This window comes from Salmo salar, chromosome ssa28 (genome assembly GCF_905237065.1).
Source record: "Salmo salar chromosome ssa28, Ssal_v3.1, whole genome shotgun sequence".
NCBI lineage: Eukaryota > Metazoa > Chordata > Actinopteri > Salmoniformes > Salmonidae > Salmo > Salmo salar.
In genome coordinates this window covers 22,173,421-22,317,599 of record NC_059469.1, presented here as the reverse complement: position 1 = coordinate 22,317,599, position 144,179 = coordinate 22,173,421, and the positions used below count along the sequence as shown (strand labels likewise).

The 144,179-nt window shown below is 43.1% G+C and overlaps 2 protein-coding genes across 4 annotated transcripts in view; both read right to left on the bottom strand.

Annotated features, from left to right (window-relative positions):
• Positions 1–43,627: 43,627 nt before the first annotated feature.
• On the bottom strand, positions 43,628–103,076 carry LOC106589722 (endothelial PAS domain-containing protein 1). 3 transcript variants are annotated; one of them, XM_045710198.1, is made up of 17 exons: positions 102,626–103,076; positions 69,848–70,038; positions 64,877–65,025; positions 64,195–64,279; positions 62,802–62,914; positions 62,407–62,609; positions 57,003–57,109; positions 53,489–53,636; positions 52,957–53,165; positions 52,167–52,384; positions 51,587–51,700; positions 49,139–49,617; positions 48,922–49,018; positions 48,651–48,753; positions 48,346–48,513; positions 47,679–47,821; positions 43,628–47,562 (listed from the first exon to the last, which is right to left on the bottom strand). In XM_045710198.1, exons 1-17 carry the CDS (start codon positions 102,649–102,651, stop codon positions 47,554–47,556), a joined length of 2,562 nt encoding a protein of 853 aa, XP_045566154.1. In that variant the 5' UTR covers positions 102,652–103,076; the 3' UTR covers positions 43,628–47,553. The 3 variants fall into 3 exon arrangements, with proteins under 3 accessions (XP_045566154.1, XP_014035469.2, XP_014035470.2); XM_014179994.2 differs by having other exon boundaries at positions 43,628–47,821; positions 102,626–103,075; XM_014179995.2 differs by having other exon boundaries at positions 43,628–47,821; positions 69,848–70,032; positions 102,626–103,075.
• Positions 103,077–108,711: 5,635 nt separating this feature from the next.
• Positions 108,712–144,179, bottom strand: part of LOC106589721 (protein kinase C epsilon type) — a 157,445-nt gene continuing 121,977 nt past the window's right edge. Inside the window, exons 12-15 of the mRNA XM_045709986.1 lie at positions 116,718–116,856; positions 114,938–115,126; positions 113,670–113,816; positions 108,712–112,319 (exon numbers count right to left, since the gene is read on the bottom strand). Of these exons, the coding sequence (XP_045565942.1) occupies positions 112,170–112,319; positions 113,670–113,816; positions 114,938–115,126; positions 116,718–116,856 (625 nt within the window). The 3' untranslated portion in view covers positions 108,712–112,169. The remainder of the gene's footprint in view (positions 112,320–113,669; positions 113,817–114,937; positions 115,127–116,717; positions 116,857–144,179) is intronic.

Sequence of the window (144,179 nt, the reverse complement as noted above, 5' to 3'; positions counted from 1 at the left end):
TTTGTGGGAGATTGTTTAGTGTGTGTAAACCTAACAGGACTGTCAGTGTATCGTGCGGTCGTTTTTGTTATTTTGTATGTTCGTTTTGGAATTTATTAAAAGTTCAAAATGAACCATCTCAACTCTGCTGCATATCGGTCCTCATTTTCCGATGATGATGATTTCGCTATATCGTCCTCCGACAGACCTTCCTTAACTCTTTCATTTATCTGCATCTACAACCCTTAGATTTAGCTTCACAGTGAAGTGTTTTACCATTTTCTTTTCAAGTCACCTAGGGCTACAAGTAGAAGAGAACTAAATTTGACATAAACAGTTGCATTCATGAGTTTTATTGACAAATGTAAAAAAAAAAGGGCTGCCAAAGCAAAATACGGATGAATGTGTAAGTACAGAAATGTTTTCTCTGTGGGAAATTATTATTATTATCCAACTAGTCAGTGACAACTGTTTGGAGTTTGTGACAGCAACTTTGTGTGAATTTATTACAGTATTATAGACACTATGTCCTTGGATTTTCTATGATCTTCTATGAAGAATATAATGTTTTCTAAAGACTCTTGTGAATGTCATAGAGCAAAACATGTTAAATGTGTAGAACCATGTAAACATGTGCACAATCTCAGCAAGTATGCATGTGTCTGTCTGGTGCATGTATTTGTATCTTGTGCACATGCTTCAGGTGATAGAAATGTGAATGCACTCCCAGGGCATTGAAAAGTTGATGTAATTATACTTTCCTGTGTATATATTGTCTCACATTCCTACTGCCAAAAGGACCAACTGCATGGATAACCAGTAAAGTATGTTAAAATATAACTTTATTCAACATTCTGGCTTTTAGAGATCGTGAGAGGAAAATTTCCTGATTCAAATGTTAATTTCTACCCGACGTAGAATTCTGTGCAATTCACCGTTGGGTTTTCAGGCAAGTGTATTGAAGGCATATAAAGCTAAGCATCTACAGATCCTACAGAAAACTGACTCAATTCAGAAGGACACAAATACCGGAACGTAACGCACGATCCAGCACTATCATTGGCCAACACCACATAAAAAAAACTGTTTTCCCAGATCAGAGGGGAGCCAGCCACCACAAGCAAGGTTCATTTACTCAAATGGCATAATATACTGTCAATAAATATTACACTTCTCCCAATTATATAAGCTAGCTACTGCTCTCTGCTGGACGAAAATGGGAAGAGAACACTAACGTGTTGTTAGAGCCATGTAGTCATTAGAACAACTTAAATGTCCTCAGTTATTTACAATGTCCTCAGTTACTTTGCAAAACCTTTACCAAAATACTCTATACAAATCAAACATCAAGCTTTTAATTGACAGAAATGTACATCAACAAGACTGTTCCCGTAAAATGTAAACACCATTCCATACTCACTGCATTAAAAAACAAAACTCAGAAGTAGACTTGATTCAAGTGTAGACAGGATTGTAGTTGCATATCAGTGCCCTCTTCATTCTCAAATTTGTGAATGCTTTTTCTGGGTGTTAAAAGCAATTGCAAATACACTATATATAGACACTATTTCAGGCACACCCATTGCTGACAGGTGTATAAAATCAAGCACACAGCCATGCAAACTCCATAGACAAACATTGGCAGTAGAATGGCCTTACTGAAGAGCCCAGTGTCTTTCAACATGGTACCCTCATAGGATGCCACCTTTCCAACAAGTCAGTTAATCAAATTTCTGCCCTGGTCAACTGTAAGCACTGTTATTGTGAAGTGGAAACATCTAAGAGGAACAACAGCACAGCAGAAGGCCACACAACAGGACCACCAAGTGCTACAGTTGCATCATCTAGCAGATGCTCTTATCCAGAGCGACTGCATACATTTTCATCCCATACTCGTTCCCCGTGGGAATCGAACCCACAACTCTGGCGTTGCAAGCACCATGCTCTTACCAACTGAGCCACATGGGACCTGAGTGCTGACCCGCATAGCGCGTAAAAGTGTTCTGTCCTCGGTTGCAACACTACAGAGTTCCAAACTGCCTCTGGAGGCAGTGTCAGCGCAATGTCAGCACAAGAACTGTTCGTCTGGAGCAAAATGAAATGGGTTTCTTTGGCTGAGCAGCCGCACACAAGCCTAAGATCCCCATTCACAATGCCAAGCGTCAGCTGGAGTGGTGTAAAGGACTCTGGAGCAGTGGAAACGCGTTCTCTGGCAGTCCGATGGACGAATCTGGGTTTTGCGGATGCCAGGAGAATGCTATCTGCCCCAATGCATAGTGCCAACTGTAAAGTTTGGTGGATGAGGAATAATGGTCTGGCGCAGTTTTTCATGGTTCGGGCTGGGCCCCTTTGTTCCAGTGAAGGGAAATCTGAACTCTACAGCAGTGGTTCTCAAACTTTTTATAGTCCCATACCCTTTTAAACATTCAACCTCCAGCTGCGTACCCCCTCTAGCACCAGGGTCAGTGCACTCTCAAATATTGTTTTTTGCCGTCATTGTAAGCCTGCCATACACACACTATACGATACATTTATTAAACATAAGAATGAGTTGTGGGAAGTGACAAAGAGCTCTTATAGGACCAGGGCACAAGTAATAATATAATAATAATAACACATTTTGCTCTTTATTTAACAATTTTACATATAAAACCTTATTTGTTCATCGAAAATTGTGAATAACTCACAACAGGTTAATGAGAATGGTGTGCTTGAAAGGATGCACATAACTCTGCAGTGTTGGGTTGTATTGGAGAGAGTCTCAGTCTTAAATCATTTTCCACACACACTCTGTGCCTGTATTTAGTTGTCATGCTAGTGAGGGCCGAGAATCCACTATCACATAGGTACGTGGTTGCAAAGGGCATCAGTGTCTTAACAGCTGATTTGCCAAGGCTGGATACTCTGAGCGCAGCCCAATCCAGAAATCAAGAGTGGCTTCTGATTAAATTCAATTTTCACAGAATCGCTTGTTGCAATTTCGATGAGGCTCTCTTGTTCAGATATCGGTAAGTGGACTGGAGGCAGGGCATGAAAGGGATAACGAATCCAGTTGTTTGTATCATCCGTTTCGGGAAAGTACCTGCGTAATTGTGCACCCAATTCACTCAGGTGCTTCGTTATATCACATTTGACATTGTCCGTAATCTTGACAAACCTTTGCACATAACAAATCATACAATGATGGAAAGACCTGTGTGTTGTCCTTGTTAATGCAGACAGAGAAGAGCTCCAACTTCTTAATCATAGCCTCAATTTTGTCACGCATGTTGAATAGAGTTGCGGAGAGTCCCTGTAATCCTCGATTCAGATCATTCCGGTGAGAAAAAACATCACCCAGATAGGCCAGTCGTGTGAGAAACTCATCATCATACAAGCGGTCAGACGTCTCTCAATTCAAAACGTGTCAATACTTTGCCCCTTGATAAAAACGTTACATGGTCGCTGCCCATATCATTGCATAGTGCAGAAAATACACGAGAGTTCAGTGGCCTTGCTTTAACAAAGTTAACCATTTTCACATTAGTGTTCAAAACGTCTTTCAAGCTGTCAGGCATTCCCTTGGCAGCAAGAGCCTCTCAGTGTACCCAAGTGGCGTCGGGAGCAACTGCTTGCACGCACGTTACCACTCGACTGTATCTCCCTGTCATGGCTTTTACGCCATCAGTACAGATACCAACATGAGCAGCAGCTACCGTTTGGCTACATATGGACTGTTAGTGGAATTCCCACGAGAGAGTAACGGTTAATGTGATTGGATGTTAATTATTTGACTAGGCTACCTGTATTTGACATTGTGTTGTTATTTCGCTGAACACTAGATGGTTTAATTTTATTTTTGGCAGTGAAACGAGGCTACTCAGGCGAGAAAAACACCTCACCCAAATGTATAGCCCCGTTGGAAAATATAAATGGACTGTTTGAAAATGTGAAAAAAATATTTGGGAATACCTATTTAAAATGTGAATCACATTTTCATTTAGCGTACCCCCGACGGTATTGGGCCTACCTCTGGGGGTACCCCAGTTTGGGAATACCTGTTCTACAGCATTCTAGACAATTCTGTGCTTCCAACTTGGCAACAGTTTGGGGAAGGCCCTTTCCTGTTTCAGCATGACACTGCCCCCATGCACAAAGCAAGGTCCATACAGCAATGGTTTGTCGAGATCGGTGTGGAAGAACTTAACTGGCCTGCACAGAGCCCTGACCTCAACCCCATCGAACACCTTGGGATGAATTGGAACGCCGACTGCAAGCCAGGCCTAATCGCCCAACATCAGTGCCCCACCTCACTAATGCTCTTGTGGCTGAATGGAAAAAAGTTCCCGCAGCAATGTTCCAACATCTAGTACATCTAATGTAGCAAACGGGGGACCAACTCCATATTAATGTCCATGATTTTGGAATGAGATGTTTGAAGAGCAGGTGTCCACATACTTTTGGTCATGTAGTATATTCGTGCTTGGAACATTTTGTAACAGGTGGAGTACTCGAACGTATCCTTTTTGCCTCAGCCATGAGGGCTGTGAACCTCAAGAACTCTACCTGTTACAATATGATCACATTACATATTGAGACAAACATACAAATATATTTAGTGGCATTCCCCACATTACTGTAATACCTTCATTGACAAATAAAATCTGCCATGAAGAAAGTGATCTTCACAGACAGTGGGGAGTGTGGAATGTATAGACTTTTCAGGATGCCACTGAGTTTCATAGATGAGAAAATGTAATACTGAATACAATTATATTTCAAGTTATCATCATTCAAGACACTACTGGTTAATTTAGAACAATGAGAATGACAGCAAGAGCACAGCAGATATGGGACCATTCTAAAAAAAGGCCATTTGAGTCATGTGAAATTGGGGATTACATAATGAATGACTTTTATCACAAAATGTATGAGGCAGTATTATGTTCAAACAGTTCACTGGTTATGTTTACTTTCGTAGTAATAAAGTAAATTCAGCACTGACTGACTCGACATGAATCAGACATACAACCATAGCCAGTAATGTAATTTATTTAAACGTCAGATAGACGCACCCTTCCTGGTCCTACTTCTCAGGAACGACAGTTCTGCTAACGGGTACACAAAAATATGCTCTGTATGCGTTCTGCCTAATATCAATGGGAACATTTAAAAAAACAATGATTTCGTAGTTTTAATGTTTATAAACATCGGAAAGAACCACTTTAACAGTAATAAAGTACAGAAGTAGTAGGTTCCATAGTCACGTCGTAATCCGTTGTCCAATCAGAAACGAGAGAAAGCGTTTGTGACTTAAATTCCGATTTACAGCAAAATTGGAAAAAATAACCCATCAAATACATGTGTTTGGGGGGATTACATTTAGTAATGTCACTTAAATATCTCAATAATCATTGCACGCCACTAACGTCAGCTGAAACGCTTCAGACCATAACACATCACCATAGGAGATGGATCTCTCTCGCCACCAGGTGACAGTAGTTCTACGTACTGGTTTTCTCTCTGACACAAAATATTGATAAACAAGTTTCATGATTGATTGGCTATTTATTTCACACGTTTGTAATTTAAAGGTAACAACCTCTAGCCCCAGCATTACATTCGAAGTTGAAATAAGCCCAGTCTAACCTAGGGTGACCACATGTTCCGGATAGTGCGGGAGAGTACTGCATTCTGTCCCTTTATCCCGCAACCTAACAATCAAGCCCGGCATTTCATCAACAAATTTAAGGCCCGCGAATTTAGAAATTAAATGTAAACTTGTCCAGAATTGCAGTCAGACATTCTGACCTGTCTTTTAAAGTCACGTTGGGTTTATGAAAACGTAAGCCAACTGCTGATGTTAAACCCTCCAATAATTATTGAGATCTGATATTCTTCTGCGCAGCGTAAAACGAAATTTAGGCCAATGTCATACGCCTATCATCAACCAATCATATTTCTGAAATCCTTGAAGGGCTAGATTCCAGATACATTTGGAGAGTCCTGTTTGGCCCAGCTACTTAACAAAAAGCAGTAAGTATTTCACCGATGGCTCTCCATGCTCATTAGTTTCTCATTCAACATATTTTCTGATACGTCACTCAATCCCGTTTTAAACGTCTCCCTTCCTAACTGTTTAACATTCACTGTGACCAACCAGAAATGTTTCCTTAGTCGAATATGCCCAGAACTTTGATGTTGTGGTCTCTCGTTTCTGCGTCACTAAATTCTGCGCAGGCAAAAGAGTAGGCTAGGTGTGCTTCAATTGCGCCTTCGGTGCGCGGGCTGCAGGGGTGTAGTGCTGCAGAAGCGAGGTGCTCCGCCACTTCGCACAATGGATGGTGCTTGTTTAGTAATGTCTTGGAAGTTCACATAATGATTCATTAGCATTCTACATAACAGTACCAAATATAATAGTATAACGTTACTGTTACGCCAAAAATACCATCTAATTTCTTATGAGAATTAGGATGGTAGCTGAAAAGTAAAAAACAATATAATGCGGCCAAAACTCAATAGCGCACGCCACTATACAGAATCTGCTTTGATTTAAACAAAATACAGGAAGGCTATGTATACTGAACACAAATATATACGCAATATTTATAGTGTTGGTCCCATGTTTGATGAGCTGAAATAAAAGATCACAGAATATTCCAGATGCACAAAAAGTTTATATTCCAAAAATTTGGTGCACAAATTTGTTTACAACCCTATTAGTGACCATTTCTCCTTTGCCAAGATAATTCATCCACCTGACAGATGTGGCATATCAAGAAGCTGGTTAAACAGCATGATCATTACACAGGTGCACCTTGTGCTGGGGACAATAAAAGGCCACTCTAAAATGTGTAGTTTTGTCACACAACATAATGCCACAGATGTCTCAAGTGTTGAGGGAGCGTGCAATTGGGACGCTGACTGCAGGAATGTCCACCTGAGCTGTTGCTAGAGAAGTGAATGTTAATTTCTCTACCAACATAGTTTTAGAGAATTTGGCAGTATGTCCAACCAGCCTCACAACCGCAGACCATGTGTATGGCGTTGTGTAGGCGAGCGGTTTGCCGATGTACCCCATGGTGGCAGTGGGGTTATGGTATGGGCAGGCATAAGCTACAGACAACAAACACAAGTGCATTTTATCAATGGCAATTTGAATGCACAAGATACCGTGACGAGATCTTAAGGCCCATTGTTGTGCCATTCATTCGCCGCTATCACCTCATGTTTCAGCATGATAATACACAGCCCCATGTTGCAAGGATCTGTACACAATTCCAGGAAGCTGAAAATGTCCCAGTTCTTCCATGGCCTGCATACTCACCAGACATGTCACCCACTGAGCATGTTTGGGATGCTCTGGATCGACGTCTACAACAGCGTGTTCAAGTTCCCGCCAATATCCAGCAACTTCACACAGGAGTGGGGAGTGGGACAACATTCCACAGGCCACAATCAACAACCTGATCAACTCTATGCAAAGGAGAAGTGTCATGCATGCTGCACGAGGCAAATGGTGGGCACACCAGATACTGACTGGTTGCTAGTTAATAGACTTGTGAATTGCGCTGGAACAGCCATAAAAAGGTGAAATGGTGTGAATGGTGCATGCATGGGTAGGCTCATGTGGGTGAATGGTGGTCTGAGCCTATAGCTTCGGTTTGCCTACCAAAATCAGGCGTAATGTTTATTTGAATCTTTGGAAAAGCGTATTCTCTATTGGCTATTCCCTGATGCTTTACTCATAACAGGTGGGGATTTTAATATTTCTCCAAATAATTTAATTGATAGATGGCCTCCGGGACAGTCCACTTCTATGAATACAAGTTTGAGGCAGTTTATGGAAAGGTCTGATATTGATATTCACTTGGTGTAATAAGGCAGGCTCCAAACAATCACGCATAGATTTTTGGCTGGTGTCTAAGTGTTTTGATAAACAGGGTATTTCTGTTAACATCCAAGCCTTGGCAGAGCATCCTACTGGAAGCTTAATAGCTCTATATTAAAACATGAGTTGGTCAAGATGGAGATAAATAATTGAATTACACACTTCTGGACAAAGCTTACACATGACAATTAATACAGTAATAACTGAGAGCTTTTTAAATATGAGGTTAGAAAATATTTAAGAAATTATGGGAGTATTCTTGCCAAGACAAGGAGAGCTGAAGAAGAAAATGTAATTACAAAGATCACCTCTCTTGTTCAAAAGCCTGTTGAAAGTCTCTGAGGAGGACTAATCTGTTCTGTTTGAGCTACAACACAAGTTGGATGATATGTATGAACTGAAAGCTGAGGGAGCCTTTGTCAGTGTCTAGAGGACGGTCAACTAAATTCATCTTATTTTTTCAAGTTAGAAAAATACCACTTTAAAAATAATACAATTCAACAATTAAATATTAATGGTCTCATCACAGATGATCCCAAATGAATCTCTATCTCTGGTTGCAACCTACAGGAATTGATATAGTTCTAAGTATTGTGAGGTTTCCTCAACTCTTTTCTTTGACTCTCTGGGGGATGTGAAATCAATTGGGGAGGCTGAGAGGGAACAGTGTGATGACCCTATTATAGTTGAAGAGATCATTTATTCTATTGAACACCTTAAAAACAATAAGTCTTCTGGGACTGATGGTATATCTGCTGAGTTTTACAAAACTTTTTCTCAACAGTTGGCCCCTTTTCTGTTGGCGGTCTTTTCTGAAAGCATTGCAAATAATGCTCTCCCTCCCAGTTTGACTCAAGGTCTGATTACATTAATCCCTAAACCCAAGAATTACTTGCTTTTCCTCGATGATTGGCGTCCAATCTGTCTGCGCAATAATGACAACCAAATGTTAACCTCTGTATTTGCAAAAAGTATTGCACTAAAATATAGAAGAGACCTAATCTGGCTTCATGAGGAATAGACATATATTGAATTATATTCGACTGGTATTAGACCTTATTGACTACTCTGATCTAATCTTCGAATATAGTTATATTGTCTTCTTAGACTTTTATAAAGCCTTCGATACAGTGACATGAGTTTCTATTTCTCTCCCTTGAGAAATGTGTTTTTGGGGATTTTTTTGTAGTAATATTAAAACTCTTTATATGAATGGGAACAGTTCCATTAAATTAAAGCATGGCACTTCTTCTCCATTTGATTTGAAAAGAGGAATTAGGCAAGGTTGCCCAATTTTGCCTTACCTCTTCCTCCTTGCAACCCAACTTCTTACAAGTTTAGTTAAATCCAGCGATATAAAAGGGATCTCTATTGCTGACAGAGATATTATCATACATCAGCTTGCAGATGACACCACCCACCTTTTGAAAGATGCTGACCAGATTCCTAGAGCAGTCGATGTGATGAATATTTTTTCAAAAGCATCTGGTCTTTGCCTAAACCTTAATAAGTGTGAATTGTTTGCTGTTAAAGACCGTGTGATACCCTCTATATGCAATATTCCAGTCAAGGAAAAAGTAACATACCTTGGGATTACCATATCTAAGGATCAATTACATTTACATTTTAGCAGACGCTCTTATCCAGAGCAACTTACAGTAGTGAATGCATCCATTTCATGCATTCTTTTTTGTACTGGCCCCCCATGGGAATCAAACCCACAACCCTGGCGTTGCACACACCATGCTCTACCAACTGAGCCACAGGGGAGATGCTAAGATCCTCAATAGGAAAGATGCTCATTAAATTTCATATTTATTATTGAAAAAGACAAAAAGAAGTTGAACCATTGGTTGCAGAGGGATTTATCCTTGGAAGGTTGAGTATTGCTTTCTAAAGCTGAAGGTATCTCCAGACTTACTTATGCAGCCCAGTCCCTATATCTTGACAACAAAATAGGTAAAGGTGTTGACCAGATGCTTTTCAACTTCATCTGGACAAATTGTACACATTATATTAGGAAATCGTTATGAACACACGTGAATATGGTGGTCTCATTTTTTTTAGATTTTTCTACTTTGAATAATACTTTAAAGATAAATTGGGCTAAACATTTCTTAAAGAATCCAACTTCAATTTGGAATTTCATCCCTCATTATACCTTCTCCCGTTTTGGTGGCTTTAATATTATGTTACTTTGTAACTATAACGTAGATAAGATTCTTACAGAATTATCAGCTTTTTATAGACAAGTATTCCTAGCATGGTCGTTAATATATAAACATCATTTTTCCATGCATAAGTATGTCATTTGGAACAATAATGATATTTTGTAAAGAAACAAGTCTTTATTTTTTAAGAACTGGTTTAATAATCATATCCTGCTGGTGAGTCAACTTTTTAATGCAGAAGGATTGTTGCTCAATTATGAGGACTTTTTATCTCTTTACAATATCCCTGTTACACCTAGAGAGTTGCCCATTTTCTTTGATGGTATTACATCTGGAACTCTCATGTTTGGAGGTATAACCAGACCTCACCTTCTTGATCTACCCTCACTTAATCCAGTTGACTCTCCAATAGGTAAAATGTGTTTCTCCTTGCTCCCTCAGAACAACAGATCTATACGTGCTTTATTTCAAAGGGATATTGTATCCATTCCTTATGTCACAACTTACTGGAATACATTTGTCAATAATACCTGTTGGAAAAAAAGTCTGGTTATTACCACACAAATATCTGCTTGTTAACAAGATCAAAGAGGTATCTTTCAGAATGATCCATGAGTATTACCCTGTGACTCATTACCTAAAGAAACTCCAAAAAGACATTAACATTAGCTGTACTTTTTGTGTTGACCATCCAGGAACAGTTTTGCATTTATTTTGGCATTGTCTACATGTAAAGAAATGATGGCAAGATGTTTATAGTTTTATAATTGTTAATATGCTTGATGACTTTTGTTTGTTATGGGAGAATGTGCTGCTGGGTTTCCTTAACTATAATAACGCAAAATATTTTTTTTACCTCATAAATCTAATTGTGCTAATGGAAAATGTAATATTCATGAATGTAAATTCACTTATAAAAAACCACTGTTCCGTGTTTTCTATAAGGAATTAGAGAAGTACATTAAGACCATTATACATTCTTCTAATAAGAAAGCTGTTAAAACAATCAATACGTGTGTATCTTTTAAGGTCTTTGTATAATCTGTCATTTGTTGTACCCCCTAGCATATGATATCATTGTCTGTTTGTATACCTCTTGTATGCATACTGTTCTTTCTGTAATAAAAAAAAATATATATATAAATATATATACGCTACCGTTCAAAAGTTTGGGGTCAGTTAGAAATGTCCTTGTTTTTGAAAGATAAACTATTTATTGTCCATTAAAATAACATCATATTGATCAGAAATACAGTGTAGACATTGTTAATGTTTTAAATGACTATTGTAGCTGGAAACGGCAGATTTGTAATGGAATATCTACATAGGCGTACAGAGACCCATTATCAGCAACCATCACTCCTGTGTTCCAATGGCACGTTATGTTAGCTAATCCAAGTTTATAATTTTAAAAGGCTAATTGATCATTAGAAAACCCTTTTGCAATTATGTTAGCACAGCTGAAAACTGTTGTACTGTTTAAAGAAGCAACAAAACTGTCCTTCTTTAGACTAGTTGAGTATCTGGAGCATCAGCATTTGTGGGTTCGATTACAGGCTCGTCGTCACTCGTCAGTCTATTCTTGTTCTGAGAAATGAAGGCTATTCCATGCAGGAAATTGCCAAGAAACCGAAGATCTCATACAACACTATCTACTTCTCCCTTCACAGAACAGCACAAACTTGGTCTAACCAGAATAGTGTTGTCTCTTTGGCATCATTAAAACTGTAATTATTAATACATGATTAACCTGATTAATCATGTAATTGTAATTAACTAGGAAGTTGGGGCACCAAGTAAAATATTCAGATTACAAAGTTCTAATTTTCCTAATATAACTTTCAGATATTTTAATATCTGATCAATGAATGAATTATTATTTACCTCACGTTAGTCTCATTCCAAACGTCGTAAATTGTTGGTTATCTGCACGAACCCAGTCTTCACTATGAGTCATCCATACATCAATTGTCTTAAAATCATTTATTTACTAACTAGGTAATTCACAGAAATGCATAACTAACAATAGATATGTTTACAAGGAAATGATAGGAGAATGTGCCCTAGTGGGCTAAACCGGCATGGCGGCTTGTTAGACAAAAGGGGAGTGGAGGGTCATCTGAGGAGACACTACAGAGTTGAATATTATAACAATTGAAATGCTAAGCCTTTGCACATGAACACTCACTCATTCGGGAACAATTGCAATCAATATATATATTTACGCTCAGTGTGTCGTCGGGATCTCTGTTGAAAAGTTTGTTTCTGTTGCGCAGCAACTCACTGCCTTCCTGAAGACAAACAATGTATACGAAACGCTTCAGTCTGGTTTTAGACCCCATCATAGCACTGAGACTGCACTTGTGAAGGTGGTAAATGACCTTTTAATGACGTCAGACCGAGGCTCTGCATCTGTCCTCGTGCTCCTAGATCTTAGTGCCGCTTTTGATACCATCGATCACCACATTCTTTTGGAGAGATTGGAAACCCAAATTGGTCTACATGGACAAGTTCTGGCCTGGTTTAGAGCTTATCTGTCGGAAAGATATCAGTTTGTCTCTGTGAATGGTTTGTCCTCTGACAAATCAATTGTAAATTTCGGTGTTCCTCAAGGTTCCGTTTTAGGACCACTATTGTTTTCACTATATATTTTACCTCTTGGGGATGTCATTCGAAAACATAATGTTAAATTTCACTGCTATGCGGACGACACACAGCTGTACATTTCAATGAAACATGGTGAAGCCCCAAAATTGCCCTCGCTAGAAGCCTGTGTTTCAGACATAAAGAAGTGGATGGCTGCAAACTTTCTACTTTTAAACTCGGACAAAACAGAGATGCTTGTTCTAGGTCCCAAGAAACAAAGAGATCTTCTGTTGAATCTGACAATTAACCTGGATGGTTGTACAGTCGTCTCAAATAAAACTGTGAAGGACCTCGGCGTTACTCTGGACCCTGATCTCTCTTTTGAAGAACATATCAAGACTGTTTCAAGGACAGCTTTTTTCCATCTACGTAACATTGCAAAAATCAGAAACTTTCTGTCCAAAAATGATGCAGAAAAATTAATCCATGCTTTTGTTACTTCTAGGCTGGACTACTGCAATGCTCTACTTTCCGGCTACCCGGATAAAGCACTAAACAAACTTCAGTTAGTGCTAAATACGGCTGCTAGAATCCTGACTAGAACCCAAAAATGTGATCATATTACTCCAGTGCTAGCCTCCCTACACTGGCTTCCTGTTAAGGTAAGGGCTAATTTCAAGGTTTTACTGCTAACCTACAAAGCATTACATGGGCTTGCTCCTACCTATCTTTCCGATTTGGTCCTGCCGTACATACCTACACGTACGCTACGGTCACAAGACGCAGGCCTCCTAATTGTCCCTAGAATTTCTAAGCAAACGGCTGGAGGTAGGGCTTTCTCCTATAGAGCTCCATTTTTATGGAATGGTCTGCCTTCCCACGGGAGAGACGCAGACTGTCTCAACCTTTAAGTCTTTACTGAAGACTTATCTCTTCAGTAGGTCCTATGATTAAGTATAGTCTGGCCCAGGAGTGTGAAGGTGAACGGAAAGGCTGGAGCAACGAACCGCCCTTGCTGTCTCTGCCTTGCCGGTTCCCCTCTCTCCACTGGGATTCTCTGCCTCTAACCCTATTACAGGGGCTGAGTCACTGGCTTACTGGTGTTCTTCCATGCCGTCCATGGTAGGGGTGCGTCACTTGAGTGGGTTGAGTCACTGACGTGGTCTTCCTGTCTGGGTTGGCGCCCCCCCCTTGGGTTGTGCCGTGGCGGAGATCTTTGTGGGCTATACTCAGCCTTGTCTTAGGACGGTAAGTTGGTGGTTGGAGACATCCCTCTAGTGGTGTGGGGGCTGTGCTTTGGCAAAGTGGGTGGGGTTATATCCTGCCTGTTTGGCCCTGTCCGGAGGTATCATCGGATGGGGCCACAGTGTCTTCTGATCCCTCCTGTCTCAGCCTCCAGTATTTATGCTGCAGTAGTTTATGTGTCGGGGGGCTAGGGTCAGTCTGTTACATCTGGAATATTTCTCTTGTCTTATCCGGTGTCCTGTGTGAATTTAAATATGCTCTCTCTAATTCTCTCTTTCTCTCTTTCTTTCTTTCTCTCGGAGGACCTGAGCCCTACGACCATGCCTCAGGACTACCTGGCATGATGACTCCTTGCTGTCCCCAGTCCACCTGGCCGTGCTGCTGCTCCAGTTTCAACTGTTCTGCCTGCGGCTATGGAACCCTGACCTGTTCACCGGACGTGCTACCTGTCCCCGACCTGCTGTTCTCAACTCTCTAGAGACAGCGGGAGCGGTAGAGATACTCTCAAAGATCGGCTATGAAAAAGCCAACTGACACTTACTCTTGAGTTGCTGACTTATTGTACCCTCGACAACTACTGATTATTATTATTTGACCATGCTGGTCATTTATGAAAATTTTAACATCTTGACCATGTTCTGTTATAATATCTACCCGGCACAGCCAGAAGAGGACTGGCCACCCCTCATAGCCTGGTTCCTCTCTAGGTTTCTTCCTAGGTTTTGGCCTTTCTAGGGAGTTTTTCCTAGGGAGTTTTTCCTAGCCACCGTGCTTCTTTCACATGCATTGCTTGTTGTTTGGGGTTTTAGGCTGGGTTTCTGTACAGCACTTTGAGATATCAGCTGATGTACGAAGGGCTATATAAATAGATTTGATTTGATTTGTTGGAGAGTCTGTCCGCCCTCTCTCTCTGTCTCTCTCGCTCTCTCTCTGTAATGGTTAGAATGGATAGTTCATAGTGACATTCATTAATGTCGTTATAGGACAGATGTTTCGGCGGTTGTCGGTCTTCGCGTTCAATGATGCCAAATTCCTAGCTGGATACTAGTAATTAATATCAAAGACTTGTTTTTTTTCTGTCGGTATCGATAGTCTAAGAGTTTAACCACGTAGTATGGTTAAAAGTTCAGCAAGAGAAATGCATGGTCTGCAACCTTTAGCCATCTCGTAATTGAGGTAAGCTCGGTCTGGTGATAGAAAACCTAGGTGGGGGTTTTATTTGGAACATCAAAAAGGCTGTCTCATGACGCCAGGTCCTGTCTGTGCCCCTGGGGGCGTGCCAAGGACTTAGTGAAACTTTAAACAGAAATACAATTCTCTCACATTAACATCATTACATCCCATCATCTCACAAATAGCTTCATCCTTATTCATTCATTTTATACAACCATTAGATATAAGTCTCATACCTGAGACTCTTCTATAAACATGGTTATGGTAATGTGGCCGTATTGTCTCATGAGTTTCACAAAATTGTACCAAACGGACCAGTTCGTAGCTGGATTCTTCACCGATCTTTTATACCTTCTCCAGAACATAAATGTAGTTTGGTTCTCCAGTTCTGTGAGGTGGAAGAAATTCCTTTGTTCTCTCTATGAAAACTCACTCTCTCTATACTATCTATACTGTAGCCATGAGGAGATAGTCTCCTCCAGGAATTTACGACCTCTCTGACCACAGCAGCCTGGGTGTCGGAGACAGAGGGAGATGGTGCAGAGGTAGGGGGATGGTGCTCACCGTGTCCAAAGAGGGCAACGTCATGACAATAGAAAGAGGAGTGGGAGGCTCCGGTGCACAACTGAGCAAGAGGACAAGTACATTAGAGTGTCTAGTTTGAGAAACAGACACCTCACAAGTCCTCAACTGGCAGCTTCATTAAATAGTACCCATAAAACACCAGTCTCAACGTCAACAGTGAAGAGGCGACTCCGGGATGCTGGCCTTCTAGGCAGAGTTCCTCTGTCCAGTGTTCCAGTGTTCTTTTGCCCATCTTAATCTTTTCTTCTTATTGGCCAGTCTGAGATATGGATTTTTCTTTGCAACTCTGCCTAGAAGGCCAGCATCCCGGAGTCGCCTCTTTACTGTTGACATTGTGTCACGTCCTGACCATAGAAGCTTTTATTTTCTATGGTAGAGTAGGTCAGGGCGTGACAGGGTTGTGTCTAGTTTAGATTTTCTATGTTGTCATGTTCTTGTTTCTGTATTTCTATGTTGGGTTTTTTGGGATGATCTCCAATTAGAGGCAGCTGGTCATCGTTGTCTCTAATTGGAGATCATACTTAAGTAGTTGTTTTTCCCACCTGGGTTTGTGGGAGATTGTATTTTGAGTAAGTGTATGTTGCACCTCTTCGTCACGGGTTGTTGTTTTGTTTATTAGTTTATTTGTATGTCTTGCATAGTTTCACAGTTTAAATAAAATGTTGAACAATACACACGCTGCGCTTTGGTCCCATTCTTCAGACAGCCGTGACAGAATCTCCCACCACCAAAGGACCAAGCAGCGTGGTCAGGAGGACTGGACCTGGGAGGAAATCCTGGATGGGGCAGGACCCTGGACAAGGCCGGGGGAGTATTGCCGTCCAAAGGAGGAGATTGAAGCGGCAAGAGCAGAACGGCAATATTACGAGGCGTTATACCATCAAGGCAAGCAGGCGGAGACAGCGAGAGAGGAACGGTGACAATACGAGGAACTAGCACAGCAACGATGGAAGCCCGAGAGGCAGCTCCAATTTTTTTTTTTTTTTGGGGGGGGCACACGGGGAGTTTGGTGGAGTCAGGTTTGGGACCTGAGCCAACTCCTCGTGCTTACCGTGCAGAGCTGAGGGGTGAACCAGAGCCAGCCAGGGAGATGAGTGAGGAACTCGACGCAAGATTCCGGAGAGAGGTGTTAGCATTAAGAGCGCTGCAGAGCGGGCGTGCTGAGGAGCGTGACACCAGTCCGGTGTCATATGCACCAGTTTCACGCATCTGGCCTTCAGTGGGCCTCCCCAGTCTGGTACGTCCTGAGTCTCCTCCACACACTCGCTTGAGGGAGCGTGTGACCTGTCAGGCACCATGTTTTGCGGTGATACGCACGGTGTCTCCAGTGCACATTCACAGCCCAGTGCGTCCTGTGCCAGCGCCCCGCACTTGCCGGCTAAAGTGAGCATCCAAACAGGACAGATGGTGCCAGCCCTACGCTCCAGACCTCCAGTGCGCCTCCACAGCCCAGTACGCCCTGTGCATGTTCCTCGTACTCGCCCTGAAGTGCGTGTCACCAGTCTGGCGCCACCTGTGCCAGCCCCACGCATCAGGCCTCCAGTGCGCCTGCCCAGTCCGGGGAGTCCTGTTCCTGCTCCCCACACTCGCCCTGAGGTGTGTGTTACTAGTCTGGTGCCACCTGTGCCAGCCCCACGCATCAGGCCTCCAGTGCGCCTGCCCAGTCCGGGGTGTGCTGTTCCTGCTCCCCACACTCGCCCTGAGGTGCGTGTTACCAGTCTGGCACCACCTGTGCCAGTCCCACGCATCAGGCCTCCAGTGCGCATTCCCAGTCCAGAGCTTCCGGCGACAGTTCCCAGTCCAGAGCTTTCGGCGACAGTTCCCAGTCCAGAACTTCCGGCGACAGTTCCCAGTCCAGAGCTTCCGGCGACAGTTCCCAGTCCGGAACTTCCTGAGACGGCCCGCAGTCCGGAGCCTCCTGAGACGGCCCGCAGTCCGGAGCCTCCTGAGACGGCCCGCAGTCCGGAGCCTCCTGAGACGGCCCGCAGTCCGGAGCCTCCTGAGACGGCCCGCAGTCCGGAGCCTCCTGAGACGGCCCGCAGTCCGGAGCCTCCTGAGACGGTCCGGAGCCTCTGGCGATGAACCACGGTCCGGTTCCTCCTCCGACGATCCACGGTCCGGTGACACAAAAGCGGAGGGATCAGCGGGAGAAGCAGGGGCTACGCTCCGAACCGGAGCCGCCTCCTATGATGCTGGATTCGCAGGAGGAGAGGGTTCATCGTCCTGCACCGAGCCGCCTCCTATGCTGGCGGATAAGCAGGATGAGAGGGTTCCTCGTCCTGTACCAGAGCCGCCACCAACATTAGACACCCACCCTAACTCTCCCTTTTTTGTTACATTTTTTGTTAGATGTTTTGCGTTCGGAGTCCGCACCTTTTGGGGGGGGGTGTACTGTCACGTTCTGACCATGGAAGCTTTTATTTTCTATGGTAGAGTAGGTCAGGGCGTGACGGGGTTGTGTCTAGTTTAGATCTTCTATGTTGTCATGTTCTTGTTTCTGTATTTCTATGTTGTTTTTTGGGATGATCTCCAATTAGCGGCAGCTGGTCATCGTTGTCTCTAATTGGAGATCATACTTAAGTAGTTGTTTTTCCCACCTGGGTTTGTGGGAGATTGTATTTATAGTAAGTGTATGTTGCACCTCTTCGTCACGGGTTGTTGTTTTGTTTATTTGTATGTCTTGCATAGTTTCACAGTTTAAATAAAATGAGGAACGATACACACGCTGCGCTTTGGTCCCATTCTTCAGACAGCCGTGACACATTGTAAGTAACTAAGTGTGTCTTGTCTGTTTAATGAACAAAATATTGATTTCATGTGCATGCTGCAACCTACAGAGTAGTAACATAATTAAACTCAAAATATGCCATTGATTGGTTTAGAAAATACACTTTATTAGTACTTATGTTTCTTAGGACTTGCCTTAAACAAATTAATAATAGGCCACCTAATATCACTGTAATACTAGTCTATCATTCCATTATTCTTAAGGGGGAAAAGGCATCAGAATGTGGTCCTGTGTGTCTCAGTTGGTTAAGCATGGCGCTTGCTACGCCAAGTGTCGGTGGTTGGATTCCCGCTGGGGCCACCCATACATATAATGTATGCAGGAATTACTGTAAGTCACTTTGGATAAAAGTATCTGCTAAATAGTATAAACTCATGCAGTGATTCACTTATACCACCAGATGGGATACAGTAGACATCAGAAAATGGTGCTGCTCTAATAGAGGGATTGTGATACTGACACTGTAGTCAGTTTTTAATTCTTAATGATGGCAGGTTAAATGTTCAGTGGGTTCTATCTACACACCCAACCGGAAGAGGATCTGTCTGTGTGCAAAGAAGTGAATCATGGTGGAAAACAGTCTAGACACTGTCACTGTGAACAAGCACTCTATGCAACACCGCATCCTGCTAAATTACATTGTTTCAGACACTGTTTCTTTCTTTCTTCAGTTCTCTGCAGAATAGTAAGGGGAAAAAGTTGGATAATAACAAACATTTGTTAAAATATGCCAGAAAATCATTCAGATAGTAAGATTTGTCTGGATAAAACACATACTTAATCACTTACATATAAACCTGCATGCGCACACACACACACAAACAAACAAACAAACAAACAAACACACACAAAGACAATTATAGACGCAGACAGACAAGTGTGTACAGTCTGTCTGTGAGTTAAGTGTTAGGAGGTAAAGAGTTGAGAAGGTTCTCATGAGAAAGCTCAGCCCTTGTGATACCAACCCGGAAGCTGTGGTTTCGCTGCAGTTGGGTGCTCTCTTCTTGTATGTGCTCCGAGTGCCTTGTCAGCCCCCACAGGAAACCTTCAAACCCTGGGTTGAACAGGTCGTCAAAGGGTTAGGTAGCCAACTGGCTGGGTCACAAGGTTACTCAAAAGACAGATATTCAAGACAAATAGCTCATAGATGTAGCTGAAACCATTGTTTGAGACATGGTCCCAAAATGCATTATTTTGAGATGTAATATATATAATAATCTATGCCAGTTAGCAGACGCTTTTATCTAAACCAATTTACAGTCATGCGTGAATAAATGTTTTACATTTGAGTGGTCCTGGGAATCAGACCCACTATCCAGACGTTGCAAGAGCCATGCTCTACCAACTGCCCTGCAGACTACCAGATGTGATGGTCAGATCGATTTGCGAGATTGATCGATCTGGTTGAATTCAGCTGCATGTCTGTTATTGCCCGGAGATTAGATATATAATGAGATTAGACTGATGAGAATGACAGCCTCTCTTTATTTTTTTCCACCTTTAAATCAGCGGAATGTCAAATTCTGCATAATGCTGTGATCTGTTCTCACCAACAGTCTATGTCTGACTCAAATCAGCAAGAAAGTTTTCACTTGAATCTGTTAATGACTAGACTATTGAAGAAGAGTTTAGCTTTTTGTTGTTGACAAACCTACAGAGGGGGAAGGTTTATTTTATGATTTTCAAACTCATGGTGGAGACTGTATCTTATGAATCAATGATAGCAAAATTACAGAAGAGGAAAGGGAAATTTAGTAAGATATGGGAACACTTTTTGAATTATATAATGGACGTGCGGGTGAGATGCTAGGGCATACATTAGAACAAATATATATGTAATGGGTGTTTTTTTTTTGCCATTTTTTTGTGTAATTATTTTTATTTATTTTTATTTGCTGTTTAATATTCCAACCACTGATATATGGTTGAAAGGTGCTGTCTTGTTGAGTGTTATGTTTTTGTTGTTATTAGTGTTATGTAATGTCATGTTGATAAATGAATAAAACACTTTATTGACAAATATATATATATATATATATATATATATATATAGAGAGAGAGAGAGAGAGAGAGCAGCACAGCAATATGATATTACATTTACATTTACATTTAAGTCATTTAGCAGACGCTCATATCCAGAGCGACTTACAAATTGGTGCATTCACCTTATGATATCCAGTGGAACAACCACTTTACAATAGTGCATCTAAATCTTTTAAGGGGGGGGGTTAGAAGGATTACTTTATCCTATCCTAGGTATTCCTTAAAGAGGTGGGGTTTCAGGTGTCTCCGGAAGGTGGTGATTGACTCCGCTGTCCTAGCATCGTGAGGGAGCTTGTTCCACCATTGGGGTGCCAGAGCAGCGAACAGTTTTGACTGGGCTGAGCGGGAACTGTGCTTCCTCAGAGGTAGGGGGGCCAGCAGGCCAGAGGTGGATGAACGCAGTGCCCTTGTTTGGGTGTAGGGCCTGATCAGAGCCTGAAGGTATGGAGGTGCCGTTCCCTTCACAGCTCCGTAGGCAATCACCATGGTCTTGTAGCGGATGCGAGCTTCAACTGGAAGCCAGTGGAGAGAGCGGAGGAGCGGGGTGACGTGAGAGAACTTGGGAAGGTTGAACACCAGACGGGCTGTGGCGTTCTGGATGAGTTGTAGGGGTTTAATGGCACAGGCAGGGAGCCCAGCCAACAGCGAGTTGCAGTAATCCAGACGGGAGATGACAAGTGCCCGGATTAGGACCTGCGCCGCTTCCTGTGTGAGGCAGGGTCGTACTCTGCGAATGTTGTAGAGCATGAACCTACAGGATCGGGTCACCGCCTTGATGTTAGTGGAGAACGACAGGGTGTTGTCCAGGATCACGCCAAGGTTCTTAGCACTCTGGGAGGAGGACACAAGGGAGTTGTCAACCGTGATGGCGAGATCATGGAACGGGCAGTCCTTCCCCGGGAGGAAGAGCAGCTCCGTCTTGCCGAGGTTCAGCATGAGGTGGTGATCCGTCATCCACACTGATATGTCTGACAGACATGCAGAGATGCGATTCGCCGCCTGGTTATCATGATATGATATACCCAAGGTGCTGTATATCCCTATCCAAGGTGCTGTATATCCCTATCCACGGTGCTGTATATCCCTATCCAAGGTGCTGTATATCCCTATCCAAGGTGCTGTATATCCCTATCCAAGGTGCTGTATATCCCTATCTAAGGGACTTCTTCTATGTGATTTCCTTTCTTGAAAAATAATGATATAAAAAAGCAACCTCTGCAGCTCCCCCTAAAAAAACGAACATCAACAACCCCAGAACAAACTACAAGTCCTTTACTCTAGGAGTAAAGATGCATCTTATTTTTGGCCAGGGGTGGAGACTGTAATTGTTTATGGATGGAAACTGCTGACAGTTTAACATGTGTCTGAAAATGTGTGAAATAGAAGATTTTTGTAGCGAACACTCTTCACTCCTAATATCGTAATACAAAAGTTAGAGAGAAAACCCAGGAGAGGCAACCGTTTCATCTATCTATAAAACACATCCTGAAAAGGATTCCTGCCTGACACCTTATTTGAAAGAATTTGTTTATTTTTCATTTTTACTGTAAAGGATATCCTGTCTCCTTGAGTTGTATTGATGTTTCTATATTGACAGAATATAATCACTTGCTGTCTATTTTTTGTTTCTTTCTGAAATTCAAATCGATTGGATGGGTACTTCTCTTCAAGACCATGAGATTTTTTTCTTCTTTGAATAAAACTGCTTTCTCTCGCTCTTATATCCTTTGACATTTTGTTTGCTACTCTCTGACAAACAGAGGCCTGAACACTCTTTGCAGGAGCCTTTCCTGGGGGATTTTTCGGACCTTTTCTGTTGTCCACACGGGTTAGCCTTATCTTTTATTGTTAGTTGTGTGTAACTAATGAGGAGTTTATATGATGGCGTACATAAATGTGGAAACAATGAAAAGAATTTGAAGGATCTGAATGGCTACATATTAATTATTGGCAATAATCCACTGCAGTTATCATGAGAAAGAGGGGTTTTGTTTACAGTGAGATAGAAACTGTCCTGGGATCTGACTATCAGAATAACATTCTGCCCTGGGATTAGAGTCTAACACAAACAAACTGCCTTTGGATCAGACCGTCAGACCATCAGGCAACTGCCCTGGGATTAGGCAGAGTCCCACAGGAAAGTCAGGGGTCAACACATGATAAGATTGAAAACAGATCCTTTACAATCCTCTTTTTGATTTAGCCAGTGTTCTGAATAAGACTGAACATACAGTACAAGCTGGCTGTTCAGTCACAGTCATAATTCAGCTATTTTGTCCACTTCACTTTCTGTGGTATTGTATGGCTCAATTGGTAGCGCATGGTGCTTGCAATGTCAGGGTTATGGGTTCAATTCCGTGGGCACCCATATGTCAAATGTTTGCACACATGACTGTAAATTGCTTTGCATAAAAGTGTCTGCTAAATGGCATATTTTATATTAGGGAACAAATAGTCCAGAACAGAAGAGGAGAGGAGTGATAGGAAATAGAGAGGAGCATTGGAATATGAGGAGCAGGTAGATTCTCCTCAGTCTTGTACCTTCCCTGTGTTCTAGCAGTGCAGAGGGACTTGTGACATCACAGGGGTTAACAACCTTCATGTCTTTGCTCCCACCATGTCATCCATGCCCCTTAACGACATTGTTCAACCCATATTGGATTACTGCCGCTAGGCTTGCATAGAATCAACTGCAGTGATGGAACATTATCCCCCCCCCCCATTAGAGACGGGACTGGCATTGGGTTGGCCACATTAGCTGGGACATTGAACACTCTTTCCCAGGACAGTGTGCCCTCTGATGGGTTGGGAGGAATCATTATGCCTGCCGCTCCACTGCCCTCCCCAACAGGATCAGCGGCTGGGCAGCGACATGGCACCCTGTTGGGCTAGCACCACAGTGGAACTCACACCGTCAAGAGTTAATCTCCTGGTTAATTGGACAGGGTTCAGGAGTGTCTAATGGAGACACACTATATATACAAAAGTATGTGGATACCCCTTCAAATTAGTGGAACCGGCTATTTCAGCCACACCCATTGCTGACAGGTGTATAAAATCGAGCACACAGCCATGAAAACTCCTCAGACAAACATTGGCAGTAGAATGGCCTTACTGAAGAACTCATTAACTTTCAACGTGGCACCGTCATAGGATGCCACCTTTCCACCAAGTCAGTTTGTCAAATTTCTGCCCTGCTAGAGCTGCTCCGGTCAACTGTAAGTGCCGTTATTGTGAAGTGGAAACGTCTAGGAGCAACAATGGCTCAGCCACGATGTGGTAGGCCACACAAGCTCATAGAATGGGACCGTCGAGTGATTTAGTGCGTAGCCCTTAAAAATCGTCTGTCCTCAGTCGCAACACTCACTACCGAGTTCCAAACGACTCCCCACAGGTTAATGAGAAGGGTGTGCTTGAAAGGATGCACATAACTCCGCAATGTTGGGTTGTATTGTCACTGATGCGTCGTGAAATGGTGTTGTTTGATGATGTAATTGTCTGTATAGTTTTTTTGGCCTTTTCCCTCAGCATTGTCCCAGCCATATCAGCGTCAACAGGAAGAATTAGGTCCTCCACAATAGTATGGGGCTTGCCTACCGGTGAGCCACTCGGTAGCTCACCTCTAGCCCCTTCTTATTAATGGTATCGGTTGCTTTTATACATGTCTTACTACTCGAAAGTTGTCTTAATTCTCGCTCTAAAAACTCCCATGGCTTATTTTTCAAATTGGCATGTTTTGTTTCTAAATGTCTGAGTAAGAGTGAAAGTTTCATCGAGTTGTGAGATAGTACTTTTTGCAGGTATAACACACTGTCACTGAGGAAAGGCACTACTCCCAATATAGGTCAACCCCAAATCAATGTAGTTCTCATCATATTTGCACCTCTTCGATGGTCCAACGTTCCTGTCTGTTGTTCGGTGCTTTCCCGGGAAAGGGGGCAGTAGCTCTTCGGCTGCATCAAATTTACAACTGTCAGTGTTTTTGCTAGCTGGGCTAACAACAAATGTTGAATTACTGATGCTAGCATTGGATGTGCTCGTGGAAGCAGAACAACTTGTTTCGTCGACAGGTGCAGGTGTAGTACTGCTGGTAGTAACCATTAATCAATTTTCGAGCAAACGGAATGAGCAGAAGCTACGTTTGGCTACATACGGACCATTAGTGGAATTCCCACGAGAGAGCAACGGTTAATGTGATTGGATGTTAATTATTTGACTAGGCTACCTGTATTTGACATTGTGTTGTTATTTCGCTGAACACTAGATGGTTTAATTTTATTTTTGGCAGTGAAACGAGGCTACTCAGGCGAGAAAAAAACATCGCACAAATGTATAGCCCCGTTGGAAAATATAAATGGACTGTTTGAAAATGTGAAAAAAATATTTGGGAATACCTATTTAAAATGTGAATCACATTTTCATTTAGCGTACCCCCGACGGTATTGGGCCTACCTCTGGGGGTACCCCAGTTTGGGAATACCTGTTCTACAGCATTCTAGACAATTCTGTGCTTCCAACTTGGCAACAGTTTGGGGAAGGCCCTTTCCTGTTTCAGCATGACACTGCCCCCATGCACAAAGCGAGATCCATACAGAAATGGTTTGTCAAGATCGGTGTAGAAGAACTTGACTGGCCTGCACAGAGCCCTGACCTCAACCCCATCGAACATCTTTGGGATGATTTGGAACACTGACTGCGAGCCAGGCCTAATCGCCCAACATCAGTGCCCAACCTCACTAAAGCTCTTTTGGCTGAATGGAATTAAGTTCCCGCAGCAATGTTCCAACATAAGTCGCTCTGGATAAGAGCGTCTGCTAAATGACTTAAATGTAAATGTAAAATCTAGTGGAAAGCCTTCCCAGAAGAGTGGAGACTGTTATAGCAGGTGCCCACATACTTTTGGTCATGTAGCATATATGGCCATGCTCATGCGTCACTGTTTATTCAAGTTTCATGTTGTGTAGGTAGGCTACAGACTTGGATATTGTCACGGCTGTCAAAAGGATCGGACCAAAGTGCAGCGTGGTTGTAGTTCCACATTTTATTAAATCCGTGAAACTTTGCAAAACATAAATAACTGAATTTACAAAACAACAAACCGTGACACAGAGAGAAACAAACACTACTCACAATATAATCACCCACAAAACCCAGGAAGAAAAACCCCTACTTAAATATGATCTCCAATCAGAGGTAACGAGGACCAGCTGCCTCCAATTGGAGATCAACCCAAAAAACAACAACATAGAAATAGAAAAACTAGAACTTAAACATAGAAATAGAAAACATAGAAAAACACAAAACACCCCCGTCACTCCCTGACCTACTCTACCATAGAAAATCACATCTTACTATGGTCAGGACGTGACAGATATGATTGAAAGTACATTGCAGGTTCATAGTTAAAGGGACAATCTGCAGTTCAAACAAAAAAGCGGGAACCTCGCCATTGATTTGATAAACAGCTGTGCGATGGGGCTGGATAAATTTAACAACTCTCAAATTCATAGACAGAGCTATGGATGCAAGGACTTACCATCCATGATATAAAAATGATAGTTTCAACAATGTTGTTTACACTTACATTGTTTACAAACAATGGAGTAAAAACTACTCATATTTTCGGTTCTGATGGGGTATGACAGTTGAACTAAGCTCAACTGAGGCATTTCTACATTATATTCTTCAAGAATCAATGGGTATACATAATATCAGTACATAATATCAGTCCAGAAATATACGCAGAAATCGCGGATTGCCAATTTTTTTAGGCAGGGGGCTCCAGTATTTGATAAAGACATCTTTATCCAGTCTTTGTGTCTATATCGCCTGCGGTAATGTTTTTATTTTACAGCCCAGTTTAAGGTGGTAATTTCTAAGTAAGTACTTTGTTAATACCAGGCTTTAAACTAAAGGGTTACCTGGCCTGCTTTATTCCTCTATGCCTCAGCCTCTTATCCTTAGTCAGCAGGTTCCTTCTCACACCTAGCATTCCTCTCTCCCCTACACAATGGGTTCTCTGATAGCTCAACTCAACTTGAGACAGGCTCAGGATGGGGTTGCGTGCAGCATCATCCCGAACCAGATGCCTTCATTCAGGGATGTTAATAGTTGTGTGAGAAGTAGAGAGAGAACAGTGGAATGGCCAGAGCTTATTTAAAAAAAATATTTTGCCTTTATTTAACTAGGCAAGTCAGTTAAGAACAAATTCTTATTTACAATGACAGCCTACCCTGGCCTAACCCAGACAAGGACAACTTTGCGCCGCTCTATGGGACACCCGATCACGGCCAGCTGTGATACAGCATAGGATTGAACCAGGGTCTGTAGTGGCCCTTCTAACACTGAGATGCAGTGCCTTAGACCGCTGCACCACTCGGGAGTCTAACTCATCATGCTCTAGAATCCAGATATCAGTTTGTTTAGTCTAATTAATGGGACCACCCACATTAGTGCTTCCTGGGTCGTGTTCAGGAGGCTACGTTGCAGCAAAATGTTTTGCAACGGAAACCAAAAATCTGTGTTCTTATTGGATATATTCAGGTACTACTTAAATTGAGGTAGTATTTTAGCACCATACTAAAATGTGTTCTCCCTTCTTAGCATGACCCAGGAAAGAGTATCTTTCCACGATGTTACGATAGATATCATCAACATGATCATCATTGTTCAGCTGCAGAACGGTCAACCACAAGCTTCAATAGATACAACTGAGACAAAAGTTGCCCTATTCATTTAGTTGACAAGACTATTTTGGGGGATCGTAACTCATAGCTGTCTGTGCAATTGCTGACACAACCTCTGTTGAATTGTCCTTATGAACTGTCCTTACCCTCGGTGGGAACAGACCGCCCTAGCCCAGAAAAAGCATGCCAGTGCCATTTAAAAAAAAATATCATCGTAAACATTTTGGCAGAGGAAGGCGGGGAGCTCTACTCAGACAATCTCGGTCTTGTGCAGGGACTATTAAAGTAATTATCCATGAGGCAGTGTCTATGATTGGAGACCCGTTTTCCCCTAAATGGCACACAGACTGATCTAACACAGTGTTTTCAATGTGAGTTAAGATACAGCCGATGGTAATGATGAGGGGCCGGCAATAAATATATTTTTTCTGAAGCAAAGAAATCCAAACTCATTGTAATGAATTACAAATGAACACATAGGCCTGGTGCAGGCTGGCTACTACTGATTATTACAACTATCCAGAGAAAGACAGGAGAAAGGAATTTTTACTAACTAATGACTGCACTATGTACACACACTTAATTATAGGTCACCGTGCTCAGATGACTGAATTAGGGACACCATGCTTTTGTTAATGTTTTACAGCCTTTTAGTTGAAAGGTTGTTGGGTACACCTTTTTTAAAGGGTACTTAACAAAGGTGTTCAAGCATGTTTTTTTTTACAGATATTGTACTGGAAGTGTCAGCCTTTGTGGAAGATTGGATTTGAGAGTACAAAATAAAGCAACATAGCCTTTGGGAGTCCTTTTAAAGGGTTTCTGCCCACATGAATTGTTTGATACCACTCCTGCCTAAATACTCCACTGGAAACATGAATCCGGAGGAAGTTGATGAGCTTGAATCGTCAGTTCCTCCCATTTTACCTCCCTCTGTTTCCTTTTTCCTTAAAAGAAAGGACAAGAACTGTTTGAGTCTACTGAAACAAAGGATAAATTGTTGTAGCTGGAGAAGAATGGAAGTCTGGACAAAGTTTTGTTTCCAATCTGTTTCATAAGGGAAGGAAGAGGCACACAAAGAGTTGGGCTGTGTTTGGGTTGAGGTGCTCCACAAGGACCAGTTTGGGCTTGCTGTAAGAGCTTGCAACAGTGGCATCAATGTGTAGGACAGCTACAATAATACCCCAGGGGGAAACTGGGAAGGAAGAATCGGCTTTTCATAGTTAAACTGTTTTGGTATGTTTTATATAATTTTTTTATATATAATTACCCCTCCAATGTTTTCCTTTCCTGCCTGTGTTTGGTTCCAGGATAAATACAAACTATGAAGTGGCTTGTTCTCATCAAACTGTTTTGGCCCATTTCCTAAATTGTATGCCTGGCTATGTCATCCTGAATTACTCTGCACAACCCAAAGATGTCTTTTCCAGACGTTTTATTTCTGGTTCTGAACGAAAGCTGAATTATTATTTTTTTCCGGACCCTGAAAATACTGTACGTAGTTTTTTGTCATTGTTTCAATGGATGAATTTCAATCGCATATTAATCAACTTATATATACATGTCAATGAAGGAAACATTATTCCACTTAATTCTTTTTAAATTCCAATCAAAATAGAAAAATGCTACCAACTGAAGATTGCAGTGTTGAACATTTATTATAGCTCTCATCTGTCACATGCACTTATGTTAGCTTTTACAGAAGCTTTAAACTGTCAGTGATCATGTTCACAGTTTTCTGACAACAGGAAAGACCAATAGAACGCTTCAACTACAATAACATTCTAAGTAATGGTTACATAAAACATTTTCTTGCTTTGACTATGATAGGTAGTTGCTTATTTACCTTAGTAGTAGTAGTAGTTGTTTTGGATATTTGAGTCAGCTAAATGACCAAAATATAAATGTAAAAAATATCTCTTGCAAAGCATGCAATGTATTATTGTAATGAGCTCCTAGCTGTCATATTTTGAATCTGAGCCTAGAGGAAAGTCTTTGTCCTCAGGCCAAAGTAGCCAAAGTAATTCCGCCACCCAAGAGTGGTAAAGCGCCTTTACTGGTTCTAACAGCAGACCTATAAGCTTGCTGCCAGCTCTTAGCAAACTGTTGGAAACAAATTGTGTTTGACCATATACAATACTATTTCTCTGTAAACAAATTAACAACAGACTTTCAGCATGCTTATAGAGAAGGGCACTCAACATGTACTGCACTGACATTGGTTGAAAGAAATAATAAGATTGTGGGAGCTGTACTGTTAGATTTCAGTGCAGCCTTTGATATTATTGACCATAACCTGTTGTTGAAAAAAACATGTGTTATGGTTTTTCAACCTCTGCCATATCGTGGATTCAAAGCTATCTATCTAATAGAACTCGAAGGGTTTTCTTTAATTGAAGCTTCTCTAATGTCAAACATGTAAAGTGTGGTGTACCGCAGGGAAGCTCTCTAGGCCCTCTACTCTTTTCTATTTTTACCAATGACCTGCCACTGGCATTTAACAAAGCATGTGTGTCCATGTATGCTGATGATTCAACCATATACAGATCAGCAACCACAGCTAATGAAGTCACTGAAACCCTTAACAAAGAGTTGCAGTCTGATTTGGAATGGGTGGCCAGTAATAAACTGGTCCCGAACATCTCTAAAATTAAGAGCATTGTATCTGGTACAAATCATTCCTTAATCTACAGGATTTGTGGGTCCCCCTCGGGACAGTTGAGCTAATGTAGGCTAATGCGATTAGCATGAAGTTGTAAGTAACAAGAACATTTCCCAGGACATAGACATTGGCAGAAAGCTTAAATTCTTGTTAATCTAACTGCACTGTCCAATTTACAGTAGCTATTACAGTGAAAGAATACCATGATATTGTTTGAGGAGAGTGCACAGTTGTGAATTTGAAAAGTTATTAATAAACCAATTAGGCACATTTGGGCAGTCTTGATACAATATTTTGAACAGAAATACAATGGTTCATTGGATCAGTCTAAAACTTTGCACATACACTGCTGTCATCTAGTGGCCAAAATTGAAATTGCGCCTGTCCTGGAATAATACATTATGGCATTTCTCTTGCATTTCAAAGATGATGGTACAATTTTCTTTTAAACGCATGTTTTTTTCTTTGTATTATCTTTTACCAGATCTGTGTTATATTCTCCTACATTCATTTCACATTTCCATAAACTTCTAAGTGTTTCCTTTCTATTGGTATCAGGGATATGCATATCCTTGCTTCAGGTCCTGAGCTACAGGCAGTTAGTATTGGGTATGTCATTTTAGGCAAATATTGAAAACAAGGGTCCGATCCTTAAGCGGTTTTAACCTGTTTAGGATAGGGGGCAGTATTTTCACATCCGGATAAAAAACGTATCCGATTTAATCTGGTTATTACTCCAGCCCAGAAACTAGAATATGCATATAATTGTTTGATTTGGATAGAAAACACCCTAAAGTTTCTAAAACTGTTTGAATGGTGTCTGTGAGTATAACAGAACTCATATGGCAGGCCAAAACCTGAGAAGATTGCATACAGGAAGTGCCCTCTCTGACCATTTCTTGGCCTTCTAGGGCATCTTTATCGAAAACAGAGGATCTCTGCTGTAACATGACATTTTCTAAGGCTCCCATAGGCTCTCAGAAGGCGCCAGAACGTTGAATGATGACTCTGCAGTCCCTGGCTGAAAAACAGTAGCGCATTTGGATAGTGGTCGATCTGAGAACAATGAAACGGGTGCGCGCGTGTACGTGAAGAGTCCATTTTACATTTTCAGTCTTTCAACGAAAACGACGTCTCCCGGTCGGAATATTATCGCTATTTTACGACAAAAATTGCATAAAAATTGATTTTAAACAGCGTTTGACATGCTTCGAAGTACGGTAATGGTATATTTTGAAGTTTTTGGCACGATACGCGCTGGCGCGTCACCCTTCGGATAGTGTCTTGAACGCAAGAACAAAACGCCGCTATTTGGATATAACTATGGATTATTTGTAACAAAAACAACATTGGTGTGGAAGTAGAAGTCCTGGGAGTGCATTCTGACGAAGAACAGCAAAGGTAATCCAATTTTTCTTATAGTAAATCTGAGTTTGGTGAGTGCCAAACTTGGTGGGTGTCAAAATAGCTAGCCTGTGATGGCCGGGCTATCTACTAAGAATATTGCAAAATGTGCTTTCACCGAAAAGCTATTTTAAAATCGGACACCGCGATTGCATAAAGGAGTTCTGTATCTATAATTCTTAAAATAATTGTTATGTTTTTTGTGAACGTTTATCGTGAGTAATTTAGTAAATTCACCGGAAGTGTTCGGTGGGTATGCTAGTTCTGAACGTCACATGCTAATGTAAAAAGCTGGTTTTTGATATAAATATGAACTTGATTGAACAAAACATGCATGTATTGTATAACATAATGTCCTAGGAGTGTCATCTGATGAAGATCATCAAAGGTTAGTGCTGCATTTAGCTGTGGTTTTGGTTTTTGTGACATTATATGCTAGCTTGAAAAATGGGTGTGTGATTATTTCTGGCTGGGTACTCTCCTGACATAATCTAATGTTTTGCTTTCATTGTAAAGCCTTTTTGAAATCGGACAATATGGTTAGATAAAGGAGAGTCTGCAGCTAGGAATTCGGTATCATTAAACGCGAAGACCGACAACTGCCGAAACAACTATTCTATAACGACATGAATGAATGTTACTCTGAACTACCCATTCTAACCACGACAGAGAGAGAGGACGGACAGACTCTCCAACAGAAACAAACTTTTCAACAGAGATCCCGGAAACACACTGAGCGTAAATATATACACTGCTCAAAAAAATAAAGGGAACACTAAAATAACACATCCTAGATCTGAATGAATGAAATAATCTTATTAAATACTTTTTTCTTTACATAGTTGAATGTGCTGACAACAAAATCACACAAAAATAATCAATGGAAATCCAATTTATCAACCCATGGAGGTCTGGATTTGGAGTCACACTCAAAATGAAAGTGGAAAACCACACTACAGGCTCATCCAACTTTGATGTAATGTCCTTAAAACAAGTCAAAATGAGGCTCAGTAGTGTGTGTGGCCTCCACGTGCCTGTATGACCTCCCTACAACGCCTGGGCATGCTCCTGATGAGGTGGCGGATGGTCTCCTGAGGGATCTCCTCCCAGACCTGGACTAAAGCATTCGCCAACTCCTGGACAGTCTGTGGTGCAACGTGGCGTTGGTGGATGGAGCGAGACATGATGTCCCAGATGTGCTCAATTGGATTCAGGTCTGGGGAACGGGCGGGCCAGTCCATAGCATCAATGCCTTCCTCTTGCAGGAACTGCTGACACACTCCAGCCACATGAGGTCTAGCATTGTCTTGCATTAGGAGGAACCTAGGGCCAACCGCACCAGCATATGGTCTCACAAGGGGTCTGAGGATCTCATCTCGGTACCTAATGGCAGTTAGACTACCTCTGGCGAGCACATGGAGGGCTGTGCGGCCCCCCAAAGAAATGCCACCCCACACCATTTCTGACCCACCGCCAAACCGGTCATGCTGGAGGATGTTGCAGGCAGCAGAACGTTCTCCGTGGCGTCTCCAGACTCTGTCACGTCTGTCACGTGCTCAGTGTGAACCTGCTTTCATCTGTGAAGGGCACAGGGCGCCAGTGGCGAATTTGCCAATCTTGGTGTTCTCTGGCAAATGCCAAACGTCCTGCACGGTGTTGGGCTGTAAGCACAACCCCCACCTGTGGACGTCGGGCCCTCATACCACTCTCATGGAGTCTGTTTCTGACCGTTTGAGCAGACACATGCACATTTGTGGCCTGCTGGAGGTCATTTTGCAGGGCTCTGGCAGTGCTTCTCCTGCTCCTCCTGGCACAAAGGCGGAGGTAGCGGTCCTGCTGCTGGGTTGTTGGCCTCCTCCATGTCTCCTGATGTACTGGCCTGTCTCCTGGTAGCGCCTCCATACTCTGGACACTACGCTGACAGACACAGCAAACCTTCTTGCCACAGCTCGCATTGATGTGCCATCCTGGATGAGCTGCACTACCTGAGTCACTTGTGTGGGTTGTAGACTCCGTCTCATGCTACCTCTAGAGTGAAAGCACCGCCAGCATTCAAAAGTGACTAAAACATCAGCCAGAAAGCATAGGAACTGAGAAGTGGTTTGTGGTCCCCACCTGCAGAATCACTCCTTTATTGGGGGTGTCTTACTAATTGCCTATAATATCCCCCTGTTGTCTATTCCATTTGCACAACAGCATGTGAAATGTATTGTCAATCAGTGTTGCTTCCTAAGTGGACAGTTTGATTTCACAGAAGTGTGATTGACTTGGAGTTACATTGTGTTGTTTAAGTGTACCCTTTATTTTTTGAGCAGTGTATATTGATTGCAATTGTTCCCGAATGAGTGAGCGTTCATGTGCAAAGGGTTAGCATTTCAATTGTTATAATTATCAACTCTGTAGTGTCTCCTCAGCTGACCCTCCACTCCCCTTTTGTCTAACAAGCCGCCATGCCGGTTTAGCCCACTAGGGCACATTCCTCTATCATTTCTTTGTAACGATATCTACTGTTAGTTATGCATTTCTGTGAATTACTTAGTTAGTAAATAAATTATTCTAAGACAATTGATGTATGGATGATTCATAGTGAAGACTGGGTTCGTGCAGATAACCAACAATTTACGACGTTTGGAATGAGACTGGCGTGAGGTAAATAATAATTCATTAATTCGATGACTAATTGATCAGATATTAAAATATCTGAAAGTTATATTAGGAAAATTATAACTTTGTAATCTGAATATTTTCCTTGGTGCCCCGACTTCCTAGTTAATTACAGTTACATGATTAATCAGGTTAATCGCGTAATAATAATTACAGAGAGTTATTTGATAAATATGTCTTCAGTTTTAATGATGCCAAAGACACGACAAAAGATACAGGTGTCCTTCCTAACTCAGTTGCCGGAAAGGAAGGAAACCGCTCAGGGATTTCACCAGGATGCCAATGGTTACTTTAAAACAGTTACAGAGTTTAATGACCGTGATAGGAGAAAACTGAGGAAGGATCAATAACATTGTAGTTGCTAACAATACAAACTTAAATAACAGTGGAAAAAAAGCAAACCTGTACAGAATAAAAATATTACAAAACATGCATCCTGTTTGCAATAAGGCACTAAAATAAAACTTCCAAAAATGTGGCAAAGAAATTACCTTACTGTCCTGAATACAAAGCATTATATTAGGGGCAAATCGAACAAAACGCATCACTGAGTTACACTCTTCATCTTTTCAAGCATGGTGGTGCCTGCATCATGTTTTGGCTATATTTGTCATCTACAAGGACTAGAGAGGTTTTTTTGAATAACATTTTTTTTAAACATGTTTTCACTTTGACATTATGGCCCAGGTGCGTCAACAAGGTAATGAGTAAAGGATCTGGATGCGTATGTAACTGTGATATTTCAGTTTCAAATGTTTTTATAAATTAACAAACATTTATCAAAAACTGTTTTTGCTTTTTCATTACGGAATATTGTTTGAAGATGGGTGAGAAAAAAACTATTTTACTCCATTTGTAAACAGGTTTTTAGAAATGTTTGCTAAAAAAAAATCTAAAATGAAATTAAATATCACATTTACATAAGTATTCAGACCCTTTACTCAGCACTTTGTTGAAGCAAATTTGGCAGCGATTACAGCATTGAGTCTTCTTGGGTATGACACTACAAGCTTGGTACACCTGTATTTGGGGAGTTTCTCCCATTCTTCTCTGAAGATCCTCTCATGTTATGTCAGGTTGGATGGGGAGCGTCAATGCACAGCTATTTTCAGTTCACTCCAGAGATGTTCGATTGGGTTCAAGTCCAGGCTCTGTCTGGGCCACTCAAGGACATTCAGAGACTTGTCCCGAAGCCACTCCTGCGTTGTCTTGGCTGTGTGCTTAGGATCGTTGTCCTGTTGGAAGGAGAACCTTTGCCCCAGTCTAAGGTCCTGAGTGCTCTGGAGCAGGTTTTCATCAAGGATCTCTCTGTACTTTTTTCCATTCATCTTTTCCTCGATCCTAGTCTAGTCTACCAGTCCCTGCCGCTGAAAAACATCCGCACAGCATGATGTTGCCACCACCATGTTTCAACATACAGATGGTGCCAAATTTCCTCCAGGCCAAAGAGTTCAATCTTGGTTTCATCACACCAGAGAATCTTGCTGTCATGTGCATTTTACTGTCATGTGCCATTTACTGAGGAGTGGCTTCCGTCTGGCCATTCTACCATAAAGGCCTGATTGGTGGAGTGCTGCAGAGATGGTCGTCGTTCTGGAAGGTTTTCCCATCCCCACAGAGGAACTCTAGAGCTCTGTCAGAGTGACCATCGGGTTCTTGGTAACCTCCCTGACCAAGGCCCTTCTTCCCCGATTGCTCAGTTTGGTAGTGCTGCCAGCTGTAGGAAGAGTCTTGGTGTTTCCAAACTTCTTCCATTTAAGAATGATGGAGGCCACTGTGTTCTTGGGGACCTTCAATGCTGCAGACATTTTTTGGCACCCTTCCCCAGATCTGTGCCTCGACACAATCCTGTCTCGGAGCTCTACGGACAATTCCTTCGACCTTATGGCTTGGTTTTTTCTCTGACATGCACTGTCAACTGTGGGACCTTATACAGACAGGTGTGTGCCTTTCCAAATCATGTCCAATCAATTGAATTTACCACAGGTGGACTCAAGTTGTAGAAACATCTCAAGGATGATCAATGGGAACAGGATGCACCTGAGCTCAGTTTCGAGTCTCATAGCAAAGGCTCTGAATACTTATGTAAATAAGGTATTTCTGTTTTGAATATTTTTCTAAAAACCTGTTTTTGCTTTGTCCTTATGGGATATTGTGTGTAGATTGCTGAGGTTATATATATATATTTTAATCCATTTTAGATTAAGGCTGTAATGTAACAAAATGTAGAAAAAGTCAAGGGGTCTGAATACTTTCTGAAGGCACTGTAGATTATGTCAATGGTAGGATCAGGGGCACACAGACCAGACGATTGAGATGGTGTCCCTGAAGTGACGTGACGTCTTGCTGATCATAACTTTATTTTTAACACAATGTCTCCGCCATCATTTCCTATGACCGAAAACAGCTTCTGGACATCAGAACAGCGATCACTATCCTCAATTTGGATGAACATTTCTACTTCAGCAAGTTGGCAGCTCTGGATGTTTTACTAACTTTGGACCAGGCCCTAATCCCTGGGACTCAAAAGAGGAAGTAGTGGCGAAAGAGGCATGCGAAGCGGCATCCTGACAAGACTACATCAGCGAGCAAATAGACCGCCATTGCCCTCTGTTCTATTGGCGAATGTGCAGTCACTGGAGAACAGACTGGATAAGCTCCGTTCAAGACTATCCTAGCAAGAAACAATGTTTCTCAGAGTCGTGCCTGAACGAGGACATGGATATATACCTTGCTAGTTTTTCTATGCATCGTCAAGACCGGACGGCAGACTCAGGTAAGACGAAGGGAGGGTGTGTGTGTGTCTTTGTTAACAACGGCTGGTGCGCAATCTCTGATGTTAAGGAAGTCTCAAGTTTTTGCTCGCCTGAATTAAAATATCTCATGATAAGCAGCAGACCATACTATTTACCAAGAATAACACCCCAACACACACACGTATTATTCCTCGTGTCACAATTTACATTTTTATTCGATTTTATTATCTTTAACTCTGCATTGTCAGAAAATGACCCGTAAGTAAGCATTTTACTGTTAGTCCACACCAGTGTTAACGAAGCATGTGATTTTTTTGGGGAGGGGGAGCGCAGTGGCGCAGCGATCTAAGGCACTGCATCTCAGTGAAAGAGGCATCACTACAGTCCCTGGTTTGCTTCCAGGCTGTATCACATCCGGCCGTGATTGGGAGTCCCAAAGGGCGGCGCACAATTGGCCCAGCGTCGTTCAGGTTTGGCCGGAGTAGGCCGTCATTGTAAATAAGAATTTGTTCTTAACTGACTTGCCTAGTTAAATAAAGGTTACATTTAAAAAATTAAAAAAATTACCTAGGTAAATAAAGTGGAGCCATGGGAGGTAGTTCAAGTCTGTGTCTGCCCCTGTCTGTTGAGGACGGAAGAGGAAGTGCGTCATAAACAAAAACTAAAATAATAGGGACAATAACAAAGGTGGGGAGGCGGGAGTGGGGGAGTGTCATGGTGTTGGCAGGCCTTTAGCCAGCGGCATAACTGGAGAAAATCAATAGGGGGGACTCATGGTCTTCTGGACTTAGCACTGAGAGGAAAGAGTTTGGATTGAGAACGTCTGATGTGTCATCTCGCATCGGGTCAGATGGGGACAAAGGTGGTACTTCTCAGACCTGTCCTAAAAACTGTCCTATTCAAGAGATCCCTGATGCAAAATGCTGTACCTCACATAGCACAGACACACCTCAAACAGACTGTGGACTGTCCTGATAAACTTCAGTCCGCCTAAACATTCACAAAATATGTCCACTGATCTCCCTCTGACCTTTCTCCTCAGCTCCCTCCGCTGAGAGGGGAATTCACAGTCACTTCAGCTGGGATCTAAAATAGACAATAGTGAATGAATTAGTTCCTGTGCATCATAATAATCACTAATCTAATACATTTGCCAGATATCCTGCTTCCATCCCAGTTGAAGGAAGCGGTTTGGTACAGGTTTTGTGGTTATTGGCACCGAAGGCCTCTCTCACACAGTCACAGAAAGAGATAGATAGAGAGAGAGAGAAAGGATGAGAGAAAGAGAGAGAGAAACTCAGAGAGAGAGAGGGGGTTGATTGAGAGGAGGAGGGAAAGATTGAGAGAGACAGCGAGGGACCCAGAGAGAGAGTGCAGGGCTGGAATGTTCCTTTAATTAACATGTCTGAAATGGCCCAATGTTCTGGAGCTTCTCTCTCCTCTGGCATGCTTCAGTGCTGGCAGGCCCGAGGGGGCAGGAGTGAGCGCTCCATCAAGAGGAACTGCGAAACCAGACGGGCCGGTTGTCTCCCTCGCCCTAGGGACCCCACACTGATGATCAAATCAAATCAAATGTTTGTCACACACGCCGAATACAACAGGTGTAGACCTTATCATGAAATGCTTGCTTACTAGCCCTTAACCAACAATGCAGAGTTTTTGCTAAATAAATTAAAGGAAAAATAGCAACACAATAAAATAACAACAACGAGGCTGTACATTCCGGGTGGAATTTTGGTATTTTATTAGGATCACCATTAGCTGTTACGAAAGCAGAAGCTACTCTTCCTGAGGTCCACACAAAACATAAAACATGACATAATACAGAACATTAATAGACAAGAACAGCTCAAGGACAGAACTAAATAGAGTACATTTACAGCACACTGTCTATTATTGCTGCAATTGTCTATTATCTATCCTGTTGCCTAGTCACTTTACCGCTACCTACAGTTGAAGTCGGAAGTTTACATACACTTAGGTTGGAGTCATTAAAACTTGTTTTTCAACCCCTCCACAAATTTCTTGCTAACAAACTATAGTTTTGGCAAGTCGGTTAGGACATCTACTTTATGCATGACACAATATATGTTTCCAACAATTGTTTACAGACAGATTATTTCACTTATAATTCACTGTATCACAATTCCAGTGGGTCAGAAGTTTACATATACTAAGTTGACTGTGCCTTTAAACAGCTTGGAAAATTCCAGAAAATGATGTCATGGCTCTAGAAACTTCTGGTAGGCTAATTGAAATCATTTGAATCAATTGGAGGTGTACATGTGGATGTATTTCAAGGCCTACCTTCAAACCCAGTGCCTCCTTGCTTGACATCATGGGAAAATCTAAAGAAATCAGCCAAGACCTCAGAAAAAAAGATTGTAGACCTCCACAAGTCTGGGTCATCCTTGGGAGCAATTTTCAAACGCCTGAAGGTAACACGTTCATCTGTACAAACAATAGTACGCAAGTATAAACACCATGGGACCACGCAGCCGTCATACCGCTCAGGAAGGAGACGCGTTCTGTCTCCTAGAGATTAACGTACTTTGGTGCGAAAAGTGCAAATCAATCCCAGAACAACAGCAAAGGACCTTCTGAAGATGCTGGAGGAAACAGGTACAAAAGTATCTATATCCACAGTTAAACGAGTTCTATATCAACATAACCTGAAAGGCCGCTCAGCAAGGAAGAAGCCACTGCTCCAAAACCGCCATAAAAAAGCCAGACTACGGTTTGCAACTGCACATGGGGACAAAGATCATACTTTTTCGAGAAATGTCCTCTGGTCTGATGAAACAAAAATAGAACTGTTTGGCCATAATGACCATTGTTATGTTGGGAGGAGAAAGGGGGTGGCTTGCAAGTCGAAGAACACCATCTCAACCGTGAAGCACGGGGGTGGCAGCATCATGTTGTGGGGGTGCTTTGGTGCAGGAGGGACTGGTGCACTTCACAAAATACATGGCATCATGAGGAAGGGAAATTATGTGGATATATTGAAGCAACATCTCAAGACATCAGTCAGGAAGTTAAAGCATGGTCACAAATGTGTCTTTCAAATGGACAATGACCCCAAGCATACTTCCAAAGTTGTGGCAAAATGGCTTAAGGACAACAAAGTCAAGGTATTGGAGAGGCCATCACAAAGCCCTCACCTCAATCCTATAGAAAATGTGTGGGCAGAACTGAAAAAGCGTGTGTGGGCAGAACTGAAAAAGCTTGTGCGAGCAAGGAGGCCTACGAACCTGACTCAGTTACACCAGCTCTGTCAAAGGAGGAATGGGCCAAAATTCACCCAACTTATTGTGGGAATCTTGTGGAAGGCCACCTGAAACGTTTGACCCAAGTTAAACAATTTAAAGGCAATGCTACCAAATACTAATTGAGTGTATGTAAACTTCTGACCCACTGGGAATGTGATGAAAGAAATAAAAGTTGAAATAAAATCATTCCCTCTACTATTATTCTGACATTTCACATTCTTAAAATAAAGTGGTGATCCTAACTGGCCTAAGACAGGGCATTTTTACTAGGATTAAATGTCAGGAATTGTGAAAAACTGAGTTTAAATGTATTTGGCTAAGGTATATGTAAACTTCCGACTTCAACTGTATATGTACAGTACATAGCTACCTCAATTCAGTGGTGGAAAAAGTACCCAATTGTCACAGTAAAAGTAAAGATACCTTCATGTAAAATGACTCAAGTAAAAGTGGAAGTCACCCAGTAAAATACTACTTAAGTAAAAGTCTATAATATTTGGTTTTAAATATACTTAAGTATCAAAAGTAAATGTAGTTAGTAAATATACTTAAGCATCATAAGTAAAAGTAAAAGTATAAATTATATTAAGCAAACCAGACGGCACAATTTTCATGTTTTTTAGGTAGATAGATGGATAGATAGATGGATGGATGGTGCACTGGTTGTCTACGTGATAAAGAGTGACGCAATAGTGTGTTATAACAGAGTACTTATTTTATTTCTCGTCCCAGAACCAAATGGAGTAACTGGCCAGACCAGCATGCAGACAAGACTTGTTCTGGGTGCCGAGATTAATTCTGTACCAACCATACACAGTGCAGGATGAGACATGATGTGGAAACATTTCTAGATGTTTTCAAATGCTTTTGTCTCAAAAGAAACTTAAGGTGTCAGAAAGTTCATGTGACTGGGAGCAGTGTTGTTGTTATTCCCGAGGAGTGAACTTACGCTAACCCTGCCACAGCAGGCACTTGTCAGAGTTGACTGCAATGTGTGTTTGTCTAGGACAAAAGTAAGAACCACTGTATGAGAGTGGCACTTTTAATATGACTGAATTATATGAGATTTAAAAGCTGCAGATAAACCCGACTAAAGAAAACAGAAGACAGCTGGCTCGCAGGAAGCATAACTTACAACAGAACAGGTGATGGATATGAATATAGATATAAAAAGCTAGTTAATAGCCCATGTCAACTGTGAGTGAGTGTCTTTGGAATGTTCTTTCGCAGTTTTATAAGACACTGCTCAAATATCAATAGATCTACATATCTATGTAGAAGGGAGAGTGTTTTCATAAAGCACTGGATGACAGTCATTATGAAGTTCCTGTCTTTTGTGAATAGGAATTTCATTTTAGAATGTTGGCGGGTCCAATGGAAGATGTTGTGCATTAAAATGCATTAGGAATATAGTATCTCATAAGGCATTGTAAATGTGCTTATAATGCATTATGAAGGCTGTATAGGAAGTGTTAATATGTTTTATTTTTGCACTGACTCTATGCACACACACACACATACCTAATTTGCTCACACGTGACACACACATTCATACTGACTCTACACACACACACACAGACACACACACACATCATATACTCTGTTATACTCTGTTTATCATACATCCTGATACCTACATGTAGTCATCTTACTCCTATACATATCTACCTCTACCACTCCAGTATCCCTGCACATTGTAAATATGGTACTGGAACTGACCTGTGACAATAAAGCAATGAAACATGTATCACATCACAAACGGCAGGTAAGATCAGTTCGCTTTAATAAGATATCAGTGCAGAAATACGTCTTCTTATTGGGTTCAGTTCCCCATACAGTAATAACAAAAATAATAACAATATAATAATGTCAATATGAATTCAATATAAATCATAGGATCATCTAAAACAGTGGTTCCCAACCAGGGGTACTAGGACTCCTGGGCATACTTGGCCTATCCACAGGGTTACTGGTAAAATGCACATGAGACCATAGGGTTACTGGTAAAATGCACATGAGACCATAGGGTTACTGGTAAAATGCACATGAGACCATAGGGTTACTGGTAAAATGCACATGAGACCATAGGGTTACTGGTAAAATGCTCATGAGACCATAGGGTTACTGGTAAAATGCTCATGAGACCATAGGGTTACTGGTAAAATGCACATGAGACCATAGGGTTACTGGTAAAATGTACATGAGACCATAGGGTTACTGGTAAAATGCACATGAGGGGGTACTTCAGGGGTACTCCGGGCACAGCAAAATTCAATTGGTGGTACAGTAACCAAAAAAGGTTGGAAACCACTGATCTAAAATAACTATAAGACATCCACAAATGTAATGGATAAAAGCAGAACATATCCCAAGGAAAAAACAACCCTCATTATATTTAGTAGCCTAGAATGCTGATATTGTCTTTAAAGAGGATGAGAACTGAGATTGTTCAATTATTCATATTTGTATGTTTACTTTTTGGGCCCTTCAAGTGTCACAGTAGCTACAGCTAGTGGATAGCCTTCCTTCTGCAGTTACCATTTTGGGACTTCCTCTAGCCTACTCGTTTCACATACAGGAGCACAATTTAGGCCACACCCCATCTGCAGTTCCATCTGACATCCCGGCCTCCTCTCCATCAGGAACAGGAGCACGGCCAGCCTCCTCTCCGTAAGGAACAGGAGCACGGCCAGCCTCCTCTCCGTCAGGAACAGGAGCACGGCCAGCCTCCTCTCCGTAAGGAACAGGAGCACGGCCAGCCTCCTCTCCGTCAGGAACAGGAGCACGGCCAGCCTCCTCTCCGTAAGGAACAGGAGCACGGCCAGCCTCTTCTCCGTCAGGAACAGGAGCACGGCCAGCCTCTTCTCCGTCAGGAGCACGGCCAGCCTCCTCTCCGTCAGGAACAGGAGCACGGCCAGCCTCCTCTCTGTCAGGAACAGGAGCACGGCCAGCCTCCTCTCCGTCAGGAACAGGAGCACGGCCAGCCTCCTCTCCGTCAGGAACAGGAGCACGGCCAGCCTCCTCTCCGTCAGGAACAGGAGCACGGCCAGCCTCCTCTCCGTCAGGAACAGGAGCACGGCCAGCCTCCTCTCCGTAAGGAACAGGAGCACGGCCAGCCTCCTCTCCATCAGGAACAGGAGCACAGCCAGCCTCCTCTCCGTCAGGCACAGGAGCACGGCCAGCCTCCTCTCCGTAAGGAACAGGAGCACGGCCAGCCTCCTCTCCATAAGGAACAGGAGCACGGCCAGCCTCCTCTCCGTAAGGAACAGGAGCACGGCCAGCCTCCTCTCCATCAGGAACAGGAGCACGGCCAGCCTCCTCTCCGTCAGGAACAGGAGCACGGCCAGCCTCCTCTCCATAAGGAACAGGAGCACGGCCAGCCTCCTCTCCGTCAGGAACAGGAGCACGGCCAGCCTCCTCTCCGTCAGGAACAGGAGCACGGCCAGCCTCCTCTCCGTCAGGAACAGGAGCACGGCCAGCCTCCTCTCCGTAAGGAACAGGAGCACGGCCAGCCTCCTCTCCGTCAGGAACAGGAGCACAGCCAGCCTCCTCTCCGTCAGGAACAGGAGCACGGCCAGCCTCCTCTCCGTCAGGAACAGGAGCACGGCCAGCCTCCTCTCCATAAGGAACAGGAGCACGGCCAGCCTCCTCTCCATAAGGAACAGGAGCATGGCCTCGAGGCAGATAACTTAATCTCTATCTTACTTTGGTTTTCTTCTAATGCTTAGAATTCAAGTAATAACGAGACATTTAATCTCATATAAGTTTAATATAACAAATGCAAAGCATGGGATTTTTGCTTACTTTTTCATGTTAAATACTGCATATCTGGGGGTTTTAGACAGCGCATATAGGGACCAAAACCAGATACTTGTCAGCTAATGGAGTGGTCTGATCTAACTATCTGTAATTTGTCATTGTTCCCACATAATAAATAAACACATACAATTATACATCCTAACATTTTATCCTTGTGTTTAATTTATCTGGGACGTGGGTAATTTGAGGAAACGTCCCACATTCCATTCACTTTGGCTCAACGAAAACAAGGAGCATTTTTTCTCATGTCTTTGGAGGAACTCACTGTGTCGATATATTTCCATTAACAGTGGAAGCAATGTTTTGTCTTTGTTAGAATGTGCTAGGGTTGACAAGGTGGCTAAACTTGGCAGGGATGTACCTAAAAAATGAACGTGGGAGGGAAAGAGAAAGAGAGAGAGGGATGAGAGAGAGGGGGGGAGAGAGAGAGAGCGAGACCGAGAGAGAGAGATGAGCTGACTACTGAGTGAAGTAGCGTGTGAAGAGATCAGTGCATCAGTGGGCAGGCTGAGCAGGATGTATCTCTCTCTGTCAGTCACAGTTCAGCACCACAGTCCCTCTCTATCTGTCCCTCAGTTCTCCATCTCACTTCTATCTCCGTCTCTGTCTCATAGCTCTATCACCACCTGCATCTGTTTCAACAGGTTTCAACAGGTATCTGCCACCCATTGCTCTAAGTCTATATTTAACTATTGCGCCGTCTAACCCAGAAATAATCTTAGATTCAACAGTTTTAATTTTGAGATTTTTGTATTGACAAAACATGTTCTACCAAGCTGTCAAGGGAAGTGCCTGAGTATTTGACGATTGGTCTTTACAGTGTTTAGTGTATCACCCTCACTAATTTACCCCCCTTCTACACCACATTACAGCCTCTGGTTTCTTAACAACCTAAACCCGCATTAAATCAACACGGTCCCAGACACATAGGTCCATGTGCTGAATCTGATTCTTCATCTTTCTAGAATTCTCTCCTTTAGAGCGTCTCTCTGTTTGGACTGGACTTCTAATTACATCTACTCAACATACTGGATCTGACACTAGAGCTCTCCAAGCTAAACATCTGGATTTGTATAGGCTAGTGTAGTTTTATTGGACAATCTACTGTACGTCTACGTCTACAATCTGTGCATTTGAAGGGCATAACACTGGGCTGAATCAACATTGAGACAACCTTAAGGCAATGTTAAGGCACATCATGTCTGTTAGGAATCACCTTTAAAGACAATCTCAGCAAGAAAAATAAACAATAACATCAAAATACATTGTTACTGAAAGTGGATCCATGAAACATATAAAGTTGCCTCTACAAATGCAAGATGGTTATATCTATAAAGCACCATCACCTGTTTAGATACTGTTGAAAGATATTACTTTTGTGTCAATTTCTTTTGTTAACAATATTCAAAATGCTACATGTCAAAAGTGGAACTTAGAAAATTGTATAATTTTTTTCCTCTCCGTTTTCTTTTTTCTTTAAAGCGCAACAACAGATCAGTACTGGCCTGCTAACAATTTCATTATACTTGTGCATACACTCTGAAAGAATTCCACTTAAAAACAAAACAAAACAGACACCAGCACTATGGAGTAACATCTAAAACACAGGAATACAATCTGCATCTACTGGGTAGATAAGACAAAGTACCAAGGCACATAAACACTAAAACACTATCTTGACATTATAGTAGAAACTTTATAGCTCCTGTCTTTAAATACATATATGTGTGTACAAAGCTAAATTCAAACTTTTAAGTGGTCACCACACAAAGACAAATACCTAAAAATGAGAAGGAAATAGAAAGAAAGAGAAGGAATACAGAAAAAGAGTCTCAATGTCGATAGCGAGTTGCCATCTCTTAAACTAAGGGCCAGCCGACACCTGCATAGCAGTTGTTTTGGCGGTGTCGGAGGTGGTCAAATCCACAAGCGGCTCCCGGCATTATACCTAAGGGCAGACATTGCCATTGGCTACACGGAGTCGCATTAAGAGAAATCCCATGCAGCCTTGTTTACAACTTGTTTACAAGTTCAAACACTGGAATGTGATATTTAATTTACACCTCGATTAGGCTGATAGAAATCCTAATTATTTCGTTTAATGATTCTCAATTTGAGTGTGATGTAATTTCTATATAACCTAGACATACTCGTTCTGAACTTGTAATGCGAGTGGGACCGGTGTGGCTTCGTGACAATGACCACACGAGCAACCTCTCTTATTTAACAGCTGTAACGCAGTTAAACCTGCGACACCGCTAAAACACCAGCTATGCAGGTCTCGGCTGTCACCGGTTAACGCTTGATCTTAGTGAATCTAGGCCACAGGTGGCTGCTGGCACCTTAATTGAGGTGAATGGGCTCCTAGTAATGGCTGGAATGGAATGAATGAAATGGTATTGACACATCAAACACATGGTTTTATTGTGTTTGATACCATCCCATTCACTTCATTCCAGTCATTAGTATGAGCCGTCCTCCCCTCACCAGCCTCCTGTGATCTAGGCCAAAGTCTCTCTGATTCTGATATGACTTCTAATGCCATGAAAAAGGTACCAAAAATAGCACTCTCCTCCCTATGTTGGGGCACGCTCTGATTTGACCAATCAACGTCATGGCCTGACAAGCACTGTAACTATCCAGAGAGCTCACACTGAGGAAACAAGAGAAGCATGCAAACAGACACCAGTGACTGAAGGAAACTAGACAGTAAGGAATGGGAAAGGGTAGTAAAAGAACAACAAAAAAGTATATAAAAAAAACCCTGGATATTATGCTTACATTCGGTGAAGTTTAATCTGGATTTCAGACTGTTTTGTTTGTTAGTGTGTCTGTGACAGCGTCATATTGTCAGACAGACAGACAGACAGACAGACAGACAGACAGACAGTGAAAGAAGAAAAGTATGCTACAGATCACACAATTTGGGGGACAGAATAGAGCTTGAGAACACTGAAACAGATCAAATCTTTTAACAGAAATAGACTAATAACTAAAAATGATACATGTATATAATTTATGATAAAGACAACAAAAATAGAACAGAAGCCACACATTTTTCTAATGATACATATGGGCAGTAGGGTGGAGGGATTAGGAGGAGGCAGGGTATGTGTGGCTTTGATGATGAAACAGGTTTGTATGGGGCTTGGTATGGTAGGATGGGTGGGTGGGGCGTGGTGGAGTAGTACTATGTTAGATGTGCCAGGACTTTAGGACAGGGGAAGGGGCTTGGCTGAGGTGTCAGTCAGTGTTGTAGAGAGGTGTTAGTCTAGGGTGTATTGGCTAAGACTATTGGAGGGTAAGGATGGGTAGAGGTGAAGTTGGTGAGGGCTATGTCTAGGTAGGGTAAGATAAAGTACGGGAGGGGGTATTTGTCTGGGTCTAGGTGGCCTGGTCCAGGGGAGGGTAGGGTAGGGTGGTTGGGGGTATATGTCAGGGTCTAGGTGGCCTGGTCCAGGGTAGGGTAGGGTAGGGTGGTTGGGGGTATATGTCTGGGTCTAGGTGGCTTGGTCCAGGGTAGGGTGGGTAGGGGAGTAGGGGGTGTAGTGCTGGGTCTAGGTGGCCTGGTCCAGGGTAGGGTAGGGTGGGTGGGTCGGGGGAGTAGGGGGTGTAGGTCTGGGTCTGGGTGGCCTGGTCCAGGCGAGGGTATGGTAGGAGAGTAGGGGGTGAAGGGCTGGGTCTAGGTGGCCTGGTCCAGGGGAGGGTAGGGTAGGAGAGTAGGGGGTGAAGGGCTGGGTCTAGGTGGCCTGGTCCAGGGGAGGGTAGGGTAGGGGAGTAGGGGGTGAAGGGCTGGGTCTAGGTGGCCTGGTCCAGGGGAGGGTAGGGTAGGAGAGTAGGGGGTGAAGGGCTGGGTCTAGGTGGCCTGGTCCAGGGGAGGGTAGGGTAGGGGAGTAGGGGGTGAAGGGCTGGGTCTAGGTGGCCTGGTCCAGGGGAGGGTAGGGTAGGAGAGTAGGGGGTGAAGGGCTGGGTCTAGGTGGCCTGGTCCAAGGCTCTCAGTAGGTCACTGCCCTGCAGCAAGTGCAGGTTGCCTTGGAGAGGGACATTGACCTCGCAGTCATAGCGGGTGAGCTCTGGCAGACAATAGGTCTCAAAGGACGGGCCCAACAGCCGACTGGCAACCCCTACACACACACAACAAACATGTAGACAGTCCGTTAGTAGGGAGGAAATGGCTTTGGGGCAAAAGCCAATCAACCTTCATCTGAGGAGGACAGTCAATTGACTATGGTGCCAAGTCATGGAAAAGGACTGCGATTACAAAACAAAGGATATCATTTGTCCAAATCGATTTCTAAAAATAGATTTGAACATGCGGCAGGGTAGCCTAGTGGTTAGAGCGTTGGACTAGTAACTGAAAGGTTGCAAGTTCAAATCCCTGAGCTGACAAGGTACAAATCTGTCGTTCTGCCCCTGAACAAGGCAGTTAACCCACTGTTCCTAGGCTGTCATTGTAAATAAGAATTTGTTCTTAACTGACTTGCCTAGTTAAATAAACTGTCAAGATCCCCATGTGAACATTAATGTATGTTCTTTGCCTGGTCACAACCTGGCCAACTGGTTGCTACTAGTTTGACTGGTCAATCTTTTAAATGACATACGACACATGGGAGTTGCATTAGAATGGAAATAAAAATGCCAGGCTTACCCTCTGTTTTGGGAGAGGGCAGCATACGGTATTCTCTGTAGTTGCACCACTGTTCGGGGAAGGCTTTTTTAGGTGCACTGTTTCCACATCCTGGATACTGGGACTTCCTGTGCCGTTGAAGGGGGCTGAGACACTGGTCAACACCCCCATGTATGCACATATCTTTATCTGTAAAAGAAAGAGGAAGAGAGATATTAAGATGAGTTCAATATTGCTATATTTTCTCTACTATGTTTTTTACTATAACTGATATTTGGCATTTTGGTTTGCACACTGTATGTCCCACATTGTCCACCATCCAGTACCTGCCAGTGAGCTGGTGCTGAGAGATCTATCCAGGATGGCACAGCTTTCATTCCTCATCCTTTTCCACATCATCTCTGATGGCGTACTCAGAGTGGTGTCACCCTGATAAACGCAAAAACAGACACACATTACAGTCGAAAACTTAGTCAAAACCAGTCTGTAGTTTCCACATCTAATACAACTCTCATGAAATATTTAACAGTGAGCACACACAAACTGAATACACACATCATAGCCTACGGTCATAAATCAGTGAGAGGGTAAACGTACCACTGCCATTTGCGTGAAGGAGCGCTTGAAGTTGTTGGCTAAGGCGATTCTAGCAGGACTCATGTCTCTGTAGGCCTGGACAAAGTTCTCCATTGACCTGCAGAAGAACATCACATTACTTCACCATCTCTGTAGATCAACTCTAGCTCTAACAACCATCAGTACAGGAACTGAATTCAATCAGTAGGACAGACACACTGAAGGTCCACTATAGTACCTCTGCTTGTGCATCCTGTTGACTGGCATGTTCTGACATGAGTGGCTTCCGCCCATGGCGTCCACTTGTTGTTGGTAGTGTAACGTGGGATCGGGGGGCCACTGCAGGTTCTGACGTCCGCCCATGGAGGACAAAGGGGTGCTGGCTAGGGTGTGGTAGGGGGTGATCTGTGCAGGGCCTGTGTAGGGCAGTGTAGACCTGGAGTCCATGGGGCTCATTTCACTGTGGTTGGGGCCTCTCTTGTCTCCTGGGGCCCACTTGGCGGGCTGGTAGTGGGCAGACTGTGGGGATCCCAGGGGCTGGAAGAGGCTGGCGATGTTGCTGAACCCGTTCTGTGTGGTGCGGTGTCCCATTTGGTCAGCGGCCCCCTCGGGGCCTCCAGGGGCCTCTTCAGTAATGATGGGGTGGAGTTGGAAGTCTTCTCCGTCCATGGGGATGTAGGGAGCCAGGGTCTCCAGGTCCAGATCACTCAGGGCTGACTGAGAGGGTCACATCAAATCAAATCAAACTTCTGAAGTGCATTAGGACATTGCAAGACAAAAAGTGTCCAAAATACAGTCAGACCAGAAAGCAACCCTACTGCACACTTTGGTTAAAGGGCAATTCCACCACTTTCAACCTCATTTTCATTATCTCCAACACAATACCAGTGTCTACATATGTTAAAACGGTACATTTCTATGTTTAGCAGAAGAAATATAAAGTTAAAGTTGAAAACATTTTAAAAAACAGTGATTTTCTAACACTATGAGATTGGCGGTGACATAGGGAGCAAGACAATACTGTCATGACGTTGGCCTGTGGGTAAGGTTTATGACCCCCCCCCCATAAATACCTTTCTCTCTTCCCCTCTCTGAATCTACTGAAGGACTTGAATAGCCTGTGTTAAATATAGAGAGTCTGGGAACATCAAACAAATGTGGAAAAGGAACCATATTTTGGTAATAAAACCAGTTGGAAATATGCTTGGGAACGTAATGAGTATGGATGTCAGTTCGGTTGTCATCTGAGACATTATGACTGATGACAGGACGACATAAACTGTACCTGAGAAAGTATACACCCTCTAGTTATCAGAGTCACATGGAATTGTTATGCAATTGAAATGTTTGATATTGAAAATGTTTGTTAGGAGATGAAATGTAATTTTAGCTTCCGAATGAGAGATTTGGGTTTTCATAAGGAAAGTGCCCTGCTCGATCAGTGGCCCAACCCTGTGAAGAGACAGGGGTTATAAACGATGAAACACCTCCCTCCCCCTCTCCACTATATAATCCTTTGACGAAAAGATAACCAGGTTGTTCCAGTACGGGAGGTCTGCAGCCTCTACGTTAGAAGGACACATGTCAAGTACAGAACTAAGCCAACCTCGGCGTGAGCTCTGGTATGAACTGGTATGAACTTTGAGCTTATTCACTACAGAAGTGCTACTTCCTAGCCGTTGAGTTAGCAGCGGCCGCTGCTAACGTGGGTTAGGAAAGGACGGACGACGGATCCAGTCTAACAACCAGACGAAGATACCACCACGTATCCAATGGACCACCATTGACATTCTTCCGAAAACAGGGAGATCTGTTGGCCAACCCGGCCAGCATCTATGACCAATCTACCGAAGCGCAGCTCAGAGTAAATATTTATTGCATTTTCCTTTTCCAAATGGGCGGTAATTTAGAATGCATAAGATAATGTATTTACGATAGCATAGCTGCTGTTTCTGTGTTCCTAAATCTTCCCGCTCTTTCATTCAAGCCCAACCCCCTTTCCTTTGTATAACTAGCTTTCATATAGGTTCCGTCCACCAGGACTTTTTCTGTATGACATCATATGTATTCGGTGTATTTGTAATTCTGTGTGATTAGTTAGGTATTTAGTAAATAAATAATTAAACCCAATTTTGTATTGCTGATTCAACTTGTTAGCCAGGGTTCGTGAAGATAGCCAAGAATTTACAACTTTCATTATGAGACTGAAAATAAGACAAGGGTTAATATTGACTGCTATCGAGGTAAAATATTACAAAGTATTTTAAGAGTTTATTCGGAAGATAAGAGCTCTATAAACGTTCTTCCGTGGTGCCCCGACTTTCTAGTTAATTAAATTTACATGATTAGCTTAATCAGGTAATATTAATTACAGAGAAATCATTTTATAAGTTAGCATGTCATATCACTTAATCCGGCATAGCCAAAGACACGACAATACCCTCCCTCCAGCTGGAAACACGTTGCAGGTTTTGAAAATCACAGTTTTTCTTACTTTTAATGATACCCTGTGATGACACAGAGAAGCATGATGTTATTTTTTATGCAGTGATGGAGATAATGCATATGAAGTTGAAAAGTGGCAGAATTGCCCTTCAAATAAATGTAAATCTGAACGAATGTCTCTACCCTCCATCTCATGCACACTGGTTGAGTAGTGGGTTTGTGAAGTGCCAGTGAGACTGACCTGGGTGCTGCCGGGGCTCTTGGGCCCCTCTGTGTCCAGAGCAAAGAGCTTCTCAGTCAGCTCTACCTTCAGGTCACTCTCTCTCTCGCTGTAGTAATCCCCTGGGCTGCTGGGCTGTACCCACAGAGAGGAGGGAGAGAGCGAGAGACCAAGAGAGAGAGACCAAGAGACAGAGAGAGAGAGAGAGGACATGACATGACAAAAGCTCCATTCAGCCCTGAGTAACTAGTGACCACTGCTTATTCCAACCATCCACCCCCTCCATTCTCACCACACTCTGTCCCCTGTCCCAAACACCCAGGATCCGTGCCCACTCCATCACACATGCACACACATGCACAAACAAGCGCACACATGGTGACAAACACACACACACATTGTGACACACACACAAACACGAACACACACAAGCGTACCAAAACACAATACATAAACCATGAGTCACATTCATTTGCAGTGGAAGAAAAACTGGTAATGAAGGCTTGTGCTAGCGGACGTGGTATTGGTGAATGAAATAGTAGATGACAGAAGAATGATAGAAGAGTGAAAAAGGACACCAGGGACAGTAGCAGCTACATACCGTGGAACAACTGCTCAGGCTAGGGGGGGCAGTGCTGGGGGTGGCGCTGCCTGGTGTGGGGTTCTGGGGCACTGAGAAGGTGGCAGCCATGTGGGTGGACATGTCTCCTGCCGGGCAGGGCTTGTGGGCATCACTGCCCCAGCCCTGGGGGGCCGGAGGGGGCAGGGGAGACATCTTGGGGTAAAGAGGAGGATGAGGCTCCTCAAACGGTGGCCTTCCTGTAGGACACAATCATATAAACAGTAGATGGTTAGTATTCCTGTTTTCATAGAACTTAAGCCATTACCTTAAACTAGAGATGGTGTAATCTCTCTGTAGAACCGTCTGGTTTCACAGTGCCTCAGAACGGGACTTGACTGGTCTATGGCTGGAGCGGACGAAACAACCGCTGTTTTTAATTGTCTGATCTGTCAGTCCATCACCATCTAGCTTAACTCATAGAACCTCCTTCCTTCATTGTGGACTTCAAAGTGTGATCAGCGTAAGTGATTTAAACAAGAAAGTGAGTTAGGAAAATCTGAAAGTACGCATCTTAGAAATAGTTTTCACATAGATGTACTTTATGCGTCAGCAATTGGAGTCTGGGGACGACGTTAGAGACGGCATAACTATAACTACATGTTTAACTTCTACCATATCATGTGACATGGAGCATGGCATTGGGGAGATGTATTGTAGTAATGGGATGATATGGGTATGGATAGGGGGAAATGGACAGTATAACGGAAGATATTGGTATGGTTAGGGAGACATCTAAAGCAGAATGGGCGATATTGGGGAGTGTTCTGACCAAAGTCAAGGGTGATGATGGCGTCTCCAGGTGTGGGGGCCAGCTGAGCAAGGTCTTCTGGCTCCTCTTTGAGTTTGGTGAACAGGGTCTTGATGGGCTCCGCGGCCACTGCAGCACCACTCTGGGTGAAGAAGCTGTTCATGTGGTGGGGCTTGAACAGAGACTCAGTCTGGTCCATGGAGAAGATCATGGACTTGTTCTCCACGTCACTAAAAAACACACAGAGAGACAGAGGGATACCTCAGGGGTGTGTTATGTTACCACCAGATTTTACGACTAAAATGAAGCTACTGTCATACTGTAATCTCACATTTGAATCAGCAGCCTTCCACAATCCCTTCCTCCCCCCAATATTGTACATAATGGGCCAGTTTCCTGGACACAGGTTAGGCCTAGTCCTGGACTCAAAAATACTTTCAATAGAGGATCTCCAGTGAAAAAACATGCTATTTCATCCAGCAGTAGGTTTATGGTCTGGGAACCTCAGATTAATGGGCCCTATGTTCTGTTTCTGCTTGTTCTTTGACCCTACCTGAGGACGTAGTTGACACAGACGATGCACTGCGGCTGGGAATTCCGGCTGTTGTAGATGACTGTGCCCTGGGTCTCAACCCACACGTAGCCTCCATGTTTGGCCAGCATACGATACTGTCCACTCACTGCCTGACCTTTACTGCACACTGTACAGAGAGAGAGAGAGAGAGATTCAGTATAAAACTAGCTGGATGGAGGTGAAACGAAGAGCAACTCAGAGAGCAAATAGCAGAGCAAAGAGGAGAGAGATTCAGGTCAGGGCAACACTAAGAAAGAGGGTGAAGAAGAGAGAGATTCAGGCCAGGGTAACACTAAGAACGAGGGTGAAGAGGAGAGAGATTCAGGCCAGGGTAACACTAAGAAAGAGGGTGAAGAGGAGAGAGATTCAGGCCAGGGTAACACTAAGAACGAGGGTGAAGAGGAGAGAGATTAAGGCCAGGGCAACACTAAGAACGAGGGTGAAGAGGAGAGAGATTAAGGCCAGGGCAACACTAAGAAAGAGGGTGAAGAAGAGAGAGATTCAGGCCAGGGTAACACTAAGAACGAGGGTGAAGAGGAGAGAGATTAAGGCCAGGGCAACACTAAGAACGAGGGTGAAGAGGAGAGAGAGATTAAGGCCAGGGTAACACTAAGAACGAGGGTGAAGAGGAGAGAGATTAAGGCCAGGGTAACACTAAGAACGAGGGTGAAGAGGAGAGAGATTCAGGCCAGGGTAACACTAAGAACGAGGGTGAAGAGGAGAGAGATTAAGGCCAGGGCAACACTAAGAACGAGGGTGAAGAGGAGAGAGATTAAGGCCAGGGCAACACTAAGAAAGAGGGTGAAGAAGAGAGAGATTCAGGCCAGGGTAACACTAAGAACGAGGGTGAAGAGGAGAGAGATTCAGGCCAGGGTAACACTAAGAACGAGGGTGAAGAGGAGAGAGATTAAGGCCAGGGTAACACTAAGAACGAGGGTGAAGAGGAGAGAGATTCAGGCCAGGATAACACTAAGAACGAGGGTGAAGAGGAGAGAGATTCAGGCCAGGGTAACACTAAGAAAGAGGGTGAAGAAGAGAGACATGTAAGGGTGAGGAGAGATAGAGAGATAGATAAGTATCAGGGGAGAGAAGGAGGGGATGGCCTAGCTGCTGTCCTCAGTGTGGGTTGGCCCAGGCCCAGGACTGGCGTGGGAAAGCAGCAGGCCTGGGGTCGTAGGGTTCATCCTAGGGCAGGATTAGAGCGAGTAAATACAGACCAGAGCATTTGCTGCTCTATTGGCCAGTCACGTTGCCGCAGAGACCCGGCCCAGCCTGGCCGTCTGTGTCTCTGGGCCGGAAAGGGGGCCACATAGAGAGGCTATTCTCTGGAGGAGGAGGAGGCTGGCTGCCCAGTGCATTCAGTCTGCTAGGGCTAACCACACCACTGATAGATGGATGCGGTTTCATAGACTGTAACAAGGAGCTTGGAGCTCACTTGATGTGTTGAGAGTAGAGCTACCACAACTAGGACGTAAACAAACACACACAAACATAGAGGGGTACACACACATATATACACACACACACTCCCACCACCACCACCACCACCACCACCACCACACAAGCCCACAGAACTGTCCCTGCTCCAGGTAGATTTGCTTTCAGCAAACAACACAATCCAGACCCTGGCTTGTTTTTCTCTCTTTTTCCCCTCTCTCCTGTTACAGAGAGAGGCTTTTAATGATGTGTAAATGTCACTGGGGGACAGAAGCCATCCCACTGGAGGGCCTCATTACAGGGGCAATGTGGGACACCTGGTCCCCTGTCATCACAGACGCCCTGCGCTCCTCTTATCTCCCCCGTCACAGGTCAGCCCTAATGGGATTGAAGACATCTTAATACCGGCCCAGGTCCACAGAGCCTCATTAATGTAATAAGGCCTGTTTTGAATTATAGTCATAACTCACACATGCATCTGAAATGTAATTTGGCTGAGAGAGAGAGGGGCCTAGTGGGGTTTAGATGTGATGTGAGAGTGTTGTGTGTGAGCTGGGCTGGGCCGGGGGCTGATCTCTGTGTTAGAGATGCTGGTGGACGTCAACATGGATTGGGTTTCATCTCTGGGCTGGTAAAATCAATACATATACATAAACAGAGAAGGAGGGATAGGGATAGAAATCTACAGGGATTTGAATACGGCCTGTTACAGTATCACAAACATAACAAAAACGTATTTTTTGTGTTTCGTTTAAGGCAACAATCTAAAAACGATGAAGTGGATTAATGGTTTTAATAAAATGCAGAGAAAGGGAGCTCAGTAACGGTCTCCTATAGACTGAGTGTGGTGCTGCTCTGGCACTGTTACTGTAAAGCCTTGTCTTGTTCTCTCCTACACCAGTGACACCGGAGAGCTTGGGAACCAGGCCGCAGCATCTAAGACTGGACCATCCACCCAGTTCTCTAAGAAGCAGCTCTGCTAGATTCTCTCTCTCTCTCTCTCTCTCTCTCTCTCTCTCTTTTTTATTCTCTCCCTCTTTCTTTTTTAGCAGGCTCACATGTTGTGGCTATTAGAGTCCCTATGTAAGAGTAATTCATTAAGTACGGGCCTAGGGCTAAGAGACTGCTTTTTCACAACAGAACTGGGTGGATAGTGTGTGTGTGTGTGTGTGTGTGCGCGTGCCTACGAGCGCAATTGCAGACGTGTACGTATGTGTTAATATGTGTGTGTGTGTGTGTGTGTGTGTGTGTGTGTGTGTGTGTGTGTGTGTGTGTGTGTGTGTGTGTGTGTGTGTGTGTGTGTGTGTGTGTGTGTGTGTGTGTAAATGTGTGTGTAGCTAGCTGAGGTTCATACAGAGCTTTACCAGGGAAAGAAGAGGAGATTTAAGGTCATCAACACGTGGATGAGACATTTCCCCCCACTTCAAAATCATTCTATCTGTTGTCAGGCTTTGAGTCAAGAGTCAGCATGCTCTTTGTCATCCCTGAGTTAAGGAGTCAGCATGCTTCAGTTCGGCTGGCGGCTAGCCAAAGTCGGCTAGGCAAACTGAACGGGTGTGCTCGCATACTCCCTTATTAAAAGACCTTCACTTGAAAAACAAGAAAAAAGCACAATAGTACTGTTTGTCCATTTTGAGAAGTCAGAGCCAGTATACACTTCTTCAAAATAGTCCGAATTAATCTAAGATAACTGTCATTAATGTTGTATTTTTTTTTGCTGAGGACATCTTAGTGGTGAAATTTTACATCTAACAATACATTTTTTTTGCATGAAAACGAGTCGTCACTCATTGAATGGCGACAAAGATTTTATTGAAGAATCCCTACAGTTGACCAATCACGGATGATTGGGTGTAGACTTTGGCTCCAGAACTTCGGCTGGCCTTGAATAAAATATGTTGTGCCCAAAGGCCGAAAAAACCCTTGCCGAAGTCCAAAACGAACAAAAACCTCACAACATGTCGTCATAATATATGCACAAACTCTTCCAAAATGTTTCAGCTGTGAAGCATGCGGATGTCTTTTCAGTGTAGTCAGTTTTAGTGTGGACACTCACGGTTCTGGTGGCTCTTGGTGACACTGTCAGAGTCCAAGGCGTGGTAGAACTCATAGACAGAGCGGCCCAGCAGATCTTCAGGACTGTAGCCCATCAGCTCAGTGACTCTGCAACACACAGAAATACAGACACCCGTTAGCACTGTTCTGTCTCGCTTTTTCCTCCTCTATTTGTCTCTCTCTCTGTCTCTTGCACACATTCACGCACACACAGTGTTGGAGAAACTACTCTGAAAATATAGTTTATCAAGCTACCAATTACTTCACACTGGAAGAAGTTTAGCTACAGTAAAGCTACCCTTAAGAAAAATCTAGTTTAACACAACTAAAGTTACTTTGAAAAGTAGTTAACTACATCACAACTACTTAGTGATAAATTATCATATATTTTATCTGAAATGTCATAGACAAAAAATTGCAAGAACAGATTACTCTGGAGTCAGATGTTAACAGAATGTGTAATTTAGCCTAGTAGACACAAAAAGTATGTTTAAAGTGAGAATAAGGCAGATCTGATGCCAAAAAAGAAAGAAAATGATTGCCTACTTCACCCATATTTTGTTTTATTTTTGCCAATAAAGTAGTGTGTAGTTACAGTATTTGAATTTAGTTCAACCATTCGTCAAGCTACTGCAAAATGTAGTTAAATTACTCACGCACATATACATCACTGGAGGTTGGTGGTACCTTAAATGGGGAGGACGGACTCTTTGTAAGAGCTGGAGCGGAAGAGTGGAATGGTCTTAAATACATAAAACACATGGTTTGATGCCATTCCATTCACTCCATTCCAGCCATTATTATGAGCCGTCCTCCCCCCAGCAGCCTCCACTGATATACATTCATGCTACACACACATCACGACTGCTGCTACTAGACTTGTACTATTGCTAAATACTGCACTAATTAAACACTTGCTCTCCAATTCCCCCCTTCCCCGACACATGTATAAATATTGAACTTCTCACCCTCAAACACATTGAGAGCATCATGTGCAATTCATGAACCCCGGATGAAAATATATATTTAGTTAAGTCCCGAAAGAGCATGGCATATTTCAGCTTTTACAGGCCTTTTGCCAGCAGATAAGACCTTGATTTTGTGAAAAAGGAGAGACACCTTCTCTCCCTCTCCAGGCAGATCTCTAGTGGAAAAACTCTTTCATTCACAACTGACCTCTCACCTCTGACATAAAGTCCATCTACTCTCTTGTGATCTGATCTGTTAAGCGCTAATTGTTTTTCCCATAATCCTTTAAGTTTGAGCTGTCTGGGCCAAACGTGATGTTCTGTTCGAGCCAAACTGTCTCAATCTCTTTTTCTCACTCTATTTTCCATGTTCTACTGTCTAATGCTTTCTCTCCCTCTCTCCTCTACCACAGCAGGAGTAAGGATGGTAAGTGGGGAATGGTCAATGGGCATGGGAATCCTAGATCTTCATGGTCCATTGATCGCTGTGGGGCTGGGGACGTTCCATTCCATTCATATTTTGGGAAATGGAGTAAAAGCATTGGGAACTCTGATATCGGATTCCAAAAGCTCAATTGTGGAGGTTATAGGTCATTGACATGGTGGTTACACCAAACTTCAGTATTTCCCTGTATTGTAGGAGAACTGTACCTCCTTGTCTAGTCTAGTGGTTTTGAGTCATTGCACTCAGGTCACTAATCTACAAGGTCCTGTAGCTCAGTTGGTAGAACAAGGCGCTTGCAACGTCAGGATAGTGGGTTAGATTCCCAGGACCACCCGTATGTAAAATGTATGCACATATGACTGTAAGTTGCTTTGGATAAAAGCGTCTGCTAAATGGCATGTATTACAATGCTTGTGGGGATTATTTGTGAACAACTACTCTTAGTGTACAAAACATTAGGAACACCTGCTCTTTAAATGACATAGACTGACCAGGTGAATCCAGGTGAAAGCTATGATCCCTTATTGATATCACCTGTTAAATCCACTTCAAATCAGTGTAGATGAAGGGGAGGAGACAGGATAAAGAAGGATTTTAAGCCTTGAGACATTCAGAGGGTGAATACAAAGGGTGAATACAGAGGGTGAAAACAAAATACTTAAGTGCCTTTGAATGGTATGGTAGTAGGTGCCAGGCGCACCGGTTTGAGCATGTCAAGATCTGTAACGCAGCTGGGTTTTTCACGCTCAACAATTTCCTGTGTGTATCAAGAATGGTCCACCACCCAAAGGACATCCAGTCAACTTGACACAACTATGGGAAGCATTGGAGTCAACATGGGCCAGCATCCCTGTCGCTTTTGACACCTTGTAGAGTCCATGCCCCGACGAATCGAGGCTGTTCTGAGGGCAAAAGGGGGTGCAACTCAATATTAGGAATGTGTTCCTAATGTTTTGTACACTCAGTGTGTTAGACAAAGGCCCTCTCTTAGTGGTCCTGGGCTCTTGTCCTGTTGTTATGTAACCCCTGACAGCTGCACCCGGAGGGTTTGTGATGGAGGGAGGGGGGATCTTTGAAGGCCTCTCTATTCTAAACCCATTTCACTAATCACTTCCTGTGGATGAGTTGCAACCAGAGGGGCGTCAGTCAGCTAGCTATCCAGCCAACCAACCAGTCAGCCAGACAGCCAGTCCGCCAGCCAGCTAGCCAACCACGAGACAGATAAGTCCTCCTTCACTACATCATACCCACACATAGGTTGTGTTGTTTATGCGATTGAGTGATTTGTGTTTTTACCTCTGAGGGATGTGGGTTTAGGTGTTAAGTACAATAGAGAGCTCTAAACTCTCCCAATGATGCCTGCATAATGTTCAGAAAGATGAAGGGGGATTGGTTCGTGTTTTTACAGGTCAGCCGGTGGACCTCAATCATAGGTACTTATTATAAAATCAGAGAAATGTCTTAAAAAGGTAAAACAACGATGCAGACCCTGGATTAATACGTAGTTTCCATGTTGAAATAGCCACAATAATGATGATTGGAAGCTTATGTGCCAAGTCGCCTCAATCATGAAACTTTTCTCTTAGCCTTGCAGGTGCAACGGGTCAAAATATTCTGACACAAGCTAGAAGGAAAGTTTTGAATGTTGAAGTTTAAATCAACATTACATAAACATTTCGGAGTTCTTTCTGTTATTTTCAGCCTTTCTCCTCTCCTAGGGGTCGTCCTAAAGTAACCTGTGGCGTGCCAGGTGGGAGCACTGACCAGGACCACTAATGAGCATAATGACGTGCGCAAGGCATCATGGGCCCTCACCTCATTTGCGTAATTGGAGACGATTTGTGCAACGATTAAATTTAACAAAATGCTACAAAAGTAAAACGGGCCTCTTGTTCGCAGGAAGGTACCCGCTGTTCTCAATAGGAACCTTTTGTCTTTGCATGAGCGCTTGATCAGATTACAGAAAAACCAGACCGGTGTGGTTTCAAGCAGCGAGGAGGATGGAATGTTTTTCTCTGCCGGTGAGACCAGTTTTGGCTGAAAGATGGCTGCTGTGTCCGTGAAGCAGTTGACCCAGAGTGAACAGCAGACGGTCCTAACAGGGACATCAATCATAACGGAAACATGACGGTAGGACGTGGTTGGTGTGGTGATAGGCGCAGAGCGCTCTCTTTGTGTGAAACGCCTTGAGAACATGTTGTGGGTAACTTCTGGCGCTCATTGAAGATGCCGTGCAAGAGGTGTATTTACATGTCGTTCTTAATGTTTTTCCCATCTGGTCCAGCCAAATCAAACTCCTTCAGTCAGTATATCATTACCCCCAGCATGTTTGCATGCTTGTGTGTGTTTGTGTATTTTTGCATAATTTGTCGTTCAGTGACAGCACTTGGTTTGGAGTTTTACCAGTCACTGCAGCTGCTGCTTCTCTTGCCCAGGACCTACACTTTAAATGTGTGTGTATGTGTGAGTTGTACTCTATGTATGAGAATGAAATGGGTACATACTTTATGTATGAGTATGTATTTTAGTCTGTGACTATGCATATATAGAGAGTGAGTGTATGCCTGTGTGTGAGTATGTGATATGGTTTGTGTGTGTGTTCCCTGTTGCTATAGTACTGTAAGTGAACTTTGTGTCCCTGCTGGGAGTGTGTGTGAGTGTGTGTGTGTGTATCTGACAGTGTGTGAGTGTGTGTGTGTGTGTATCTGACAGTGTGTGTGTGTGTGTATCTGACAGTGTGTGTGTGTGTATCTGACAGTGTGTGTGTATGTATCTGACAGTGTGTGAGTGTGTGTGAGTGTGTCTGTGTGTGTGTGTGTGTGTGTGTATCTGACAGTGTGTGAGTGTGTGTGTATGTATCTGACAGTGTGTGAGTGTGTGTGTGTATCTGACAGTGTGTGTGTATCTGACAGTGTGTGAGTGTGTGTGTATGTATCTGACAGTGTGTGAGTGTGTGTGTGTGTGTGTATCTGACAGTGTGTGTGTGTGTGTGTGTGTGTGTGTGTGTGTGTATCTGACAGTGTGTGAGTGTGTGTGTGTGTGTGTGTGTATCTGACAGTGTGTGAGTGTGTGTGTGTATCTGACAGTGTGTGAGTGTGTGTGTATCTGACAGTGTGTGAGTGTGTGTGTGTGTGTGTGTATCTGACAGTGTGTGAGTGTGTGTGTGTGTGTGTATCTGACAGTGTGTGAGTGTGTGTGTGTGTGTGTGTGTGTGTGTGTGTGTGTGTGTGTGTGTGTGTGTGTGTGTGTGTGTGTATCTGACAGTGTGTGAGTGTATGTGTGTGTGTGTGTGTGTGTATCTGACAGTGTGTGAGTGTGTGTGTGTGTGTGTGTGTGTGTATCTGACAGTGTGTGAGTGTGTGTGTGTGTGTGTGTGTATCTGACAGTGTGTGAGTGTGTGTGTGTATCTGACAGTGTGTGAGTGTGTGTGTGTGTATCTGACAGTGTGTGTGTGTGTGTGTGTGTGTGTGTGTGTGTGTGTGTGTGTGTGTGTGTGTGTGTGTGTGTGTGTGTATCTGACAGTGTGTGAGTGTGTGTGTGTGTGTGTATCTGACAGTGTGTGAGTGTGTGTGTGTATCTGACAGTGTGTGTGTGTGTGTGTCTGACAGTGTGTGAGTGTGTGTGTGTGTGTATCTGACAGTGTGTGAGTGTGTGTGTATCTGACAGTGTGTGAGTGTGTGTGTGTGAGTGTGTATCTGACAGTGTGTGAGTGTGTGTGTGTGTGTGTATCTGACAGTGTGTGTGTGTGTATATCTGACAGTGTGTGAGTGTGTGTGTGTGTGTGTATCTGACAGTGTGTGAGTGTGTGTGTGTGTGTATCTGACTGTGTGTGTGTGTGTATCTGACAGTGTGTGAGTGTGTGTGTGTGTATCTGACTGTGTGTGTGTGTGTGTGTGTGTGTGTGTGTGTGTGTGTGTGTGTGTGTGTGTGTGTGTGTGTGTGTGTGTGTGTGTGTGTGTGTGTGTGTGTGTGTATCTGACAGTGTGCGTTACCTGTCGTCGCAGTAGGTGAACTTCATGTCCATGCTGTGGCGGCTCAGGAAGGTCCTGCTGTCCAGGGGCGTGTCGATGTTGGAAGGGTGGGGGATGGGCTCACACATCATCACCAGGCAGGTGAGAGGAGGCTCCTTGAACCCACACAGCCCATGAGGGGCGCAGCTGTTGTACACCTTCAGGTGGCCAGTGCAGTGCAGAACCTAGGAAAGCAGAGGAGACACACATATATCAATAATATTCTATATAAAAACGATTAGATGCAACGTCTGATGTCACGCCTCAGGATATCATCTCATTGATTCAGTACGGTCCTATTCTAAATAAACAACATGTGTTGTTCATGAGTAGTGATGGCAGTGATCTTGTATCTTCTGTTAGTTCCATGCACTCACTTTCCAGCTTGCTGATTTCAGGTTGACAGTGCGTCCACGGTTTGTCACTGTGCACTTCATCCTCATGAAGAAGTCTCTCTCAGTGCTCAAGGCTTTCCCCTTCTTCCCAGTGCCTGTGAAGAAACATACAGAGATAATTATTGAGGGTTAGCGTTCAAGAATGTGACATTTTCACCTTAATTTTCCAATCACATACTTGTGAGATTAAAGTTTGTGTGAGGTCAAGGTTTCGGTTTCTTTACACTCCTCTCTATACCACCAATGTGAACACAAGCGCACACACAAAGGACTCTGCCCTGTGTTTCTGGAGTAATCCCTTGCATACCTGGATCAGAAACTCAGTCCAAAACGGCTGATCATGAAAGCTGTTAGTGGTGACAGCATCACTACATTGTAGCACATTCACCACAGTGTGGCTGCAGCCAAGCTGTTACACCACAAGGTCAGAGTTCAACCCTGGGTGGCGTTCTTCAGACAATGGCCGCTAGCCGTGGTGCAAGGCAGAGACTTGTGGGTACAGCTGATAAGGACTGTTAAAGGGGGGCGCCATGAGGGAGGTGGCGCCAGGGAAAGGCCTGGCATGGATTGCAGTGTGTGTGGACACAACAGCAGCGCACGCTCGTCCACCAACCTTTCCACCCTCCTCTGGCCCCCCGTAGCCCCTCCTCTATCAACAGTCCCAGGAAGGGGCCCTAGGAGTCGGCCTACTAGGCCCCTGGTCTGATCACCATGGTGTGGCCCACCCCGGAGCGAGAGAAATGGATTCAATAACAAAAAACCAGAACAGCAGAACACGGGGAGATTAGAGGAGAACTGGGGAGAGAGACGCAGGGAAAGAGCCCGTGTGGTCAGAATATTATTTCTACCATCATTACAGTATTTTCTCTTGGCATGGCACACAAGACATGGCCGAGATAGCTGTTATTTTAGTGTTATTACGTAATTATATAGCAGTTTATTGTCCAACAGCAAGTGTTCATAGGGTAGTGGAGTAGTGTTTATAGCCTGGAACATGAAGTTATGTTAACTATTCATTGTGTGTGCAATTTAACAACTTCTGATTAACACAATAGGCTAAGGCAGCTATAGAGAACACAGTGTGTGTGTGTGCGCGTGTGCGTCCGCCCAGAGACAGTATGGCATTCCATCCTGCCTATCTCAGAGAGCCATTGCGCTCCGCTCCTCTCTCCTTTCTTCCTCTCCTCTCGTATCAGTCCAAGTCCCTTGTCCCAGCACACATTCACCATGCAACATGCATACTTTTCCATCTCTCTGTTGGCGAGCTCTAGATTCCACTCTACACTATGTGGTCTCTGCATGTTTTGGTATGTGCACGTGTTAATTAAACGACAGTTACGACACACTCTTTCACATGAACAGAGAGAACACGTACCATTTTTTAGACTCAGGTTCTCGCGAATCTCGTCGTGGTCGCAGGGGTGGGTGAAGTCAAAGATGCTTTGTCCAGTCAACTCTACCTGTAGAGGCACACGTATGGTGTCACGTCAGCAAGGACACAGACAGTGACAACCATTTGTTACGTTGTCAAAGAGACTAGTAACACCTACATTCAGCATTCAGTCACAGTAAAGAGGTTATGAAGACTCTGGCTCTCTGAGAGCATTGGTTATAAGAGACATTAGCTGTAAGAAATATAGGTGAAAGTGACAGTGTGAGAAGTGGTAGAGGGCCTTCTGGCCTACATAGCTAGGTAGTGCCAAACAAGCCTCTGACAGGGCTGACATTTCACACGGCTATGAGAGACATCACCAGCGACAGCCCATCTCTGTGTGTCTGCCTTCCTGTCTGTCTGCCTTCCTGACTGTCTGTCTGTCTTTCTGCTTGTCTTTCTGTCTTTCTGTTTTTCTGCCTGCCTGCCTGTCTGTCTGTCTGTCTTTCTGCCTTCATGTCTGTCTTTCTGTCTGTCTTTCTGTCTTTCTGCCTGCCTGTCTTTCTGTCTGTCTTTCTGTCTTTCTGCCTGCCTGTCTGTCTCCAGGGAGAGAGTACTGGATGTATTGTACACAACAAACAACCTGATTATGTTGATGTTTCAATCATGTAATGTTTCTGCTCACCTGTGTTAAGCCCATGAACTTGTTGATGTTTTCTGAGAGGAAGATCATGTCGCCGTCTGATGTAACCACGGTGACAAACCCCTCCAGTGACTTCAAATACATACTGTCCGTCTGTCTGTCCTCCTCTGTCTCTGCACCGTTGGAGCAGCCTTTGGGAAAACACACATGTCAGATGTGCAACATTATATAACTGTGTGTGTGTTTGTGTGTGTACGTGTGTGTGTTCGGCACAAGTTTGTCTCATTGTGAATGGCGACAGCTAGTCTTACTGAGGTCCGACACATAACAAAGAATACATACAGACAAAATACTTTACACTGAACAAAAATATAAACGCAACATGTAAAGTGTTGGTCCCATGTTTAATGAGCTGAAATAAAAGATCACAGAAATGTTCCATACACACAAAAACCTTATTTCTCTCAAATGTTGTGCACATATTTGTTTACATCCCTGTTAGTGAGCATTTCTCCTTTGCCAAGATAATCCATCCACCTGACAGGTGTGGCATATTAAGAAGCTGATTAAACAGCTTGATCATTACACACACCTTGCGCTGGGGACAATAAAATGTGCAGTTGTGTCACACAACCCAATGCCAAAGATGTCTCAAGTTTTGAGGGAGCATGCAATTGGCATGCTGACTGCAGGAATGTCCACCAGATCTGTTGCCAGATAATTGAATGTTAATTTCTCTACCATAAGCCACCTCCAACATCGTTTTAGAGAATTTGGCAATACGTCCAATTGGCCTTATAAACGCAGAGCATGTGTATGGCGTCATATGGGCGAGCGGCTTGCTGATGTCAACGTTGTGAACAGAGTGCCTAATGGTGGGGGTGGGGTTATGGTATGGGCAGGCATAAGCTACAGACAACGAACACAAATGCATTTAAATCGATGGCAATTTAAATGCACAGAAATACCTTGATGAGATTCTGAGTTCCATTGTGATGCCCATTTCTTTTAAGGTATCTGTGACAAACAGATGCTTATCTGTATTCCGAGTTATGTGAAACCCATAGATTAGGACCTAATGAATTTCTTTCAATTGACTGATTTCCTCATATGAACTGTAACTCAGTAAAATCTTTGAAATTGTTGCATGTTGCATTTATATTTTTGTTCAGTATATATACATTTAATAACATTGACATGTAGTATGTGTGTGTGTGTATATGTGTGTGTGTGTGTGTGTGTGTGTGTGTGTATGTTCATCAGTTACACATACATGTCAGTACATACACACAACAAATAGGTCACATGGGGGAGAGGCGTTGTGCTGTGAGGTGTTTCTTTATCTGTTTTTTTAAACCAGGTTTGCTGTTCACTTGCACTGAATGAGATGGAAGGGAGTTCCATGCAATCAAGGCTCTGCATAATACTGTATGTTTTCTTGAATTTGTTCTGGACCTGTGTGTGTGTGTGTGTGTGTGTGTGTGTGTGTGTGTGTGTGTGTGTGTGTGTGTGTGTGTGTGTGTGTGTGTGTGTGTGTGTGTGTGAAGCTTGTTTTCCTTCTTGAAGCCCTGGCCCATGTCCAAAACAAACCAGAACAACTTCATCCTGCATCTCTGAACACTCCCAAATCCCCTGACCTTCCCTTGGTCGCTTCCCTCACACACACACGCAGACAGACACACACACACACACACACACACACACACACACACACACACACACACACACACACACACACACACACACACACACACTTGAGAAATGCTGTTGCTTTAACAGTGTCCATCTTAAGGCACACACTAATGAGTTAGCCTTAACCTTGAGACAAACATTCCCAGCACACTGAAAGTCACTGTGTAACGTACAATACATACTGCACAGTATTTGTATGTTTTTTTTAAAGTTGACTGAGAACACATTCCCATTTACAGCAACGACCTGGGGAATAGTTACAGGGGAGAGGAGGGGGATGAATGAGCCAATAGGAAGCTCAGTATCCAAGATGTTGTAGCTAAATCTAATGAAACCTACACAACACCCAAAAATTCTCTGCAGTCTGCACCACGTTACTTGAAGCCAAGTGAGAAAATGTAGATAAAGTTAATCTGGCATGGGCTCAAAAGGGAGGCAGCAGAGCGACTACAGAGTCCCAGTGAACAAAATGTGGCTCCATGCTGGGGGTCGGAAGCCTGTGATTCCTCCAGTGTGCTTCCCTTAGATAAGAGCTGTTCTCAAGGCCTACGGGGGGCCAAGAAGGCCTGGGCCTGGATTTGGGATTTTGGCCCAGCCCAGAGAATGTAGCCCCAGGGGAGCAACGACTTTCTCATGGATCTTCGGCTGATGGGAGATTCAACTCTACAGGACCACCTTTTAGCCTGAACACTTGATTTTTGCATCCGTAGTTTTCTTCTCTACAATTTTGAGTAGAATGTTTGGGATTGTAATAACTCCCATTTGAGCTGAGACATGGTTCAATGAGGTAATAGGTACAGTATGTTAACATCAAACTACTACAGGACTACAAAAGCTTCAACAAAAGCATAGATTATAAAACAGGTCACAGGATGCCATGTCTTGCATCATTTCCTGTAGTGTCTGTACTGTATCCTACTGATCTGAACTCAGAGGACTTTCTTGTTAAACGTTACATTTTACCCCCTCTCAGCAACACTACAGCTCAGTGCAAATGCAACAAATTCAAAATAGTTTAAAATGCGACCTGATGCTGTTCTGAGATGGAAATAAACATAGTTTGTATTCTGAGTAAGAATGATAAGTCTGGTAGTTTTAGAGGAAATGTTTAATGCACATCAAAATCAAGCTTGTAAGCAACCATAAGATTCATTGAAACATTATCCCTGTGAATAGCTGTAATTGACTCAATCAGTCAATCATTCATTCAGTGTCATAGTGGCTGAGGGGTCAGTGTATTAGTGTCCCAGAACCACATGGGCTGCACTTATACACTGAGTATACAAAACATGACATAGACTGACCAGGTGAATCCAGGTGAAAGCTATGATCCCTTAATGATGTCACTTGTTAAATCCACTTCAATCAGTGTAGATGAAGGGGTGGAGACAGGTTATAGGATTTTAAATGCCTTGAGACAATTGAGACATGGATTGTGTATGTGTGCCATTCAGAGGGTGAATGGGCAAAACAAAAGATTTGAGTGCCTTTGAATGGGGTATGATAGTAGGTGCCAAGTGCACCACTTTATGTCAAGAACTGCAACGCTGCTGGTTTTTTCACGCTCAACAGTTTCCCATGTGTATCAAGAATGGTCCACCACCCAAAGGACATCCAGCCAACTTAAGTCAACATGGGCCAGTATCCCTGTGGAACACTTTGGACACCGTGTAGAGTCCATGCCCTGATGAGTTGAGGCTGTTCTGAGGGCAAAGGGGGGGGCAAATCAATAATAGGAAGGTGTTCTTAATGTTTTGTATACTCAGTATATACTGTCACAGAGGTGTTTCCGCTGCTGCGGCTGTGTGTGTGTGTGTGTGTGTGTGCGTGCACGAATGCATGGCTGTTATACAACTGTTCTGTTTTAGAGAGGCATAAAAAGGGCACTTCAACAATCTGTACGATTCTTTCTCCTTGGGAGTGACATGTGGTAGATGTGTGTGTGTGTGTGTGTGTGTGTGTGTGTGTGTGTGTGTGTGTGTGTGTGTGTGTGTGTGTGTTGCATAGCGCCAAGGCAGATCTGTGTTATGGCTGAGTTGAGAGAAGGAGCGCCAGTCTCACGGTGGCAGAGCCGGGCCTTCCTCTGAGTGCCTTCCAATCACATTCTTCATCCCACTCCAATCAGAAGCACAGCCGTGCAGATAAGACAATCGTCTGTACCATCTCCCCTCTACAGAGCAGCGATTCTGTCCCTCGCCTTCCCCTACTGTCCCTCACTGCCCAACTCCAGCCTATTCTGAACGTATACGTCCCATCTCCTTTGCTCAATATCCCTCACCTTCTCACTGAACCACCTCTAGGCAGAACACTGAAATAAGTTACATCTAAGCAAGCCTAAATGTCTTATATTGAGTGATAATTCACTTAAAATGCTTATTTTTTTACCAGGCTAAATTAGCTAATGTCATTGCCAGATTAAGTTGCTTATTTTAACCTTTAAAAATGTCTTAATTCAAGTTGTTTATCTTATTTCAAGATATTTTACCTTAATTGTCTTATAAGATATTTAGGCTTACATAGATTTTACTTGTTGCAGTGAAGTTACACTGTTTGACCAGGGGAGATGGCAAAGAGAGGCAGGAGATGACCAGGGTGCCATGGAAAGGACCAGAAACTATTGTAAATAATTTAGATACATTTTGCATCTGGAGTTGCTTCAGTAGTGTTTTCATGCGATGAAGTCTGATGTTTCTTTATTCCAAAACACAGACATTGTGGAATGCCAGAACAATAAAGAGGTTCCTTTGTCTGTCTTCCGGAGATTCTAATTTTATAAAAGCACGGGAAGGAGGACAAGTGTAATGACCTCCCCCACCCTCCCTCCCAATGCACACGCATCCGCCCTGCATCCAAGAAACTTCCAGAGACATGCTTGCCAGATTCTTCTTTCCTACATGTCTGTCCCCTCTCACCAAGGTTTTACATCATCTGTCTCAGTGCTGTTTCCTTTGTTTACTTCACTGTCACAATTATAGTAGAGGAGGAGGCAGATCAGTGATTCATAATCTTCATCCCATATATCAGTGACCTAATGGGACAACGATATCCTTATAGTAACCAAGTGCAGAAATAATTATCTTGCTATGACTAGATAACAATACACACACCAGGGATTATGGATTTGATAGTCTTGACAGACAGGTGACATAAGTATATCTTCATAAAACATATGTATTTAGTAATTAGTATAAGCTTTATCAGGAGAAGAGTAATGAAGGCATGTGTGTTTGTGTGTGTGTGTGTGTCTGACTACGTGTGTATGTGTGTCTTTATGCATGTGTGTGTGGTTGTGTGTGTATGCGTGCATGATATAGCGCTGACCTGGGCCGACGACCTTGCGGGTGCGCAGGAAGCTGATGGCCAGTCTCATGATGGAGGCTTTGTCCAAGTGGGAGCTGACACTGTGTGGGAGGGGCAGCTGATGGGCCAGCTCGTAAAACCCCTCTGTCTCCTTACTTCGACGACAGCGTGCCGCGTCACGAGACTTCTCCTTCCGCCGCTCCGAACTGCTCCTTGACAGGAAGAGAAGTCAGGTCAGGTGGGGAGGTCAAGGGTCAAATGATCTATAGGCTACAGGTAGAATGTTCCACTCAATTTCCATTTCAATTCCAGTCAATTCAGAAGGCAAACCAAATTCCAATTCCAAATGTTCCTCATTGAAAATCATTGAAGTGGATTTGAATTTCAGTGTACTTCCTGAATTGAATGTAATTTAAATTGAATTGACCCCAAACTCTAACCCAACTCTTAAATAATGTATTGTTTCTTTGTGTTCTTTCTCCAAGGACCAGCACCAATCCCCTGCATTGTATATGGTGAGAGGACACAAACTGGCAAACACGTATAGGATATACTCATTGTGCTCAGCAACAAAAGAGACCCAAATCTCAAGAGAGTCTGTGGCTCAACTTCTTTGAAAGATAAATAGAACCACGCAGAGAATGATTAAGCATGCAACTTTTCCATGTCTTAATATAGTCGTCTTGTCGTCTGTTGTCAAACCTGTCCTTCAGTTCTGTACACAATCTCTGGTGGTTCTCACCATAGAGGTCTAGATAGATACAGTGGGTATAGAAAGTCACCACCCCCTTTCAAAATGTTCACCTTTTGTTGCCTTACAGCCTAAAATGAAAACACATCAAATTGGACTTTTTTCATCTTTATTTACATACAGTAACCCACAAAATCCAAGTGAGAATAACATTTTTAAAAAACAGTAAGTAAAAGTAAAACAGTAAAATAACCTATTTGGATAAGTGAGTTTGGGACTTGGTAACAATGGTAACAGACTGCAGATGCGATCATTGGGGATTTTGATACTTAACTGTTACTCACAATGCTGTGAGAGAGAGAGAGAGAGAGAGAGAGAGAGAGAGAGAGAGAGAGAGAGAGAGAGAGAGAGAGAGAGAGAGAGAGAGAGAGAGAGAGAGAGAGAGAGAGAGAGAGAGAGAGAGAGAGAGAGAGAGAGAGAGAGAGAGAGAGAGAGAGAGAGAGAGAGAGAGAGAGAGAGAGAGAGAGAGAGAGAGAGAGAGAGAGAGAGAGTAAAAACGCTTGCTAAAGATGTACCCAATCACTGAACCCACGTCCTGTGTCTCCGAAAGCAGGTCAGTACCCAAGCCTTGTCACCACAAGCTTCTTAGCTTCTCAAACACACACGTACACACACACACACTATTTTACTTATCGAGACAACAGATTATTAAAGCCATTGTGATAACCATAACCACACACAAAGGGCTCTGAATAAAAGATCTTCCAACATCCCAGCAAAGACATAACTCTCTTCACACACACTCACAGACAGGTGGGGTTGAAATATTTCTGAGAGGTTTTTGGGAAGCGGAGCAGAGAGCACAGACAGGTGGGGTTGAAATATTTCTGAGAGGTTTTTGGGAAGCGGAGCAGAGAGCACAGACAGGTTCTTTAGCAGTCAATCATATGATAGGATTAGTGTCTTACACCTAAATAGAGCTTAGACGGAGTCCCACTCTCAAAGCGGGGGGGAGTCCTGTGGTAGACCCACACAAAGACATACAGATTTGCAAAAACTGAGAGACACAGACAAAACATTTTGTGTGCTATAGGCTTTGCCTAAATCAACAAATTCCAACACAAAACAGCTTAGGGATGGGGCTGGACAAATGAAACCACTCTCAAATTTATAGACGCGGCTATGGATGTAGCAAACACAAACATACACAGAGTTAATATATCCCCATTCCAGTGAGCACAACACAGGCCCAGTGCCAAGAAAATAATTACTGATATAATAGTACTGGAATGTACTTCCTCCATTTTTATAAATTGCTATAAACTCTTACCCCTGACCTCTGATCTCTTCTGAATTCACAATGAATCCAAAACTATGTCAGAACCCCATATTACAATAGCAGTGTGTATTAAAGCAAATCAAAAATAATATGGTGTTTCTGTGTCAAACAGTTTTGTTATATTTCAGCCTTCTGTGATGTATATAAAGTGTAATATTGGAATGTAAACTCAATGTAATACTCTATGTGTGTGAGGTGTATACTTTAGTTTCAAAGTAGATTTGTTTAAGACGACCAATATACACTCTGTGTGACCCTGATTTAGCCCACTGCAGTAAAAGGTTCTGTGTGACCCTGATTTAGCCCACTGCAGTAAAAGGTTCTGTGTGACCCTGATTCAGCCCACTGCAGTAAATGGTTCTGTGTGACCCTGATTTAGCCCACTGCAGTAAAAGGTTCTGTGTGACCCTGATTCAGCCCACTGCAGTAAAAGGTTCTGTGTGACCCTGATTTAGCCCACTGCAGTAAAAGGTTCTGTGTGACCCTGATTTAGCCCACTGCAGTAAAAGGTTCTGTGTGACCCTGATTTAGCCCACTGCAGTAAAAGGTTGTGTGTGACCCTGATTTAGCCCACTGCAGTAAAAGGTTCTGTGTGACCCTGATTTAGCCCACTGCAGTAAAAGGTTCTGTGTGACCCTGATTTAGCCCACTGCAGTAAAAGGTTGTGTGTGACCCTGATTTAGCCCACTGCAGTAAAAGGTTCTGTGTGACCCTGATTTAGCCCACTACAGTAAAAGGTTCTGTGTGACCCTGATTTAGCCCACTGCAGTAAAAGGTTCTGTGTGACCCTGATTTAGCCCACTGCAGTAAAAGGTTCTGTGTGACCCTGATTTATCCCTCTGCAGTAAAAGGTTCTGTGTGACCCTGATTTAGCCCACTGCAGTAAAAGGTTCTGTGTGACCCTAATTTAGCCCACAGCAGTAAAAGGTTCTGTGTGACCCTGATTTAGCCCACTGCAGTAAAAGGTTCTGTGTGACCCTAATTTAGCCCACAGCAGTAAAAGGTTCTGTGTGACCCTGATTTAGCCCTCTGCAGTAAAAGGTTAAACAAGAAAAAGGGGTTGAGTCTGACAAAAGGAAAAGCTACAATTACACTAAACCACAAAAGGGTGAGGTAAGATGGGGTGGTTATACAAGATAGGGTGAAAGAACGCCAGGTTGAAGAAAGTTTAAAAGACTTGCAAGTGATGTTAATAGTGTGTAATGAGTTTTGTTTCCTTGGTGTGTTGTCTGCCCAGGGATGCGGTTTGCTGGCGGTTTTACTGGGGCATGGCACGTGGCACAAGGAGGGTGAACTCTGTGTGCCCTGAGCCCTGGCACACCACAGCTACTGTAGTCACATGCCACACACAGTAAAACATGGTGTATGTTCAGGGGTTTGACTTTTTGTGACTTTTAAAAGCCACAAGATGAGAGTACGAATAAACTGCCAAGACAAACAATGAATAAAATAGCAAACTAGTTGAAAACTAAACAAAGCAACAGAATCCTTTACTTTGATATCAAATTTTCTTTGCTTCAAATCAGTTCACTCGGTGTATTATTTATTTGGTTTTCACTGAGAGATTTATTTGGGTCTTGGCAAAGGTTCCCAAAATATTATATCTGACGGGACAGGAACTTAGCTGGAACTCACTCGATAAGTGGCAAGACTGATCTGAGGTGGTCTTGGACTGAGAGTGGTGGCACCAATTTGTTGTTGTCCAGACCTAGATCTTGTTCTGTTTCCTCCCTCAGTTTTGGATAAACACCGGACTGTGGTGTTCTGAGGAGTTGGTGCTTGGGTCTGCGCCAGGGTAAGAAGCTCAGACGTTCAAGTCGTTCCCCACAATAGGGTCCCATATTTGCCAACATTAACAGAAACAACACCCCACCACCTCCTTCCTCCCTCTCTTGTCCTATTTGTACCAGAGAATAAATCGACATTAAGCTGGTTTCCACAGAGACCGCCTTGGACGTAACGGTGTCATAGAGGCCACGTTCTAAAAACGGGAGACATTTTCCTTTCCTGTGTTGTATCCCATCGGCCAAAGGAAGATGGCGGAGCAGACTTCCCTCAGGCTCTGGTGTGATTCTGCAATAGCATACTGTTATCTTGCTTCATCTTGCTACACACCATGTCCTACTATCTGTAATTTTAGCCCTCAAACAGACAAGGAATTGATTTATTGCAAAGTCGTCATTGTCTTATCTATGGTTGGGAGCAAGAGTGATCAGTTAGGAATCTTGCCATGGCCATGCACTCTGACCTCTTGTGGACAATAATACACAATCCGGGGCATTTAACTGGAGGCAATGGAGATGTGTAGTTCAGTGGAGGCTGCTGAGGTGAGGACGGTTCATAATAATGGTTGGAATGAAGCTAATGGAATGGTATCAAACACATAGAAACCGTGTGCTTGATACCATTCCACCCGCCTGTCTTCCCCAATTAAGGTGCCACCAACCTCCTGTGGTGTAGTGAAGAGCTACTGTGGGTCAATATCTTATCGAGATGTTTTTACACTGACCCTTGTCATGTTAAACTATCCCAGAGGTCTGACCTCATTAACCCTGGTCATGTGATTTAGCCAGTGTCCACTCCTCACTGTCTGGCTAGTATCTGCGTGTGTGTGTGTGTGTGTGTGTGCGCGTGCGCAGCTAGTGGTGCCACTGTTTGATAGTCTGCCCTATTGTACTGCTCAGTCCCAGTGGAAGATCCAGGATATGAAACAATGGAGTCCCAGCACTGTTCGGGCACTGAGCCTCCCAGTGTACTCAGCGACCCCTCTCACAGGAGACAGTAGCCAATACAGATCCATCCGCCGAAGAGTTCAAACAGTCTAAACATCAATCATCAGACGACCCTTTAATCCAACTACATACCCAACAGCCAACAGTCTGACCCCAAGTTGGTCAATACGTCAACCCAGCTCACAGTGAGCCCAGCTTCAACCCTGACATCCAGGGGTGAGCCAACTGGCCATTACTTACAATCCCCAAGAGTCTATCAGGTCTGCAACAGGCTTGTGTTTCATTCTAGCTGTCAAGTGGCATAATTAACTATTGTCAAAAGTGAGGCACAGCCGCTCTGAAGGCTTGTTTAATGGTTATTTGGTCAAAAAGAAAAAAGGGAGCATTTTGACAGAGTGATCATCAGGCTTCAACGATCTGGCCACATAGCCTAGAGGTTGTCTACTACTAAGCTGCCATGCTGCTAGAGGTGGTTGTTTTGGGTGAGAGAGAATGTGTGTGCTTGTGGACAAGAGAGAATGAGAAAGAACAGAGGGAACGAGAGAGAGAATTTTTGCACAAAGAGAAAAAAATGTGTACAGTATGCAGACTCAACAAGACAAGAGAGAAAGAGAGAACGACAGACTTTCAGCATTAACAGAAGAAGAAAACATGTGGATGAAGAGAGAGACTCAACAAGCCTGTTCAGGTTGAAACATGGAAACCGCTTACTGAGGTTTCCTCATTCTCTGTCTCCTGAAATCCATCTGTATATCAAAGTTATCTACAAAACACATCAGAAGCCCGGGGACTAGGCAGAGATTACAGGGCCTTAAAATGTATTTCTTTTGAGGTACCATGTCAACACAGACCCCTATCACTGAACCACACATCTCTCTAATCTCCTTGAGAAGTAATGGAAAAACATAATGTTTTTTTTTTACATTCAGGGTCAGAACAGGCCAGTGGTAATCATCTTAGATTTGCCAGCATGTAAACACAATTCAAGTGTAGCACTAAATGGGCATAGCGTAGCTCATATACAGTGCATTCGGGAAGTATTCGAACCCCATAATGACAAAGCGAAAACAGGTTATTATAAATGTTTGCTAATGTATTAAAAATCTTAAACAGAAATACCTTATTTACCTAAGTATTCAGACTCTTTGCTATGAGACTCAAAATTGAGCTCAAGTGCATCCTGTTTTCATTTACGATCCTTGAGATGTTTCTACAACTTGATTAGAGTCCACCTATGGTAAATTCAATTGATTGGACATGATTTGGAAAAGCACACCTGTCTATATAAGGTCCCACAGTTGACAGTGCATGTCAGAGCAAAAACCAAGCCATGAGGTCAAAGGAATTGTCCGTAGAGCTCCAAGACAGGATTGTGTCGAGCCACAGATCTGGGGAAGCATCATTGAAGGTCCTTAAGAACACAGTGGCCTCCATCATTCTTAAATTGAAGAAGTTTGGAACCACCAAGACTCTTCCTAAAGCTGACTACCGGGCGACACTGAGCAATCGGGGGAGAAGGGCCTGGTCAGGGAGGTGACCAAGAACCCAACGACCACTCTGATAGAGTTCCAGAGTTAGTCTGTGAAGATGAGAGAAGCTCCCAGAAGGACAACCATCTCTGCAGCACTCCACCAATCAGGCCTTTATGGTAGAGTGGCCAGACAGAAGCCACTCTTCAGTAAAAGGCACATGACAGCCCGCTTGGAGTTTGCCAAAAGGCACCCAAAGGACTCTCAGACCATGAAGAACAAGATTCTCTGGTCTGATGAAACCAAGATGGAACCGTTTGGCCTGAATGCCAATCATTACGTCTGGAGGAAACCTGGCACCATCCCTATGGTGAAGCATGGTGGTGGCAGCATCATGCTGTGGGGATGTTTTTCAGTGGCAGGGACTGCGAGACTAGTAAGGATTAAGGGAAAGATGAACGGAGCAAAGTACAGAGAGATCTTTGGTGAAAACCTGCTCCAGAGCACTCAGGACCGCAGACTGGGGCAAAGGTTCCCCTTCCAACAGGACAACGACCCTAAGCACACAGCCAAGACAACACAGAAGTGGCTTCAGGACAAGTCTCTGAATGTCCTTGAGTGGCCCAGCAACAGCCCGGACTTGAACCCGATCCAACATCTCTGGCGAGACCTGAAAATAGCTGTGTAGCGATGCTCCCCATCCAACCTGACATAGCTTGAGAGGATCTGCAGAGAAGAATGGGAGAAACTCCCCAAATACAGGTGTGGCAAGCTTGTAGCGTCATACCCAAGATGACTTGAGGCTGTAATTGCTGCCAAAGGTGCTTCAACAAAGTGCTGAGTAAAGCTAAACACTAGAACTAGCTACACACAGTATGTATTTGATTAGTGGAGGCTGTTGAGGGGTTAAGACGGCTTATAATAATGGCTGGAACAGAGCTAATCCCATTCCATTTATTCTGCTCCAGCCATTACCACGAGCCCGTTCTCCCCAATTAAGGTACCACCAACCTCCTGTGGTCACAATAGACACATAACACAGCAGTCAATCAATCTAGTTTTATGACCTTACACTAACTAACATCCAAGTAAAACATTGTGAAACAAATACACTGACAGATCCCACTTTGAATGCACATTTAAATGCAAACTCTCAATCCTTGCACATGGCACACACACACCAACAAACAAACGTCAGGCTTTTGACTCAGCAGTTCAGCTGCAGTCAGGTGTTCTCGCTGCGACCAACAACAGCGTCACAAAATACCTTGTGACATCTTGAAAGGTCGGCGAACCTCCCTAAAATAATCTGTGTGCCTCTGCTGCCATCCCAGTCCTGTACTGGCTGGAATCCTCCTGGATCGGACCCCTGTCCTTGACCAGGGCCACATACACGCAGGCGAACACACACACACACAAACTATCTCTTCCTAGGACTAAACTAGCACCACTTGTACACAAGCAATGTCATCATTCAATTCAAATGTGTTGATACGCTTGTCCATTTCAGAATGTTCAGTGCACAGACAGACACCATATTAAATGTCATGATCATTAAATGGATACAGTTTTCTTTGGGGGAAAAAGGGTTAGAGGGATTTAATCTTATTTTAACTGCTCTCAGTATCACTTGACGTTTCATGAGAAGCCTACCTTATCTTGCTTAATTAACAAGTTTCAAGTTTTAATGTCACATTTTTAAAAAATGTAATCAGGTAAGACAGTTAAAAACAAATTCTTAATTACAATGATGGCCTACCCCAGCCAAACCCTCCTCTTACCCAGATGACACTGGGCCAATTGCGTGTTATCCTATGAGACTCCTGATCGTGATACAGCCCAGGATTGAACCCAGGTCTGTAGTGACACCTCTAGCACTGCAATGCAGTGCCTTAGACCACTGCGCCACTCGGTCCCACATGCACAAGTACAGTGAAATGCCTTTCTTGCAAGCTCAAAACCCAACAACGCAATAATCAAAAACAATATATTACTAGAAGAAAAAAACCCACAAGAAATAAGAATAAGAAATATCAAATACTTTATTGTGTAAGTAAGCATACTATATACAGGAAATATTTAAAAAGTCAGTTCCAATACCACATTTAAGTGTGCAGGGATACAGGAGTGATAGAGGTAGATATGTTTAGGGGTAAGGTGACTAGGCAATAGGATAGAAGATAGAGTAGCAACAGCTTGTATGTGAGTGGGTGTGTGCATGTGTAGAGTCAGTATAAATGTATGTGCATATTATATGTGAGTGAGCAAATTATGGAGGGGGTGTTTGTGTGTGTGTGTTGGAGTGACAGTGTGTGTGAGTGTGTAGGGCCCTGTGAGTGTGCATAGAGAAAGTGCACAAACTGAAAGTTCAATAGAGATACAAGGTAAGCTCAGTTCATGTAGCTATTTTGTTAGCTATTTATAGGTTGTATTGCTTGGGGATAGAAGCTGTCAGACTTGATGCACCGGTAAATCTTGCCGTGCGGCAGCAGAGAAAATAGTCTATGGTTTGGGTGGTTGTGGTCTTTGACGATTTTCCGGGCCTTCTATTTCTTTTAACAGGCTTACAAAGACACATGACTGTTCAACAAGATTGTGAGAAGTCTGTCCAGGAAAACACGTATACATATACCGTATATTAATTTGACCATCCTGTTGTAGGAATTGTCCTGCACAGCAGGAAATGCAAACTTGTAGTTTATTCAAGGTTTAAAAAGTATTTTAAAGTTTGTAATCTTCCTTTAAAATGCAGACTGGATTTGCCCCCCCCCCCAAAAAAAAATCCATCAAACCCTACAAAACATGTCCATGAATTATAATCCACATAATAACTCACATTTCCTGGTGTTGCAGGATTATTTTCCTGCTATAGCAAACTGGCACAAATTAAGATCCTACATCTGTAGGAAAACAGTGGGCTTTTAAGCTCTGCCAGATCATGATGTAACAGTACAATGACAGAGTAGCCTTTGATATTGTCTGTTTCATTTACACATATTCACCCCTAGTTTACGCATTTTACCTGATTTAGCACCTGGCTGAGAGATGCAGGGCCGCTACACTTTCTCCATTCCAACACATTCCTGTAATGTGAGTCAGAATGAATAGATATGCAGTTCAGAACTTGTGGCTCTCCATACAGCCCATCTGCTGTGTCTGTGTCGTAAACCTGCGCATTAATTATAGGAAGCTGGTAAAAACAGAACGATGGTGCATGTCCTGAGGCATGACCCTTCTATAGACTGTATAGACATGGGACCAAGATCTGTCCCTTTAGCTTTTCAATGTGAGACGAGGACAGGGGGTACTAAGCCAGTAGAGGAGAAAGCATTAGCGTCGTTCCACCTAAAAAAGCACAAGAAAAGGATTTCGACACACACTATCTCAGATTTTCTGAAATCCTTTCTGTAGTTAGAAACAGATAAGATTAGCATTCCTGGAACATTATATTGTTAAAATATAATTTGATCTCTAAGAAATTGAGCTAATTATTGCACCCAAATTGGCAATTTTAATATATAGAATAAATATAATATCCAATAAATATAGTACCTAACATCTGATTTGGACCAAACTTTTTTCTAACAATGAGAAACATGAGGAATCCAAAGAGATGGTCAAAAACCTCCCACGGACCCCCACCCCATGCCAATCCCATCAGATTTATTCTAAAATTGATCAGGAAAACAATTAATTTAATCAATCTACACACAATAGCCAATAGTGAAAAAGTGAAAACAGGTTTTTAGAAATGTTTGCAAATTTATTTTTAAAAAATTATAAAATATCTAATTTACATAAGTATTCAGACCCTTTGCTATGAGACTCTAAATTGAGCTCAGGTGCATCCTGTTTATATTGATCATCCTTGAGATGTTTCTACAACTTGATTGGAGTCCACCTGTGGTAAATTCAATGGATTGGACATGACTTGGAAAGGCACACACCTGTCTACAGTTGAAGTCGGAATTTTACATACACCTTAGCCAAGTACATTTAAACTCAGTTTTTCACAATTCCTGACATTTAATCCTAGTAAAAATGCCCTGTCTTAGGTCAGTTAGAATCACCATTTTATTTTAAGAATGTGAAATGTCAGAATAATAGTAGAGAGAAAAATTTATTTCAGCTTTTATTTCTTTCATCACATTCCCAGTGGGTCAGAACTTTACATACACTCAACTAGTATTTGGTAGCATTTCCTTTAAAATGGTTTAACTTGGGTCAAACGTTTCAGGTAGCCTTCCACAAGATTCCCACAATAAATTGGGTGAATTTTGTCCCATTCCTCCTGACAGAGCTGGTGTAACTGAATCAGGTTTGTAGGCCTCCTTGCTCGCACATGCTTTTTCAGTTCTGTCCACAAAATTTCTATAGGATTGAGGTCAGGGCTTTGTAATGGCCACGCCAATACCTTGACTTTGTTGTACTTAAACCATTTTGCCACAACTTTGGAAGTATGCTTGGGGTCATTGCCCATTTGGAAGACCCATTAGCGACCAAGCTTTAACTTCCTGACTGATGTCTTGAGATGTTGCTTCAATATATCCACATAATTTCCCTTGCCATCTATTTTGTGAAGTGCACCAGTCCCTCCTGCAGAAAAGCACCCCAACAACATGATGCTGCCACCCCTGTGCTTCACGGTTGGGATGGTGTTCTTCGGCTTGCAAGCCTCCCCCTTTTTCTTCCAAACATGACGATGGTCATTATGGCCAAACAGTTCCATTTTTGTTTCATCAGACCAGAGGACATTTCTCCAAAAACTATGATCTTTGTCCCCATGTGCAGTTGCAAACCGTAGTCTGGCTTTTTTAATGTCGGTTTTGGAGAAGTGGCTTCTTCCTTGCTGAGCGGCCTTTCAGGTTATGTCGATATAGGACTCGTTTTACTGTGGATATAGATACTTTTGTACCTGTTTACTCCAGCATCGTCACAAGGTCCTTTGCTGTTGTTCTGGGATTGATTTGCACTTTTCGCACCAAAGTACGTTCATCTCTAGGAGACAGAACGCATCTCCTTCCTGAGCGGTATGATGGTTGTGTGGTCCCATGGTGTTTATACTTGCGTACTACTGTTTGTACAGATGAACGTGGTACCTTCAGGCGTTTGGAAATTGCTCCCAAGGATGAACCAGACTTCCAGAGGTCTACAATTTTCTTTCTGAGGTCTTGGCTGATTTCTTTTGATTTTCCCATGATGTCAAGCAAAGAGGCACTGAGTTTGAAGGTAGGCCTTGAAATACATCCACAGGTACACCTCCAATTGACTGAAATGATGTCAATTAGCCAATCAGATGCTTCTAAAGGCATAATTTTCAGGAATTTTCCAAGCTGTTTAAAGGCACAGTCAACTTAGTGTATGTAAACTTCTGTCCCACTGGAATTGTGATACAGTGAATTATAAGTGAGATAATCTGTCTGTAAACAATTGTTGGAAAAATTACTTGTGTCAAGCACAAAGTAGATGTCTTAACCGACTTGCCAAAACTATAGTTTGTTAACAAGAAATTTGTGGAGGGGTTGAAAAATGAATTTTAATGACTCCAAACGAAGTGTATGTAAACTTCTGACTTCAACTGTATGTAAGGTCCCAAAGGTGACAGTGCATGTTAGAACAAAAACCAAGCCAAGAGATCGAAGGAATTGTCCGTAGAGCTCCGAGAAAGGATTGTGTCGAGGCACAGATCTGGGGAAGGGTACCAAAAAACAATGTCTGCAGCATTGAAGGTTCCCAAGAACACAGTGGCCTCCATCATCCTTAAATGGAAGAAGTTTGGAACCACCAACACTCTTCCTAGAGCTGGACACCTGGTCAAACTGAGCAATCGGAGCAGAAGGGCCTTGGTCAGGGAGGTGACCAAGAACCCAATGGTCACTCTGATAGAGCTCCAGAGGTCCTTCCAGAAGGACAACCATCTCTGCAGCACTTCACCAATAAGGCCTTTATGGTAGAGTGGCCAGACGGAAGCCACTCTTCAGTAAAAGGCACATGACATCCTGCTTGGAGTTTGCCAAAAGGTACCTAAAGGACTCTCAGACCATGAAAAACAAGATTCTCTGGTCTGATGAAACCAAGATTGAACTGTTTGGCCTGAATGCCAAGCATCACATCTGGAGGAAACCTGGCACCATCTGTACGGGGATGTTTTTCAGCGGCAAGGACTGGGAGACTAGTCAGAATCGAGGGAAAGATGAACAGAGCAAAGTACAGAGAGATCCTTGATGAAAACCTGCTCCAGAGCACTCAGGACCTCAGACTGGGGCGAAGGTTCACCTTCCAACAGGACAACAAACCTAAGCACACGGCCAAGACAACGCAGGTGTGGCTTCGGGACAAGTCTCTGGTTGTCCTTGAGTGGCCCAGCCAGAACCCGGACTTGAACCCGATAGAACATCTCTGGAGAGACCTGAAAATACCTGTGTATTGACGCTCCCCATCCAATCTGACAGAGCTTGAGAGGATCTGCAGAGAAGAATGTGAGAAACTCCCCAAATACAGGTGTGCCAAGCTTGTAGCATCATACCCAAGAAGACGCGAGGCTAAAATCACTGCCAAAGGTGCTTAAACAAAGTACTGAGTAAAGGGTCTGAATACTTATGTAAATTTCATATTTCAGCTGTTGTTTTTTAATATATTTGCAAACATTTAAAAAAAACGTTTTTTGCTTCGTTTGCTTTGTCATTATGTGGTATTGTGTGTAGATTGATGAGGGGGGGAAATAATTTAATACATTCTAGAATAAGGCTGTAACGCAAAAAAAAAAAATGTAAATAAAGGGGTCTGAATACTTTTCGAATGCATTGAGTTGCATTGGATTTGTGCCACAAATTAAACAAAGTTAGCATTTCAAAAAGTGACCAGGTAAACAACACCAAAGCAAGCATGGGGTGCTCTCATAACTTATCCATAAACTGCTTACAGGGTAAGGAAACCAATATGTAAATTTGGTTGAACTATCCTTTTAACATTGAAGGGAAAAGCACCATCTAGGGGGCAGAATCTTTGGGGCAATTAATTAGCTTTTAACAAAATAATGCTGCAGGAATGCTAATCTTATTTATTTCTAACTACAGAAATGGTTTCAGAACAATCTGAGATGGTGGGTGTTATGGCTTGCTGAAATGACATGGAACGACCCAGCATGCATTCTGATAAATTCAGGGCCCCTTGGCAGAGAATGCATACCTGACATTCTCTACTGTTCTCTTCATCACCTGACATTAACGCTGATGGTACTTAAACTCCTAGCTGTGGCAAGTCACAAGGCCCCTTGGGCCCAGGCACATTGTTAAGGAGGATTAAGAAAGGCAGAACAAGTGTGACATTTTGAGATGTAGCTATGATTGAAGAGCTATGAAGAGCAGAGTGTTGAACTTTGTAAGAGTTTAATGTGATACAAGAGTGTGATATAGTATGTAGAATCTTAATTTGAGCCAGTTTGCTACAGCAGAAAAATAATCCTGCAGCAAGAGGAAATGTTCATTATTATGTGGAATATAATTAATGGACATTTTTGTATGGGTTGATGCATTTTCGTGAGGGAAAATCAAGTCTGAAATTTCAAAATGGAAATTATAAACTTCAGAATCCCTTTTTGAACCTCAAATACACTACATGTTTTACATTTCCTGCATTGCAGGAACATTCTTCTGCAAAAGGGAGATCAAATTAAGATCCTACACATATAAGCATGTTGAACTCAGTGCACTGTTGCTCCAGAGTCATGAGATTTCCTAGTACCAGAGTAATCCTCATCCAGTAGGGGTGTTACCTAATGAGGACCAGTCTGGTTCACACATTCTGTTGGTAAACGTCTAGGCAACAAATACACTTGGGAGTAGCAATATCCATTTTCCCTCATTTTCTTTGCGAATTCTTTCTTTTCCATCAACCTTTTTTGAGTTATGGACAATTCCACTGTAAGGGAATTGCGCTGAGACTCTGATTTTTCACTTTAAAATGTATGCCAAACAAAAACCATAGCTTTCAAAGTTTAACAAACCAGACAACTATGTGCACAAGGATTTATTTTACAAATTTACACAGAACATTTGACAAAAACACACTTAAGGATGCAAAGTTTGGTAACAGAATTTTGGTCAACTATCCCTGAGTTTTTAACTGTACTACACAGAAAATCATAATTATGGATATGAATGTCATTCTCTTTATGGTAATGTATCCTAAATACATACAAAAAGTTAGACATTTGCAATATCCACCTTTGCATATTTGAGTATTATTCTTCTCACTAGCTATTATTTTAACCCCCAAACAAGACCAAATTTGGTTGGTCCGACTGGACCAAATCTGAACCTATTGTAGACGTCTATGTTTCACAAATTTGGATATCAAAGTACAGCACAGTAGAGCTCAGTCGAGTACAATACAGTACAGTACAGTAGAGCTCAGTACAGTACAGTAGAGTTCAGTACAGTACAGTATATTTCTGTACAGTACTGTAGAGTAGAGTATAGTTCAGTACAGTACAGTACAATGCAGTACATTATAGTGTATTCAACTCAGCTGTGCTCTGTATTGAACTCTACTCTATGTTACTCTAGAGCACAGTACTCTACTGTGCTCTACTGTACTGTGCTGTGCTCTCCAAACTTGTGAAACATAGACGTCTATGATTGGTTCAGATTTGGTCTGGTCCGGACTGGACCAAATCTGAACCAATCATGGACTTCTATGTTTGGGCCAAATCAAGGCCGGTCCAGACGTGACCAAAATTCAACATCTGTGGAAGTTGAAATAAATTAAAATATAAAAAACACATTTCAACTACTTTTCAACATCCATGGATGTCCTCTGTCGGTCAGTCCTCAGTGGGTGAGGATGCTGGTAACAGTTAATGTAAAGAGAAGGGGGCTCATGTGTTGGTGTCAGAAAGAGCAGGGAGAGGTGACAATAACTAGAAATAGAGAGAGAGAGAAAGAGGTTTCGCACTTGCTTTGACCACCAGATGACAGAAAGAGAAAGATAACAGTTATGATCTGAGTGAAAGGGAGGACTATAGCAGGTGACCCAACTGTGGTTTGTGACTACTATGATTTCCCATTGTAGTCAATTCAATTGCATTCATTAGTTACAGATTTCTGGGAAATTCTGTTACCAATTTGGTAACAGAATTTTGACTTTTAATCACTTTATAATTTGTAAACCAAATAGATATCAATAATATCACTATAACTAATTGGTAGTTCTACCTTTACTTGTTACTTCTGTGATCTTTCCTTATCTTCCCTCCTCATTAGAGACATAAACTAGAAAATATCTTAAAGATCTCAAAGGGACAGGATTCTTAAACTTACACAAGGCAAATCATTTCTCCAAAACTAAATATAAGTGTTGATATTAGTTGGCAGGGAACTTTACGCCTACATTATTCTGTTAAAACCCCTTTTGCATCTGTTTGACCAGAAATCAAAACCTTTGCCTATTCCAATACTTAGGTTAGAAAATTGTTGAATAATTTATATAATGTATGCCTTAATTTATCAAAAATATAGACAGCTTGCACTTGACACCAGATTTGACATGCTCCTATGAACTTCACATGTTGGAAATGTCGGTATGCTTTTTAATATTATGTATATCTCAGAGGATGTCCTTCTTGGTACCCCCAAGTTCAATACACACCCAAGTGAGGTGTGTAGGGTCACAGTCAAGGTCGAACACATGTGGGTAGTAAATACTTTAGGTTTTTCTTAGAAAGTCCACATAGTCACACAGCAAATTGGTCAGTGTTGATTTTTCAGTGTAACATTTCTAGTGTTGATTCAGGTGTTAAAGTAACTCTATAAGTGTTACATTAACACTCCTGGTGTAAAATAACCCCCGTGTTGGTGTTAATAATCAGAGTTAAACCGAAACCACGCCCATCATTATCATATTTCCCAGCATACTCTATTGCAGATGGATTTTTTGGTATTGTTTGTTTCAATGTGTATGTTTTTGTATGTACATTGAATAATATGACACATCACAAATATTAACCTGTTAGGGCTAGGGGGCCGTATTGACACGGCCGGATAAAAAACGTACCCGATTTAATCTGGTTACTACTCCTGCCCAGTAACTAGAATATGCATATAATTATTGGCTTTGGATAGAAAACACCCTAAAGTTTCTAAAACTGTTTGAATGGTGTCTGTGAGTATAACAGAACTCATATGGCAGGCAAAAACCTGAGAAGATTCCTTACAGGAAGTGCCCTCTCTGACAAGTTCTTGTTCTTCTTGGCTCTGTTTATTGAAAACTGAGGATCTTTGCTGTAACGTGACACTTCCTACGGCTCCCATAGGATCTCAGAACCCGGGAAAAAGCTGAATGATATCGAGGCAGCCCCTGGCTGAAAAACATTAGCGCGTGTGGATAGTGGCCGGTCAGAGGACTATGAGACTCAGGCTCGTGCACGAGGGGATCCCATGCTTTTATTTTCTCTCTCTTTGAACGTAAACACGCTTTCCCGGTCGGAATACTATCGCTTTTTTACGAGAAAAATGGCATAAAAATTTATTTTAAACAGCGGTTGACATGCTTCGAAGTACGGTAATGGAATATTTAGACATTTTTTGTCACGAAATGCGTCGTGCGCGTGACCCTTATTTACACTTCGGATAGTGTCTTGAACGCACGAACAAAACGCCGCTATTTGGATATAACTATGGATTATTTTGAACCAAACCAACATTTGTTATTGAAGTAGAAGTCCTGGGAGTGCATTCTGACGAAGAACAGCAAAGGTAATAACATTTTTCTTATAGTAAATCTGACTTTGGTGAGTGCTAAACTTGCTGGGTGTCTAAATAGCTAGCCCTGTGATGCAGGGCTATCTACTCAGAATATTGCAAAATGTGCTTTCACCGAAAAGCTATTTTAAAATCGGACATAGCGAGTGCATAGAGGAGTTCTGTATCTATAATTCTTAAAATAATTGTTATGTTTTTTGTGAACGTTTATCGTGAGTAATTTAGTAAATTCACCGGAAGTTTGCGGGGGGTATGCTAGTTCTGAACGTCACATGCTAATGTAAAAAGCTGGTTTTTGATATAAATATGAACTTGATTGAACAAAACATGCATGTATTGTATAACATAATGTCCTAAGATTGTCATCTGATGAAGATCATCAAAGGTTAGTGATGCATTTAGCTGTGGTTTGGGTTTATGTGACATTATATGCTAGCTTGAAAAATGGGTGTCTGATTATTTCTGGCTGGGTACTCTGCTGACATAATCTAATGTTTTGCTTTCATTGTAAAGCCTTTTTGAAATCAGACAGTGTGGTTGGATTAATGAGAGTCTTGTCTTTAAAATGGTGTAAAATAGTAATATGTTTGAGAAATTGAAGTAATAGCATTTCTAAGGTATTTGAATAACGCGCCACGGGATTCCACTGGCTGTTACGTAGGTGGGACGAAATCGTCCCACTGGCCCTAGAGAAGTTAATGACTTACATTTGCCTAAACTAAACCAATCTGTTACTTGGACTTATAGCACTCGTTACTGAAATGGTTGTTGCAGTTTAGATATGTTAGGTAGTCTCATATCTTAGTCTTCCCAACCCAGCAATTATTCTGAATGCAGGTTGCTGGTGAATAAAAATTACAAATGTTGGATATCCCCATTCCGGCTGGATTCTAATAGGAATTACACATCCCTTTGCAAGCCGGCATAATGTGACTTGCAGGCCTGATTTTGCCTGTAAACCATGAGTTTCAGGCCACTGTATTATGGTAGAACTAGGCCCTCAAAATAACGCCTTCTGAAATGTGTTATATTGTGCTAAAGAATTCAATTTGAATGACAACATACTCACTTAGGATCTCACTTGGTGACGGCCAGAGGACAAAAAATGTATGAATGCAACAACCATGTCTCTTTCATTAACAAATACAGTCATGGGTGGTAACTCTATAATTATTTCAAAAGGCAAGGCACTCTTAGAAATATGCAAATAAGGCTAAACACTAAACAGTGAGTTAATTTAACACTGAAAAGTGTGACCCGTATAGACACTGGAGAATTTGCTCTGCAGAAAAACCTCAGGGGCCTTGCTTTACCTCCTATTTAAACCAAAACCTATATCAGAAAAAGCCCCCATTGCCACTGTGAGTGAAAGCTTAGTTAAAATAATGAGGCTGCCACACCTCCACTTTTTCCTGTTTTTGATTAACATGTCAGTCAAAGACATTGCTTCAACATACCTAACCTAGCACTCCAACCTACCTTTTTTCTGTTGTGTCATTCATCCCCACGTCTCCTCTTCTGTCAGAGGGTTAATGTCATAACAAACAGAGTAATGCTTAGGAAACACAAAACATATACATACATACACTCCCTTCCAGAAGTGTCCTGAAGGACCTACAAGGTCTGGGCAGTTTGTGAAGTAGGACAGGGGTGGTAGAGAACCAGGTGGCTAGATACAAGCCACTACAGGGACATTACATGGACGTTATAGGGACGCTACAGAGAAGTTACAGGAGCGCTACCGGGACGCTACAGGGACGCTACAGGGACGCTACAGAGAAGTTACAGGAGCGCTACCGGGACGCTACAGGGACGCTACAGAGAAGTTACAGGAGCGCTTCCGGGACGCTACAGGGACGCTACAGGGAAGTTACAGGAGTGCTACCGGGACGCTACCGGGACGCTACCGGGATGCTAAAAGGGACGTTGTAGGTTTTTTTACACGTCTTAGGCCCTTATGACACACTATTGTATTGAGCTGATGGTACTCATATAGGATAGCCAGCTCCTTGGCCCAGACTGCAAGCCTTAAAAAGCCTGTGTCTGCCCATGTAGTTGTGGCTTGGAAGTTACTATTAGAATGTGCCAAAACAAGCAGCGTGGCTTGGTACGGTCGTGTTTCGGAGGATGCATGCAGTAACGCTACATGGACGTTACAGGGACGCCTAAGGGACGCGCGCGGGACATTACAGGGGCGCCTAAGGGATGCTACAGGGACGTTACAGGGACGATACAGGGACGCTACAGGGACGCTACAGGGACGTTACAGGGACGATACAGGGACGCTACAGGGACGCTACAGGGACGCTACAGGGACGCTACCGGGATGCTACCGGGACGCTACCGGGACGCTACCGGGACGCTACAGGGACGCTACCGGGACGTTACCGGGACGCTACAGGGACGCTACCGGAACACTACCGGGACGTTACAGGGACGATACAGGGATGCTACATGGACGCTACAGGGACGCTACAGGGACATTACAAGGATGCTAGTGCCGGACTCACCATTAGGCAACTCAGGCAATTGCCTGGGGTCTCACATCATCAGAGGCCTCGTGAACTTGGCGTAATGTTGTTTAATAACACATCATTTCTGTTATCTTGCCTTCATCCTTTACTTGAGGTCCTCCTCCGCTCATGAGTAACCTCCGATGTGCGCTATTTAGCAGCGGTTTCTGTTTTCTTCCTATGAATTTGGCTATAGCTTTTGAGCAGTTGGGGCTATTAGCTAGTATCATTACATAACAGAAACTAAAAAAAAAGAATATCTCAACATTTCTTTCCCAACAATTTAAATCAACACCTACATACAAAAAAAAACATATCCATGGCCACGGTGAGTGACAGCCTACATGTGAATGTAGGCTGTCACCTTTGATGAGGGACCAAAACAAAGTATTGCTCTCTTCAGGAATCATTGTCACTCTCTCTCTCTTCTCCAGCCCTCCCTCTCCGTCTCCCCCGCTTACATAAGTAGCAAATAATTTATCATTAAACATCTATGCACTAGCTACATTCCTCTCGCCTGTACAGGTTTTGTTTCATATTTGGTATTTTCATGCACTATTTGTTATGCCTGGAGTACAACAGAAACACCATTAGAGTTAGTAAGAGCTAAGGGGCCAGATTTTTATTTTAAGCACCAAAAGAAGGTTACTCACATGGCTTCCATTTTCGCCATCTGTATTCAATAAAAAATACATGCAATGTAATGTCGATAAAGGTGGTTTCAGGTCACATAATTGGAACAGACCATACGCCTCCCTCCCAAATACACACACACACACACACACACACACACACACACACACACACACACACACACACACACACACACACACACACACACACACACACACACACACACACACACACACACACACACACACACACACACACACACACACACACACACACACCTTCCTTCCTTCCTTGCTTGCTTACAGTCAGTCTTCCTGTGGTAGTGGCGTCTTGCTAAACACAAACAGCAAACAATACGGCCCGGGCTAATCTCTGATCCTCTGGAACATAGTGTTCCTGCACACAGTCTAACAAACAGCGCCCGCCAGCTAGCCACCAGCCGCCAGCCCAACCAAGTGCAGCGCAGCCCAACGAGCTGCTCTCAATCAGGGGAAGGGAGATAAGAGGAGATGGCTGATCCATCTGATACACTCACTGAAAGGCATGATGGGATCACGCCCAGTCTGTTCTGACGATGGCTGCCCCCTGCTCCCCCTTCCCACGCCATAACGGCCACCCACATCTTCATGTTCATAACTTAATGTGCCACACCACACATCTGTCCATCATTCTCCCCTCGTGCCACTTCAACATCTTAATGAGATTGTCAACAAATATTTGACATCTTAACAGGCAAGACCACCTGCATAGCGGCCACAGGCACATTTTTCTGGAGGATAAACATTCTTCTGTGATTTGCTGACTGTGATGGGCTAATATTCAAAAACACAGGTGGCGGACCACAGTTGCCCAGTGCCGCTCTGCCACTGCATACAAACTAGGCAACCGCTGCCTTGGCAGAATAATGATTTAAGTGAGAGTGAGGGAAGGAGGGAGGGAGGGAGTGGCTAGAGTTGTTTCATCGCCTTTCATCTTTCTCCACTGTTTTATCAGATAACAACTGAAAATGCTGTGATTTAAGTATAATCTCAAGATTAGGATTTAGTAAAAAGATTAGGATTTAGTAAGAAGGAAATGCACCTCTGATCCATGCTTTTACTGTCACGGTGTCTCCCTGCCTACCTCCAATGCAAAATTACTCAATTCAAATGACGTTGGTTGATGAACTACTATACCACACCCATTAGAACTTTGCAGTTGAGTTGCTGTCCAGCATGTGGACAGTGGATTAACATTTTAAAAACAATGTTTTGGCACATTCTTCATTTTATGTGTTTGTATTTTTTGTGCTTTTACCTCTTTTACCTCTCCCTAATTTCGTGATATCCAATTGGTAATTAGTCTTGTCCCATCGCTGCAACTCCCCTACGAACTCGGGAGAGTTCGAAGGTCGAGCGCCATGCATCCCCGAAACAAGACCCTGCCAAGCCGCACTGCTTGTTTTGGCACATTCTAATAGTAACTTCCAAGCTACAACTACATGGGCAGACACAGGCTTTTTAAGGCTTGCAGTCTGGGCCAAGGAGCTGGCTATCCTATATGAGTACCATCAGCTCAATACAATAGTGTGTCATAAGGGCCCAAGACGTGTATAAAAACCTTATGAATCATAGCCTCAAAGACATAGGGGCTTGGTGGATAACGTTCTATACAGACATACTAATATCTCCAATAAAAAGGGGGTATTGACGGGAATGGGCCTGGGACTGAGGGCTGGACTGGGTTGAATGGAGAGAGAGAGGGGGGGAGGAGACAGAGATATGGAGAATACCAAGAATTCAGCCCCTCCCCCATGCTGTTTCTCCAGCGGGGTTGGGGCTGGGATTTCAGAAGCCTGCGTTCATGACCCTTCCTGAGAACTTGTCACAATAAACGGCATGTTTCAGTTTAGAGACATCATACAGCTGGGAAATACTGTTTCCCTCTCTCTCTTTAAAACCCTCACATTAAACTCTAAAAGAGCCCTAAAACCTCACACAAGCACAGTGGTCTTACACAAAGGTAGTTTTTGTGCCACTAGCCTGCCATTTAAAGCTCCATCAAACAACTGTGAAAGAGAAACCAAACTGAGACAGTACTCATTATCTGGGAGAGTACAAGGCCTGCACTTTGCTTGGCCTGAACAGTGTGTGTGTGTGTGTGTGTGTGTGTGTGTGTGTGTGTGTGTGTGTGTGTGTGTGTGTGTGTGTGTGTGTGTGTGTGTGTGTGTGTGTGTGTGTGTGTGTGTGTGTGTGTGTGTGCGCGCACATGAGTAAAGTTCTGGATTAGAGAGCAAAAATCTTTAGTGCCAAGTCTCCTGGGGGCACTTACCTGTCACAACATGTATAACACTGCCTGGCCCTCTCTAGGCTCTCTTCTCTTTTCTCTGCTCAACGCCAGTCAGGCATCTACTCAATGTCAAGTCATATTCAATACTGATGGAAAGAACTAAACCACTACAAGGCCCCATTCGATCGACTACTTTGAAAAGGATCCAAAAGAAATCGAGGTAAGACAGACACTGGTCCCACACCTTCCAAAGGTGTGGGACCAGCAACCACATACTGTCTCTCAGTGTGAATTTAGTTTATGTCTCTCAGTGTGAATTTGGTTCATCTCTCTTCATACCATGGCCAACCTGTAATCATGGCCTAGAGGAGAAGCGTTGAGTGGGGTATGTCAATGTTTGGGTAATGTTAGGATAGCGCTGTGGCAAGGCAGTGGGCACAGTGCCAGCTCTGTCTGCACAGGCCAATGGACTGAATGGCTGAGTTGACAGGGGCTTTGGCCAAAGCAGGGCCTTTCTACTCCCTAACAGGCTACTGGCTCCTTTAGAGGACCCATCACAGAACAAGCCCCACACACACACACACACACACACACACACACACACACACACACACACACACACACACACACACACACACACACAGAGACAGAGAGACAGAGAGACAGAGAGACAGAGAGAGAACCCCGTAATAAAGGTGACATAACCTCACCAAAGCCACAAACCAAAACAGACCAGCACTAAGTGACTGGTGTAGAAAGCCAGAAAGCTTTAGCAGTTCACAGTGCTAGCTATGAGAATAAACGTTGTGGTGACAGTATGTGAAAAACATGGGAATAGACATATCCTTTACTTATGAAATGTATGATAAATGAATGGGGGAAAAAGTGGATACTTACATTTCTCATGCAGCTTGTACATAGTTATTGTATAGCCATATGAGAACAGTAAGTAAATAAACACATCAAATAATCCCATAAGTGGATCCTTTCACAATAACACATGGTCCTAAAAACTAAGTATGCAATATCACCGCTGAAATAAACATTGCTGTACAAGCCAGGCCAGAAGCAATGATTCACCCCATTGACAATGCCATAAAGACTAGTTATTTAAACTTGCAATAAATGGCAAGGCCTAACACACACACACACACACACACACACACAAACACACACACACACACAAACACACACACAAACACACACACACACACACACACACACACACACACACACACACACACACACACACACACACACACACACACACACACACCCTTGGGGCTTTCTCTTTTTAATCTCTAACCTCATTGAACCAGTGATCTGGTAGACTTCTCTAAGATGGCCGCCGACATGTCTCTTGTGTTGTATAAGTTGTTATGTCTAATGGGAAACCCTTCTCTGCCCAAAGGAAATGTCACTTCATTCTCTACAGCCCCTCCAGTCCATGATTTCCTGATCATAAAGATTTAGTGTCCCTGTTCGATTCTTAATACCTGTCTTGTTTATGTTCTGGATGTTTGGGGTTGATCTGATAGTGTGTGTTTGAGAAAGCTCTTCAGTGCAGTCACGAGGCTGGGGCAGACTGAGAGGCGCTCATCTCGTTACTAGACTCTCTCACACTGCTCTCCTCATGGGGATATGGTGTCTCGATCTAACCCTTTTATTCAAACAATACAGAAAACGCTCCACAACTAAAGGACGCACAAATCCACTGTGTTCTCCTAGGGAGCCGGAGGAGAGCTAAGGAGCAAAGAATTAGAAGATGTTAAATATATTTTTCATGATTTGGCTCGCACACGGGATAGACCATTACTAAGCTGTGGGCAGTGAAAACTGATACCAGTAAATAAGTTAATAAGTGAAACAAACACGACTTCACAAGTCACCACCACTGGGGAACAATTATCGCCATGTATTTTTTTTTGCTGTAGGAGCCATAGGCTGAAGTACAGTATGCTGTGGGCTCTGCGTACTGTAAACCAGAACTACAGGCTCACCATCAGGCAACACTCAATACATACATACTACACAGTATTACTGTACATGTATGTGGACATCTTTGTGGTTCTCAGAATTATTATGTCAATTTTCTTAATATAAAATGGTCACAAGGTCAATATTTAGTTTTGCTCTGAGGTCTGAGATTAAAGTCAAAGTTACAGGTGTTATGTCTTCTGAAAACCTTCCTTATAGATGAAGTAGGCTACAGCCACTGAAATTCACTCTCCCTTTCATCACTCTCTCTCGTTACCTGTTCATCACTCTAGTTACTGTATAGACTATCTTTATTATTACGTTGAGATTTTGAGAAGTTCTGTTAAGCAGATAATGTGTGCTATGTGTGTTCAACAGATTCAGTTTTTTTAACTCTTCATTAGCCCCTACATAGCCTACTAATGATGCGTGGGTTGACTCATAACCCGCATTCCCCACGGATATATCCATGGGCTGTATAAAGAGAAAACAATACCTTAAAAAATCCGTAAATGTATAATTCTTGTGCAATTTATAGCCTATCTAAAGGCTACATTGAGGTTTTTCTTTCATGATTGTAGGCTATCTGGCATTAGAGTGTAAGCCTAAGCTTTAGGGCCTAACTGTACGCGAGCCTAATAGCCTACACACCAATCGCCAAATGCTTTTGGGAACGGGCAGAAAAAGGTAATGTCATTGATCCACGGAGGCAAAAAGGAAAATGTCAGAGTTGAATTCAATAAGAGAAAAGCTGCAACATTTGCCCATTATTCTTTTCAAAATTCTTCAAGCTTTGTCAAATTGGTTGTTGATCATTGCTAGACAACCATTTTCAGATCTTGCCATAGATTTTCAAGCGGATTTAAGTCAAAACTGTAACTTGGCCACTCAGGAACATTCACTGTCTTCTTGGTAAGCAACTCCAGTGTAGATTTGGCCTTGGGTTTAAGGTTATTTTCTTGTCTGGTGAAAGCAGACTGAACCAGGTTTTCCTCTAGGAGTTTGCCTGTGCTTAGCTCTATTAAATTAATTTTTTTATCCTGAGAAACTCCCCAGTCCTTAACGATGACAAGCATACACATAATATGATGCACCACTACTATACTTCAAAATATGGAGAGTGGTACTCAGTAATATGTTGCATTGGATTTGCCCCAAACATAACACTTTGTATTTACGATAAAAAGTTAATTGCTTCGCCACATTTTTTACAGTATTACTTTAGTGTGTTGTTGTAAACAGGATACATGTTTTGGAATATTTATGTTCTGTACAGGCTTCCTTCTTTTCACTCTGTCACTTAGGTTAGTATTGTGGAGTAACTACAATGTTTTCTCCTATCACAGCCATTAAACTCTGTAACTGTTTTAAAGTCACCATTGGCCTCATGGTGAAATCCCTGAGCAGTTTCCTTCCTCTCTGACAACTGAGTTAGGCAGGACGCCTGTATCTTTGTAGCGACTGGGTGTATTGATACACCATCCAAAGTGTGTTTAATAACTTCACCATGCTCAAAGGGATATTCAATGTAATCAAATTTTTACCCATCTACCAATAGGTGCCCTTCTTTGTGAGGCATTGGAAAACCTCCCTGGTCTTTGTGGTTGAATCTGTGTTTGAAATTCACTGCTCGCCTGAGGGACCTTACATATAATTCTATGTTTATTGCACACAGACTGAGTCCATGAAACTTATATTGTGACTTGTTAAGCTAATCTTTACTCCTGAACATGTTTAGGCTTGCCATAATACTTATTGACTCAAGACATCTCAGCTTTTCATTTTTGATTTAATTAGTAAAAATGTCTTTAAACAGAATTTCACTTTCACATTATGGGGTATTGTGTGTAGGCCAGTATTGTCTGAAGGCCATGTAAATTAGGCAACAACAAAAAATCCTGCACCCCTGTCAAAAAAAAAAATCGCCCCACCGTCTCTGACTGTAGCTTACAGCGCATTTTCTATATTAGCGGGTTACACTCTTAGAAAAACTGGTTGTTTGGGGTTTGATATAGAACCCTTTGGTTCTTCAGATGAGATTAAAGATCCCTTTACTAATAAAGGTTATATACACTACCGTTCAAATGTTTGGGGGTCACGTAGAAATGTCCTTGTTTTTTAAAGAAAAGCAAATTTTTTTGTCTATTAAAATAACATAAAATTTATCAGAAATACAGTGTAGACATTGTTAATGTTGGAAATGACCATTGGAGCTAGAAATGGCAGATTTTTTACGGAATATATACATAGGCGTACAGAAGCCCATTATCAGCAACCGTCACTCCTGTGTTCCAATGGGACGTTGTGTTAGCTAATCCAAGTTTATAATTTTAAAAGGCTAATTGATCATTAGAAAACCCCTTTGCAATTATGTTAGCACAGCTGAAAACTGTTGTTCTGATTACAGAAGCAATAAAACTAACCTTCCTTAGACTAGTTGAGTATCTGGAGCATCAGCATTTGTGGGTTCGATGACAGGTTCAAAATGGCCAGAAACAAAGAACTTTCTTCTGAAACTCATCAGTCTATTCTTGTTCTGAGAAATGAAGGCTATTCCATTCGAGAAATTGCCAAGACACTGAAGATCTCATGCAACGCTGTGTACTACACCCTTCACAGAACAGAGCAAACTGGCTATAACCAGAATAGAAAGAGGAGTGGGAGGCTCCGGTGCACAACTGAGCAAGAGGACAAGTAGATTAGCGTGTCTAGTTTGAGAAACAGACGCCTCACAAGTCCTCAACTGGCAGCTTCATTAAATAGTACCCACAAAACACCAGTCTCAACATCAACAGTGAAGAGGCGACTTCGGGATGCTGGCCTTGAGCTCAGGTTCATCATGTTTCCATTGATCATCCTTGAGATGGTTCTACAATTTTGATTGGAGTCCACTTGTAGTAAATTCAGTTGATTGGACATGATTTGGAAATGCACATATCTGTCTATATAAGGTGCCACAGTTGACAGTGCATGTCAGAGCAAAAAACAAGCACAGAGGTCAAATGGATTGTCCGTAGAGCTCCAAGACAAGGATTGTGTCGAGGCACAGATCTGGGGAAGGGTACGAAAACATTTCTGCAGCATTGAAGGTCCCCAAGAACACAGTGGCTTCAATCATTCTTAAATGGAAGAAGTTTGGAACCAAGACTCTTCCTAGAGCTGGCCGCCAGGCGACACTGAGCAATCGGGGGCCTTGGTCAGGGAGGTGGTCAGGGAGGTGACCAAGAACCCGATGGTCACTCTGATAGACCTCCAGAGGTCCTCTGTGGAGATGGGAGAACCTTCCAGAAAGACAACCATCTCTGCAGCACTCCCCCAATCAGGCCTTTATGGTAGAGTGGCCAGACGGAAGCCACTCCTCAGTAAAAGGCACATGACAGCCTGCTTGGAGTTTGCCAAAAGGCACCTACAGACTCTCAGACCATGAGAAACAAGATTCTCTGGTCTGATGAAACCAAGATTGAACTCTCTGACCTGAATGCCAAGTGTCACGTCTGGAGGAAACCTGGCACTATCCCTACGGTGAAGAATGGTGGTGGCAGCATCATGCTGTGGGGATATTTTCAGCGGCAGGGACTGGGAGACTAGTCAGAATTGAGGCAAAGATGAACAGAGCAAAGTACAGAGAGATCCTTGATGAAAACCTGCTCCAGAGCACTCAGGACCTCAGACTGGGGTGAAGGTTCACCTGCCAACAGGACAACGACCCTAAGCACACAGCCAAGACAACGCAAGAGTGGCTTCGGGACAAGTCTCTGAATGTCTTCGATTGGCCCAGCCAGAGCCTGGACTTGAACCTGATCGAACATCTCTGGACAGACCTGATAATAGCTCACAGAGCTTGAGAGCATCTGCAGAGAAGAATTCCAGAATGACAGCTTGCAAGTAGCCTAATGTTAGCCTACCAGTAAGCACGTTATTTTTCAATGTATCAAGGTAAGCAACGTTGACTATTTAATTAAAATATATAAAACCCAAGTCATATGATAAACTATAGGCTAGATAAATAAAGTTAAAATGTTATTAGAATGTAAGCACGTTTGTAAGATAATTTAGCTAGCTAGCTAGCTAGCTAAACAGAAAAACCTAGGCTACTTTAATTTGCCATTTTACAAGCTAACTCTTTCAAATAAACATCATTTTTATTATGGGATATGCCAAATAGAGCTACAGACCCAGTCTAACATGGGCAATTAGCGAACTGTTTATTTTCTTTCAATATTTCAGTGTGGAGTCAATTGAGGGGACTAGTCTGTTTCATGAAGCCATTAGAAGGCAGTTGCTGACTGAGAGGAGGTACAGTTGAAGTCGGACGTTTACATACACGTACGTTGGAGTCATTAAAACTTGTTTTTCAACCACTCCACACATTTCTTGTTAACAAACTACAGTTTTGGCAAGTCGGTTAGGACATCTACTTTGTGCATGACACAAGTAATTTTCCAACAATTGTTTACAGACATATTATTTCACTTATAATTCACTGTATCACAATTTCAGCGGGCCAGAAGTTTACATACACTAAGTTGACTGCGCCTTTAAACAGCTTGGAAAATTCCAGAAAATTATGTCATGGCTCTAGAAGCTTTTGAAAGGCTAATTAACATAATTTTAGTGTACCTGTGGATGTATTTCAAGGCTTACCTTTGCTTGACATCATGGGAAAATCTAAAGAAATCAGCCAAGACCTCTGAAAAAAAATTGTAGACCTCCACAAGTCTGGTTCATCCTTGGGAGCAATTTCCAACTGCCTGAAGGTACCACGTTCATCTGCACAAACAATAGTACGCAAGTATAAACACCATGGGACCACACAACTGTCATACTGCTCAGGAAGGAGACGCGTTCTGCCTCCTAGAGATGAACGTACTTTGGTGCGAGAAGTGCAAATCAATCCCAGAACAACAGCAAAGGACCTTCTGAAGATGCTGGAGGAAACAGGTACAAAAGTATCTATATCCACAGTAAAACGAGTCCTATATCGATATAACCTGAAAGGCCGCTCAGCAAGGAAGAAGCCACTGCTCCAAAAGCGACATTAAAAAAGCCAGACTACGGTTTGCAACTGCACATGAGAACAAAGATCGCACTTTTTAGAGAAATGTCCTCTGGTCTGATGAAACAAAAACAGAACTGTTTGGCGATAATGACCATCGTTATGTTTGGAGGGAAAAACGGGGTGGCTTGCAAGCCGAAGAACACCATCCCAACCGTGAAGCACAGGGGTGGCAGCATCATGTTGTGGGGGTGCTTTTCTGCAGGAGGGACTGGTGAACTTCACAAAATAGATGACGTCATGAGACAGGAAAAGTACGTGGATATATTGAAGCAACATCTCAAGACATCAGTCAGGAAGTTAAAGCTTGGTCGCAAATGAGTCTCCAAATGAACAATGACCCCAAGCATACTTCCAAAGTGGTGGCAAAATGGCTTAAGGATAACAAAGTCAAGGTATTGGAGTGGCCATGACAAAGCCCTGACCTCAACCCTATAGAAAATGTGTAAGCAGAACTGAAAAAGCATGTGCGAGCAAGGAGGCCTACACTCGAGGGCTGCTGGGTTCACATCATCAAAACATTCCCCTACGGTTGGGCACTTGGATCAAGGCCCTTAAGAACCTGTGCTCCTCTCAACTGTATGTGTGAGGTCTGTTGTTCGGGGGGTTGAGAACAGAAGACCTATTTTTGTTGCTCACTGTAACTAATGGACAATGTATATTATATTCTATTAATACCCAGTTCCACAAGGGGCCTAAAGGGGGCTTAGCCCCCTCAGTTCAATCTTGTGGCATCTCAGTTTTAGTTTTATGTCCCTATGTAAAAATAGCAAAAACGTTGAGTGACAGGTTGGCGGAAAAAAAACATCTGTATCTCCACTGAGCTGTCAGCACAATGGACAGAGCACGCCACGGTGTGTGTATGGGGACAATGGACAGAGCACGCCACGGTGTGTGTATGGGGACAATGGAAAGCCACTGGGGTGGTTAGGTATGACTCCTTTGTATTTCCATAAAAAGCGGGGGAAATGTTTGTCATCTCTGTGGATGGCTAAGTGAATAACGTGATCAAGTTTACCAGTTGGGTCCTGGTGAGGATGCCATGTTGGAGGCCGAACTGTCACCTTCCTGCTCTTCTGCTGTTCCTATAGGGGACGCTCTACAGGAGTGTCCTGCCCTATGATGGGGTGTGTGAGGTTTTCATCCCAACATTGACTGACACTGAATTGATTATGACCGAGCTCTCTCCGAAGTCTGGAGAGGAGAGCACCCAGAAGAGCACCCGGGCTTGGGAGAAAATGACTGCATCACTAAAATGTTCCTGAGTGTGGCAAGGAAGTTGTGTAACTGCTGGGGGATCTGGAGACAACCCCAGTGTCCACTGTGCATCATTTGGGAGAGAATGCTCCTTTACCTGCTTCAACAAAGGCCCATGCAGGGAGGTTTGTGCACCAGTATCGCCAAAAGTTTAGTGAACAGTGTTTAGGGCCTGAGCAAAGTGTTCATCTGCCTCAGGGCAACTTCTATGAGGTTCCTTTATTTGCTCCGCCAATCTACATTCACTAAATGGACATACCATGTTGGTCAATATGTATCATGTACCCAGTGCTTGTTTGGAATGTGCCATTCTGCCTTGCTGTCACATGTCCATTCGTTTAGGGAGTGTGTGCGTTTAAGGGGGGTGGTTAGAAATACTGAACCATAATGATTTCAGATGAAGGGAACGTCTCCTGTCAATGTTAATTAAGGTTACTGCTTATGTGTTAGGAACGTGACTTGAGCATAATTTAAAATGTGGAGACCAGGTGTGTGGTGAAGACATGCTGTAGACATGTCCCTCTCCACCACTATTGCGCACTGACTCCTGCCAATTCCTGCGGAATATTTGTATCAGCGTTCCAGTTGTTTGTCAATGTTTATCAATGCACCACGAACTATATATTCATCAGTGAAGTTACTGTTAATCCCAGCATATTCCCCCATTTATTTTGAATGTTTGGTTATGAAAATGTTGACAATTCATTATACAATATACATTCATACCATTCTCATTCTCCAAGTGGAAACGTTGTTTGGAGAGCTCACAAACTGATAAATAACGTGTGGTTTATTTAGTTGCATTTAACAGTTTACTGTCAATTTATTCATTGTCTTTGATTGGAGAACATGTGTCTGGTTTCTCTGTCATTTTTAATGTTGTGTGAACGCGCACGCTTTAGCTATCTATAGATATACCTGGTCTGCTCGCCAAGAATAGGTGCGGATAAATGTATTTAATTCCCTTTGGGGATGTTCTAGTTAGTTTACTTTTGGGTAACTCAAGAGGAGACTGTATCTGAGCCTGGTAGACCCCACATGTGCTTTATTGGTTAAAACAGGTTTTTCCTGAATGCTGGTTAAAACAGGCTTTTTCTTTTGAATGCTGACATTTTCAAGTCAGAACTTTGTACATATATTTGTAAATATCATCGTCATATTTGAAACACCAGCGCTGTGTAAATAAATCCGACACTCATTTGCACCTTTATCTGCCTGCCTCCTGCTGAATCTCTGTCCTTACGACTGCTAGAAGGCCAGTATTTTACGCTGATACAGCGCAGCAGAGATAGGCTACAGATTTCGTGCCAACCTGTCACTTCAAAAGCACTCCGTGATCTTGAAGTCTCTGCATTTGAAATATATGTTTATTGTGGTATAGCGTGATATAAGTAGAATTCAATATCATTCCAATGCAAGAACCCCCCAAAATGTTACAATCTCGGCGATTTCAAGAGCCCCTTTAGTAACTTTATCCTGGCGCCGTGTCTTATTATTGTGTTGTAAAGAAGTCAGCCAGTGTTAACCTGGCCCATCATTCAAACAAAGAGATTCCTCCCTGGCTATCAGTGCATATTTCCAAACTATGTTTGCATATAATGACAATAAATTCTAAAAACTATGCTGGTATTCTTTTGACCGTTATTTAATTGTTTATTAAATTATATTCTTAGCTCAAAATATTACTATTTAATATTAGTATAATTAATAAATGGCACCATGCAAGGTTCTATATAGAACCATTTTGGTTCAGTGAAGAATAACCTCTACGGTTGCGATCAAAGAACCCTATAAATGGTTCTATATATAGAACTTTTTGCGGTTCCATATATGTAGCAAGTGATAGAACCCTTTTTAGTTCAATAAGGAACACTTTATTCTAATAATATACCCTATATAGCACAGTGCGCCTTTTATTAAAGGACAACAGGTCTCCGAGCTGCACATTTTCGGCGAAATGTCACTCATAGATTGCGAGGAAAATCGCTTACTAGGCCTACCATTTAACGTGTTGATTGTAGGTTTAACATGATAATTTCTTATAAAATGTATACATCTAAGAGCAAATAGGCCAAACAATAAACCTAAAACAAATCTACTTTACCTTTTCTTGTCCTTATCAGCCGTCATGTTTTCTTTTGCAAAGTTCAGTGACAAATGGAATTTCCCCCGAAAGTCCGAATCAGTCCACTTATGCAACAATTTTCAAGTAACAGATAACATACACAATGAAGAATATTGAAAGTCAAATCGAGATGATGTAATTTCTCTGCTCTTTACGCACAGTCCATTTCAGATGCAAGTTGTCTTTCAGAAGCAGTAGGCAGCTGTACAGTCTCAGAACACTGCCAAGGATTGTACAGCCTATTCACCGATTCACTAAAGGTAGGCCTACAATCCACAACCTTTAGCCTACAAATGCTTTAGAAGTTGGATAAAATAGGGTCCGCTGTCAAAGTTTCCTTGCGTTGGTTGTGCTGGTCTGCTGAACTTCTAGCCCAGTTCGCTGTTCACTCTTCTGCGCTCAGCTGGCCCGTTGACAGCCGCTCACGCGTCAATCTGACCGCAGTGATTGGTGAAAATGCTGTGTAGAACCGCCTTAAATATCCCCACCCACTACTCTGATGGTTTCCTTGTTTTATGCTGTCGTTCAGTCCCTGTAGGCCTACATACGGTAGCCTACACCTTTGAGTTGACTTGCCCTTGTATGTTGTGTAAGTACAGTTGAAGTCGGAAGTTTACATACACTTAGGTTGGACTCATTAAAACTCGTATTTTAACCACTCCACAAATTTCTTGTTAACAAACTATAGTTTTGGCAAGTCGGTTAGGACAAACCACATTGTGCATGACACAAGTAATTTTTCGAACAATTGTTTACAGACAGATTATTTCACTTATAATTCACTGTATCACAATTCCAGTGGGTCAGAAGTTTACATACACTAAGTTGACTGTGCCTTTAAACAGCTTGGAAAATTCCAGAAAATGATGTCATGGTTCTAGAAGCTTCTGGTAGGCTAATTGACATAATTTGAGTCAATTGGAGGTGTACCTGTGGATGTATTTCAAGGTCTACCTTCAAACTCAGTGCCTCTTTGCTTGACATCATGGGAAAATGAAAAGAAATCAGCCAAGACCTCAGAAGGAAATGGTAGACCTCCACAAGTCTGGTTCATCCTTGGGAGCAATTTCCAAACGCCTGAATGTACCACGTTCATCTGTACAAAGAAAAGTATGCAAGTATAAACACCATGGGACCACGCAGCCGGCATACCGCTCAGGAAGGAGACGCGTTCTGTCTCCTAGAGATGAACGTACTTTGGTGCGAAAAGTGCAAATCAATCCCAGAACAGCAGCAAAGGACCTTGTGAAGATGCTGGAGGAAGCAGGATACAAAAGTATCTATATCCACAGTAAAACGAGTCCTATATCGACATAACCTGAAAGGCTGCTCAACAAGGAAGAAGACACTGCCCCAAAACCGACATTAAAAAAGCGAGACGACAGTTTGCAACTGCACATGGGGACAAAGATTGTACCTTTTGGAGAAATGTCCTCTGGTCTGATGAAACAAAAATAGAACTGTTTGGCCATAATGACCATCGTTATGTTTGGAGGGAAATGAGGGATGCTTGCAAGCCGAAGAACACCATCCTAACCGTGAAGCATGGGGGTGGCAGCATCATGTTGTGAGTGTGCTTTGCTGCAGGAGGGACTGGTGCACTTCACAAAATAGATGGCATCATGAGGCAGGAAAATTATGTGGATATATTGAAGCAACATCTCAAGACTTCAGTCAGGAAGTTAAAGCTTGGTCGCAAATGGGTCTTCCAAATGGACAATGACCCCAAGCATACTTCCAAAGTTGTGGCAAAATGGCTTAAGTACAACAAAGTCAAGGTATTGGAGTGGCCATCATAAAGTCCTGACCTCAATCCTATAGAAAATTTGTGGGCAGAACTGAAAAAGCATGTGCGAGCAAGGAGGCCTACAAACCTGACTCAGTTACAACAGCTCTGTCAGGAGTAATGGGCCAAAATTCACCCAACTTATTGTGGGAAGCTTGTGGAAGGTTACCTGAAACGTTTGACCCAAGTTAAACAATTTAAAGGCAATGTTACCAAATACTCATTGAGTGTATGTATACTTCTGACCCACTGGGAATGTGATGAAATAAATAAGAGCTGAAATAAATCATTCTCTCTACTATTATTCTGACATTTCACATTCTTAAAATAAAGTGGTGATCCAAACTGACCTAAGACAGGGAAATTTTACGAGGATTAAATGTCAGGAATTGTGAAAAACTGAGTTTAAATATATTTGGCTAAGGTGTATGTAAACTTCCGACTTCAACTGTAGGTAGGTTAATTTACGGCCTTGCATTGAGCAGATAATTATGTCAACCATCCCAACCATTCATCTGTTCATGTGCTTGTATGGTGATGGCAACAGAAAAACACACGCCTGTCATTCATGCCAGCCAATTGGGGCATTCAGAGTTCACATGAGTCTTTGCTATCTTTAAAGATAGATCTACTAAAAATGCCTTTTCTGAAGAAATAACAGTTTGAGTCTATCCTCAGATAACTGTTGCTTGTTTAGCCATTCCCAAATGTTGAAGAAGACGTTTCACAATTTTTCTTGTTGTTGACATTTCACGTGTGATATACAGTCAAGTCCACAATTATTGACACCTTTAATAAAGATGATCAAAAAATACTTTATTAAATAAATAATATCAATCCTGAGCTATATTGTATGCAAAAAAGGGGGGAATTATATTTTATACTAATACAATTGCTCAGAGGAAGATATTTTGTTTAAAAACTAATAAATGAAATCTAAACAAGACAGGGGTCAAAATTATTGGCACCTCTCTTTTCAATACTCCAGCACCCTCCTCTTGTGAGGGTAGAGATACTGAGCCTTTTTCTAAAATGTTTCATGAGATTGGAGAACACACTGGGAGGGAGCTGAGACCACTCCTCCAATCATAATCTTTCCAGGTCCTTGATATCCTTCATCTGCTCTTATGGACTGCCCTCTTCTATTCAAACCACAGGTCTTCAATGGGGTTTAAGTCCGGAGACTGAGATGGCCATTGCAAGTTGATTTTGTCGTCAATTAACCATTTCTTTGTGGATTTTCACTTGCAGCCAAGTTTCAGCCTCCTGGCAGAGGCAACCAGGTTTTTGGCTAAAATGTCCTGGTACTTGGTAAATTTCATGATGCCATTGACCTTAAACAAGGAGCCCAGGATCAGTGGAAGCAAAATAGCCCCATAACATTGAAGATCCACCACCATATTTTACCGTAAGTATGAGGTACTTTTCTGCATAGATATGGTTCTGTTTTCCAACACCAAACCCACCACTGGTATGCGTGGCCAAAGAGCTCTATTTTCATGTCCTCTGACCATAGCACTGGTTCCAATCCAGTGCCAATGACGTTTATCAAACTCCAGACACATCTTGTCACATTTATTTCACATTTTGGAAATTTCACATGATCTTAAGGTCGCTTATTAAATGCAATATGTTCTGCATCATCTCCTCTTTGGCCAAATGAATGGATTGGATGGGCTGCAGTGAATCTGACATTCTGACATAAACATTACCAAGAAACTCACATCTTTTTCCCTTGAAGTGTTTAATTATTGGTGGATTAACCACACTGAGCATGTGTGTTTACAATTATTGGCAAAAGAGCTGATCTGATTAGTCAAAATAACAATTAGTGAATAAAAGATCAGGATCGGACTGCCCTTGTAAACAGCTTTGTGATAAAAATTATTAATCTCAAGTATTAAACAAGTAAACTGAAGGTTCACTGACTGCTTTCAGTAAGCAATCTGTTGAGTTAGACCCCACTGGGTCAAAGTGACCCATAATAACTAATATACAAGCTGCCATCCTTCTCAAATACTGTATTTGATGAATCATGCAGAAAGGAAGGGAAGTGGTGCTAGCATATAAAACAGTAGATCTTTGTAGATAGAAGGTGCTCTTTGGTAAAGGGGTTAAGTGGTAATCAAAAAAACAAGGAGGATCAAGGGACTCTTCAAATAATAAAAAAATGTCTGCATTTTTATGGCATGTTCAATGGAATAAGATTTTAAAACTCTGACGCGTTTCGGCATAGGCCTCAGTCATCGGCTCAAACTACTGTGAATTTGTAATTTAAATAAATATTTTCTTTTCCCAGTTAGGGGATATGATTATAATAGTATGATTATGGGATAGTATAATTATGATCAAAATATAACTTAAAATGCACTCTTCTCCTCTCCATTGTGAGGGGGAGAAGAGGCTGTCAACATGTTCAATGTGTTCGACACACATCAACTGTACTGTAAATAGCATTGTAGTGACCTTCACTACATGACCAAAAGTATGTGGACACCTGCTCGTTGAACATCTCATTCCAAAATCATTGGCATTAATATGGAGTTGGTCCCCCCTTTGCTGCTGTAACAGCCCCACTCTTCTAGGAAGGCTTTCCACTAGATGTTGGAACATTGCTGCAGAGACTCCATTCGGCCACAAGGGCATTAGTGAGGTCGGGCACTGATGTTGGGCGATTAGGTCTGGCTCAAAGTCGGCGTTCCAATTCATCCCAATGGTGTTCGATGGGGTTGAAGTCAGGGCTCTGAGCAGGCCAGTCAAGTTCTTCCACACTGATCTCGACCATTTCTGTATGGACCTCACTTTGTGCATGGGGGCATTGTCATGCTGAAACAGGAATGTTGGAAGCACAGAATCCTCTATAATGTGATTGTATGCTGTAGCGTTGATTTCCCTTCACTGGAACTAAGGGGCCTAACCCAAACCATGAAAAACAGCCCCAGGCAATGATTCCTCTTCCACTAAACTTTACAGTTGTCACTATGTATTGAGGCAGGTAGTGTTCTCCTGGCATCCGCCAACCCAGATTCGTCCGTCAGACTGCCAGATGGTGAAGCGTGATTCATCACTCCAAAGAACATGTTTCCACTGCTGCAGAGTCCAATGGCAGCAAACTTTACATCACTCCAGCCGACGCTTGGCATTGCGCATGGTGATCTTAGGATTGTGTGTGGCTGCTCGGCCATGGAAACCCATTTCAGGAAGCTCCCGACGAACAGTTCTTGTGCTGAAGTTGCTTCCAGAGGCAGTTTGTAACTTGGTAGTCAGTGTTGCAACTGAGGACAGACAATTTTTACGTGCTACGAGCTTCAGCACTCAGCGATCCCGTTCTATGAGCTTGTGTGGCCTACCACTTTGTGGCTGAGCCGTTGTTGCTCCTAGATGTTTCCACTTCACAATAAGAGCACTTACAGTTGACAGGGGCAGCTCTAACAGGGCAGAAAGTTGATGAACTGACTTGTTGGAAAGGTGGCATCCTATGACAGTGCCACGTTGAAAGTCACTGAGCTCTTCAGTAGGGCCATTCTACTGCCAATGTTTGTGTATGGAGATTGAATGGCTGGGTGCTCGATTTTATACACCTTTCAGCAACAGGTGTAGCTGAAATAGCCAAATCCACTAATTTGAAGGGGTGTCCAAAGACTTTTGTATGTATAGTGTATATCTGTACCCTAATAGGGTGATTATGAATAATGTAGCTATGGTGATTATGGATGAATTATCACCTGTGAGACATCGATCAGAGATAGAGCCCTAATCGAGTAGCTGAACTGTGTTTGACTTTAACAGTTGCTGTACATTGTCATTGATAACAATAACAGCAATGTCAAAGTTATGGCCCAGTAGTCTAACACTGGTGTTTATAGTCCATAATGTGTGATAATAGGTATCTTCTGTTGTTTTTTCCCTCTAGATATTGTCTAGATATTTTATCAGTTTCCATGACACTAGCAGGGAATGCAATGTTTGCTTTGAAAGGGAAGAATACCCAAATGTGGAACATCAGTCAATGATTAATGGCACATCGTGGTACCATTTTAGCAGTGCATATCTCAGAGTACATTCCAACAGTTGTTAGTTATGGACACTGGACAGTACTCTATATGCATTCAACCCTGGCAATGTAAACAGTGTTGCATAGAGAGCTTTTTTTAAACCTTTATTTTACCAGGGAGTCCCATTGGAACCAAGGTCTCTTTTGCAAGGGAGCCCTGCATACATACAGTAAATATTGATTAACACTGAACAGAAATTAGCCCTAAAACAAGCAAACCCACTATTTGTTTTGACATCATCATATTTAATAGGTTCCAAAAACAAACAATACACATTCACATCCTTTAGAATACAGTACATTTGGCACACAGCAAAATGCTTACAATGACATAACACTAATAAATGGCAAAGGAATTCAAAATAAAACATCAGTCAGGTGACAAATTGTACATATAAAGCTTCACAATACAGAAACCCAAAATTAAATCCGGTTTCCCAGACCCAGAATACGCCTTGTCCTGGTTTAAAAAGCAATTTCAATAGATATTCTTTATTGAACATGCTTTTTAGCCCAGAAGTAGTCGTAATTTGGGTCCGGGAAACCGACCCTAAATGTATAGAGGTACATACAGTAATATAATGCATATGTCTGTATGTTTTATTCTACTGTATGTAAAAAAAAAATACATAATACTCAGCCAGACATATTTTTACACACAATTTAAGAGGTACTTCTCCAGCCATGTACAGTATATTATACTTATTGAGCGTTACTGCTTCAATGACTTTACAACAGACCAAATGGGTTTCCTATGTGTTGTTTTTTTCTTCTTCCTATTACAAACAGTTTAAAAAGTCAAATTAAAAGAAGGAGGATGGAAAATTGGAGTTAGCATTTGGCATGGAGGATTTTGGATCTCTAGGGCCACCGTCCTTATGGGTCGGAGTAGGACAGGGATCCGCCATCTTACAAAACACAAACACAAACATAAGAGGCCTAACATCAAGAAGCACAGACAAAACACAGAGACTGTAAACCAAAGAGACAGGTAAATGAAATTAAAGGACATGATACAGACAGAGAGACAAGAGGGTAGATGTGAGCTATACGAGGGGAGACAAGTACGGTAACGGTTAAATCCTAAAAAACTGTAAAATGTCCTCTTCACCTTCAGATGCTTTAACACGGTTCTCATTTTGCTATGCACTAACTGGGTAACAGAGGGGGATCATGTGATTAATTGACACCCGTGCCTACGTCTTTTCAGGATCTAGTATGAGAGGCATGTTTAAAGCCATTAAAATACTGCTTGATCAGTATTGCTTTGACAGTTGATGCTATGATACTGTCCACTATTACTGTTACTACCACTGTTGCTACAGTTACTCCTGCTCCCATACCATAACTGCTACTGCTAGTGGAGCTAGCACTGTTATACATGCTACTAATAATACTACATCTACACTACTTAAACTACTACTACTAAAACTACTACTACAATAACAAATGCTACGGATACTTCTACAGTATTGCTACTTTCACTACCACAGTGCCACCCCTGCCTCTTCAATTGCAAATAGTCCTACTATTATGACTCCAAATTTCAAATGTTACTTTAAAGTTTCTACTCCAAAATGGTTATTTTTGTGGTCTACTGATAGAATTTGACAGTAGATTGGACTTTACCTTGATTCTGTGTAGGCCTACAATAAACCATATATTAGCCAGAGAGTTATTAGGCATAAGTGCATTAAGAAGGTCAATGGTTTCCATAAGATCCAATAGCTTTGCTACCTTTGGTTACATTGATGTTTTAAAGGGATATGCTATAGGAAATGTTGACCTTTTCAAAGAGAGTTAAGGAGAGAGGGCAGGGAAAGGGGTGGTGAGGTGGTTTGATGGAGCATTCTGAAGGAAGCACATAGACATGGCTATCAACTGAGTTGAGGACAGGCAAATGAAAACAGCCATGCATATACTGTAAGAACCAAACAGACCGCAATAGCAAAGAGTCAGCGGAGGGAAGAACAGTGAAGACACCCGGCAAGAAAGAAAAGGAAAGCAAAAACAGACAGAAACAGACAGAATATTGCACATGGACATTGTAACTTTTTCATATTCTAATAATACACAATAATATCATATGCATGACCATGCAAAGGATGATACCTCTATTTCTCCAAGAAGTCCACAGGCTTCTATATACAAGGTGGTCTGTACAGAGGGAAAGACACGGCTATCTGGTGATGCCTTCACCCACATGATTGTGAGTCTTGTTGCATAGCAGGGAAATCCAGGATTTCAAACTCTGAGCAACAAGACAATCCAGTAAAATCACGACAAATCAAACATAATGAAATAAAACACACAATGAAATAAAACTGACCCAATGAAATGTAAAAGCTTCAAAAGGGCCATTCTCATGAACCCACTGCCTAAATCGCACACGCAAAACCCAGACTCGCACAAACTAACATACGTGCAGTATACTAACTGACACACACACGTGCACGCAAACAGACGCGATACATTCAGTTGTATCCCCACGATCACTCATGCATGCAAGCACATTCTTCCACATTGAAACCCATGGCATTCATTTGGAGCATATGAATCTAGACTACCATAACACTGTGGGCATATCTACAACACATAACTGGTTCGCAGTTACACACAAAAGGCATTTGATGTACTATACATGGACTCATTCTAATTCTGCCGTCGTTTTGATCTTGAGGAAACTTTGAAAAAGTATCAATAGTTACAGGCTTCTCTTTTTTATTGATACGGTGAACCAATCGGTTTTTAGCTTTTTTAAATACAATCATTGGTTCTAAGGATTTGGTTTTTCGCATTCAAACACGACAGAGGAGGAGATTCTAGTACATCGAAAGACTTAAAGGACAGCTTGAGAAATTACAGATTAATATAATAATATCATTGTTTCAGTGTCATATACTCACTGAGGAACTAGGATATTTGATGAACCAGTTGAAAGTATGACCTATCGTACGAAGACCATGTGGAACAAGACCCCTGCCCAAAGCACACATAACCCCTGACCTTTTAATCCTTATATACACATAAAGTTGACACCGTCACACAAACATTCCCTGTTCATTTCATAGTCCACTGGAAAGGGCCTTGTGACATAATCTGGGGCAGGACTGTGAGGAGCTTTCATCACTGTTATCAGCCCGGGCCAAGGGCCAGGCTATATTCAGTCTCAGGAGGCCAATCCATTGGCCACCCACCACCACAATGAGTTCTTTTTTTTTTTTACCGCTCTGATTGGATCAGGAGTGATCTGGACCAGCCAATAGGAACTTGATAATAAAGCAGATGGGCTTCCTATATGACCTACTGTTGAATTACATTGGTTTTTAACATAGAAAACATGCACTGATGGAGAGACAGAAAAATATACTGGTACAGCGCTGTAGATGATCAGGTTTAAGTTTTGGAGTTGTTACTAATCAGAGGCCCTAATGGCCGGAGTGTTGTATGAGTGTGTGAATGTAATAATTTACTCTGTGTGTATTGTACAGTATATTTCTGGATGTCTGTATGTGAGAATATATGTATGTATGTGTGTTCGTGAATGCGAGTGTGTATGTCAGTGTTTCTGCATATAGATGTATGTGTGTCTATACATGCATGTGTGTGTGTTGGTGTGTGTGCATAAACACAAGGATGAGGCGGACAGCATCTCTGTGTGTGTGTGTGTGTGTGTGCAGGCCTTAGGACAGAGTCTCCTCCCCTCCAAAGTAGGAGAAACCCTTGAACTCGTCTTGGTTGATCTGCTTAATAATGGCGTCTTCTACAGGGGTGAGGACAGGCTCCTCGCGAGTGAAGTCCTGGTCAAAGTTGTTCACGTCCCTTTTGGTTTTCTGTACAGGAGCAGGAAGGAAGGGAAGCAGGAGGGTCAGATAGTAAGGAAAAACAGGATGATGACTGCCAAATTAGATCTCTGAAAACATTTATAAAGACAGTCATAGTGTTATTACTAGTGAATTAGTGTCACACGTGGATTGACTGTTGTTTGTGTTTCCTTGATAAAGTCATTATAAAACAAGGCTGATTGACATAATAGACATGGATGGAGTAATCACAGAACCTCTCTTTCATGCCCCCAGTTCTCTCATTCACGTTGTGTGATTGTTGACGTGCTCGTCGCCCCCTCTCTGTGTACATGGGAACAGGACGGACCCTTCCCATCACACCCCTTCAGGCATTTCATACCACCTCATACCCAGCCCAGCTCTCTATCTTTACACTATACACACACAGGAATACTGATGCTTGGATACAGATGTAGGATCGTAACTTAAGCCAGTTTTCTACAGCAGGAAATGTGAATTATTGTGTGGATTATAATTAATAGACCCTTTTTGTAGGGATAAAAAAAAAAAAACATCTTAAGCGGAATTCAAGTCTGAAATTTCAAAGTGGAAATTACAAACTTCAGAAGCCATTTAAAACCTAAAATACACTACAAGTAAAAAACGTCCTGCATTGCAGGAAAGTTCTGCTGCAACAAGGTGATCAAATTAAGATCCTATATGGGGTCAATTTCACACCATATGTATTGAATTGTGAACATGAAAAATTAGGTTGAGAATGTTAACATTATATTTTCGAGGACGGGTGAAATAATGGATGTTGAAATAAAAAACCAAACAATTGAAAGCAAAATGTATAGAATTGTAAACAAAAATAAGACATCAATAGCAATCATACCACGGGCATGACAAAAGATGTATTTTACTGCTCTAATTATGTTGGTAACCAGTTTATAATAGCAATAAGGCACCTCGGGAGATTGTGGTATATAGGCAATATACCACGGCAAGGGCTGTATCCAGGCACTCCGCTTTGCTTAAGAACAGCCCTTAGCCGTGGTATATTGGCCATATACCACACCCCCTTGTGCGTTATTGCTTAAGTATACACTTGAATAAGCATAATAGAGGATAAACACATACAAGTCTACAACTTATTTACATGTTGAAGGTTAGAGGTTAATAATGGTGAGGGAGGAACAGTAAGGGCCCTAAAACATACAGTACGGTATGTTCCCTAAGAGTTCAGACACACTCCATGGTGAAGTTTACCCTAGGTGCAGATCTAGAATCAGATTCCCCTCCCCCAATCCTAACCTTAAAATGCTAAACTGACCCTAGATCAGCGTTTACAGGCAACTTCACCCTACATGGTCTGAGCTATAAGTGCTAACTCACAATGCGAGGTTTGAAGGGTGGTTTGACCCTCTTCTGCTCCAGCAAAACCCAGTCGATCTCCTTGAAGAAGGGATGAACCTTGATGGCTTCCTCCAAGCCCTGGGTGATCACACAGCCCAGACGCTTGTTTGGACTCTTCGTCATGAACTACAGGACAGGGAAACAGGCAGATGAATGAAGGGGAAGGGAAATAAAGGTACTTGGCCCCCTTAGGAGCATGGCGCGAGGAAGTAAATGTTAGGAAGAGAGAAATGGAGGTGAAAGAGCAAGAGTGAGGGGTTCAGACGGTCAAGTGGTGCAAAGTGGTCTTAGTGATCTGCTCTGTGGTCATCGTTAAGAGACCAGTGGTCATTTGAAGAATCTAGTGGTCAGATATAACCATTAGGACCTCTGGGCCGGGTAATGTGACCAAAGTACCAGTGAGACTGATCACAGAGTGACACGTGCCGGTCCAAGGCAAGCAAGCCTGCTTTCCCACAAGGCTTTGCAAACAGGCAGGGGACGGCCAAAGTAAATGCATGACTTGTGATGGAAAAAAGATCACACAGGAACTTGGGACACACACACAAACTAACACACTCACAGAAATATCCTGCAACACTAAAACACAAATATAGAATTACACAATGTCCATACACAACAGCCAACAGGACACAAACGAAAAAGCACGTAAATCACATCCACACACAAGCACAGGACACTAACAAATATTACACCCCCCCCCCCACGCACACACACACACACAGAAAGCCGGCCTCGTTCTTGGAAGAGGAGGACCCCTCTGAATGCTGGGGCGGCCCACCCCTGCCTCCCCGATTGTGCGATTACACAAGCCCCGAAACCACCAGAGAACACAAACACGCTGTTCTTTTCCCACATGAAGTGCAACGTCTCCCAGGCCTCTCTCCCCAGCCCACACAGCACTGCACAGCCACTCTGGCTCTCTGAACTAACTCCACCCAGCCCTGCTCATCCTTCCTCCTCACTCTAATAATCACTGAACACCACTTTACTACCTCACCAGAGACAGGCAGAGAGAGAGAGAGAGAGAGAGAGAGAGAGAGAGAGAGAGAGAGACAGCAGGAGGAGGAAGAGGAGGAGGAGACAACAATAAGGTAAGGTGTGGGGAGGAAAGGGGGGCTGATAAAGAACAAGTGGAATAAGGAGTGGGAAAGATATGAAGAAAGAGAAGATAAAAAGGAGAGCAAAGAGGGATGGTTAGAGATACAGGCAGACTAGGACAGGGAGATATACTGTAGGTCACTGACCGCTTTCAGGATGGAGACTGCCTCCTTGCTTAGCCACACTGGGTAGAGGACATCATCGTGGAGAATGGACTCAAACAGGTCATCCTCATTGTCAGCCTCGAAGGGGGGCTGGCCCGCCATCATCTCGTACATAAGCACCCCCAGAGCCCACCAGTCCACAGAGGGGCCATATTCTAGCTCCTGTAGGATCTAAACACACAGGGGGACAGGAAACAATGTAACACCATCTCATACAAAAGCTCCTTTAGGATCTAAAAAACACAGGGGCACAGGAAACACTAACACCAGCTACACTACAGCAGGATTTATATGGTAGTAAGGGGGAACAGAATACTTGTGACACCAGCTCATTAGGGATGATATAATGAGAGAATGAGTAGAACAAATGAGTACATGAGTTTGATTGATTGATTGAGTGATTGATTGAGTAATTTAGTGATTGATTGAGTAATTTATTGATTGATTGAGTAATTTAGTGATTGATTGAGTAATTTATTGATTGATTGACTAATTTAGTGATTGATTGAGTCATTTATTGATTGATTGACTAATTTATTGATTGAGTGAGTCATTTATTGAGTGATTGAGTGAGTAATTTATTGAGTGATTGAGTGAGTAATTTCTTGAATGATTGAGTGAGTAATTTATTGAGTGATTGAGTGAGTAATTTATTGAGTGATTGAGTGAATAATTTCTTGAGTGATTGAGTGAATAATTTATTGAGTGATTGAGTGAGTAATTTCTTGAGTGATTGAGTGAGCTTTGTTTAATGAAACTGTGAGAGAGAAGCAGTGAGAGAGTAGAGGATAAAGAGTTGAGTCAATGAAAGAGTACAGCATGTGAGAGAGTAACTTATGGAATTGATGGTTGAGTACTGTCAGACTGTCCCAGATAAGTGAGTGGGTGGTTTACTGTCAGACTGTCCCAGATGAATGGGTGGTTTACTGCCAGACTGTCCCAGATTAATGGGTGGTTTACTGTCAGACAATCCCAGATGAATGGGTGGTTTACTGCTAGACTGTCCCAGATGAATGGGTGGTTTACTGCCAGACTGTCCCAGATGAATGGGTGGTTTACTGCCAGACTGTCCCAGATGAATGGGTGGTTTACTGCCAGACTGTCCCAGATTAATGGGTGGTTTACTGTCAGACTGTCCCAGATGAATGGGTGGTTTACTGCCAGACTGTCCCAGATGAATGGGTGGTTTACTGCCAGACTGTCCCATATGAATGGGTGGTTTACTGCCAGACTGTCCCAGATGAATGGGTGGTTTACTGTCAGACTGTCCCAGATGAATGGGTGGTTTACTGTCAGACTGTCCCAGATGAATGGGTGGTTTACTGCCAGACTGTCCCATATGAATGGGTGGTTTACTGTCAGACTGTCCCAGATGAATGGGTGGTTTACTGTCAGACTGTCCCAGATTAATGGGTGGTTTACTGTCAGACTGTAGAGGGTAGAGGGTAGTGGGTAGAGGGTAGTGGGTAGAGGTTAGAGTGTAGAGTGTAGAGAATGAATGGTAGTTAGTAGAGGGTAGTGGGTAGAGGATGAAGGGTAGTGGATGGAGGGTAGTGGGTAGAGGATGAAGGGTAATGGGTAGAGAATGAAGGGTAGAGGGTGGAGGGTAGTGGGTAGAAGATGAAGGGTAGTGGGTAGAGGGTAGTGGGTAGAGGATGAAGGCTAGAGGGTAGTGGGTAGAAGATGAAGGGTAGAGGGTGGAGGGTAGAGGATGAAGGCTAGTGGGTAGAGTGTAGTGGGTAGAGGGAGGGTTGAGGTTTACCTCAGGAGCGATGTAGTCAGGGGTCCCGCAGAAAGTGGTGGTGGTGACTCCGTTGAGGATCCCCTCCTTACACATGCCAAAGTCAGCCAGCTTACAGTGGCCATGTGCGTCCAGCAGGATGTTATCCAATTTCAGATCTCTGGAGAGACAGAGACAAAATGAGGTCTGAGAGGTCAGAGTGAAGCAGTTAGAGGTCAGAGATAGAATAGTATTAATCTGTCTGAGAGACAAAAGAGACAAAAATTCATAAAAGGTCACTGTGTCATCACATTTATTGGAGATGTATAGATCTGCCACTCTGCTACGAATTAGGGGAGGGGTGGTAGGGTTAGGCGAAAATAATACATTTTTAAAAACTCTGCCATCACTGCTGAAAAAAATACTAGGGGAAACACTGCAATGCCAAATATACTCTCAGTGTTCTTACTCAGCAAAAAGACACTATGCCAAATATACTCTCAGTGTTCCTACTCAGTGAACAGACACAATGCCAAATATACTCTCAGTGTTCCTACTCAGTGAACAGACACAATGCCAAATATACTCTCAGTGTTCCTACTCAGTGAACAGACACAATGCCAAATATACTCTCAGTGTTCTTACCAGGCAAAAAGACACAATATCAAATATACTCTCACTGTTCCTACTCAGTGAACAGACACAATGCCAAATATACTCTCAGCGTTCTTAATCAGCAAAAAGACACAATGCCAAATATACTCTCAGTGTTCTTACTCAGCAAAAAGACACAATGCCAAATATACTCTCACTGTTCCAGCTCAGTGAACAGACACAATGCCAAATATACTCTCAGCGTTCTTACTCAGCAAAAAGACACAATGCCAAATATACTCTCACTGTTCCTACTCAGTGAACAGACACAATGCCAAATATACTCTGTGTTCTTACTCAGCAAAAAGACACAATGCCAAATATACTCTCGGTGTTCTAACTCAGCAAAAAGACACAATGCCAAATATACTCTCAGTGTTCCTACTCAGCGAACAGACACAATGCCAAATACACTCTCAGTGTTCTTACTCAGCAAAAAGACACAATGCCAAATATACTCTCAGCGTTCTTACTCAGCAAAAAGACACAATGCCAAATATACTCTCTGTCACGATTCCCACCGACGGTGGCGCCCCCTCCTGCTCGGGTGGCGCTCGGCGGTCGTCGTCACCGGCCTATTAGCTACCACTGATTCCCTTTTTTGGTTTTCCCTTTTTTTGGTTTTGTGCACCTGTGTTAAGTTTGGGTAATTAGCGGGGCTATTTAATTTAGCTGGTCCGCTTCCGTGTTGTGCGGGATTATTTCGTTACTGACGGCTCATGTTCGTGTCGGCGCTGTTTTACGCCGTGTGTGTTTTCTCCCCTGTGTTTGGGAATATTTGTTTTGTGTGTGAGTGTACATTAAATACGCCACTACCCTGTGCTCACTGCTTCCTGTGCCTCATTCCTTCACCACGACTACCAAGCCATTACAGAATCTCGCACCACGAAAAGGCATGGAATCAGCAGGAGCAGCGGCCACCCCTCTTCCCTCGATGGAGGAACGCGTACTCCACCACACTACGGTCCTCCACCGCATCGGATCCGCGATGGACCAGATGATGGAGAGGATGGACCGATGGGAGAGAAGTGGTCTCCTCTCTCCACCTCCGGCTCCTCCGATGCAGCCACCTCCTCCTCCGACTACGTCTGGCTCTGGCGCGCTTCGTTTGGCGCTCCCGAGGGAGTATGATGGGGCGGCGGCTGGGTGCCAGGGATTTCTGCTCCAGCTCGAGCTGTACCTGGCCACTGTCAGACCTGCTCCCTCGGGAGAGGAGAGCGTGAGTGCCCTCGTTTCCTGCCTGACGGGCCGAGCTCTGGAGTGGGCTAATGCGGTCTGGAATGGCCCAGACTCGGCGAGGGACCACTATCCAGAGTTCACCCGCCGCTTTCGGGCCGTGTTCGACCACCCTCCGGAAGGAAGAGTGGCGGGTGAACGGCTGTTCCACCTCAGGCAGGAGACGAGGAGCGCTCAGGACTTCGCGTTGGAGTTCAGGACCTTGGCTGCTGGGGCGGGGTGGAACGACAGGGCCCTCATAGACCACTACAGATGCAGTCTCCGGGCGGACGTCCGCAGGGAGCTGTCCTGTCGAGACACCGCTCTATCCCTGGACGAGCTCATCGACATGTCCATTCGTCTGGACAATCTGCTGGCTTCCCGCGGGCGTTCGGAGAGGGTCCTGCCCGTTCCACCTCCGTGCACACCCGCCCCTACCCCTATGGAGGTAGGGGGGGCCGTGCCAAGGGGCACCAGAGGAGTTGGCTCCTCCTGCACCAGCTGTGGTCGGAGAGGACACACGGCCGACCGGTGCTGGAGGAGCCAGTCTGGGAGTCTAGAGGGCAGGCAGAACACTTCTCGGTCACCCCAGATGAGTCAGCACCAGATTCACCCAGAACCCCCTGTTGGTCACGTGTTTTTACCTGTTTTGTTTACTAAATTTTTTCCCTCTTCCCAGCATAGGGCGCTAGTCGATTCAGGCGCAGCTGGGAATTTTATGGACCGTGGACTTGCCATTAAGCTGGGCATTCCGCGGGTGCCGATAGATTCCCCTTTCCCCGTGCACTCCCTAGATAGCCGACCATTAGAGTCAGGGCTAGTCAGGGAGTCTACGGTGCCACTGGACATGGTAACGCAGGGAATCATATGGAACGCATTCGTTTTTTCCTTATTGATTCGCCTGCGTTTCCGGTGGTGCTGGGGGTCCCCTGGCTGGCTGGTCACAATCCCCGTATTTCGTGGAAACAGGGGGTTCTCCAGGGGTGGTCAGAGGAGTGTTCAGGGAGGTGTCTAGGAGTTTCCATAGGTGCCACGTCGGTGGAGAGTCCAGACCAGGTGTCCACCGTGCGCATTCCCCCTGAATACGCCGATTTGGCGATCGCCTTCTGTAAAAAGAGGGCGACTAAATTACCACCTCATCGACAGGGGGATTGTGCGAAAGATCTCCAGGTTAACCTGTTAGGGCTAGGGGGCAGTATTGACACGGCTGGATAAAAAACGTACCCGATTTAATCTGGTTACTACTCCTGCCCAGTAACTAGAATATGCATTTAATTATTGGCTTTGGATAGAAAACACCCTAAAGTTTCTAAAACTGTTTGAATGGTGTCTGTGAGTATAACAGAACTCATATGGCAGGCAAAAACCTGAGAAGATTTCATGCAGGAAGTGGCCTGTCTGACAAGGTGTCGTTCTTCTTGTCTCTGTTTATTGAAGAGTGAGGATCTTAGCTGTACCGTGACACTTCCTACGGCTGCCATAGGCTCTCAGAAGGCGGCAAAATGCTGAATCGTGGCTTTGCAGGCTCTGGCTGAAACAAAGTAGCGCGTTTGGGTAGTGGCTGGTTACAGTACTGTGAGACTCAGGCTCGTGCCCGCGTCGACCGAAAGCTTTGTTTTATTTCCTCTGTTTAGCTAAATGGAGATTCCCGGTCGGAATATTATCGCTTTTTTACGAGAAAAATGGCATAAAAATGGATTTTAAACAGCGGTTGACATGCTTCGAAGTACGGTAATGGAATATTTAGATTTTTTTTGTCACGAATTGCGCCATGCGCACGACCCTGATTTACCATTTCGGATAGTTTCTGGAACGCACAAACAAAACGCCGCTATTCGGATATAACGATGGATTATTTTGGACCAAACCAACATTTGTTATTGAAGTAGCAGTCCTGGGAGTGCATTCTGACGAAGACAACAAAAGGCAATCAAACTTTTGTAATAGTAAATCTGATATTGGTGAGTGCTAAACTTGCCGGGTGTCTAAATAGCTAGCCCGTGATGGCTGGGCTATGTACTTAGAATATTGAAAAATGTGCTTTCACCAAAAAGCTATTTTAAAATCGGACATATCGAGTGCATAGAGGAGTTCTGTATCAATAATTCTTAAAATAATTGTTATGCTTTTTGTGAACATTTATCGTGAGTAATTTAGTAAATTGTTAGTAAATTCCCCGGAAGTTTGCGGGGAGTATGCTAGTTCTGAATGTCACATGCCAATGTAAAAAGCTGGTTTTTGATATAAATATGAACTTGATTGAACAAAACATGCATGTATTGTATAACATAATGTCCTAGGGTTGTCATCTGATGAAGATCATCAAAGGTTAGTGCTGCATTTAGCTGTCTTCTGGGTTTTTGTGACATTATATGCTAGCTTGAAAAATGGGTGTCTGATTATTTCTGGCTTGGTACTCTGCTGACATAATCTAATGTTTTGCTTTCGTTGTAAAGCCTTTTTGAAATCGGACAGTGTGGTTAGATTAACGAGAGTCTTGTCTTTAAATAGCTGTAAAATAGTAATATGTTTGAGAAATTGAAGTAATAGCATTTCTAAGGTATTTGAAAATCGCGCCACTGGATTAGACTGGCTGTTGCGTAGGTGGGACGAATTCTTCCCGCCTGCCCTAGAGAGGTTAACGCTGCGCTTCCCAAGAGTCACGTGTACCCCTTGTCACAGGAGGAGACGGCGGCTATGGAGACATATGCCACGGAATCCCTGGGACAGGGGTACATTCGGCCCTCCATCTCACCCGCCTCCTCGAGTTTCTTTTTTGTGAAGAAAAAGGAGGGAGATCTACGTCCGTGCATTGATTACAGAGGTCTAAACGCTATCACGGTGTGGTTTAGTTACCCACTACCTCTCATCGCTACGGCGGTGGAATCATTTCACGGAGCAAAGTTCTTCACAAAACTGGATCTCAGGAGCGCGTATAACCTGGTGCGTATCAAGAAGGGAGACGAGTGGAAAACCGCCTTTAGTACCACATCGGGCCATTATGAGTACCTCGTCATGCCGTATGGGTTGAAAAATACTCCAGCCATCTTTCAATCCTTTGTTGACGAGATTCTCAGGGACCTGCACGGGCAGGGCGTGATTGTCTATATCGATGACATTCTGATATATTCCGCCACCCGCTCCACGCATGTGTCCCTGGTGCGCAAGGTGCTTGGTAGACTGCTGGAGCATGACCTATACGTTAAGGCTGAGAAATGTGTGTTTTCCAAACGAGCCGTTTCCTTTCTGGGTTATCGCATTTCCACCACGGGGGTGGTGATGGAGTGTGACTGCGTTAAGGCCGTGCGTAATTGGCCGACTCCAACCACGGTGAAGGAAGTGCTTTGCCAATTACTACCGGAGGTTAATCCGGGGTTTTGGCCAGGTAGCGGATCCCATTACCTCACTGCTGAAGGGGGGGCCGGTGCGTTTGCGATGGTCGACGGAGGCGGACGGAGCCTTCAAGAAGTTGAAGACGCTGTTCACCGACGCACCCGTGTTGGCGCACCCGGACCCGTCTCTAGCATTCATAGTGGAGGTGGACGCATCCGAGGCTGGGGTGGGTGCCGTGCTATCACAGCGCTCGGGTACGCCATCGAAACTCCACCCCTGCGCTTTCTTTTCGAAGAAGCTCAGTTCGGCGGAGCGTAACTATGATGTGGGGGACAGGGAGTTGCTAGCGGTGGTAAAAGCCTTGAGGGTGTGGCGGCACTGGCTTGAGGGGGCTAAGCACCCCTTTTTCATCTGGACCGACCACCGAAACCTGGAGTACATCCGGGCAGCGAGGAGACTGAATCCACGTCAGGCAAGGTGGGCCATGTTCTTCGCCCGGTTTAGGTTTACTATCTCCTATAGACCGGGTTCCCTGAACACTAGAGCCGACGCGCTGTCCCGTCTCTATGAAACGGAGGACCGGCCCATCGATCCAACTCCCATCATTCCAGCGTCTAGGCTGGTGGCACCGGTGGTATGGGAGGTGGACGCAGACATCGAGCGGGCATTAGTGTTGGAACCTGCGCCTGCGCAGGTTCCCGTGGGTCGCATGTATGTGTCGCTCGGTGTTCGTGATCGATTGATTCGATGGGCGCACACGCTACCTACTGCGGGTCATCCTGGTGTGGCGAGGACAGTGCGGAGTCTCAGGGGGAAGTACTGGTGGCCCACCTTGGCTAAGGACGTGAGGTCCTATGTCTCTTCCTGTTCGGTGTGCGCTCAGAGTAAGGCTCCTAGGCATCTACCGAGAGGGAAGTTACAGCCCCACCGCGTTCCACAACGGCCATGGTCGCACCTGTCTATAGATTTCTTGACAGATCTTCCCCCCTCTCTGGGGAACACTGCGATTCTGGTGGTTGTGGATCGGTTCTCTAAGTCCTGCCGTCTCCTTCCGTTGCCCGGTCTCCCTACAGCCCTGCAGACTGCGGAGGCCCTATTTACCCACGTCTTCCGGCACTACGGGGTGCCGGAGGACATTGTCTCTGATCGAGGTTCCCAGTTCACATCCAGGGTCTGGAAAGCGTTTATGGAGCGGCTGGGGGTCTCGGTCAGTTTGACCTCCGGTTATCACCCCGAGAGCAATGGGCAGGGGGAGAGGGTGAACCAGGAAGTGGGCAGGTTTCTGAGGTCGTATTGCCAGGACCGGCCAGGGGAGTGGGCGAGGTACATTCCTTGGGCTGAGTTAGCCCAGAACTCACTTCGCCACTCCTCTACTAACATGTCACCCTTTCAGTGTGTTTTGGGTTACCAGCCGGTCCTGGCACCATGGCACCGGAGCCAGACCGAGGCTCCTGCGGTGGAGGACTGGGTACAGCACTCCAAGGAGACCTGGAGAGCCGTCCAGGACTCCCTGAAGGAGGCCAGTGGACGGCAGAAGAGGAGTGCTGACTGCCACTGCAGTGAGGCACCCGTGTTCGTACCGGGAGAGAGGGTCTGGCTCACGACCCGGAACCTGCCCCTCCGCGTGCCCTGCCGGAAGCTGGGGCCGCAGTGTGTGGGGCCCTTTAAAGTCCTGAGGAGGATAAACGAGGTGTGTTATCGGTTACAACTCCCTTCCTATTACCGTATTAACCCCTCGTTTCATGTGCTTCTCCTCAGGCCGGTGGTAGCTGGTCCCCTGCAGGAAGGTGAGGTACCGGAGGTCCCTCCACCCCCTCTGGACATCGGGGGGTCCCCGGCGTACAGAATACAGGCCATTCTGGACTCAAGACGCCGGGCGAGGGGCCTGCAGTACCTCGTGGACTGGGAGGGGTACGGCCCGGAGGAGAGGTGCTGGGTGCCGGCGGAGGACGTCTTGGACCCATCCATGTTGAAGGATTTCCATCGCCTCCGTCCGGATCGCCCTGCGCCTCGCCCTCCGGGTCGTCCTCGAGGCCGGTGTCAGCGCGCTGCGGGAGCCGCGCGTCAGGAGGGGGGTACTGTCACGATTCCCACCGACGGTGGCGCCCCCTCCTGCTCGGGTGGCGCTCGGCGGTCGTCGTCACCGGCCTATTAGCTACCACTGATTCCCTTTTTTGGTTTTCCCTTTTTTTGGTTTTGTGCACCTGTGTTAAGTTTGGGTAATTAGCGGGGCTATTTAATTTAGCTGGTCCGCTTCCGTGTTGTGCGGGATTATTTCGTTACTGACGGCTCATGTTCGTGTCGGCGCTGTTTTACGCCGTGTGTGTTTTCTCCCCTGTGTTTGGGAATATTTGTTTTGTGTGTGAGTGTACATTAAATACGCCACTACCCTGTGCTCGCTGCTTCCTGTGCCTCATTCCTTCATCACCAAGCCATTACACTCTTAGTGTTCTAACTCAGCAAAAAGACACAACGCCAAATATACTCTCAGTGTTCCTACTCAGTGAACAGACACAATGATAAATATACTCTGTGTTCTTACTCAGCAAAAAGACACAATGCCAAATATACTCTCAGTGTTCCTACTCAGTGAACAGACACAATGCCAAATATACTCTCAGTGTTCTTACTCAGCAAAAAGACACAATGCCAAATATACTCTCAGTGTTCTTACTCAGCAAAAAGACACAATGTGTCACGCTCTGACCTAGGAGAGCTGTGTTTTCTCTGTTTAGCTTGGCCAGGGTGTGATAGGTGGGTGGGCATTCTATGTTTTGGCCGGGTATGGTTTCCAATCAGAGGCAGGTGTCTATCGTTGTCTCTGATTGGAGGCCATACTTAGGCAGCCTGTTTTTCCTTTGTTTTTTGTGGGTAGTTGTTTTCCGTTTAGTTGTAAGTACCTGACGGAACTGTCTGCTGTCATTTTTTGTTTAATTTGTAAAGTGTTCATTCTTCTTCATTAAACTCAAGATTAACATATTCCACGCTGCACCTTGGTCTACTCACTTTGACGCCTGTGACACAATGCCAAATATACTCTCAGTGTTCCCACTCAGTGAACAGACACAATGCCAAATATACTCAGTGTTCCTACTCAGTGAAGAGACACAATGCCAAATATACTCTCAGTATTCTTACTCAGCAAAAAGACACAATGCCAAATATACTCTGTGTTCCCACTCAGTGAACAGACACAATGCCAAATATACTCTGTGTTCCTACTCAGTGAAGAAACACAATGCCAAAGGACTTTCCTAGTATGGAGGCTAAGAGCACTGTGAGGAGCTATCTGCACTATGGAGGCTACTCTTGGCTCACACGTACAGTATGCACGCACACACACGCACACGCGCACGCACGCACGCACGCACGCACGCACGCACACACACACACACACACACACACACACACACACACACACACACTGTTCCACAGAGTCGTGTGTCTCTCCATCGCTCCTCTCCTTTATCTTGGGCAGTGAGCGAGAGATGTTGGAAATGGCAGGAGGGGAGGACCAGGAGAGAAGATAAGAGGTCTCTGATGAAAGATGCCAGGGAGAGGCATGAAACCAGTCAGGTCAGGGTTTGATGGTTGATTGCTGAAAATATGTCAACATCTTTTAACACACGCCATTCAGCCCAAGGTGTTTTCACAAAACAGCCTCCCCGACCTGGGAGTGTGTGTGTGTGTGTGTGTGTGTGTGTGTGTGTGTGTGTGTGTGTGTGTGTGTGTGTGTGTGTGTGTGTGTGTGTGTGTGTGTGTGTGTGTGTGTGTGTGTGTGTGTGTGTGTGTGTGAGAGGCCGTTACACAACTGTTCTGTTTCAGAGAGACCTAAAAAGGACACATTAACAATCTGCATAATTCTCTAAACCCAGGTTTAGGTGGGTTCATTCATCCTTATAAAAACATTGATTAGTGCAGGTAATATTACTATAGAGCAGTGTTACAATTTTTTGTAAGGGGGCCACTTTGGGTTGATACAATCATTCATAGGGTCGTACAGATATTTAATTTGTTGTACTTTTTCTTCCAATATTATCAATTATCAATTGAGAGCAAATTCCGAGCAATAGAGCACATGCAATTGATTTGATGTACAGCACATCACAAACATATACATACACATCAAATAGGCTACATCACATGTATAAGACCCATATTAAGGGTTACCTCAGTAGTTGGATGAGTGAAAATGTCCCTTCTGCACCTTGACTGATTTCTTTTTAAATGTATAGTCTGTTGTTGCTATCCTTGTGAGGCAATCAAGGTGTGCATTGGTCAGTCTGTTTCTCTGTTTTTGTTTCACAATGTTCATTGTTGAGTCCCTTCTCCTTCCCTCGCATGTTTGTGGCGCCGTCAGTGCACACAGATGCCAGATTTGACCAGTCAATATTATTATCAGCAAAAAATGGAACAAGGTCTTTCAGAATATCCTCTCCTTGTGTTTGTCCCTGAAGGGGCAGTAAACATAAAAGTTCCTCTCTGAACGACTCATTTTGAGGGAAGCGGACCCAAACACATAATCGGGAAATGTCTCTTACATCAGTGCTTTCGTCAAGCGCAATACTAAAACACGGCGCCACGGACATGGCCTTGCCGATGTCTTCTATGCGTCTTGTTATGGTCGAGTCTGAGTGTTGCAGTCCCCTAATTTGCTTTAAAATAGCTTCCTTGTTTGTGAAATTAGCATACACTATTCCGGCTGAGGCCCCCAAAAATGTTTCTTGTTTCTCGCCGTTATCCAAGCAATCTCATATGTTGCCGCTGTCGTTTTCTCTGCAACAGTGCTAGATCTGTCCATCATTTGTTGTTGTCCTTTGAGTTGCGCTATTTTGTTGTTTCTGAGGTTGCTTTGTGTTTTGTCTGAGAGTGTTTTGTCAAAGTGGGCATGGTGCGACTGGAAATGTTGCTCTAAATTTGCTCGTTTAAAACAATCGACTGCCTTCTGTTCTGGCAAATAAGACAAAGTGAGCTAGTCCCATTATGCAGTACAAACAATACTTGTCTGTCCATTTCTCTTGGAACTTTCGGTGTGCTTCTTGAATCGACCGTATCCTTCTCTTAGCCACCGGAGCCACGCAATTTCGGCCTTTCTGTTAGCTACGTTAGCTAGCTGCATTTCCCCGCTGCCATCTTCCTGATTTTCCTGCTTCTCCGGTGGTTGTTTGTTCATAGCTGTCACGTTGTTCTCCAGCTCTTCCCCCTCATTTTCATTGTCAATAGATTTACGTTTCTATTTTACAATAAATTGATCCATGGCTACCAGGTCTGCAAGATTAGCTAGTAGCAAACTGATATGTGTCGGTCGCTGTAGCTGAGCAGTTGCGTACTATTTCGGCAAACGTTCTATTGCGGCCTTTCTGTTCAACAGCTGCGCTATACTGCTATCTATCTGCCATCCAGGGAACAATATATATATTCAATGTAGTGATTCAGGCCTGCATTAAACACATTGAATTGAAATTGTATCATTGTTATGTATTATGAATGGAAAATAGGAAAATCACAGCGAGCCGCAAATTAAGGGCTCATGAGGCCCAATGTGCTATGTATGAATATGGCAACTCAACTATGCTGTGAAAATCGGGGTTGATGTAATAACATCTGGTATCTAGCGTACATTGCAAGAATTCAAAAATTAAAAGTAAAAGTTGTCAAAAATATAAATAGTAAAATAAAGTACAGATACCACCAAAAAATACTTAAGTACTTTACACCATATTCCTAATATTGAGTTGCACCCCCACCTTTTGCCCTCAATAGAGGCTCAATTCATTGGGGCATAGACTCTACAAGGTGTCAAAAGCGTTCCACAGTGATGCTGGCCAATGTTGAATCCAATGCTTTCCACTACCGTACCCTTGCCCATTCAAAACCTTCTGAATGGCACACACAATCCATGTATCAATTGTCTCAAGGCTTAAAAATCCTTCTTTAACCTGTCCCCTTCCCTTCATCTACATTGATTGAAGTGGATTTAACAAGTGAAACAAATAAGGGATCATAGCTTTCACCTGGATTCACCTGGTCAGTCTATGTCATGGAAAGAGCAGGTGTTCCTAATGTTTTGTACACTCAGTATATTATACTGTATTATATGGACTGGAATTACACACATCGTTCAAACCATGATAAAGCAGGGAGAGAACATGCGATTCTGGTGCAGTACATGCAGCCTACAAAGTTACAAGTATAGGCTAGTGAATTCGATTTTAATTTAGAAATATAATAGGGCCTATTTGTATAATTAGTAGGCTGACGCATATACTGAATACCTTTCATAATATTTCCCCTGATGTTATTAGCCTACTTCCTATTTCTTTATTGTCGCTTCATTCATTCCTTGCTTTCAACAGTTAAATTAAATAAGTTTCGTTGTCCTTATTTTCATAATTCTAATGACATCCTTGAATAATATAGGACTAGAATTAAATGCAGAAGGCTTTCACTTCTCTTCATGAAGATTTAATGGTTATGGGTCTGAATAAATAACTGCTATAGCCTACTGCCATTGCGCGTTCGCTCTTCTTTCAAACTACCCGTGAGTTCTATTGGCCGCTATATTTAACAGCAAACAAGAGCTTGTATCCTTCTTCGAATAGTCTATTGGTATAAGAAATGCTAAAAAAAATGGTACTCCAAGAGCTAAGGAGTGGTTTTTAAGGAGAGGCCAGCGGAGCACAGGTGCGCAGGTATTGTGCAAGAGACAGAGGGTATAAATTAGAAGCTTATTATGCATAATCCATCATTAATGATCTAAATATAAGGCATGAGGCTAATACTGCAGTGAATGTATTACCTGAAAGAAGTAGCCTAGGACATCTATATACAGTTGAAGTCGGAAGTTTACATACACCTTAGCCAAATATAGTTGAAGTCGGAAGTTTACATACACTTATGTTGGGGTTATAAAACTCATTGTTCTATCACTCCACAAATTTCTTGTTAGCAAACTATAATTTTGACAAGTCAGTTAGGACATCTACTTTGTGCATGACACAAGTAATCTTTCCAACAATTGTTTATAGACAGATTATTTCACTTATAATTCACTGTATCACAATTCCAGTGGGTCAGAAGTTTACATACCCTAAGTTGACTGTGCCTTTAAACAGCTTGGAAAATTCCAGAAAATGATGTCATGGCTTTAGAAGCTTCTGATAGGCGAATTGTCATCATTTGAGTCAATTGGAGGTGTACCTGTGGATGTACTTCGAGACCTACCTTCAAACTCAGTGCCTCTTTGCTTGACATCATGGGAAAATCAAAAGAAATCAGCCAAGACCTCGGAAAAAATTGTAGACCTCCACAAGTCTGGTTCATCCTTGGGAGCAATTTCTAAACGCCTGAAGGTACCTCGTTCATCTGTATAAACAATAGTATGCAAGTATAAACACCATGGGACCACGCAGCCGTCATACCGCTCAGGAAGGAGACGCATTCCGTCTCCTAGAGACGAACGTACTTTGGTGCGAAGGTGCAAATCAATCCCAGAAAAACAGCAAAGAACCTTGTGAAGATGCTGGAGGAAACCGGTACAAAAGTGTCTATATCCACAGTAAAACGAGTCCTATATTGACATAACCTGAAAGGCCGCTCAGCAAGGAAGAAGCCACTGCTCCAAAACCACCATAAAAAAGCCAGACGACAGTTTGCAACTGCACATGGGGACAAAGATCATACTTTTTGGAGAAATGTCCTCTGGTCTGATGAAACAAAAATAGAACTGTTTGGCCATAATGACCATTGTTATGTTTGGAGGAAAAAGGGGGATGCTTGCAAGCTGAAGAACACCATCCCAACCGTGAAGCACGGGGGTGGCAGCATCATGTTGTGGGGGTGCTTTGCTGCAGGAGGGACTGGTGCACTTCACAAAATAGATGGCATCATGAGGCAGGAAAATTATGTGGATATATTGAAGCAACATCTCAAGACATCAGTCAGGAAGTTAAAGCTTGGTCGTAGATCGGTCTTTCAAATGGACAATGACCCCAAGCATACTTCCAAAGTTATGGCTTAAGGACAACAAAGTCAAGGTATTGAAGTGGCCATCACAAAGCCCTGACCTGAATCCTGTAGAAAATTGTGGGCAGAACTGAAAAAGCATGTGCGAGCAAGGAGGCCTACAAACCTGACTCAGTTACTCCAGCTCTGTCAGGAGGAATGGGCCAAAATTCACCCAACTTATTGTGGGAAGCTTGTGGAAGGTTACCTGAAACATTTGACCCAAGTTAAACAATTTCAATGTAATGCTACCAAATATTAATTGAGTGTATGTAAACTTCTGACCCACTGGGAATGTGATGAAAGAAATAAAAGCTGAAATAAATCATTCTCTCTACTATCATTCTGATATTTCACATTCTTAAAATAAAGTGGTGAGCCTAACTGACCAAAGACAGGGCATTGTTGCTAGGATTAAATGTCAGGAATTGTGAAAAACTGAGTTTAAATGTATTTGGCTAAGGTGTATGTAAACCTCTGACTTCAACTGTATTTGCACGTGTTTGTTTTGGGCTTCGTTCCCTCATGTTCATGGGTCTCCCAAGTGGCGCAGTGGTCTAAGGCACTGCATCTCAGCTAGAGGTGTCACTACAGACAACCTGGTTTGAATCCATACTGTATCACAACTGGCCGTGATTGGGAGTCCCATAGGGTGGCGCACAATTGGCCCAGCGTTGTCTGAGTTTGGCTGGTGTTGGCCGTCATTGTAAATCACAATACTTTCTTTACTGACTTCCTGAGTTAAATAAAGGTAAAACCTTTTTTTTTATTACGTATGCTATTTTGGGAAGAGAAATTCAAAAAACTTTGTTTGCATTCCTGCGCCTGTCTCCTATCATTATACAACGTGACATGCCAAGTAGGCATACCTGTCCTTGAGTTCTAAATAGGAGACATTTTGTGTTTGCGAAAAAATTACGTTTTATAGTATGTGAAGAAACAAAAATATGTGTACTTTATGCTTTAATGACAGATGAAATACTAATTTTGACTTTTCATCTAGTAGAATTGTCTGCACACTATTGAGGAAGAGAATTGTCTTTTGAGATCCACGTGTGTCTGACGAAGAGTCGCACTTTACCAAAATGAACCAATGGCGGGAATCAATGCAATTGAGCATTAGATGAGGCATTCTCAGTAGGATGAGCCTAGTATGCTGATATGTGTTGCTTACTGCATTCGTTTTTTTTTAAACAGTACATTCTAAATAGTACATTATGTAGTTTAGTACACAGTATGAAGTTTAATTAAGTAGTATGGAAGCCAGATTTCGGACAGAGCCATGGTCTCAAATAGACATTTTAGCACAAAGGCACTTGTAGCTTTAAGGTTAAGCTAACCTTGAAAACAATTTCCTTTTCAATTTCCTTTTCCAATTATTTCAGTTCTAAAAATGAATCTACCTGCGGCAAGGAAAATGAATACAACACAATGAAACAGCAAGTCTTAAATTAGCTATTTGATGTAGTCTGCACAATAGATGATGACAATGATCAATGATTTTATTGCACAGCAGTGTGTACCAGTGCTCTCTCCATGTGTAGCAGCAGGTGGTCAAGAGCGCTAATGGAATGATAGTTATTTGAAGAAGTTCATTGAGTATACCCTGTGACGGTTACACTTAGATAACCTGGGTGCCAATGCCAATGTTTCTGCTTTGACTGGATTTGTTGTTGTTGATAATATAATATATAATATGCCATTTAGCAGACTCTTTTATTCAAAGCGACTAACAGTAGTGCACTCTTAGAAAAAAGGGTTATTCGGCTGTCCCCATAGGAGAACCCTTTGAATAACTAATTTTGGTTCCAGATAGAACCCTTTTGGTTTTAGATAGAACCCTTTTGGGTTCCATGCAAAACTGTTTCCAGATGGTTCTACATGGAAGCCAAAAGAGTTCTAACTGGAACCAAAAAGGCTTCTACCTGGAACCAAAAAGGGTTCTACCTCAAACTAAAAATGGTTCTCCTATGGGGACAGTCGTAGAACCCTTTAAGTCTTGCAGGTAGAAGCAGTCAGGTACCAATGCTATCATGTTGGTAGTTTGATCAAAGTTCTGGTCCTTGAATCTCTCTTTACTTCCTTGCACAGTCAGCCCATTTTGCTCTAGAGAGAAGGCCTTTTGGAGAGAAATCACAATTGCAATGTTGCAAGGCATTTCTCAAATATGAAATAGCTTGGAAATAATCTTTTGAGTCTTAAACTGGCTGGTGAGGAGTTAAAATCAATGATTGCTTCAATATATTTCTATGTCGACATTACAACGGATAACATATCATACCATGTACCAACATGGGCCACATCTCTCATGAATACAAATAAAATAAAATCTGACAAAACCCCAACAACAAACTTGCGTCAGAGTGTGCTTCCAACCAACAAACTCCAACTGAGATTATTGCTGAAAAAACAGAAAACAAACAGCTGTACGAGTATTCCATTGAAGTCGGAAGTTTACATACACCTTAGCCAAATACATACATTTATACAACAGTTTTTCACAATTTCTGACACTTAATCATAGTAAATATTCCCTGTCTTAGGTCAATTAGGATCACCACTTTATTTTAAGAATGTGAAATGTCAGAATAATAGTAGAGAGAATGATTTATTTCAGCTTTTATTTCTTTCATCACATTCCCAGTGGGTCAGAAGTTTACATACACTCAATTAGTATTTGGTAACATTGTCTTTAAATTGTTTAACTTGGGTCATACATTTCGGGTGGCCTTCCACAAGCTTCCCACAATAAGTTGGGTGAATTTTTGCCCATTCCTCCTGACAGAGCTGGTGTAACTGAGTCAGGTTTGTAGGCCTCCTTGCTCACACACGCTTTTTCAGTTCTGCCCACACACGCTTTTTCAGTTCTGCGCACAAATTTTGTATAGAATTGAGGTCAGGGCTTTGTGATGGCCACTCATATACCTTGACTTAGTTGTCCTTAAGTAATTTTGCCACAACTTTGGAAGTATGCTTGGGGTCATTGTCCATTTGGAAGACCCATTTGCGACCAAGCTTTAACTTCCTGACTGATGTCTAGAGATGTTGCTTCAATATATCCACATAATTTCCCTTCCTCATGATGCCATCTATTTTGTGAAGTGCACCAGTCCCTCCTGCAGAAAAGCACCCCCACAACATGATGCTGCCACCCCCGTGCTTCACGGTTGGGATGGTGTTTTTCGGCATGCAAGCCTCCCCCTTTTTCCTCCAAACATAATGATGGTCATTATGGCCAAACAGTTCTATTTTTGTTTCATCAGACCAGAGGACATTTCTCCAAAAAGTAAGATCTTTGTCCCCATGTGCAGTTGCAAACCGTAGTCTGGCTTTTTTATGGCGGTTTTGGAGCCATGGCTTCTTCCTTGCTGAGCGGCCTTTCAGGTTATGTTGATATAGGACTCGTTTTACTGTGGATATAGATACTTTTTTACCTGTTTCCTCCAGCATCTTCACAAGGGCCTTTGCTGTTGTTCTGGGATTGATTTGCACTTTTCGCACCAAAGTACGTTCATCTCTAAGAGACAGAATGCGTCTCCTTCCTGAGCGGTATGATGGCTGCGTGATCCCATGGTGTTTATACTTGCGTACTATTGTTTGTACAAATGAACGTGGTACCTTCAGGCATTTGGAAATTTCTCCCAAGGATGAACCAGACTTGTGGAGGTCAACCATTTTTTTCTGAGGTCTTGGCTGATTTCTTTAGATTTTTCCATGATGTCAAGCAAAGAGGCACTGAGTTTGAAGGTAGGCCTTGAAATACATCTACAGGTACACTGCCAATTGACTCAAATGATGTCAATTAGCCTATCAGAAGCTTCTAAAGCCATGACATCATTTTCTGGAATTTTCCAAGCTGTTTAAAGGCACAGTCAACTTAGTGTATGTGAGCTTCTGACCCACTGGAATTGTGATACAGTGAATTATCAGTGAAATAATCTGCCTGTAAACAATTGTTGGAAAAATTACTTGTGTCGTGCCCAAAGTAGATGTCCTAACCGACTTGCCAAAACTATAGTTTGTTAACAAAAAATGTGTGGAGTGGTTAAAAAACTAGTTTTAATGACTCCAACCTAAGTGTATGTAAACTTCCAACTTCAACTGTACATGTGGTATATGAACAGGAACTACTGTCACCATTGTCAGGACCTTTACTCAGGATGTTGGCAGGCATATACATTTTATATTACACACACACACACACACGCACACGCACACGCACACGCACACGCACACACACACACACACACACACACACACACACGCACACGCACACGCACACGCACACACACACACACACACACACACACACACACACACACACACACACACACACACCAATCAGGCTCAATTGAGAGCATTTCCTGTGTTTCATGTTAATCTTGTGGAGTGATTTTTCCATTACGTACACAGCAACCCTCTCTGCTCTGACAGTTAACCTCCCTCCCTCTGCTTCAAATGAGCTCCCCATTCAACCCAAAAGACACAAACACACAGGCACATGCACACACACATATGCATGTACGTACACGTGCGCGTATGCACATGCACAAACAAACACACAGGTTAGTGTTTTTTTGTCATGAATCTTGTTCTGGAGGCAACTCTGCAGAGTGGTCACCAGCTGACACAGCCACAAAGCAGTTCATCCTAAACCTAACCTTCACCACACTGCTAATCCTAACCTTAAATTATGACCGAAAAGCACATTTTTGTTTTCATACATTTTTACAATGTAGCTAAATTTGAATTTGCAGGGGGAAATCTAAGGGGAAATTGCTCAGTTCTGCCTCCAGGACTCCAACAATAAATGTCAACCTACGCGTGCACACACACGCACACACACGCACACACACATTATTCACTAGGACCCATGGGACAGCCCATGATCAATAGTGAGTAAGTACATTTCCTAGAAGTTCTAAAAAGAGACATAATGAGAATAGCTTTGAACAGGAGACACAGCCCCTTCTGTGCAGACACTGGTTCAAATACTTAGAAGAACAAACTGCCCTTAATATTTATTTCTATCTGGAAATATTGTCTGTCCACGCTAAAGTACACCACGCTAAACTACAGCTGAACCATATTAACTAAGTCCTTTTAAGTACACAACTACAGCTGAACCATATTAACTAAGTAGTTTTCAGTACACAACTACAGCTGAACCATATTAACTAAGTAGTTTTAAATACACAACTACAGCTGAACCATATTAACTAAGTAGTTTTAAGTACACAACTACAGCTGAACCATATTAACTAAGTAGTTTTCAGTACACAACTACAGCTGAACCATATTAACTAAGTAGTTTTCAGTACACAACTACAGCTGAACCATATTAACTAAGTAGTTTTCAGTACACAACTACAGCTGAACCATATTAACTAAGTAGTTTTCAGTACACAACTACAGCTGAACCATATTAACTAAGTAGTTTTCAGTACACAACTACAGCTGAACCATATTAACTAAGTCGTTTTCAGTACACAACTACAGCTGAACCATATTAACTAAGTAGTTTTAAGTACACAACTACAGCTGAACCATATTAACTAAGTAGTTTTCAGTACACAACTACAGCTGAACCATATTAACTAAGTAGTTTTAAGTACACAACTACAGCTGAACCATATTAACTAAGTAGTTTTCAGTACATGCCCGATTCCAATGAGAGTTATCCGAGACCTGAGCATTAAAATGTCATGATATTCTTTCTCCAGATTACTACACCTAAATTCCCGAGCTAACACACAGATCCCAAAGGTGTCCATATAGAGAACATGGGCTATTTTCCTTCAGATAATTATTGAAGTTGGTGCAAAAAGAACCATACTTTTTGTGAGAAAATCACCTATTGACATAGCAATACATGTTGCATGTTCAAGTTCAACATGCATAAAGATGGAAATAGGGTGGGTGAATGATGGAGAGAAAGAGGGAGAGAAAGTGGGAGAGAAAGGGAGCGAAAAAGGGAGAGCAAGGGAGAGAAAGAGGGAGAGAAAGAGGGAGAGAAAGCTGGTATACATGAGGACAATCCGTGGAGGTGTCTGAATAAAGGTCAAAGGGAAGTCATGGAGAACAGGCATTACGTGGGACAGTCTTCAATGATATGGTATCTGGGGTAGCTATACATGGCTGTTTATTTTGATTGTACTGTATGCATGTCACACGCACACGTAGGTGGATGTTTGTATGTCTGCATAGTGTGTTTATTGCCAGGTTCATTAGTTTATAGGTTTATGAGTGTGGATTTGAACTGAGCATGTACAGTACACAATATGTGGTTGTATACATGGCTTGGTGGTGCATGTGAGTATGATTGCGTGTGTATTGTGCTGTGCTCTGTTGTGAATGCCGCCCATAGGGGCTCCAGTCTCATGTCAGCTTGTGCAGAGCGAGGAGGACGGACAGAAAGCCTGGTGATAGACTCCTCCCCTCTCCCCTCCCCGTCTATAGTGGCATACAGGCTTCTACCAGCCGACTGCATGCCAGTCCAGACTCGTCCCACATCACTAACAGATCAAACTGCTACTGTCTCAAATGAAACTTAGCCACTGTTTTCTTTTCTCTCTCTCAGAAGTGGGGGTTGAGGGGGAGTCATGTACCTACTTCCCAGAGTATTCCCAAAAGGGTTGTTTGTATTCTTGGTTGGTGTGCTCAACAGGTCACAGAGAGGTAAGGCTGAGTCAACTCAGGTTAAGTATGTGGCGTTACGTTAAATGTTGTAGACCTCCCACGCAAAGGTGCGTGCATCACATTCGTCAATCCTGGCTTTCCCTGATTTCATTGATTTGCCAAGTCCGAACAAAGCGAAATCCACTGACAGAACACGACAGAATAGCCTTGAGTGGAAATCATAAAGACATCTTCATCGTCATCCTACGCTCAATAACTACTCTCTGGAAGACAAAGCTGACACTTGCAGAGCTCTACAGTGAATGTGCTCGAATAATATCAAATGGATTTCGTTAAAGGTAGACTCAGCGTTATGACGTTGCAACAAGCAGCACCGTAGATATTGCGATGAGCCCGATGCAAGACTTTGCTCTCACACAGTCACACAGGGTATCTGTGCATGTGCGCGGGTTCGCTTCAGGCTTCTACAATGTGGTAGCTACGGCACCAAAACAGCAAAGTTTAGCCTTGCGCGTCAATACTTTTAGTTGTTGCGGAAATTTACCCACTACTGCTGTTTATTACTTTATACATCACTGAGTGTACCTTTAAAGCTAAAACTTGCTCCCTGACATTATTAATAAACACTGAAATAAATAGTCATTCAGACAATACGTGGAATCAAAAAGGCACCAAGGAGGCTGGCTATACTCTGCGCTGCTAAAATCACGTAGCCAGAACCCTTTGATTAGGAACAGGGACAATGAGTCCAGACTATAGTCTCACCAACTTTCCTGTCTTGAACACAAGCTCACTGCACAGCCCAGAGAGAGAGAGGGTAAGTGACAGAGAGAGGGAGAGAGAGTGAACGACAGAGAGAGACAGAGAGAGAGCCAGAGAGAGAGAGAGAGAGGGCAAAAGAAAGAGAGAGAGAGCAAAAGAAAGAGAGACAGGGGGAGTGAAGGGGAGAAAGGGAGAGAGAGAAAGAGCACCTTCAACCTACAGTAAATACTGTAGCCAGACTATTATTCCATTCCATTAACTATTATTCTTTTGATTTTACACAATACACAATTGGCCTGCTAACTACCTACACATATTGACAGACGGAATTTCATGACTTTTCCATGACTTTTATACAAATTTCCATTACCAATAATTGGCAGCGTCTATGTATGTACACTCAGGTGGCCAGTTTGTTAGGTACATCTAGTACCGGGTTGGATCCCCTTTGCCTCCAGAACAGCCTGAATTCTTCGGGGAATGGAAACGTTGCTCAATTGGTATCAAGAAACCTAACGTGTGCCAGGAAAATATTCCCCACACCATTATACCACCACCACCATTGTCACCATCCAGGATGGAGCCATGGACTCATGCTGTTTACACCAGAACCTGACTCTACCATCAGCATGACGCAACAGGAACCAGGATTTGTCGGACCAGGCAATGTTTTTACACTCCTCAATTGTCCAGTGTTGGAGCCACTTCTTCTTGTTTTTATCTGACAGGAGTGGAACCCGGTGTGGTCGTCTGCTGCAATAATAGCCCATCCACTACAAGGAAGCATGAGTTGTGTGTTCCGAAATGCCGTTCTGCACACCACTGTTGTACTACGCCATTATTTGCCTGTTTGTGGCCCGCCTGTTAGCTTGCATGATTCGTACCATTCTCCTTCGTCCTCTCATCAACAAGCTGTTTTCGCCCACAGGACTTCGCACCATTCTCGGTAAACCCTAGACACTGTCGTGCGTGAAAAGCCCAGGAGGACATCCGTTTCTGAGATACTGGAACCGGCACGCCTGGCACCGATGATCATACCATTCTCAAAGTCACTTAGGTCACTCGTTTCACCCATTCTAACATTTAATCAAACCGTAACTGAATGCTTCAATGCATGTCTGCCTGCTTTATATAGCTAGCCATGGCCACGTGACTCACTGCTAGGAGCGAAATATTTTAATTCAAGTGTCAGCCAGACAGCCACTCACAAAGTAAACTACCGATCACTGTCCATTTGTACTGAAAGTGCAACATGTCTATGCGGCTGCATGACTATCAAATCGATGATAGGCTTTCTATGGTGCAATGGCTCAGCTTTGCTTTAGCTAATGGATAAATGTTTATTGGTAGGTCTATTTGGTCATCATTTTCTCAGGTTAAGCCTAACATTCCACAAAGCTATACAAGGTGTCGCAATGCTGCCATTTTTAGACTGCTGGCTAGTAGTGATAATGCAATTACTTTTTAAGTAATTCATGTTGGAAATTTAAACACTGCAGATTGTCAAATACATTTTCCATACAACAGAATACTAATCAGCTACCAATTGATTTTTTTAGAATATACAGCTGTCCTGTATAGGCTACCTGAAAGTGCAAGACTTGAGCCATCCTTGCGCTCTCTCCCAGCTTGGATAGAAAGTTGTTGTGTGCAAAAACAGTCTATTAATGCCAAATAATACAGTCAGTCCACCCTCAAAACACTAGCTTACTAGGGATTGTTTCATTATGCAGTGTACTATCTATAGCTATATACTGTATTTAGCTGCTTTTTACACTACCGGTCAAAAGTTTTAGAACACCTACTAATTGAAGGGTTTTTCTTCATTTTTACTATTTTCTACATTGTAGAATAATAGTGAAGACATCAAAACTATGAAATAACACATATGGAATCATGAAGTAACCAAAAAAGGGTTAGACAAATCAAATATATTTTATATTTGAGATTCTTCAAATAGCAATCCTTTGCCTTGAAGGACACATTTGCTAAGCACTTGTTGGCTGCTTTTCCTTCACTCTGCGGTCCGACTCATCCCAAACCATCTCAATTGGGTTGAGGTCGGGTGATTGTGGAGGCCAGGTCATCTGATGCAGCACTCCATCACTCTCCTTCTTGGTAAAATAGCCCTTACACAGCCTGGAGGTGTGTTGGGTCATTGTCCTGTTGAAAAACAAATGATAGTCCCACTAAACCCAAACCAGATGGAATGGCGTATCCCTGCAGAATGCTGTGGTAGCCATGCTGGTTAAGTGTGCCTTGAATTCTAAATAAATCATGGACAGGGTCATCAGCAAAGCACCCCTACACCATAACACCTCCTCCTCCATGCTTCACGGTGGGAAATACAAATACAGGAGATAATCCGTTCACCTAATCTGCGTCTCACACAGCGGTTTGAATCAAAAATTTCCAATTTGGACTCCAGACCAAAGGACAAATTTCCACCAGTCTAATGTCCATTGCTCGTGTTTCTTGGGCCAAGCAAGTCTCTTATTCTTATTGGTGTCCTTTAGTAGTGGTTTCTTTGCAGCAATTCAACCAAGAAGGCCTGATTCACGCAGTCTCCTCCACAGTGTCTGTTACTTGAACTCTGTGAAGCATGTATTTGGGCTGCAATTTCTGAGGCTGGTAACTCTAATAAACGTATCCTCTGCAGCAGAGGTAACTCTGGGTCTTCCATTCCTGTGGCGGTTGTCACGAGAGCCAGTTTCATCATAGCGCTTGATGGTTTTTGCGACTGCACTCAACGTTCTTGAAATGTTCCGTATTGACTGACCTTCATGTCTTAAAGTAATGATGGACTGTCATTTCTCTTTGCTTATTTGAGCTGCTCTTGCCATAATATGGACTTGGTCTTTTACCAAATATGGCTATCTTCTGTATACCGCCCTACCTTGTCACAACACTACTGATTGTCTCAAATGCATTGAGAAGGAAAGAAATGCCAGAAATTAACTTTAAAGAAAGCACACCTGTTAATTGAAATGCATTCCAGGTGACTACCTCATGAAGCTGGTTGAGAGAATGCCAAGAGTGTGCAAAGCTGTCAACAAGGCAAAGGGTGGCTATTTGAAGAATTCCAAATCTAAAATACATTTTGATCAGTTTAACACTTTTTTGGTTACTACATAATTCCATACGTTTATTTCATCCATATGTGTTATACAATGTGGAAAAAAGTAAAAATAAAGAAAAAGCCTTGAATGAGTAGGTGTTCTAAAACTTTTGACCGGTAGTGTAGGTCCTATTTATAAACTTTTACAAATAAAAATTACACATCAAATAGACTTACAACGAGGAAAAATGTAGTCGGCTTAAGGATAAATTCAGCCACTATTTATTGTTGAACTCAGCAAGTTTTGTCTGGCTGATAGCCTACACAAATGGGCTGCAATATTCAAGGTAAATTAAATTAAGCCTAAATCAAATTAAATCCAACTTGAGAGGGTCCCCTGGTCTCTTGAAGTCTTTTTTGTGTGCAAATGTTTTCACCACGGCCTGTAGGTCCAGGTTGCGGGCCCGACAGTGTTGCCAACCCAGACAGTCTGTCCTAAGACATTGTGCATTATATGTCCACTGCGCTGCACACAATTTAAACTTAGTCTTGAATGATGAATGCCAAGGTCTACCAGAGATAAGGGGCAGTTAATACTGAAACCACACAACTCAAACGCCGGTTCACCAATATGAACCAAAATCAAAAACCGCTTTATTTGCTCAAGCTCTCCAGAACTGTTGTCCACTAAATATGATAAACTGTTTCATCTGCTAATTTATTAGCTGTCCAGTATCCAGACGACCTGACTTCAGAGCTTCCTATAGGGAATTAAGGAGTATGATAGGCTCAATTAAAGATGTTGCAGAACTGCTGTATTTGAAGCACTCCTCCCTTCTGCCCTGTTTCCCTGATGTTGCTAAGGTAACCAAGCTGTTTTTAGCATCCCTGTAACTGTCACTTCTGCGAAGAGATGGTTCCTAAACTAAAACTCATCAAGAACTACCTAAGATGCATTAGGTTCTTGGTCTGATATGCACTTTTGAACATCTGAGTAACCTCCACTCATTGCACTGGCACCGTCGTAGTCTTGACCACGGCATTTGTTCGCCGATATCCCCCTTATACAACCAGTTAAATGTTTTATTTTTCAAGACTTGGGGCACTTTTTCAGGCACATTCCTGAAGCCCAAGAAACAAACACTTCGCTTCCTAGTACATATGGAAATGAAAAAGGTTCATGAATGAATTACTTTTTGGAGGGTTACTGTCAAGATTATTTATTACATATAAAATGTTTGGACATCGATGACTGGCGCATGGGCCCCCAGAGCTTGTGGGCCCCCCCCACCTTGTGGGTCTGCGGGGGTGTCCAGTATGCCAGTGCATGGGGTCAACCCTCAGTCTGGAGAGCTACTATGTGTGCAGACTTTTCATCAAGCCCTGCTCAAACACATCAGAGACAGCTTATCAAGGTCTGGTTAAGCAGCTCATTTCTAAAATGTGGTTTGTTAGACGGGGACTGGAATAAAAGCCTGCACCCACATTAGCTCTCCTGGAAAATGATTGACCAGCCTTGATGTATAACATTGCAACATTACAACCAAATACGTTTCATGCCTTTTGAAATAATTAGCTCATTCAATACATCACAGATCAAATGGCTATCTTTTTATTCAGCTGAAGCAAGCCCAAAAATGTTCTTCAGGAATGTACCTTTTCGAGTTTAGTCATATTTATCATAGCTACCTTAGACGTGTTTATTTTGCAGGCAGACTAACATCTATTGAGTTGCAATGTCCCATACATTGGATGCCCAAATCAACTGGAAGAATCTACAAAACACGATTTGAAGCCACGTAATCCAAAAGAAAAAAGAGGAATGTTTTGGTTTTTATGACGGTAATTATAAACCAATTCATCAGTTGTTACATAAAATATTTTTTCCTAAAATTACTGTTCGCGATTCACAAATTATTATTTTGATTCACATGATTCGATTCACCATGATTGACCTGAATCCCAACTAATACAATGGCGAAGTGAATTGTTCATTTTGTCAAAAAGAATCGTCTAAATGAATCATATGAATCGTTCAAGAAAGTGAATCAACTTTGTATGGCCTTATTTGCTAGTGTCAGTGGAAAGCTTTTCGGGAAATGACATGACAAAAACATGAATACATGCTAATAATAGCGAAACAGTTATCTAGAGTACAAGGTATGTTTTGAATTGGCTACCTAGTTATTAGTGTGTTCTCTATCATATTTTAAAGGCTTACCTGCCTCTCTCTCCTTGAGCAATGGCCCACTCGTCTCGCACAAATGCAGGTGATGTGTGCAAACACAGATGCTCTAAAGTGTCATTCCAATCCTGGCTGATATGTTGATTTTTATTTAATTGATCAAATATATATTTTAAACTGTTTCTAAAGAAATTACATTAACAGAAATTATGACTTTAGGATTTTAAAACTTTCCAAAACGTTTCTGCCCGTAGGTGACAAAATAACACTAATCTACCCATTAACCAAAGTAGCTTTGGGAGTACAGCCAATACTAAATAATACCTGCATTGGACATTCAGTGTAAGGAGACCGATTCATAGCATTGTTTGTCAGTTGGCCTAATGTTATGCAGGTGGCTCACTCTAAGAGGATACTAAGTCATGACCCCTGGAGTTACAGACTAAACAGAAGACGGTAGATTTCCCTCTGAGTGCTTATTGTCTGAATCAGAGAGGACCAGTATACTGACAAATACCTAGTGAGTGGGCGAGTAAGTGAGTGCGTGAGTGAGTTAGTGAGTGGGTGAGAGAGAGAGAGAGAGAGAGAGAGAGAGAGAGAGAGAGAGAGAGAGTGAGTGAGTGAGTGAGTGAGTGAGTGAGTGAGTGAGTGAGTGAGTGAGTGAGTGAGTGAGTGAGTGAGTGAGTGAGTGAGTGAGTGAGTGAGTGAGTGAGTGAGTGAGTGAGTGAGTGAGTGAGTGAGTGAGTGAGTGAGTGAGTGGGAAGGTGACTTTATTTTCCTCTGCATTCCATTGGAGCCTGGCTGTTTCCTTTAGCTCTCGGAATGACTAAGTCCAGGAAGAGAGGCGTTGACGAAGCCTTAATTCAATACAACATTAAGCTTTAAATGGGACTTTTCCTGTTAGGAGGTCATGGTGGTGGAGGTGAAAACAGACTGGGTGGGTTTCAAACTCCCAACTCCCAACCACGGGTGGTTGAGGGGTCCTCAGGTCAAGATGGGCACCAAGAACACTGGGCACAGAAACTTCTAGAAAGCCCGTGTACTGTAGGTGGGGGCTGATTAGAGCTGGGTCTACTCAAAGTGTTAGAGACTGATAGCTGCCAGAAGAGAACTACTGTCAACAGGGACAACATAGTTGATGGCTGCCAGAAGAGAACTACTGTCTACAGGGGCAACATAGTTGATGGCTGCCAGAAGAGAACTACTGTCTACAGGGGCAACATAGTTGATGGCTGCCAGAAGAGAACTACTGTCAACAGGGACAACATAGTTGATGGCTGCCAGAAGAGAACTACTGTCTACAGGGACAACATAGTTGATGGCTGCCAGAAGAGAACTACTGTCTACAGGGGCAACATAGTTGATGGCTGCCAGAAGAGAACTACTGTCTACAGGGACAACATAGTTGATAGCTGCCAGAAGAGAACTACTGTCTACAGGGACAACATAGTTGATGGCTGCCAGAAGAGAACTACTGTCTACAGGGGCAACATAGTTGATGGCTGCCAGAAGAGAACTACTGTCTACAGGGACAACATAGTTGATGGCTGCCAGAAGAGAACTACTGTCTACAGGGACAACATAGTTGATGGCTGCCAGAAGAGAACTACTGTCTACAGGGACAACATAGTTGATGGCTGCCAGAAGAGAACTA

Coding starts and splice junctions, on each gene's coding strand:
- LOC106589722 (XM_045710198.1), bottom strand. CDS start 102,651: ATGACGGCTGATAAGGACAAGAAAAG. Junction 65,026..69,847: donor CCGCAAGGTCGTCGGCCCAG/GTCAGCGCTATA, acceptor GTTTTCCCAAAG/GCTGCTCCAACGGTGCAGAG. Junction 53,166..53,488: donor TGTGTCAACTACGTCCTCAG/GTAGGGTCAAAG, acceptor TGTGTTTTTTAG/TGACGTGGAGAACAAGTCCA.